Raw genomic sequence first — 144179 nt, forward strand, 5'->3', positions numbered from 1 at the left:
CATCACTTCCCAATAGAATGCAGACAAGCAGATTGCCATATGGCAGAGCATTACACAAGTGCAAGATACTGATGAAAAACTACTCAAACATCTACCCCATATTGGGGGGTGATTGGCTGCTTAGTATTAGACTTGCACATAGATAAGACATACAAAGACTGCCAAGTCCCACTGACATTCTGTATTGCATCGTATCCTCTCCCCTCACTGTATCCCAAAGTAATAGTACCCCCTTTATGGCCCCACAAAATGATAATGGTCTCTCTCTGGTCCAACTTATAAATAGTGCCTCCAACGTTACTTAGGGTCCTTCGAAAACTTGCAATAACATCATGTATTTTTGTTAGCCATTAAAAGGTATCATATCTACAAGATTACTTGCTTTCTCTTGCTGAGAATCACATTAAGCATCTTATGTTACACCCACAGACGTTCCAGATGCCGCATGCTCTATGTACAGCATATTGTAACTCCTCCCCTGTCTCCTGTGCTAGGAGTACAGTGTGTGCAGGAGACAGGGGAGGAGTCAGGATATGCTGTACATAGAGCATGCGGCATCTGGAACGTCTGTGTGTAAAATAAGATGCTCCTAATCTTGTTGCCTGGCTGGAGGTTTGGGAGAGGCTCTTGATTAGTCAGTGGTGGAACAAAGCCGTTCATTCCCTCGCCACAAGACAACCTAATTATTTTTTTTTCTGCCTGCCAGTGGAATGGCCCTTCTTCATACCTGGGCCCCTGTGCATCTATCTATCTATCTATCTATCTATCTATCTATCTATCTATCTATCTATCTATCTATCTATCTATCTATCTATCCATCTATCCATCTATCCATCCATCCATCCACTGAGTTTGCTAGTTTTTCGTTAAGGGCAGGTAAGGCTTCTCTCATTAGTATTCTCTTCTTGCCTCTGAATATATCTGTCCTATCTATCCAGTTACCACAAGCAAATATAACTTATTAATGTAATACATTGCAAATTAATTTTCATTAAATGACAGGATGAAGGTTGAGATGAGAAGTGTCTGTCAATAAAATGTCGTCTAATCAGAGCAGAAATTAGAATAAAGCTGTGGGGGCAGGGCAGGCTCAGCTGTCTGCAGGCGCATTGCAACGCCTAGGATGTCATCAGGGGGAGAGAAAGATCTGCACCTGGCCGAGATATGCAGAATAGACCCCTGTTTCAGATTGGGAGTCCCCTTTTGATTGGAGGAGGTCCCCACTGTTTGGAAATGTATGTGCATGCCTGATTAGGTCGCAGATCCCAGATCCCCTCCAATGTTCAGAGGTGAATCATAGCTTTAGCTATGGGGTTGTCCTAAACTGTAGCCCTGCTCTATTAACTAAACATACCATAAAAGACATATATGAGGGGTCCCCAAATGACTCAAATGTTGCAGTTGAACAGATAATTTTAATACCTAGTGCACAACCTTTCTGAGTTACCCTCAAACTGGAGCCGGGGACCTGAATGTCCACTGGGGGTCTCACCAAACTGGACTGCAATAAAGTGACAGTCAGCTCTCAGACCGTCCTACTATAGGTCTACTCTGTACCACAGTCTGCCCTCCTACACACAACTTGTAGGGCTGTGTAAGAGCCGCAGGCAGTGGGCTCAGAGTTTCCCCGGTTTTACAGGTTGGTAACAGTTGACCAGATTCCCAAGTAGGGAGTGCCAATCCAACATCCATGAGCAAGGTCATGGTCCTCTTTTCTTCATGACTGGGTAGCTAGGACCCAAGAGACTCATGAGCTGATTCAGGTGAGGGCTGGGTCTTAAAGTAGACCCTATTGGCCACTGAGGAAAAAGAGGACTTGTGACCAAGTGATCCAGGGTTTATCTATCTATTAGTAAAGTTCGAAAGTTTGCGTGAACTTTATAAAATGGACCCATTCGGCCAAGGGATTCCCTTTTCCTGCTCTCCCAAAGAACTAGTCCTACAGCCCGGCAGTATAACTGAGGAGATATCCCATGACCTCTGTCTGCAGCTTAGCTGCCCTCTTCTCACCCTGTGCGCCTTGTCCCATCCCGCTCTGCTCTGTTCCTCTGTTCCCATCCCCTCACATTACTAGACAGTACTATTAAAAAGAAATCCTATCATACTTAACATTAACCCCTTAACACCACAGGATGTAAGTTTACGTTCTGGCTGTGGGGTACTTAATGCAACAGGATGTAAACTTATGTCATGTGGTTAATGCGGTATCAGAAGCTGAGCCCGCGACATCCCATAGCGGGAGCCTATGTAATGGGGGCGACTCGAGTGGGAGGAAAAACCAAGATGGATATCACGAGTAGCTCTGCGATCTCTCCCACCAGCGGCGTCAGCTTGGCCTAGCTCAGCTGCCCGCAGTATATAAACGTAGCAGTGAAGAATAGGAATGTCACGTGACGCCAGTACCCCTTCAAGGTTGCTGCAGAACTGGGGCATTCAGTAATATGGGAAAGCTTGGTGATGGCAGTAATAGGGAGGAGGGGTATGCTGCTGCAGAGCTGGGGCATTCAGTAATACAGGAAAGCTGGGTGATGGCAGTAATAGGGAGGAGGGGTATGCTGCTGCAGAGCTGGGGCATTCAGTAATACAGGAAAGCTGGGTGATAGATTTATAGCAGTAATGGGGAGGAGGGGTACGCTGCTATATAACAAGGTCACTAATACATTTGTGAGAAAGCTGGGGGGTAGCTTTATGGCAGTAATGGGGGAGGAGGGGTATGTTGCTGCAGAACTGGGACATTCAGTAATATGGGAAAGCTGGGTGATGGCAGTAATAGGGAGGAGGGGTATGCTGCTGCAGAACTGGAACATTCAGTAATACAGGAAAGCTGGCTGATTGATTTATAGCAGTAATGGCGAAGAGGGGTATGCTGCTACATAACGAGGTCACTAATACATGTGTGAGAAAGCTGGGGGGTAGCTTTATGGCAGTAATGGGGAGGAGGGGTATGTTGCTGCAGAACTGGGGCATTCAGTAATATGGGAAAGCTGGGTGATGTCAGTAATAGGGAGGAGGGGTATGCTGCTGCAGAACTGGGGCATTCAGTAATACGGGAAAGCTGGGTGGAATTAGTGACAGCCACATTGGATATACCCAGTAATGCAGCATTTGTGGGGAGGGGACCCGCTGCATTGGGAGGTCATTCAGTGCTAGCTGGTGGCAGCCCCATTAGATGTAACTAGTAATGCAGTATTTAGGGGAGGGGTACGCTGCTGCAGAGCCGGGGCATTCAGTAGTACAGAAAAGCTGGGTGAGGCGGCTCTTTGCTGTTCTCCTCCTGTTTTGCAGTCTCTTAAACCAACCAAATTTCAGTTTAATCAGTCATATATTTGGCCGGGTCCGTCGGCGCGGCGTCCAAGCTGGCGGTTATTACCTGGCACTCGCAGTGGATGACTTGCACAGTGTCATTCCACATGAGGAGTCGGACGTGGCGGCCGCCCTGCCAAGCCTGTCAGCGTTATTCCAATCAGCAATTTCTACATCGGCACAGAAAAAAAATCGCTTTTGTTTGATTCCGTTAAAATAATTTGAAGCACTATTGCCATTTTTGGGCCGGAGCGGCGCTGAGTGGACTAAATCAGCCGCCGCGTCACGGACACATTACCGAACCTCGTAAGGTAGAACGGACGTCTCCAAGGAGGCAAATCCCATTAAACTCCCTTAACAATCTGTCCAGAACAATCAGAGTCCGCATTGCTGTACTGCACTTGTGCGCATCTTTGATGCAAGTTAAAGAAACTCCGGGGAACGCTGAGAAGAGCGCAAGACGTCGGCACATTTACTTCTGGAAGTTTCCAGAGATTGCAGTGTTGCTTATAGATAATTATCACGTTTCCTTCCCAGCATTCCTTTCTGCTGTATGTAGAGAAGGCTCATTCACTTCTGTATGGACAGGACCTACAATTCTGATCATTCTCATCCTCCTGGATGTTCATGAATAGAATGCTAGAAATGCAGTGAAGACTGACAGTTTAGGGTACAGTAACAGAAGACAGACAGCAACAAAGATAGGTACAATATGTGATACTGGCAGACAGTAAGGCTCTAGCACCCTGTTGTACCGCCTCCAGCTTGGATACAAGATGTGATACGGGAGGGCATGGAGGCTCTAGTACCCTGTTGTACCTTCTCTAGCTTGGATACACGATGTGATACCGCTCCACATTTACTGTAACTGAGCCTCTAGATTGTTTAAACTCGTAGGCTGTGGAAGTTGGCATCCCAGATGGTCATACATGTTCTGTTGGTGATAAATGTGGTGGCCGTGTGGCCACAGAAGTGTGACAATGTTGTGGGGGCTCCTGTGACCCCCTTGTGTGTGCGGCCGAGCATTATCCTGCTGGAAGCCGCCATGATAGGAACACATGTGGCTGCAGGATGTCCTGAACATATCGCTGAGCTGTCATTGTCCCTCGTACCACTACTAGGGGGGACCGACTGTCATATGCGATGGGTCCCCAGACCATCACACCAGCAGGGGGCAGTGTGTGCGCCACAGCAAGGGCAGCATTGAGGCGCTCACCCCGAGGTCTCCAGACACAAACACGGCCGCTGTCAGCGCCCAAACTAAACCTGGATTCATCACTGAAGATAACCTGGTTCCCCTCCATAGTGTCCAGTTTCATCGTTCATGACACCACTGCAAACAGAGGCGACAGCGGGGGTCAGAGGCCGTACATGTAATGGGGGCAGTGAGACCAAATGTCCTTAAGCCAAGTGCCGGAAATGGTTCCCACAGACACAGGGGTGTAATGATGGCGCCCCCTGTCTCTGGATGGCGGACGATGAAACAGTTGGAGCTGCGGGTGCTTGTTGGATGATCAGACGCTCCCCTCTATTGGTGGTTTGTCGGGGGTCCTGAGCCCAGTCACCTTGTGTGCCCTCACACATCCACTGGTCCCAACACCTCCTAACAGTCTGGTCAGACGTTTTTCTCTATTGGTGGTCTGTCGGGGGTCCTGAGCCCGGTCAACTTGTGTGCCCTAACACATCCACTGGTGCCAACACCTCCTAACAGTTTGGTCAGACACTCCTCTCTACTGGTGGTCTGTAGGGTGCATCCTCAGCCCGGTCACCTTGTGTGCCCTCACACATCCACTGGTTCCAATACCTCCTCACAGTCTGGTCAGACGCTCCTCTCTACTGGTGGTCTGTATGGGGCGTCCTGAGCCCGGTCATCTTGTGTGACCTCAGACATCCACTGGTCCCAACACCTCCTAACAGTATGGTCAGATGCTGCTCTCTACTGGTGGTTTGTTGAGGTTCCTGAGCCCAGTCACCTTGTGTGCCCCTATCCACTGGTCCCAACACTTCCTAACAGTCTGGTCAGACGCTCTTCTCTACTGGTGGTCTGTAGGGGACGTCCTGACCCTGGTCACCTTGTGTGCCCTCACACATCTACTGGTCCCAACACCTCCGGCCCGGTGGGGGACAATTCATTGATACGACCATCTGGCTTCTCACATCCCAATAATGCGCCCCTCTCAGACTCTGGTAACGGGGTGAAATCTCTTCTCTGCATCATAGAGGCGTCTAGTGGTCAACAAGCTCTACAAGTGGAAGAAGAGGTCACTACACACAAGGAGCCTCCGAGAGCCTTTTATAGGCCAAGAGGGGAACCACTTTTAGGGCCTCCGGTGACAAGACCCTCCATCTAATCACCACAACTCTCATCATTTACAGATCTGCCTGAGATGGAACTGCAGGACGAGTTCTGTAGCAAAATGAAAACTTCTTATGGGACACGATTATTTTTAACAAATACTGTATTTATTTTCAGTTTTCACATTATTGTCATTTTGTTTTCATACTTTATTCTAGTAGTCTGCAGTCCGCTGATGTTCACCAGTTCCAGTATAACCGCCAGCATGAACGAACAGCTTCAGCACTTTATTATCATAGTTGACACTCTAAACCAGGAGTTTTGTGGCTCTGTAGTTGTTTCAGACTACAACTCCCAGCATCTCCCCATAGTCTCGACACTATATTTTGCACAATAAAGCAGCAATCTATAATTTTTGGTCTACCCTGTAATTGAACACTCCCAGCATATCCTGACAGTTTCAGCATTTGCAGCGGGCTGGAGTTGGCAGGAGTAGCTCCAGTGGGTGCTCTTACTTCAGCTTGTGTCACCGTGGTGGCTATTGTGCCCAGAACAATGGCTCATGCAGCAGGCGGATTACACAAAAGATTGTCAGCGGTAACAATGGTGTAGATGTCATGTGATGCAAGTGCCTTTCAATGTAATGTAGTGTTGAAATAAAGAGACCAGTCTGTATGAGTAGTAGTAAACCGAAGACACACAGTTTACTTAAAGCTGGCAGTTTGAGGATACAGTACACAGCTGTCAATTGAACACTTCATAACTGTTTCAACATTTCTTGGTCCCTCTGGATGAAGTACAATCTTTCCTCAACTCTCTCGAGGAATAAAGCTACTGAACTGAGGTCCAAGCTTGTGACATTGGAAAGTTATTTGTGGAGGGATGGAGGGAGTGGAGCAGGCTCTCTCTGACACTTTAAAACATTAAGGGCTCAAGTCCATGGGCAGGTTTGAATTGTGGAATCTCTGCGGGGTATCTACGTGGATAATCCGCAGATCAAGCTGCCTATGGAGAGACATGGGCGTCCGCAGCTTAATTAAAGCATGCATATTTGTTTTGCGGACCTTCTGCTCCAGAAAACAAATTGCAGCATGCTCTATTTTGACGCGCATCCCGCAGGGATGGCTTCCACTGAAATCAATGGAATCCGCTTGATCCGTGGCACATCCACAGTTGTCAATGCAGACATGCCGCAGATCCCGCCTTAAAGCAGAGATTAAATTAAAAATCTCCACTGCGCATGTGCAGCGGCATGCCGGCTGGTGGGCCCGCCCACATGCTGAGGCGTCTGCCCACATCCACAGAGGAGAAGACGGAAGACCCGCACAGCCACGCAGAGTATCCGGAAGGGTAAGTGATGTCCTCTTGCCGTGGGCAGGGTGGAATTCCACTGTGGGCTCCCGCCTATAAAATCCGACCCGCCCTTGGACATGAGGCCTAACCTAGAGCTCTGTAACCTACGGCTCTTACATTCTAGAAATGGGTAGTGCTACAAAAGCTGCAGACATCTGGTTTAAAGGGTCAAATGAAGAGTCAAAAGCTTTTAGTTTCCATAATGAAAGTTGTGGTGCCAACAATATAAAGCCAATATCAAATATATGTAAAACAAGATGTAGCTGTACTGATCAGTTCCGGCGCCATTGTGGCTAAAAGAAATAGAGCACAAAACTTGTATCACTGAGCAGCGGAGAAACATCTCCTGGTCAGATGGATCCAGATTTCTGTTGCACCGTGCTCATAGAATCATAGACTGGTAGAGTTAGAAGGGACCTCCAGGGTCATCTGTTCCAACCCCCTGCTCAGTGTCTGTCCAGCCTTTGTTTGAACACTTCCATTGAAGGAGAACTCCCCACCTCCCGTGGTTACCTGTTCCACTCATTGATCCCCCCTCACAGTCTAATATCTAATCTGTGTCTCCTCCCTTTCAGTTTCATCCCATTGCTTCTAGTCTTTCCTTGTACAGATGAGAATAGGGATGATCCCTCTGCACTGTGACCGCCCTTCAGATATTTGTAGACGGCTATTAAGTCACCTCTCAGCCTTCTCTTCTGCTAGCTAAACATGTAACAGCTGTGGCAGAGAAGAACGATGTTCGCCCATTAAATTCAATGGAGCCAGCATTACAGCCGGCTCCATTGAAAGCAATGGGCTGCCGGCGAGCGCAGGATGAATTTTCGGGAAGGGCTATTGAATGACAGCTGAGAGCTGCCTCTGATTGGTCCCTGCGCTCAGCCAATCAGAGGCAGCACTCACTTACCCATTCATGAATTCATGAATGGGTCATTGAGAGCTGCCTCTGATTGGTGAGGGCTGTGACCAATCAGAGGCAGCCCATTAAAATCCCCGCCTGTTGAATACTACACAGAGCAGTTCAGGAGAACTGCCGGCCGGACGCGGCTGAACTCCGTCTACAGGGAAAAGGTGAGTATACTTTTTTTTTATTTTTACACATTTTAGGATGATTTTCAGGGAAGGGCTTATATTTTTAAGCTCTTCCCGAAAGTTCATCCCGCGCTCGCCGGCAGCCCATTGCTTTCAATGGAGCCGGCTGTATTGCCGGCTCCATTGAATTCAATGGGCGAACATCGTTCTCCTCTGTCACAGCTGTGCCACAGCTGTGGCAGAGGATAGCGGGCAGCGCTGAGCCGTTTAGCTGAAAACGCTGCTAGCTGCAGATTTTTCAGCGAATCGTCGGCCCAGGTCACGCGATTTGCGGATGCGCATCCGTCATGCGATCCACAAATCGCGCAAAAAAACGCCCGTGTGAACGAGGCCTAATGCTGCGCCCTTTGTAGCTGCACACATGTTGTCCCCCTGTATCACATGGCTGTTGGCTGCAGGGTGACATCCTAGAATGCCAATCACCAGAGTAAACACTGAACAAGCAGGGGATGCAGAGAGATTTCACCCCTTCTCTTCTCTATCTACACAGCCCCAATTGGACAAGCCATCCGCAGATTCGGCCTCTAATACCATCTCTACGCTGATGACACCCAACTACACACATCTTCCCGTGAGATCTCTGGACTGTTCCTCCAAAATATCTCCGACTGTCTGTCCACTGTCTCTAACACTATGTCCTTCCTTTTTCTCAAACTTAACCTCTCTAAAATTGACCCCCTCGTCTTTCCTCCTTCCAACGGACCTCCCCTCAACATCTCCATTCCAGTGTCTGGCACCACCATAACCCCCAGACGGCATGCCCGATGCCTTGGGGTCACACTGGACTCTGACCTCTCCTTTGCCCCCCATATCCAATCTCTGGCCCAAACATGCCACATGCACCTCAGAAATATTGCTAAAATAAATCCGTCCGTTCCTCACCACGGACACGCTAAAGACACTCATGGTCGCCCTCATCCACTCCCGGCTTGACTACTGCAACTCGCTACTCATCGGCCTCCCCCGCACCAGACTCGCTCCACTCCAATCCATACTAAATGCAGCAGCTAGGCTCATTTTTCTATCCAGTCGTTATTCAGACGCCTCTGCATTATGTCAGTCGCTGCATGCAGGGTCAGTACAGGATAAGTAATGTATGTACACAGTGACTCCACCAGCAGAATAGAGAGTACAGCTCTGGAGTATAATACAGGATGTAACTCAGGATCAGTACAGGATAAGTCATGTATGTACACAGTGACTCCACCAGCAGAATAGTGAGTGCAGCTCTGGTGTATAATACAGGATGTAACTCAGGAGCAGTACAGGATATGTAATGTATGTACACAGTGACTCCAGCAGAATAGTGAGTGCAGCTCTGGTGTATAATACAGGATGTAACTCAGGGTCAGTACAGGATAAGTAATGTATGTACACAGTGACTCCAACAGCAGAATACTGAGTGCAGCTCTGGAGTATAATACAGGATGTAACTCAGGATCAGTACAGGATAAGTAATGTATGTACACAGTGACTCCACCAGCAGAAGAGTGAGTGCAGCTCTGGAGTATAATACAGGATGTAACTCAGGATCAGTACAGGATACGTAATGTATGTACACAGTGACTCCACCAGCAGAATAGTGAGTGCAGTTCTGGAGTATAATACAGGATGTAACTCAGGATCAGTACAGGATAAGTAATGTATGCACACAGTGACTCCACCAGCAGAATAGTGAGTGCAGCTCTGGAGTATAATACAGGATGTAACTCAGGATCAGTACAGGTTAAGTAATGTATGCACACAGTGACTCCACCAGCAGAATAGTGAGTGCAGCTCTGGGGTATAATACAGGATGTAACTCAGGAGCAGTACAGGATAAGTAATGTATGTACACAGTGACTCCATCAGCAGAACAGTGAGTGCAGCTCTGGAGTATAATATAGGATGTAACTCAGGATCAGTACAGGTTAAGTAATGTATGCACACAGTGACTCCACCAGCAGAATAGTGAGTGCAGCTCTGGGGTATAATACAGGATGTAACTCAGGATCAGTACAGGATAAGTAATGTATGTACACAGTGACTCCACCAGCAGAATAGTGAGTGCAGCTCTGGGGTATAATACAGGATGTAATTCAGGAGCAGTAGAGGACAAGTAATGTATGTACACAGTGACTCCACCAGCAGAATAGTGAGTGCAGCTCTGGAGTATAATACAGGATGTAACTCAGGATCAGTACAGGATAAGTAATGTATGTACACAGTGACTCCACCAGCAGAATAGTGAGTGCAACTCTTGGGTATAATACAGGATGTAACTCAGGAGCAGTACAGGATAAGTAATGTATGTACACAGTGACTCCACCAGCAGAATAGTGAGTGCAGCTCTGGATTATAATACAGGGTGTAATATATGTATACATATATTATGTGTAGATTCATTCTATATGTGAACAAAGCACTTTATAAAATGTATGAAATATGATATATTTGGCTATAAAGGCACTGGCTCCAACAGGTAGTAACCTCTGTCATACATGGCAGCCATACTGCAGCCTGTCAATGTCCCGCCTATGCTTAAGGCATCCAATCAGTGATTCATATAGTCCACTTAATGTCCTGGGGATTCGGATAACGTATGTTTTCTTCACCTCGTTGCTCATCCTTTAAGGGTTGGGTGGAGCACATTTTTGGGGAGGGGTCATCAGGGAAGTACAGCTCTGGATGTAGAGTCCGGCAGTGCGGGGAGCTCTCTGGGGAGTGTCCCTTTAAATCCCCCTGTAAATCTCTCCGCTGGCAGCTCCTCGAAGCACAGAATGCTATTATTATTATTCAAACAATTTGGAGAGCGGCAGCAAACACTTGTCACCACAAATGGTTATTGTGCGTTGATCCAAGCAAGCAGATGGGTTTTGCAGGAATTTGCTGGCTGTTATTTTGGATTATTTAATTTGCTTAAGTACTGTAATCAATTTCTTCTAAATATGTTCGATTTAATGCAATAGTCCGGGGTCTGGGCGCTACGGGGCCCGTTTAATCACCCTATAATTCGGCAGACACGTCCGGTCATCTTCACCCAGGAACAAGGTTCTGCTTCGAATAACTCATTTATTTCGGCAAAGTCAAGAAGTCCGAGGGATGAGTGACCTCACCGGAGGGCGGCGGAGAGACGCGGTGGAGGACGCCGATACCAGCAGCCGCCATGTTTTTTATAGTCCGAGAAACATCGAAGCGAATATTTCACCGGCGGTCGTGAGGTCCTGCACGGATCTCTTCTATGGGATTCTACTAATCTCCCTTATATTACAGCAGTAGATGCTTAACACCTTAGTGACTGGCCTAGTTTGGGCCTTAAGGACCAAGGAATTTTCATTATTGTATTGCAGGAGCCATAACCTGTTGACATGGGCGTATGAGGGCTTGTTTTGTTTTTTTTAGATGAGTTGTACAGGGGGTGGACAAAAATATGGAAACACCGTACCAAATGCATGCCTTAAGTTACATGGGATTATAAATCATATTTCAATAAGGCATGTAGAGACTGATTTTAAGAGGAGGTAATATGATACAGATGCTGCTGAGCAAAAGTGAATATCTCCCCAAGCAACAAGGTTCCATTGGTCAGAGTTTCGAGCCAATCAGCTGGCTCCCAAAACTACCACGAGCAGGGCAAGAGGTGAAGTGAACACAAACTTTGGTGGGTTGGCTCTCAGCCACCATTGTTTTTGGGCTTTGTTTTTACAGCGCTCACGTTTCAGTAAAAATAACGAATGTATCTAAGCCTATCATGTGACTATTCCCAGCTGTTGTGAGGCATGCTGGGAGTAGTGCTGCTATAACAGGCAGAGATACTTAGGTCACAGCCATCATATTTAACGTCTCCCTCATCTGTTCCCAGCCAATCAGCGGCCTCCGTGTCCAGGAGTGATGGTGCCGCCGGTGGACAGATGTGAGATGACAGTACCGCTGTCTGTACATTATATCCCGGAAGACTAATCAACCCATTTTATTTGATTATCCAAATGCACGGAAAGCAAAAAACAGCAAGAGGTGGAATAAATAAGCTGCAAACTGACAATGTAAATTCCCGTCTTCAGAAATGAGGGGAACGCGCCACGGCTTGTCTCCGTGCCGGAGTGCGCAGTAATTGGACGCTGTATCCTATATATGTGTACGGGCTGTTTGAAGACCTGGAGGAGGCTCATTAGTGGCAGCGGCAGACGCACGCAAATGGATAGCGATGTCAGAGACGAGATATGCAGGCTTATATTATCATCATCCGGATGGTAGCGGGGGTAAAGGAGAATACTACAACTCCTGGAGAAGTGATACTACTATTACTAGAGAAGTGATACTATGACTCCTGGAGAAGTGATACTACTATTACTAGAGAAGTGATACTATGACTCCTGGAGAAGTGATACTACTATTACTAGAGAAGTGATACTACTATTACTAGAGGAGTGATACTATGACTCCTGGAGAAGTGATACTACTGTTACTAGAGAAGTGATACTACAACTCCTGGAGAAGTGATACTACTATTACTAGAGAAGTGATACTACTATTACTAGAGAAGTGATACTACTGTTACTAGAGAAGTGATACTACAACTCCTGGAGAAGTGATACTACTATTACTAGAGAAGTGATATTATGACTCCTGGAGAAGTGATACTACTATTACTAGAGAAGTGATACTATGACTCCTGGAGAAGTGATACTACTATTACTAGAGAAGTGATACTATGACTCCTGGAGAAGTGGTACTACTATTACTAGAGAAGTGATACTACTATTACTAGAGAAGTGATACTACAACTCCTGGAGAAGTGGTACTACTATTACTAGAGAAGTGATACTATGACTCCTGGAGAAGTGATACTACTATTACTAGAGAAGTGATACTATGACTCCTGCAGAAGTGGTACTACTATTACTAGAGAAGTGATACTATGACTCCTGCAGAAGTGGTACTACTATTACTAGAGAAGTGATACTATGACTCCTGGAGAAGTGGTACTACTATTACTAGAGAAGTGGTACTACTATTACTAGAGAAGTGATACTACTATTACTAGAGAAGTGATACTACTGTTACTAGAGAAGTGATACTACAACTCCTGGAGAAGTGATACTACTATTACTAGAGAAGTGATACTATGACTCCTGGAGAAGTGATACTACTATTACTAGAGAAGTGATACTATGACTCCTGCAGAAGTGGTACTACTATTACTAGAGAAGTGATACTATGACTCCTGGAGAAGTGGTACTACTATTACTAGAGAAGTGGTACTACTATTACTAGAGAAGTGATACTACTATTACTAGAGAAGTGATACTACTGTTACTAGAGAAGTGATACTACAACTCCTGGAGAAGTGATACTACTGTTACTAGAGAAGTGATACTACAACTCCTGGAGAAGTGATACTACTATTACTAGAGAAGTGATACTATGACTCCTAGAGAAGTGATACTACTATTACTAGAGAAGTGATACTACAACTCCTGGAGAAGTTATACTACTGTTACTAGAGAAGTGATACTACAACTCCTGGAGAAGTGATACTACTATTACTAGAGAAGTGATACTATGACTCCTGTAGAAGTGATACTACTATTACTAGAGAAGTGATACTATGACTCCTAGAGAAGTGATACTACTATTACTAGAGAAGTGATACTACTATTACTAGAGAAGTGATACTATGACTCCTGGAGAAGTGGTACTACTATTACTTGAGAAGTGATACTACTATTACTAGAGAAGTGATACTATGACTCCTGGAGAAGTGATACTACTATTACTAGAGAAGTGGTACTACTATTACTAGAGAAGTGATACTACTATTACTAGAGAAGTGATACTATGACTCCTGGAGAAGTGGTACTACTATTACTTGAGAAGTGATACTACTATTACTAGAGAAGTGATACTATGACTCCTGGAGAAGTGATACTACTATTACTAGAGAAGTGGTACTACTATTACTAGAGAAGTGATACTATGACTCCTGGAGAAGTGATACTACTATTACTAGAGAAGTGGTACTACTATTACTAGAGAAGTGATACTACTATTACTAGAGAAGTGATACTATGACTCCTGATGAAATGATACTATTACTGGGGAATTAGTTATACTACTCCTATAATAGTGATATTACTACCGCTGGGTAAATACTACTACTACTACTCTTAGAGAAAATGATACTACTACTGCAGAAATTATTCTAATACTCCTATAGTAGTGATATTACTACTGATGGGAAAATATTACTACTACTTCTAGAGAAATGATACTACTACTCCTAAAAAAATAGTACTACTACTCCTATAGTAGTGATATTAGTACTGTTGGGGAAATACTACTACTACTACTCCTAGAGAAATTATACTTGCAGAAATGATACTACTTCTAGAAAAAATGATACCAATACTCCTATAGTACTGATATTACTATTGCTGGAGAAATGATACTACTCTTAGAGAAGTGATACTACTATAAAAATAATACTCCTCCTGCTAAATAAATGATTATACTGTTCCTAGAGAAATGATACCACCAGTACAGAAATCATATTACTACTACAGAAATGATACTCCTCCTCCTAGAGAAGTGATACTGCAGAAATGATACTACAACTACCATTACTACAGAAATGATACCACTACTGCTAGAGAAATGATAGTACTACTCCTACATAAATGATACTACTACTCCTCTTAGAGAAATTATACTATTACCACTACTACATAAATATTACTACTGTTAAAGAAATGATAAAACTTCTAAAGAAATACTACCACTAGTACTCCTAAAGAAGTGATACTACTATTGTTGCTATTATCCCACCTTCTACTAGTATGACTTTTTCTCCTCCTAAAGAAATGATACTACTACTGTGAAAATCATATTACTACTACAGAAATACTCCTCCTCCTCCTAGAGAAATAATACTACAACTCCTATAGTAGTGATATTACTACTGATAGAAAAATAACACTACTACTACTCCTAGAGAAATACTACTAATACTTACATATTTGTGACACTACTACTACTACTACTACTACTACTACAGAAGTGATATTACTACTCCTAGAGAAATGTTACTACTACTAAAATGATACTGCTACTCCTCTTAGAGAAATGATACTGCTACCACTACAATATGATGGCTGTGATTGGGTCATTCAGCGCTGCAGTGATTGGATGAGCTGTGGCGCTTGAGAACCAATTAGAGCATTCACTTGCTGGAGGCAGGGTTTACAAACCCTTACCAGCAAGCGATCTTCTGTCGGTGCTGAGAACTGGAAGGAAGCCTGCTGCAACTGCAGAGACTAGCGGGAGGGACCCGGACGGCGCCTGCTAGGTAATGTGTTTTTTTTTTAATGTAGTGTAGCTAGGACCTACTTTTTGTGTAGGGCTTATATTAGAAGTATGTCTTATTTTCAGGAAAGCACAGTAGTTCTCCTAAAGAAGTGATACTACTACTTATGTTGCTATTGACCTACTTTTCTACTATTATGACTTTTCTTTCTTTCTCCTCCTAAAGCAATGTTACTACTGCTGTCACTGAGGGCTGTCACATTATAGTTGTGGCCAAAAGTTTTGAGACTGACACAAATTTTGTTTTTCACAAAGTTTTCTTCTTCAGTGTTTTTAGATCGTTTAGGTTGCACTCACACAAGCACAAAACTCGGGCAAATATGAACTCTATTCTTTTGAATGGAGTCATTCACATGAGCGATTTTTTTTTCTCCCCTCACAGCGCTGCTGCGAGGTTAAGAATCGCTGCTTGTCCTATTTTGTTCGTGTTCTCTTGGATCCCCTCGCCCATTGTTTTCAGTTGGACAGTAAAACCCATCGCATGCCATGTCGGGTGCACACGAGTGTGATGTGATGTTTCCCAATGAAATCAATGAAAAAAAAACACTTGGCGAACCCCCAATGCGCGTGAAACATGCGACTGAGGAGCGCTATTTCACAGAAGTGACAAGAGGCATTTTTGAATGCAAAACGCCTTGAATCCGCCTGTAAAAGGCATGTTGGAAGAGCGATATTGGGCTTGCTCTATGTGAATGTAGCCTTAGTCAGATGTTTCTATGGTTACTGACATACCAAATTAACTATTTCATATGTTTTTAAACTTTTACTGACAAATACATCAGGTTTAGGGAACACTTAATATTTACAGTGTTTGCCCTTATTTTCTAAGACTTCTACAATTTTCCCTGACATGCTGGATATCAATTTCTGGACCAAATCCAGACTGATGACGACCCATTCTTGTCTAATCAGTGCTTGGAGTTTATCAGAATTTATGTGTTTTTGTTTGTCCATCCATTTTTTGAGGATTGACCACAGGTTCTCGATGGGATGGAGATCTGGGGAGTTTTCTGGCCATGGAGCCAAGTTTTCAATGTTATATTCACCGAACCACTTAATTATGACTTTTCCTTGTGACATGGTGCTCCACCACGCCGGAAAAAGCATTGTTCATTAAATTGCTCCTGGATGGTTGGGAGAAATTGCTCCTTGACAGTTGGGAGAGGTTGCTCCTGGACAGTTGGGAGAAGTTACTCCTGGATGGTTGGGAGAAGTTACTCCTGGACGGTTGGGAGAAGTTACTCCTGGACGGTTGGGAGAAGTTACTCCTGGACGATTGGGAGAAGTTACTCCTAGACGGTTGGGAGGAGTTACTTGTGGTCAGTTGGGGAAAGTTGCTCCTGGAGGGTTGGGGAAAGTTGCTCCTGGACGGTTGAGAGAAGTTGTTCTTCTGAAATAGTTTGGAGAAGTTGCTCCTGTACGGTTGGGAGAAGTTACTCCTGGACAGTTGGGAGAAGTTGCTCCTGGACGGTTGAGAGAAGTTGTTCCCGAATAGTTGGGAGAAGTTGCTCCTGTACGGTTGGGAGAAGTTGCTCCTGTACGGTTGGGAGAAGTTGCTCCTGGATGGTTGGGAGAAGTTGCTCCTGGATGGTTGGGAGACGTTGCTCCTGAATAGTTGGAAGAAGTTGCTCCTGGATGGTTGGGAGAAGTTGCTCTTGGATGGTTGGGAGAAGTTGCTCCTGGATGTTTGGGAGAAGTTGCTCTTGGATGTTTGTGAAAAGTTGCTCTTGGATGTTTGGGAAAAGTTGCTCCTATACGGTTGGGAGAAGTTGCTCCTGTACGATTGGGAGAAGTTGCTCCTGTACGATTGGGAGAAGTTGCTCTTGGATGTTTGGGAAAAGTTGCTCTTGGATGTTTGGGAAAAGTTGCTCCTGCATGTTTGGGAAAAGTTGCTCCTATACGGTTGGGAGAAGTTGTTCCTGTACGATTGGGAGACGTTGCTCCTGTACGGTTGGGAGAAGTTGCTCCTGGACGGTTGGGAGAAGTTACTCCTGGACGATTAGGAGAAGTTGCTCCTGGACGGTTGGGAGACGTTACTCCTGGATGGTTGAGAGAGGTTGTTCCTGAATAGTTTGGGGAAGTTGCTCCTGTACGGTTGGGAGAAGTTACTCCTGGACAGTTGGGAGAAGTTGCTCCTGGACGGTTGAGAGAAGTCGTTCCCGAATAGTTGGGAGAAGTTGCTCCTGTACAGTTGAGAGAAGGTACTCCTGGACGGTTGGGAGACGTTGCTCCTGGACGGTTGGGAGAAGTTGTTCCTAAATAGTTGGGAGAAGTTGCTCCTGGATGGTTGGGAGAAGTTGTTCCTGAATAGTTGGGAGAAGTTGCTCCGGGATGGTTGAGAGAAGTTGTTCCCGAATAGTTGGGGGAAGTTGCTCCTGTACGGTTAGGAGAAGTTGCTCCTGGACGGTTGGGAGACGTTACTCCTGGATGGTTGAGAGAGGTTGTTCCTGAATAGTTTGGGGAAGTTGCTCCTGTACGGTTGGGAGAAGTTACTCCTGGACAGTTGGGAGAAGTTGCTCCTGGACGGTTGAGAGAAGTCGTTCCCGAATAGTTGGGAGAAGTTGCTCCTGTACAGTTGAGAGAAGGTACTCCTGGACGGTTGGGAGACGTTGCTCCTGGACGGTTGGGAGAAGTTGCTCCTGGATGGTTGGGAGAAGTTGCTCCTGGATGGTTGGGAGACGTTGCTCCTGAATAGTTGGAAGAAGTTGCTACTGGATGGTTGGGAGAAGTTGCTCTTGGATGGTTGGGAGAAGTTGCTCCTGGATGTTTGGGAGAAGTTGCTCTTGGATGTTTGTGAAAAGTTGCTCTTGGATGTTTGGGAAAAGTTGCTCCTATACGGTTGGGAGAAGTTGCTCCTGTACGATTGGGAGAAGTTGCTCCTGTACGATTGGGAGAAGTTGCTCTTGGATGTTTGGGAAAAGTTGCTCTTGGATGTTTGGGAAAAGTTGCTCCTGCATGTTTGGGAAAAGTTGCTCCTATACGGTTGGGAGAAGTTGTTCCTGTACGATTGGGAGACGTTGCTCCTGTACGGTTGGGAGAAGTTGCTCCTGGACGGTTGGGAGAAGTTACTCCTGGACGATTAGGAGAAGTTGCTCCTGGACGGTTGGGAGACGTTACTCCTGGATGGTTGAGAGAGGTTGTTCCTGAATAGTTTGGGGAAGTTGCTCCTGTACGGTTGGGAGAAGTTACTCCTGGACAGTTGGGAGAAGTTGTTCCTGGACGGTTGAGAGAAGTCGTTCCCGAATAGTTGGGAGAAGTTGCTCCTGTACAGTTGAGAGAAGGTACTCCTGGACGGTTGGGAGACGTTGCTCCTGGACGGTTGGGAGAAGTTGTTCCTAAATAGTTGGGAGAAGTTGCTCCTGGATGGTTGGGAGAAGTTGTTCCTGAATAGTTGGGAGAAGTTGCTCCGGGATGGTTGAGAGAAGTTGTTCCCGAATAGTTGGGGGAAGTTGCTCCTGTACGGTTAGGAGAAGTTGCTCCTGGACGGTTGAGAGAAGTTGCTCCTGGATGGTTGGGAGAAGTTGCTCCTGTACAGTTGAGAGAAGGTACTCCTGGACGGTTGGGAGACGTTGCTCCTGGACGGTTGGGAGAAGTTGTTCCTAAATAGTTGGGAGAAGTTGCTCCTGGATGGTTGGGAGAAGTTGTTCCTGAATAGTTGGGAGAAGTTGCTCCGGGATGGTTGAGAGAAGTTGTTCCCGAATAGTTGGGGGAAGTTGCTCCTGTACGGTTAGGAGAAGTTGCTCCTGGACGGTTGGGAGACGTTACTCCTGGATGGTTGAGAGAGGTTGTTCCTGAATAGTTTGGGGAAGTTGCTCCTGTACGGTTGGGAGAAGTTACTCCTGGACAGTTGGGAGAAGTTGCTCCTGGACGGTTGAGAGAAGTCGTTCCCGAATAGTTGGGAGAAGTTGCTCCTGTACAGTTGAGAGAAGGTACTCCTGGACGGTTGGGAGACGTTGCTCCTGGACGGTTGGGAGAAGTTGCTCCTGGATGGTTGGGAGAAGTTGCTCCTGGATGGTTGGGAGACGTTGCTCCTGAATAGTTGGAAGAAGTTGCTCCTGGATGGTTGGGAGAAGTTGCTCTTGGATGGTTGGGAGAAGTTGCTCCTGGATGTTTGGGAGAAGTTGCTCTTGGATGTTTGTGAAAAGTTGCTCTTGGATGTTTGGGAAAAGTTGCTCCTATACGGTTGGGAGAAGTTGCTCCTGTACGATTGGGAGAAGTTGCTCCTGTACGATTGGGAGAAGTTGCTCTTGGATGTTTGGGAAAAGTTGGTCTTGGATGTTTGGGAAAAGTTGCTCCTGCATGTTTGGGAAAAGTTGCTCCTATACGGTTGGGAGAAGTTGTTCCTGTACGATTGGGAGACGTTGCTCCTGTACGGTTGGGAGAAGTTGCTCCTGGACGGTTGGGAGAAGTTACTCCTGGACGATTAGGAGAAGTTGCTCCTGGACGGTTGGGAGACGTTACTCCTGGATGGTTGAGAGAGGTTGTTCCTGAATAGTTTGGGGAAGTTGCTCCTGTACGGTTGGGAGAAGTTACTCCTGGACAGTTGGGAGAAGTTGTTCCTGGACGGTTGAGAGAAGTCGTTCCCGAATAGTTGGGAGAAGTTGCTCCTGTACAGTTGAGAGAAGGTACTCCTGGACGGTTGGGAGACGTTGCTCCTGGACGGTTGGGAGAAGTTGTTCCTAAATAGTTGGGAGAAGTTGCTCCTGGATGGTTGGGAGAAGTTGTTCCTGAATAGTTGGGAGAAGTTGCTCCGGGATGGTTGAGAGAAGTTGTTCCCGAATAGTTGGGGGAAGTTGCTCCTGTACGGTTAGGAGAAGTTGCTCCTGGACGGTTGAGAGAAGTTGCTCCTGGATGGTTGGGAGAAGTTGCTCCAGGATGGTTGGGAGACGTTGCTCCTGAATAGTTGGAAGAAGTTGCTCCTGGATGGTTGGGAGAAGTTGCTCTTGGATGGTTGGGAGAAGTTGTTCCTGGACGTTTGGGAGAAGTTGCTCTTGGATGTTTGTGAAAAGTTGCTCTTGGATGTTTGTGAAAAGTTGCTCCTGGATGTTTGGGAAAAGTTGCTCCTGTACGATTGGGAGAAGTTGCTCCTGTACGATTGGGAGAAGTTGCTCTTGGATGTTTGGGAAAAGTTGCTCTTGGATGTTTGGGAAAAGTTGCTCTTGGATGTTTGGGAAAAGTTGCTCCTGAATGTTTGGGAGACGTTGCTCCTATACGGTTGGGAGAAGTTGCTCCTGTACGATTGGGAGTTGTTGCTCCTGTACGGTTGGGAGAAGTTACTCCTGGACGATTGGGAGAAGTTGCTCCTGGACGGTTGGGGAATGTTACTCCTGGACGGATGAGAGAGGTTGTTCCTGAATAGTTTGGAGAAGTTGCTCCTGTATGGTTGGGAAAAGTTACTCCTGGACAGTTGGGAGAAGTTGCTCCTGGACGGTTGAGAGAAGTCGTTCCCGAATAGTTGGAAGAAGTTGCTCCTGTACAGTTGAGAGAAGGTACTCCTGGACGGTTGGGAGACGTTGCTCCTGGACGGTTGAGAGAAGTTGTTCCTGAATAGTTGGGAGAAGTTGCTCCTGGACGGTTGGGAGAAGTTGTTCCTGAATAGTTGGGAGAAGTTGCTCCTGGATGGTTGGGAGAAGTCGCTCTTGGAGGAGGTTTAGATCCCATTCTTTATTCATGGAAGTGTTCTCAGGCTGTAAGTGAGCCCACTGCCTACTGGATGAACAACTACCCCACACATGAAGGGTCTTAGGTTGCTCTACGGTTGGCACAATACAGGACTCATGGTAGTGTTCTTTTTTTTTTTTCTCCAGATGGTCATTCTTCAAGATGTCCCAAACAGTCTGAAGGAGCATCATCAGAGAAAATATGATAGAGGGACTAAACTGCAAAGCACTGGGGTAGAGTTACTTTCTCTGATGAAGCCCCCTTCATACTTTTTAGGACAACTAAAAAAATGGTTGTCCGGAGAAGAAAAGGTGAGCGCTATCATGAGACCTGTGTCATGCCAACCATAGAGATCCTGAGATTGTTCATGTATGGGGTTGCTTTACACAGGTTCCTCACATCTCTCTGATTGGCTGGGACTTGTACTACTGTCAGGATTTACATAGAGTCTCTGGCTGGTTATGACCCTCTCTGTGTACTGTAGTAATAAACAAGTCTGGTAAGAACTGTGCTGTATGCTCAGTAACTGCTCAGACACTTCTGTCCTCCTCCTAACCATGAGAGACACAGAGGCGCTGTGTACTGCAGTAAACCAACACATCTAAATATACACCTATCACGTATATTAATTCTAAGGAGAATATACCCCATGTGTATGTGTATATACCGAGGAGAATCTACCTCACCTATATGTTCCTTTCTAGTAATCTAGTTCAGGTCTTTATTTGGTTCTCTTCATGTTCAGGCTCTGGTATGAGTGGCTTTAGGTGAGATTTGCTTGTATTCACCTGTGGGTAATTTGGGAGGACTAATTAACCTGGCTTTGCACTTAGCTCATTGCTGTTTAATTCAGTCTCCCTCTGACTGTGGTGGAAGTTAGAGGTTTTCCCGATTCTTCACAGAGCTAAGTACGGAGGTTACTATTGTTGATATCTTGTGGTTTTCTCCTCCCCCCATGTAGGCTCTGCTAGTGATCTAGGTAGATGGTCAGGTTCGCCCTTGTTAGGGTGGGTTATCTGCATAAAGGCAAGCCCCTCTCCTGGGTAAAGGGACACTGTTTCCCTGGTGTCTGTTTTCTTTATGATTTAGCACTATTTTGTGTGCGATTGTGGTTTGTTTGTTCACAGCCCATGAGTCTTTCGGGTTTTCGGATTCAGTGTGTCCTAATTGGACGTGACAATATCTCAGCTCTCTTAGTCTCGCCCTTCTCAATGTATTTATAAAAGAACTCAGAATACAAAAGTTAATATTAATTATAATCTGCTTGGGTCGCCGATGGCTATTAATGAGCGCATTGTAGGCAGTGAATGGAGTCACTGAAATTACATTGATTTTCATTGATCCATTCACACCTGCGTATATACATTGCGTATAATACCTGCATAAAAGAGAATGCAGCAAGTTGTATCATACAGTGTATTACACGCGATAGAGCTCTATTGTTCTCTATGGTCTGTACATATGCAATTACATTACGTATCTGCGACAGCCAATTTTGGTCATGTTTTTATGTCCGTTATGCGGAAGTGCATCTCGCTGTGACCGTGGGTCACCCGACCTGAGCTTTGTACATCATAGATTGCTCTGAAGCTTGCGGTCAGCAAGGTCATGGATGCAAAAACTGTATCTGAAATACACTGGAGAGTCACCAGCCTAAATCTTCTACAATTAAGATGACTACTCTGATAAAAGCAAATACTACCGGTGCTGCTATCCCTCCTCACGGTTCATGCATTGGGTTGACAAAAATATGGAAACACTGTACGAAACGCATGTCTTAAGTTACATGGGATTATAAATCATATTTAATAAGACTATATAGTAAACCCATATTTAAGAAGACATGTAGAGACTGATTTTAAGTGGAGGTAATGTGATGCAGATGCTGACGGGCAGTAGTGAACATTGGCCCGAGCATCAAGGTTCCATTGGTCAAAGTTTTGAGCCAATCAGCTGCTGTTACCAGCCGGCTCTAAATACCTCCCAGAGCAGGGCAAGAGGTGAAGTAAACACAAATTTGGTGGGAAAGCTCTCAGCCAAGCAGAGGTCAAAAGAGCAGCTCAGTACTAATGATTTAAATCCCATGCATTTTGTAGGGTGTTTCCATATTTTTGTCCACCCCTGTATGTAACAGTCCTGAATGCCTAGCTTTGCAGTGATAGACGAGAAGGAGTTTTAATAGGGAAGAACGTGAAAGCAGCAATCTTATGGGTGGAGGGGAATGGAGACAAGTGCGAGGTCACAGACTGAGAGTTACATAATGGGAGGAGTGAGCACAGAGCATTCCCGGACAGAATAAAGTTAACCCTTTGTGGATGCATCCTATTTTCCCCCCTACAAAGCATGCATTGATCTCCTCTCCAGGTCCGGCACATAACCCGGCGGTTCCTTATTTGCATTTACGGCTTAGATTCGGCAGCAGAATATGAAAATGTTTATTAAGCCGCTCTTCTCACCCACCGCGCTCATCAGTGCAAGAACACAGATCACAGGGCTGCGCGCTCATTAGCATCATATAAGAATACATTACGGCACACAATGCTGATGATACCTGACTACCTCTGGCTCAATCAGATGAGGCTGCGGACAAGGACGGCGCTGTTCAAAAGTCGCCAACATATCATGCGGACGCCTGAATTACAGGATCGGTAATAACAGCGTTCATCTACAACAATGGGATGGAGGCTTCGAAATTAATTCACACGGAATGCAGGTGTTGCTGTGGCATCCTATTAAATCGGCACCCATTGGAGTTTAACCCCTTTGTGACACGGCCTATTTTGGACCTGAGGACGCGACGATTTTTAGGGCGCTTTCATCTCCAGTTTTCAAAAGCCAGAGATTTTTTTTATTTTTCTGTCGGGCTTGTTTTTTGCGTGGCGAGCTGCAGTTTCTATTGGTACCATTTTTTGGGTACATATAATGTATAACTTCTATTTCAGTTTTTTTGTAGGGCAGGGAGAAAAAATATCAATTCTGCCACATTTTTTTTTACATATTATAATAATAATAATCTTTATTTGTATAGCGCCAACTTATTCCACAGCGCTTATATATATGATATATTTTTTTCTACGGATTGGTAAGGTTATGGTAATGCCAAAATTATAGATTTATTTTTAGTTTTTTTTCACTTTTATACAATAAAAAACCTTTTTTGTCATTTTCTTTTTTTGCATGGGTGCATTCAAAGTTCCGTAACTTTCTTAATTTTTCCATGGGCGGAGCTCTGTCAAGGCTTATTTTTTGTGCGATAGGCTGTAGTTTCTGTGGTACCATTTTGGGGTACATATTGATTTTTGATCACTTTTAGTGCATTTTTTGGGGAGGTGAAATAAACAAAAAAAAACATTTTTGCTCTCTTTCTTTGCTGTGCAGGATAAAAAGTGTGTTCAATTTATTGTACAGGTCGTTATGGATGGGATGATACCAACCGTGTTTTTTTTTCTTAAACGAAGTGCGCAATAAAGTTTGTTTTTTTAGTTACTATCTGTTTTTGGTTTTTGTTACTATTTTTGTTTTTCTTTACATTTTTTTATGTTCCTGTAGGGGACTTGAACCTGTGAAGCTATGATCACTATAATAATACATTGGGTTACTTATACCCTGCAATGTATTATCCCTAATAATAGCGATCGCAGGCTATAGCAGACCCAGATGCCATGGCATCCCATCGGCCCTCTGCAATTACGTAGTGGAGGGCCAATGATGTCACTGAGGAGCGCCCTCCCTTTGTGGACCTTTTCCTTGCGAGTAATTACAGCAGGAGATAAGAGTTTCAGCAGCTGCATACATGTGTAGAGACAAGGTTGTGATTCTAGGCACATGATGAGCTGTATATAACCCAGTGATTGATGCCTTAGATTATGCTGAGATTTCTTGCTCTGGGAGAGGCAAACAGAGCTGCTCATCATTGTTTGGTTACAGAGTTGTACTGATACGAGAAGGTAAATCCTTGTGCTCTGTAGTTCTTCACTCTGGCTAGTTGAGGGGCCATTTGGCACCCAAAATGGATTACAAGGCTTAAAGGGATTTTGAAGTAAAACAGATGTATGGCATACTTGCTGCCTTAATTGGCCCGGAGTCCAGCACAGTAGCCCCTGTAACTTCCCTTCGAAAGAAGCTGGTAGCGGTTATGTGCCATTCATTGCATATGTCACCGCTCAGCCAAACAAAGGCTTCAATGAGGCCTGCCATAAATATCGTTATCACTGGTAGAGTCTGTGATTGGCTGAGTGGTCACATACACCAAAAAAGGCATGTGACCTCTATCACCTCCTTCTGGATTCAGAGTTACAGTGACTGGAGTTTCTACGTTAGAACAGGGGTCGTTAAGGAAGGTAAGTATGCCTTATTTCTTTACTTTATATTATTTCATGGTCATAGATGTTTTTTTATTTGAGTCTTGGAAAACCCCTTGAAAAAATCTCCATCGTAGGATAAATTTTCTCCAGGGGCCAGAGGGGAAAATAATATTACTTGGTGCCATCCTGGTCGCCAATCCACCTATTTCTGGGCTTCTCTGGTTGGCTGTGGCAATTCTTAGATTGCACACTGAGCCTTGGTGATACATAGGTAGTCTAGGACAGTACATGTAGCTCTGATTGACCAATCAGAAAGTCGCATGCAGTGTCTGACTACCAATGTACAGTGTGAGACAGGAGCGCTGTGGCCATGTTTGAAGAGGAGCCACAGGAACAGACGGATTAGCTATTGAACTGGGAGAATTCTCCCTCTTCGGTCCTTGGACGAATTTTGTACCCAAGACTGGAGGGTTGCTTTAAAGGAGCATTATATATTTAAGTAAAATTCCTATTTCTATGCGTTTTGAGACAGTATTTGTCCTTTTCTCAGGTTAGTATGAGATTGGGTGCTCCAAAGTGAAAGGCGCAATGTAGGGGCGTAACTAAAGGCTCAGGGGCCGTGATGCAAAAGGTGAGCTGGGGCCCCTGCCTCTATCTGTATCTGTACCCGTACCCATACCTAAACCATGCTGCACAGAGGCATAACTTGAAGTTTCTGGGCCCCAATGGAAAACCTGCAACAGGGCCCCCAACTATAATGCTTTACTCATAGTACTGGGCTCCCTATATGGAGAAGAGAGGCCTTATGGGCCCCCTAAGGTCCTGGGCTTGGGTGCAACCGCATCCCCTGCACCCTCTATAGTTACGCCCCTGGCGCTATGTAATTGCATTTTCACAGGAAAGGTGATAACTTGCCGATCAGTTGGGATCCGACCATTGGGACCCCACCAAACCAGAAAAATTGACCCCGGCGAGTCCTAAAATGTTGACAATGGTAATCACACCTGTGTGCCACTGTGCCAGTAACCTTAATGGAGCCATTGGAGATGGCTGAGTTCAAGTGCTCAGCAACCTCTGCATGTCCCATTAGAGTGATTGGGACTACTGGAGATTGAACTCAGCTATCTTCAGTAGTTCCCATTGAAGCGAATGGTGCAGTAGGGTGCATGCGCGACCACCGGCATCAATATTCAGGGATGTTTTGGGGTGATATGTCGTATTGGTGGGTGGCAAATTATCCCTTGGCGAGATAGGAATACCCCCTTAAGTATCTGGGTGACCCCAATAAATTATACCTGGGATCTGCTTGCAGAGAGGAGGTCCAGAACCCGGAGCGCTCACGCGGTTTACTCCGTCCTCAAGTTGCTATCCCGTCCATTAAGTAATTGAAACACGATCTCTCCTTCATGAAATCCAAACTGATAAACGATTCTCATCTAACGCAATTATGGAACTTTATCTTAATTATATCAGCCGAGCTTCAAAGGTGGAACTTACTCGCTTTCCTCGATTCTGCATTTCATCTTGAAATGTGAACCGCGGCTGTTTCTATAAAGTGTACTTGACACCGGCGGAGATTCATACATTTCATCATCCATCTTTCCACTTACTAAGCTATTAGAAGAAGTTCAGAGACACGGCGCCCTCTGCGGCGTCCGCTTTCGTGTAGAGCTTACCCCTAAATGACATTCCACAAGCTCCATTATTTCTATAATACATCAGGAATCTCGGTGTGTGCTGCAAACGGGACGTCGGAGCTTATACGGCGCCTCCGCTAACCTCTCTGTGCATAAATGTCAGGAAATCGACAAGATTATGCGGGACACGGTGACAGGAGCTTGTAAGATAGGATCTGCGGACAAGATCAGACGTGATCGGACTCACTTTCCTGAGCTCGTCTCGTAATATATACAGATGTAGCAAAGCTGTGCCTGTCATTTAGCGATTTCTTCCATTTCCAGAAAACTACTGATAACACAAGGTACGATCAGGATACGTCGTACTACAAGCCGCACTCAGCTCTGCTACATCGTAAGCGGTGTGGAGGGAAACAAGGCAGTTGGACTCTGTTTCGGGTCAAATGTTGCTAAAAGAAGTGTGAATCGGTTCCTCGGATGGTTCGACTCGGCCAACCCGGCTAACATTCTTTTTCTTCTTATTTTTCCTTAAAAATGAAAAAAGAAGAACGAAAAGGTAAAAGGAGAAGAAGGATGAAGAAAGAAGAAAGAAGGGAAGAAGAGGAAAAAAATTAAAAAGGATAAAGCAAAAGATGAAAAAAGGGAAACATGGGAGGAAGAAGGAAGAAGCAGCAGGATACGAAGGAAAAATACTTTAACCCTTTGCAATCCAATTTTGGGTTCAGGGTTTCCTATGGGGTTTTCTCTTTCTGCCATTATACAATGGCGCCACCTACTAGCTAGAGCCAGTAATGCGGTATGGGACATGCTGGAGAGGCCCCCGACAACAGAGCAGCCAGTAATATACAGTAAGAATACCCTGCCGTCCGGCTTCCGACATTGGAAGCTGTGCAGCCTTCGATCCGAATGTCTTTAGATGTCAGGCAGTGGATTGGAAAGGGTTAAAAAAGAGGAAAAAGCTGGAAAAGAAGAAGCCGGGAAAAGGAGAAGTAGGAAAAAAGAAGCAGAAGGAAAAATAATCTTTTTCCTTACTTTTTTCTTTTCTACTTTTCCCTTATTTTTCTTTTTTTCCTTTGCAATGGCCCAAGCCAAGCACGCCAAAGTGAGGGAGACCACAAGGTTTGCAGAAGGGTTGTCTTGGGTGGCTTTGTGGCCCCTCCCAACAGTGACACTGAGAGTGCTCTGCTAAGAGGTTGTGCAGCAACCCAAAGAACGTACCATGGTACGCTTAACAGGAAGGCCCGTTTTGTCACTCGTGACGCCAGTACTCCCACCGGGATCCTTCAGTGTTGTGTTAGCCGTTTTATCGTTCACGGCCCTCAATGACCCTAAAGGCGAGCTCCTCCCATGTTTTTCCTTTAGTACATTGGGTAAATCTGGCATCGCGTGAGTTGGCACAGTGGGGCTAGGGGCTCAGTATTAGGTGCAGCGATCCAAACATGACCTCCTCAGTTTCAGACAGTACTTTTTGTCTGCAGCTTTAGTAGACGGGACTGTAGTCACTTTTCTGTTACAATCTGTGATTCCATTCACAAGGGAAGATGAACTTATTTGTACATGTTTTGGGTGAGTATCCTCCCCTTTGTCAGGTAGGTATGAGAACAGGTGCTCCAAAGAAAGAGGCGCTCTATGTAACTACTTTTCATTTTGTCCCTGAACAGAAAACCCTCCACCCCCCCACCTCAAGCATTAAAGGGGTATTTCCCTCCCAGCAAGTTATTCCCTATGCCAGCTATTAGACCCCCATCAGTCCAAAGAAATCACCCCATACGGGTCCCAAAATGTCTTCAGTTGTGGTTGCACATGTGTGTCACTGTGCCACTCACTTCAGTGGACTGCCGAAGATAGTCAAATTCAATTCTTTTGAACTTGGCTAACTCTGGCAATTTCCATTGAAGTGAATGGCACGATGGTCTGCCACTGCTGTCAATATTTAGGGATGTACTGGGAGTGATTTGTCTGGATCGGTGGGCGTCCAACTGCTGGAAACCCGGCTTATTAAGAGAAATCTTCACTGGTAAATCTCAAAATGTGGACAGCGGTGTTCACACACATGCAACCTTACGCCATTCACTTCAATAGGGCGTTGAAGATAGCCAAGTTCAAGTTCTTGGCATTATCTGGCAGCTCCCATTGAAGGGAATGCCACGATGGCGTGGATACATTGCAATCACTGTCAATATTCACAAACTCACCAAAGTTGATTTCTCAAGATTGGAGGAGGTCCAACTACTGGGACTTCCACTGGTCTAGACAGGTCCCGAAATTTTGACAGTGGTGGTCATACATGTTTGCCATCGAGCCATTCACTTCAACAGGAACTGCAGGAGATAGTCGAATTCAAATGCTCAGCGATCTCCAGCAGTCCCATCAAAGTGAATAGGATCACCAGAAACAACCAAGTGCTGGAAAACAACTGTCCCTACCATTTCCCTTTGAAGTGAATGGAACGGAGGTGTGCATGCGTGACCACTGATGTCATTACTCAAGGATATGCAGGGGATAATTTCTCTAGATCGATGGGGGTCTGATTGCTGGGACCTCCACTCAAGCTTCTACCTTCACCCCTGAATTTAAAGAGACTTTGCCACCATCTTCTTGCAGTCCTCACTGAGAGCACCATGTGTTAGTGTACGTCACGCCGATTACATTGATATGTCTCCAGTGTGAATCTGAGCAGTAGTTTTGGAGAAAATTGCATTTTATCAGTAGCAGCTAGACCCAGAACTAGTCCTGCATATTCATGAACTGCAGCCTAGCCACACCCACCCCGCCATCTACCCAATGATTGGCAGCTCTCTCTCTCTCTCTCTCTCTCTCTATACACAGACAGTTGCCAATCAGTGGCTGGATGGTGGGTGTAGCTAGCCTGCAGCTCATGAACATCCAGGACTACTTTTAGTAGTCCTTAATGCATGTTCTGCTACTAATAAATGGCAAGTTTCTCAAAAACGACTTCACCGATCCCCACAGTAGACATATCACCGCGATCAGCGTGACCGACACTATCTCATGCTGCCTTCACAGAGGGGTGCAAAAGGATGGTGACCGTCTCTTTAACCGCTGCACCTGCTCTATAGAGATACCTGCATAGAAAACCAAGTCTTGATGTCAAAGTTCCCGTCTTTTACCCGCACAGTCACACCTCTCATTTTCTGTGAGAGCGCAGGCAGCGGTCTTTTGAAAGCGGTTGCATTGTTAACTGTCCTATTGTGTGAGCCGCAGCCACCAGGGGAAGCCTCTTTCAAATCATGAAGACTTCTTATTTTGGTCTAAAAATACCAAATCCTAGTTCTTTTTTGGTATCAGCCGCCGCCGTCGCTCTCCTGTGTCATCCTGTGTGTTATCAAGGATCTCGGATACATTTTGGAAACATTCCCCCGCTATTGTCTCCGGAGCGATGATATCATCCCCCCTCCGGGTCTCCAAGAAGTTACATTCTTCCCATTTTATCTTATTAAAATAATTATTCTCATTATGAAAACATCCTGCGAGATGCGAAGCGTCAAACTCGGTTATGACAACGTCACGGGGCGAAGCCTTATCTGGAGTAACAGGCTCAGCCGCCGCGATCATGTCATTGACACAATAAGGATGCGTCGCCACGTCCTACTTTCTCATGATGGGAAATGTACGGATTCATTGAGCAGATTAAACCGAAATGACATGTAAATGGACGCACTTGTGTAAAGTAGGACGCAGGAAACTCATTACAGTCATGGGGGGGGGGGGCGCTCGGGGTCTGATGAGCCGTATTGTAATCTACACTCGCTCAGTAGTATTAAGTAACCTCAAGCAGATCAGCCGGAAACTAATAATCACATCCAGTTGGTAGAGTATGAGGTCGAAGGATGGGAGAGGAATGGAAGGATTGGGGAGACTGAGACCATGCATTGGGTCATGTAGATGCATGTGGAGCGTCTCCATATCTCCATACTGGACCTCCAAGTTTACATGGAGGGGTATTTTATTGGCGCGCCCACGTTGTATTCGTGCCTGGTGGTGAGAATGATTGCAAACATCCTCCTCCGACCCCTTTTGGTGATAAGCTGTTATATCCACAGGATCCATTTGCGCTGGATGTTTTCCTTGATCACGCCATTCTCTGTCTACTCTCTACATTGTTACATGAGCAAACCCCACACTGTCGGCAGTGAAATCCTGGCCCTTCATAGTCCTGCACGTTTAGCAAGAAGAAAAAGAAGAAAGGCAGAGTACCTTTCAGTTTGTGGGATTCAGGGCTTAAAGGGGTTGTCCCGCGGCAGCAAGTGGGTCTATACACTTCTGTATGGCCATATTAATGCACTTTGTAATGTACATTGTGCATTAATTATGAGCCATACAGAAGTTATAAAAAGTTTTTCACTTACCTGCTCCGTTGCTAGCGTCCTCGTCTCCATGGTTGCCGTCTAATTTTCGCCGTCTAATGGCCAAATTAGACGCGCTTGCGCAGTCCGGGTCTTCTTATCTTCTCAATGGGGCTCCGTGTAGCTCCGCCCCGTCACGTGCCGATTCCAGCCAATCAGGAGGCTGGAATCGGCAATGGACCGCACAGAAGCCCTGCGGTCCACGGAGGGAGAAGATGCCGGCGGCCATCTTCACCGGGTAAGTAAGAAGTCACCGGAGCGCGGGGATTCAGGTAAGCGCTGTCCGGTGATCTTTTTTAACCCCTGCATCGGGGTTGTCTCGCGCCGAACGGGGGGGGGGGTTGAAAAAAAAAACAACCCGTTTCGGCGTGGGACAACCCCTTTAAACAGATGGGTGTAGTTTTGTCCCATCATGTGGCCGTAAAAAGCAATGTGGAGTGATATGCCGCACGATGCCATACAGAACCTGCATGCCTTCATGTCCCCCTGTATCACATCCGATATCCGAGCTAGAGGTGGCTGGACAAAGTACTAGAGCCTCCATGACTTGCCCATGTCACATGATGTATCCAAGCTAGAGGTGGTCAGACAGGGTACTAGAGCCTCCATGACTTGCCCATGTCACATGATGTATCCAAGCTAGAGGTGGTCAGACAGGGTACTAGAGCCTCCATGCACACTCATTTGATACTTTGTATCCAATCTAGAGGTGGCCCAACAGAGTCCTAGAGCCTCCATGCCTGTCCATATCACATCTTGTATCCAAACTAGAGGTGGACCAACAGGGTACTAGAGCCTCTATGCCCACCCGTATCACATCTTGTATCCAAGCTAGAGGCGGTACAACAGGGTACTAGAGCCTCCATGCCCACCCGTATCACATCTTGTATCCAAGCTTTTCTCTGATATTGTAATCACTTACTTACAACAATGTTACAATCACACAGAGGAAGTTTAATTCCGACAACTTCTAGGGGAGGGATGTTACTGACAATGAGAGTATATATATATATATACTCCTTCTAGGGGAGGGATGGGTTTGACAATGAGTGCATTTATCCACACACATTCATGGAGATGTTGGAGTGAGGGGGGGGGGGGCGTCTCGGTCGGAATGCTTCTTTAGTCACCACTTAATATATAATCACGGTACATAACTGCATAAAAACACTTGATTGAGACTTCCAGCGCGGATAATAATTGCGATACAATAGAAGATTGAATGTACGAAGACTAATGGGCAGATGGGGGAATTAAAGGGCAACCTACGTGGGAATGCGTTAATAGCCATCCGAAAGAACCCGCCTGTAACGATCATCAGTGATAGCGAGAACACTTACGGTAATTAGAAGTAATAGGAGCCGGCAGGAAGTATAAATGTTTAGAACGCGCCGCTATCTATATTATTACCTCCTATGTTTTCATGCTTTTATGGAACTTCAGTCCTCCAGGTCTTAGCTGGAATGCTTTTTACGGAGAGCTTCATAATGACTGCGTGTCTTATTGAGAAAACACACACCTGTCTGACAGGCAGAACGCTGAAATTATATCCCAAGGGATCCGCGTGGCGATATCCAGTTATATCCACTGCGGCCCCGATTAAAGAGACACTGCCGGGAAAATAGATGTTTTTATGTTTTACCCTGAAATGATTATAGGTGCCCCGCGTGGCACAGCAGATGTAAAAGAGAAGTGTTCTTAAGGCATTATGTTCTGCAGCGCATAACACATTTGCATCAAAAACATGCCACTTGTCAGCTGTTTTACAGTCCTCAACAGTAAGGCTGCCTGGAAGTCTGATGGGAGGAGTCACTCAATGATTGGCAGCTCATACATGCCAATCACAGAGGGGGATTGTCAACTATTGAGTGACTCCGCCCTCCAGACTCTTTAGCTTAGAAGGATTCCATCCATTAAATAAAGGTTTTCGTTGAATCTCTCCTACTAAATGGTATATTAATCTGCTCAGTTCCTTCTGCTGTATAATATGCTGCCCACATTTAGGTCATACACTATCCTGACAAAACTCATTGGACCCCTGAGCAAAAGTAAAAAGTAGTATTTATTTCCATATGATAATACTTAGTGCGGCTTCTTTGGTCCTAATGACATCAGATACTCTCCATGGCATGCTTTATACTAACTTCTGATATACTTCAGCTGACATTTCCTTCCATTCATCCTGCAAATGTCTGGTGAGTTCTCTCAAAGAAGATGGATCGGCCAATCTACAGTGGTGCAAGGATTGTTATCATTGCAAAGTTGAGCGATGGAAGACGTTCTATGGAGTGACGAATCACACTACTCCGTCTTCACATCAGATGGAGGTACCCGGTGTGGAGGATCCTGGGGAACATCTTCTGCCTGACTGTGTTGTACCAGCAGGTAAGTACAGCAGAGGTTCCGTTATGGTCTGGGGATGTGTCACATGGCATGGTCTTGGTCTGTTGGTTGTAGTGACAAGAACCATGAACACGGAGGTGACCCTGACATTCTGTGCAATGATATACTTTTGACAATATGGCAATACTCTGGGAATGGTCGGCCATACTTCCAACAAGACAACGCGCCTTGTCACAAATCCAACGGTGCTTTACGTTGGTTTGAGGATATGGATGTTGGACCAGCTGAACCTACTAAACATCTTTGCGGAGAAGTGGAACGTTGTGTGAAGATATATGAACAGCATCTATTTTCTTTGAGAAAACTCACCAAATGTTTGCAGGATGAATGGAGGGAAATCCCAGCTGAAAAGTAGCAGACATTAATAGAAAGTGTGCGACAAGAGCACCCGAAGTACAAACCAACTCAGGCACTTCAGTGGATTCCAGAATAAAAATACTGCTTTAGGGTGCCTACCCACTTGCGATTTTTTTTCCTGTGATGTTTTGCGTTTTTTCTCAAGAGCAATTAGTATAGAATGTGTTCTTGTCCATCTGGGGTTTTTTTTCCCGTTTCGTGGAGTTTTTTCACATAGGAACTGTCAGTTGCATATGTGGCCTTATTTTTCCCTTAGGCCTCATGTCCACGGGGAAAATCAGATCCGCTGCAGATTCTCCATGTAGAATCTGCAGCGGGTCCCTCCTGCCCCGCGGACATGAGCGCCGAAAATAGCAATTTAAAAACATTTACCTATCCGGCGCGGGCGGGGAATGTCAGCTGTTCCTCACGGCCGGATCTTCATTTTCGGCCGGCGGATGAATTCCTGACGCCGGCGGCACGTCGCCGGCACGTCGTCAACGTGCCGCGCGCATGCGCCGGGCACATCCGCCGAGCCGAAGCAAGGAAGATGCGGCCGTGAGGAACAGCTGACATTCCCCGCCCGCGCCGGATAGGTAAATACTTTAAATTCCTATTTTAGGTCTCCCGCGGATCCGGACGGCTTCCATAGGCTTCAATAGAAGCCCGCGGGAGCCGTCCCCGCGGGAGACCCGCACGAAAATGGAGCATGGTCCAGATTTTTCCATGCTCCATTTTTTTTTAAATCCCTTTTATTGACGATCCGCGGGTATTTATCTACCCGCGGGTGGTCAATGCATCCCTATGGGATGCGGATCCGCATGCGGGAGATCCGCTGCGGATCTTAAATCATATTTTGCCCGTGGACATGAGCCCTTAACCCCTTGAGTGGCACGCCCGGAAATTTTCCGGGACGAGCTCCACTGCTCATAGCGATACAGCCCGGAAGATTTCCGGGCTATGTATCACTATGGGAGCTGCAGAGCACAATGCCACAAGCTGTGACAGTGTGCTCTACCTGCACAGACCCACAGAAAACAAAGCAAGGGCTTTGAAAAACCAGCAGAAGATATTGCCGATGTGCCGGCAACCTCCTGCTTTGTTTACAGGTTGCCATAGAGACCATCGGCTTGTCAGAAGCAAGCTGATGGTCTCTGTGGCAGGGAGAGCTGGTTGTTAGCTGTCAGAGGACAGCTAGGTACTAGCTCTTACAGCAGAGATCAGAGAAAACCTCCGATCTCTGCTGTGTTAACCCTTTACATGCTGCAGTCTATGTGACTGCAGCATATAAAGGGCTGTCACTGCAGCATGTAAAGGGCTGTCACTGCAGCATGTAAAGGGCTGTCACCATCGGACCCCCGGAATGTGATCAGGGGGTCCTGATGGGTCCCTGTGGAAGTCCCCTAAAGGGACAAAAAAAAATAAAAAATAAATAATAAAAAAAAAAATTATAAAAAAAATAATAAAAACACTTGTCTCCCTTTACTTTGTAAAAGAAAATCAAAAATACAATCACACATGTGGTATTCGTGCGTCGTAATGACCCAGGGAGGGAAGTTAATACATTATTTAACCCCTTAATGACATGGCCCCTTTTTTCTTTTTTCCCCATTTCTTTTTTTCCTCCCCGTTTAAAAAATCACAACTTGTCCCGCAAAAAACAAGCCCTTATACGGCCATGTCAATGGAAAAATGAAAAAGTTATGGCTCTTGAGACGCAACTGCAAAATTAGTTGAAATTCAATGATTAGACCATTTTAAAAAACCTGCCCTGGTGGGCACGACAGGGTGGTAGGAAACCCGCCACTCAAGGGGTTAATGCACCCATGATTGTCAATGGAGGGCTGCAAAAAACACCGTGAAAAACGCGCAAAAAGCGCGCGAAAACGCCGCGTTTTTCACGTGTGAAAATCGGCAACGCAAGTTGGTAGGCGCCCTTAGTCTGATTTCATGGATAAAAACATCGTGACTACAAGTCTCAACCAAAGATCGAACAAAAAGTCACTGCCAATAACAGAATGACATTTGTTATATTACATCTGTAAACAGCAAGACATCTGAAAACCATAGATGTTCAAAAGAGTTAAGTCACCAGACTGAGCGCTCCTTCAGACGAGCGCAAATATGCTCGCCTCAGTGCAACATTTTTGCGCAGTGAACTGTTTTTGCCCACACAGGTCTGTTAACATGCATGCGATCCCCTCCCTCCCCCTCGCCCCTCCCCCCTCCCCTCCCCCTCCCCTCGCCCCTCCCCCCTCGCCCCTCCCCCCTCGCTCACACCTCCCAGTCATGATTTAAAAGGCTGTTCAGCCTAATGAGGTCCGGCTGTGTGCTTTTCCCAGCGGGTTTGTGCAGTTTTTTATGCATCCTGTTGGGTTTTGCGTGTGTGTTTTTGCGTACCTCCCATAGATGTCTATGGGGAACACTGATAAATCAAAGTTCTGATTAGTCATATGATTATTAATCTGGTCACTTAACCCTTTCCAATGCACTGTCTGACGTCTGAAGACATTCTGATTGAAGACTGTACAGCTCCAATGTCAGAAGACGTCCGGCAGGGTATTCTTACTGTATATTACTGGCCACTCTGTTGTCGGGGGCCTCTACAGCATGTCCCATACCGCAGTACTGGCTCTGGCCAGCAGATGGCGCCATTGTATAATGGCAGAAAGACAAAACTCCCTAGGAAACCCTGAATCCAAAATTGGATTGCAAAGATTAAAGGGTGCCTTTACACGGGCAATAAAATGATGCGATGCGAGAGCGAGTGAAAGCACAGAATTATGAAACCAATGATTTTTAATGGTTTACTTCACATTTGAGATGTTTTCACTCATGTGATGTTTGAAAAAAAAAAAAATTTCGACATGCTCTATCTTTCCGCGTTTTTAAAAAATCTCCTGTTTCCGTACAGAGCCTCCTTTTTATCGCATCACACGAACGTGCGGTGTTCGTGCGATGCAATGCTTTTTTAACATCAGAAAGTCCTATTGACTTTTGTACTAAATTATTGCGGCAAAATCACGCCAAAAAAACGTGAGAAAATCGCAAGCGGCAACATTGTTTTACGAGAAAAAGCAGCGCCGACGTTCAAAAAAGACGCGATTTTGCAGGAATTTTCTCCCGTGTGAAACTAGCCTAACCCTTTACAGATGTGATATGACTGTCATTCTCTTATTGGCTGTGACCTTTTGTTCTCCCATTGGTTCATTTACGTATTTAAAGTATAGTCGTTCTGCGATACAATATGTTACCAATAAGACCTCTGTTCTAAACATGGAAGCGCAATTTCTGAAGATGCTCTTATCCATGAAATTTAAATAAAAACCTGTTTTGCTTCCATTGCTGTTCCCGCTGTGCTGCTCCTGTCCGTGCGCCCAACGGGGTCCATGCGGTGAGCTGGTGTTCGGAGTTGCAGAGAGTATCCGAGGTCATTAGGGCCAAAAGAGCCCCACTATGTATCAGCATACGGAAATAACTCCTACTTGCGATTCTTGCTCAGGTGTCCAATTACTTTTGGTAGGGCAGTGTACTTCAAATACATCTTTATTAGGGATTCATTTGTCGATTCAGCCTCCAAAGAAAGAAACAAGAAGCCTTTTGTACGTCTCTGGCTCTGTTCTCTCACGTTGGCATTCAGACTGTATCATGCAAACAAGTGGTAACAAGTTTAGAATAAATCATTCTGCTGCTAAAACATTTTTCTACATAATAGAAATTACAAAATCAAAGTGGTTTTAGCGAGAAGAAGAAGAGAGGATCCCTGCAGTACGGGAAGCTACAAATGAGCAGAATATTAAATACCATTAACAGGGAGAAATGCACAGTCCTACATCTGGGCATGAAAAATGAAGAAAGCACATACAGAATGGGAGGAATTGGGCTAAGGAGCAGCACATGTGAAAAAGACTTGGGCATACTAATAGATCACAGACTGAACATGAGTCAACAATGTGATGCAGCAGCCAAAAAGGCAAACACAATTCTGGGATGTATTAAGAGAAGCATAGAGTCTAGGTCACGGGAGGTCATTATCCCCCTCTACTCTTCCTTAGTCAGACCTCATCTGGAATACTGGGTCCAATTCTGGGCACCCCACTTTAAAAAAGACATAGACAAACTGGAGCAAGTTCAGAGAAGAGTTACCAAGATGGTGAGCAGTCTGCAAATCATGTCCTATGGGGAACGGTTAAAGGATCTGGGAATGTTTAGCTTGCAGAAGAGAAGGCTGAGAGGAGGCTTAATAGCTGTCTACAAATATCTGAAGGGCTGTCACAGTGCAGAGGGATCAGCCCTATTCTCATCTGTACAAGGAAAGACTAGAAGCAATGGGATGAAACTGAAAGGGAGGAGACACAGATTAGATATTAGACAGTGAGGGGGATCTATGAGTGGAACAGGTTACCACGGGAGGTGGGGAGTTCTCCTTCAATGAAAATGTTCAAACAAAAGCTGGACAGTCTGGGATGAGTTAGTGAATCCTGCACTGAGCAGGGGGTTGGACCTGATGACCCTGGAGATCCATTCCAACCAGGGGTGTAGCTATAGTGCGTGCAGAAGTAGCAGTGGTTACCAGGCCCTGGAGCCTTAGGGGGCCCAAATGTTCCTCTATCATATAAGAGAATATTAATATTATAAATAGTATGTAGATGGTTGGAGGCCACATTACAGCTTTTGCACTGGGGCCCCCTACATGGAACCTCTGCCTTCATTTTGAATATTCTAGCAATGCCCCCGCCTGCTATTGTTACATCGATGGACTTCTTAAGAGACCCAACAATACAGAGGAAAGTTGTGGAAGGTCCCCTATGCTGCATCCAGGCCCATGAGCCATTAGCTACGTCTCTGCTTCCAACTCCACGACTCTTTGATTTCATGATCCTAGAATCTTAAACAAGTTGGCGGCAGATGGGGAAGGATGTCCGCTCCAGGAGTGTCTTGGTTGATCCATCAATCAGATGATTGCTTTTGACTAGCAATACATGCGAGTTACATCCTAACTCCTCATCAATGACCAGTGATGATTATCCCCCCAGGAAACATCCCCAGTCATTAGTCACATGGACCTGTCAGCAAATGATGTGGATGCTGTCTATAAGATGAAGATCATTGGGAATATTATAGATTAATTGGAATTACGGGCCGGCGCATGGTTGGAAATGATTGACCATGTTAGACCGGTGGGATAATGGCATCAGAACCTGATGACCAGACTAATGGATGGGTCTGCTTTGCATTCCTTAAACATGTGTATGAATTATTAAAGACACATTTACGAGAGGCTCTATATCTTGCAGGCAGCTATTAGGCCGCCATTGTCGATTCTCACTAGTTAGACTTTTGCTTTTAGCTGGATGAGCTCAGAACTGATACAAGGCAGATAGATTATAACAAATATCCCATTGCCATTTTGCTAAGTGCAGAACAAGCGAATTGGCAAACAATGGGCTGTAGTACAGAGGAGTGACGTCATGGTGCCCGCCTGGTACGCAGTGACTTCAGCTGTATGTGACATCAATGCGGTATATCTCTAACTACAAGAGGAGTGTTGAATTTTGGATGCAGCAATGTGCAAAGTATATTCTAGATAACAAATAGATAAGAGGGGCCATGGGTATTGTTAGGGTCTTAGAAGATCAGGGGCACAAGCCCCAAGTCACCCGTTCCACCCAACCACAAAAAAAAAAAATATATATATATATATGTATATGCATAGTTACCACGTAAGATTGTTGCCACTATATGAGAAACAAATATTACCACCATTCAGTAAATAATTGTTATCTACATACGGTAGTGAGCGAAGCGCACTATACAAAGGCCAATGTTACACTACACAAGGCTTATAATATAAACACAAGAAACATTTGTAGCTTTTACTCCCATTGACTTTAATGGAAGTCGGAATTAACCATCCCAATTCACCACGATTTTCGTGAAATTGGCCTGATACTGACATCTATCTATCTGACGTGTTTCCCTGAAAATAATACCCTGCCTTATATATCAATTTTTGCCCCAAAAGAGGCACTAGGTCTTATTTTTGTGGGATGTCTTATTATACATATCTAGCAGGCTCGGTCCAGGTCCCTCCCGCTGCTCTCCAGAGGTCCACGGCTGCTCATACAACATCGCTTCCTGGTTACGGGTTGCAAAAATTCCGCCTCCCGGAAGTGATGGCTGTGATTGGCTAAGCAGCGGTCCAAGAACCAATCAATGCAGTGCTTGATGAACCAATCACAGCCACCATGGCTCAATTCATAAATCCCACCTCCACAACGGGATGGCTGTTGATTGGTTCTTCTACCACTGTTCAGCCGATTAATGCAGTGGTTGATGAACCAACCACAGCCACCATGGCTCTGTCAGTTCATAAATCCCACCTCCACAATGGGATCGCTGTTGATTGGCTGAACAGCGGTAGAAGAACCAATCAATGCAGCGGTTGATGAACCAATGCAAAGGCTGTAGTGTAACTAGGGCTTATTTTCGGGATGTGGCATATATGTCAAGCCTCCTCGAAAACTCAGACTAGGGCTTATTTTTAGGGAAACCCGTTATCTATCTATCTATCTATCTATCTATCTATCTATCTATCTATCTATCTATCTATCTATCTATCTATCTTCCAACTATCTGCCCTCTGTAACTGCCTCCTCTTCTGTCTCGGAGAGAGCAGCTGTACACCTGATCACCCGGCTCCCTAGGATATAAATGAGGTATCTGTTATAGAATCCCTAATTTCACGTTCCAGACAGAAGTTTCGAAGCCATTAAACATATTGAATACAGAAAACAACAGGTAGCTCAGGCAGGCAGAGTGTTAAATGGATGACTGCCTTCCTTCTATTGCATCTTCAATATCCGCCGCCAAGTGGAAAGCTTCTCTTCTCAGCCCAGGTGTTTAAAAACACATCTGATAAGAGCCGGCTGCCAGTGCAAGTTTATTGCTGTGACAATTTCTAATGTGGTTTCAAAGAAAAGTTACTGGAAAGGAGAAGTTCCAAGGCAAGGACTCGGCAGTGCGCTGCTCGGATTATCTTCTCTGGAAGCCGTGTCCTTGTTTGCTTATGTTGAAAGCCTGGGAAGAAATATGCTTTTGAGTCATCAGGAAGAAAAAATATCTGAAAGGTTTTACGTGCAATTGGATTTCCATTGACAAAATGCCCTTGAGAAGCCATTTACTGTCTAAAGTAAGAAGTGAGCAAAAACCAGGAGATGTGATTATGTACTGAGTCAAAGTCTTCCATGTTGGGTTCACTAAGGAAGTAAAATGACGAACGACGAGACTAGAGCTGAACACAACATGTTGGGTATCTTTGAACCTATATTGCATTACCTGTCTTGCACTGATCCAGTGATATATCCTGTATTATACTCCAGAGCTGCACTCACTATTCTGCTGGTGGAGTCACTGTGTACAGACATTACTTATCCTGTATGGATCCTGAGTTACATCCTGTATTATATTCCAGAGCTGCACTCACTATTCTGCTGGTGGAGTCACTGTGTACATACATTACTTATCCTGTACTGATCCTGAGTTACATCTTGTATTATACTCCAGAGCTGCACTCAGTATTCTGCTGGTGGAGTCACTGTGTACGTACATTACTTATCCTGTACTGATCCTGAGTTACATCCTGTATTATACTCCAGAGCTGCACTCACTATTCTTCAGCTGGAGTCACTGTGTACATACATTACTTATCCTGTACTGATCCTGAGTTACATCCTGTATTATACCCCAGAGCTGCACTCACTATTCTGCTTGTGGAGTCACTGTGCACATACATTACTGATCCTGTACTGATCCTGAGTTTTATCCTGTATTATACTCCAGAGCTGCACTCACTATTCTGCTGGTGGAGTCACTGTGTACATACATTACTTATCCTGTACTGATCCTGAGTTACATATCCTGTATTATATTCCAGAGCTGCACTCACTATTCTGCTGTTGGAGTCACTGTGTACACACATTACTTATCCTGTACTGACCCTGACTTACATCCTGTATTATACTCCTGAGCTGCACCCACTATTCTGCTGGTGGAGTCACTGTGTACATATATTACTTATCCTGTACTGATCCTGAGTTACATCCTGTATTATACTCCAGAGCTGCACTCACTATTCTGCTGCTGGAGTCACTGTGTACATATATTACCTATCCTGTACTGATCCTGAGTTACATCCTGTATTATACTCCAGAGCTGCACTCACTATTCTGCTGGTGGAGTCACTGTGTACATACATTACTTATCCTGTACTGATCCTGAGTTACATCCTGTATTATACTCCAGAGCTGCACTCACTATTCTGCTGCTGGAGTCACTGTGTACATATATTACCTATCCTGTACTGATCCTGAGTTACATCCTGTATTATACTCCAGAGCTGCACTCACTATTCTGCTGGTGGAGTCAGTGTGTACATACATCACTTATCCTGTACTGATCCTGAGTTACATCCTGTATTATACTCCAGAGCTGCACTCACTATTCTGCTGGTGGAGTCACCTTTATACCTTTTAATGGCTAACAAAAATACACGATGTTATAGCGAGCTTTCAAACATACTTTAGGTACTTCCTCAGGCTTATGGAATAGATCTGAAGAACTATATATTTATATATACATACATATGAAAAGGCACAGACATGGTGTGATTAATTTGTACTTAAGATAATACCAGAACAGGATGAGTGGAGCAGAGCTCTGTTTTGTCAAGCATTTTAGCCAGACAGAATGAAAGTCCCCTGGAGAGGACACTGAGCTCCACACTAGTGGGGTTGTGAGATGACAGATTGATAACACAGCTGATTTTACCTGCGTCCATGTCCTGTTGGGGGTTCTCTTCTATCCTGCCGAACTCAGGGTAAAAGTTACTTAACAAAAAGCAATTTCAAATCTCAGCCCCACGAAAGAATCTGGGAGTATAAATTTATAACCACCTTTGACACTCAAGACAGGAATCAACATCTCAAGTGGCTTCATGCATCATTGGAAAATATGAGAAATCTGGAGCAGAGCTAACACGCTGGCCTGGTGACCCTCTAGCACAAATTTAGAGACCATACAACTTTCACATCCCTTATCAGCTGACTTTTCATGTATTTACTCCTCATCTCATCCTGTTCTGGTATTATCCTTATTAATCACACCATGTCTGTGCCTTTCCATATGTATATGTAAATGCGCGGTTCTTCAGATCTAGTCCACAAGCCTGAGGAAGAACCTGAAGTAGGTTGGAAAGCTCGCTATTACATCATGTATTTTTCTTATCCATTAAAAGGTATCATATCTATAAAATTACGTGGTTTCTCTTGCTGAGAACAATCACATTTTGCGCTACTGGCTAACACCGGACCAAACTTTTTTTGTTTTCACTGTAGTATGTAATGGAGTAAATACGATCTATGACATCACGAACATTTGTTTATAGGCAAATACAACAAGACCGATGAAAAAGACTGAAAACGATGGAAATCGCAGCTGACCGTCTTCATTTAAGTAAATTGTTCAAACAGCGCGGCCTACAGAGAAACATGCAGAAGACGGAGGGACGTGACATCAATCTTCATTTCCAATCATCTGTAATTAATATCACTTGATAATTGCAGGAATACGCAGATTTCCACACAACCTTCAACACAAGCCTGCCAGATCAATCTGTATCATGGTGCGATACGCATGCTGACGGCGGAGGGGGAGCCCCAGCACGACGCATTACTAACACTTCATTTCCTAAAGGAAAACTTTGGATCAATCTATCATATCTCGCTTTGGAGGCCACCAGGGACATCTCGTATGTTCTCTGACAAGCATCATTCATCCACATCGTCAGGGAACTCTGCGCCACAGAAGACGTCTCAACAAGTGGAGGATACAAGAATCAATCACAGGAAAGAAACATTGTATCAATTCATAGATCCAGAAATTCAAGACGATGTTCTGAGAGCAGCCATGACCCGGGCGTACGACGGGAGTACTAAGAGCCATCTGGATAAAAATAGAAGATGTCCCATGATCCAACTGGAAACACAAGGGGGGGGGGGGGGGGGCAGGCATCAATCATCTCTTATGGGCTTAATCTGGTAAATTTATGTCTTTCCCCTTCTTGCACTTCTACTTCTTTTTTTCCCTCCCTTTTGCTTCTTCTTCCTACTCCTTCTGCTTCCTTCTTTTTTCTTCTTTTCCCTCATTTTCTTTCTTCTTTTACTTCTCTGTATTCTTCTTCCTTCTTTTTTGCTTCTATTTTCTTTTTAAACTTTTTTTTCTCCTTTTCCCCTCATTTTCCCTCTTCTTTTTCCTTCTTCTTTGTTTTTCTTCTACTTCTTTATATTCTTCTTCCATTTTGCTTTTTTTCCTCTTTTTCTTTTATTTCTTTTTCTTCTTTTCCCTTGTGTTCCCTCTTCTTTTTTCTCCTTTTCACTTCTTCTTCAACATCTTTTTCTTTCTTCTACCTGTTTCTTATTTTTCCTCTTCTTCTTCCTTCTACTTTTTCTTCTCCTTCTTCTTATTTCTCCTTCTTTGTTTTCTTTATTGTTGTTTTCTTCATATCTTTTCCTTCTTCTTTCTCTGTTTTCCTCTTCTTTTTTTCCTTCTTCATTTTCCATCTTCATCATCTACTTTCCCTTAAATATACCATTCAGGTCTAGACAAAAATGGCCACACCGCACCTGTGACTGCCTGTTGCACACCGTACATTAGTATACATTGGTAGTCTAAAACACTACATGCTGTTTCTACTGGCCAGCACTGATCACATGGGCAGCACTGATCACACAGACAGCACTGATCACATGGGCAGCACTGATCACCTGAGCAGCACTGATCAATCAAAGCAGGCGTAGTGTCTTAGACTAATGATGTATACTAATGTACAGTGTGCGTCAGGTAGTCAGGGGTGCTGCATGGCCATCTTTGTCCAAGACTGGAGGATTGCTTTTAAAACAGCTCAAAAGTACTTATATACCCTCCCTGGTGACCTAAGAGTGTTGTACAGGGCTTGTATGGCTCTTAATGTTATACATCAGTTTTAGGGATATGGGTGAAGTTGTGGTTCGGTTTGAACTAATTTGGACTGAACTGAACTTTTTGTCAAAATACAGTGAACCAGTCGAATCCAACTTTTTATAAGTTCGCTCACCAGCTTTAGATAAGGGCGTCATTATATGGATAATGAGTATCCGGAAACTCCAGGCTGTATGATAACCTGGGCAGAAGGAGCAACTTCCATCAGGACATCCGCTGTGGAGTTATTTTTGCCCTGTATATTGCTAGGTCAGTGTCAGTTCTCACTCGCAGGGGGCGCTATTACTGCATGTAATTCCTGTATAGAGTAATATTAGCACAGGAGGGCAATTGTATTTAGGCACTAGTAGATGGGCAGTATCATAGCAGTGTTTTCCATCAATTGCAATGTTCCCCATCAATAATGCCGTATACAGGATGCATGACAGTTTATTAGTAGAGATGAGCGAGTATACTCGATAAGGCAAAGTACTCGAGCGAGTAGTGCCTTAGTCGAGTACCTGCCCGCTCGTCTCTAAAGATTCGGGGGCCGGCGCGGGTGACAGGTGAGTTGCGGTGGTGAGCAGGGGGGGAGAGAGGGAGAGAGAGATCTCCCCTCCGTTCCTCCCCGCTCTCCCCCACCGCTCCCCGCCCCCTGCCGGCACCCGAATCTTTAGAGACGAGCGGGCAGGTACTCGAATAAAGCACTACTCACTCGAGTAATGTGCCTTATCGAGTATACTCGCTCATCTCTACTAATAAACTGTCATGCATCCTGTATACGGCATTATTGATGGGGAACATTGCATATCCAATTACTGGAGGACAAGAGTTGCAAATTATGGTGCATGTCATAATTTGCAACTTTTTGTTTTCTTACACAGGCATTCGCCTTTTTATAAAAGTGGGCGGGCCCAGTCAAAAGGGGCGTGGTCAAACACAAACCTTCAGATTTACTATAATGGACAACAGAAGCCGGCATAACTTATAGTTGATACCTTTTCCACTTTGTAACTAGCAGAACGGAATACCTGCAGGAATTCAGCTGGAAATCCATGATGGCCTGACCCGCACCTAAATGATGGGGATTTGTTGGGTTTTTAATTGCAGATCAGCTGCAAAATTTTACCCCCGTATTTCAAGGGTTGAATTCCGCAGCATAAACAGACATGCTGCAGATTTAGTAATATTTTTCAAAAACGCTGCAAATTCCCGCACCAAGTAAAGATTTTTTAAAATCCCCTCCACGTGGCTTGTACTGGAAATGCAGCAGGATTTTCACAGTGGTTCTGCTAGGGGAAATTCTGCAACATTTCCAGCCGGTGTGAGGGCGGCTTTACACGCTGTAAAAATCTAACATTTGTGCGCCCGTTCAGATGGCAGGGGCCCGGCACATATACGTCGACCACGCAATGCCGTCAGGCGGGGGTAGACAGTTTAACTCTACTAAGCTGTCTCCCCCTTCCCTCCCCATCACCGGCTCTCTGCAAAGAGAGGAGACAGGGCGGGAGCTAGTGTGCTAAGCTCCTGCCCCTTGTCAGCAGCTAACAATGGGAGGGGTTGGGATGGGCGGAACTTTGTAACTGGCCCGTCCCTCTCATTGCAAACAGCCAGCAAGGGGCGGAGAGGAGGAGAGAAGGGGGAGGGAGTTTAGCAGTCATGCTGCTAAACTCCCTCCCAACTCCCTTCTCCAGCAGCTGTCATAGGCTCCCATAGGAGTCTATGGCAGCAGCCATATTCCGGCCGGGAAAGATAGTTCCAGGACTATCTTTCCTGTCCGGCGTAAAAGCACCCAGGCCGTCTGGGCACCGCGGAAATACACCTGTGTGATCTGATGCATTTGGAATAAGCCCTCAGGCTGAAGTGTCTAAAGATGCGACTGATTTATCGTCCAGCATGGATCGCGGTGATGAATCTGATGCATTGTATCTCTCTGAATTTGCATCTAACGGTATTAGACAATCCGCCCGACTATATGAGCCCGGGACTTCCACAAACCTGGAACCGGCCGCAGTGAACAGTAGTTGCAAAAGTGTAGATATAGTTTCCGAACTAATTACCCTTCCTCCTCCTATTGTTTCAGTTGACGACTGCATTTGCAACTTGCTATCCGCTGCCCCCGGTAATAGATGGGGATTCGTTAGCGGCACATTAATGATACAGGTAATGATCTCTGCTACTGAATTAAACATGCATTACAGTTGCAGAAGTTTGTTACTAATTAATATTTAACACCTTTCTCCCATGTTTGTAATGATCCTTCTAAACACAAAGGTAGGAGCACCTCAAACGGAACAAAGGGGTCTTTAAATCACTGCAAACGCTGTAATGTCTGAAGCCTCCAGGTAATAGAGACCGAGAAGCCATTTAATGAGCTTCTAATTAATCAATTAAGCTTTCTTCATATATATAGTGCTTAAATCATTTACTGGGACACTGATAGAATGCTCAGGAGGCTTCATAGTGCAAGTAATGTGCAGAAAATGGCCAGTGCTGGTATAACCTGGGTATCTCCCTGTATATAATTATATATGTACAGCTGGTATAGGTTATACATCCTGTATATAGTGATATGGAGCATGCTGGTATAACCTGAGTATCTCCTGTATATAATTATATATGTACAGCTGGTATAAGTTATACATCTCCTGTATATAGTGATATGGAGCATGCTGGTATAACCTGAGTATCTCCTGTATATAATTATATATGTACAGCTGGTATAAGTTATACATCTCCCTGTATATAGTGATATGGGGCATGCTGGTATAACCTGGGTATCTCCTGCATATAATTATATATGTATAGCTGGTATAAGTTATACATCCTGTATATAGTGATTTGGAGCATGCTGGTATAACCTGGGTATCTCCTGTATATAATTATATATGTACAGCTGGTATAAGTTATACATCCTGTATATAGTGATATGGAGCATGCTGGTATAACCTGGGTATCTCCTGAGTATAACTATATATGTACCGCTGGTATACGTTATACATCCTGTATATAGTGATATGGAGCATGCTGGTATAACCTGGGTATCTCCTGTATATAATTATATATGTATAGCTGGTATAAGTTATATATTTCCTATATACAGTGATATAGACCATGCTAGTATAACCTGGGTATCTCCTGTATATAATTATATATGTACAGCTGGTATAAGATATACATCTCCCTGTATATAGTGATATGGAGCATGATGGTATAACCTGGGTATCTCCTGTATATAATTATATATATATATATATACAGCTAATATAAGTTATACATCTCCTATGTATAGTGATATGGGGCATGCTGGTATAAGCTGGGTATCTCCTGTATATAATTATATATATACAGCTGGTATAAGATATACATCTCCCTGTATATAGTGATATGGAGCATGATGGTATAACCTGGGTATCTCCTGTATATAATTATATATATATATATATACAGCTGATATAAGTTATACATCTCCTATGTATAGTGATATGGGGCATGCTGGTATAAGCTGGGTATCTCCTGTATATAATTATATATGTACAGATGGTATAAGTTATACATTTCCTGTATATAGTGGTATGGAGCATGCTGGTATAACCTGGGTGTCTCCTGCAGATAATTATATATATACAGCTAGTAGAAGTTATACATCTCCAGTATATAGTGATATGGAGCATGCTGGTATAACCTGGGTATCTCCTGTATATAATTATATATGTACAGCAGGTATAAGTTATACATCCTCTATATAGTGATATGGAGCATGCTGGTATAACCTGGGTATCTCCTGTATATAATTATATACGTACAGCTGGTATAAGTTATACATCCTGCATATAGTGATATGGAGCATGCTGGTATAACTTGTGCATCTCCTGTCTATAATTATATATATATACAGCTAGTATAAGTTACACATCCTGTGTGCAGTGATATGGACCATGCTGGTATAACCTGGGTATCCCCTGCATATAATTATATATATACAGCTAGTATAAGGTATACATCTCCTGTATATAGTGATATGGACCATGCTGGTATAACTTGTGCATCTCCTGTCTATAATTATATATATACAGCTGGTATAAGCTACACATCCCGTGTGCAGTGATATGGACCATGCTGGTATAACCTGGGCATCTTTTGATGCAGATGGTACAGGCAATATAACGTGCCAGGATGATCACACATGATGCTATTTTTGATGTTGTTGGTGTTGATGTCAATCCTCTAAAGGTTGGGTTTCTCCTCACAGATGGACCCTTCGGTGTGCGCCTCGGACCAGGCTTCGTGCCAGCAGGCACTTAGTGAAGCATAGGTTAAACAGATAGTACATTGCTCATTTCTTTGTTATTAACAAGCTAAAAGCTGTGGAACAGAGGTAGAGCGTCCTAATGCACATCTCAGGTCCGGACATGGCTGTCGCTGGTTATGTCTTTAAGCTGTAAATGCCTGCTGAAGAGTGAGGAAGATGTTCTTTATCCTTGGACTGTCTTGCGTTTGCTAAATCCATTCCAGTCTGAGTTTTTACAAAAGTGTACTCAATTGAATTAACTATTTATTCACAGCTGGCTGGTCACCGCCGTCCTCCTGGTTTTGTCTTTTAAGTTTTTTTCTTTCTCTGTTTTTTTTATGTAAACTCTTTCTTCTCTGCCTGAGGCCCCCCGGGGCCCGAACATTGACATGAAAGCGTAAAAAATTAGAAAAACATTTTCCTTTTGGGAATTTCTTCCCATTTGTTTGAACTTTGCTCAGTTTTGGAATATTCTAATTCACGAGGCTTTGATTTCGGAGGTTACAAAGGATCGTTAATGGCCACTTTGAAAGTAAAATGACTGATTGTACATAAATTATAGATGATACTGGCTGACAAGATGAGGAGTTTTGTGGATTCGACTGCACCTGTCACTGACTATTACCATTCTCTTCATCTGAAGAACAAGCGGGTGTCTCATATTTCTCGGACCTTTTATTGAACGTGGTCGAGCTTGTTCCTCTAAAATAGGAACATTTAAGGCACCCGTCACATCGCAGGGCCTGTCCAATAGCACAATGTGTTCCTGCATGTACCACCATATAGTGCCCCGAGCGTGCAATGTACGAGAGAGATATCCCTCATGCTAGAAGAATACTCCTGTAACTTAGTATGTGTTGGAGCAAAACCACCTACATTGGTACTGCATCACCCCAAGGACTTAGAAGCTGTATTATGGCTTGAGCTAGTCTGGGATCGGCGGTAGGTGAGGGTAGGTAACCAACTAGGGTACCACCTGGTCACAGGTGAGAGGGGGGTTTGATTTTATTTGTAAGACCCTTTTACTTTTTTTGTAGCACTTAACATCCTTTACAGTGAGCGCATCCATCAATTTGAAGTCTTTGGGAGAAATTGCCAGGATGGTCAGGGCTGAGTGGAGAAGATAAGTAAAGTAAGTCGCCAGATTAAATATTTATTCTGTCTGTATATGTTTCTTTTAAAATGTGTTTAAATCTCTTGCATTAGAGAGTAAGGGAGTAGGGTGTTGCAATTTGCCGAACCTGCCTTTGGCGCCGAAGCACCTTGTCTCGGCCTTGGCTTTAGCCCTTATACAGGAATGAATGTACAAAATGATGCAGATTGTTTTGTATAAATGTCACCCCCTATGCATAACAGTAGATTGGATGGGATTCCCAATAGCATTGGAGCTGTAAACCAACCCTCAAAAGATGGTAGGCATGAGTATAACTCCCTATTCATAATGATAGATCAGATGGGGTCCCCAATAGTTCTAGAGCTAACAATGCCCATCACAAGGCACTAAATCATATGGGATCCCCAATAGTTTTAGAGCCAACAATGCCCCATCACAAGACACTAAATCATATGGGATCCCGAATAGTATTGGAGCCATCAATAGACTCTCACAAGATGGTAGGTATTGGTACAATCCCCTATGTATAATGGTTGATAGGATGTGATCTCCAATAGTATCAGAGCTGTAAAAAAAAACCCTCACAAGATGGTAGGTGTAGGTATTGGTATTACTCCCTTAGCATAATGGGAGATAGGATGGGATCCTCAATAGTATCAGAGCCATTAAAGGACAAACACAAGATGGTAGGTGTAGGTATTGGTATTACTCCCTTAGCATAATGGGAGATAGGATGGGATCTTCAATAGTATCAGAGCCATTAAAGGACAAACACAAGATGGTAGGTATTAGTATAACCCCTATTCATAACGGTAGATCAGATGGGATCCCCAATAGTTCCAGACCCAACAATGCTCCCTCACAAGATGGTAGGTGTTGTCATAACCCCCATGCAAAATACTAAATCATATGGGATCCCTAATAGTATTAGAACCATCAATGGACTCTCACAAAATGCTAGGTATTGGTATAATCCCCATGCATAATACTAACTCATATGGGGTCATGAATAGTATTTGAGCCATCAATGGACTCTCACAAGATGCCAGGTATTGGTAAAACCCCCTATGCATAATGGTTGATAGGATGGTATCCTTAATAGTAACTGAGCCGTTAGTGGACACACACAAGATGGTAGATATAGGTATAACTCCCTTTGTGTAACAGCAGATTGGATGGGATCCCCAATACTATCAGAGCTATCAATGGACCATCACAAGATGCCAGGTATTGGTAAAATCCCCTATGCATAATGGTTGATAGGATGGTATCCTTAATAGTAACTGAGCCGTTAGTGGACACACACAAGATGGTAGATATTGGTATAACTCCCTTTGTGTAACAGCAGATTGGATGGGATCCCCAATACTATCAGAGCTATCAATGGACCATCACAAGATGCTAGGTATTGGTCAAATCCCCTATGCATAATGGTTGATAGGATGGGATCCTCAATAGTATCAGAGACGTTAGTGGACACACACAAGATGGTAGATATTGGTATAACTCCCTCTGCGTAACAGCAGATTGGATGGGATCCCCAATGCTCTCAGAGCTGTCAACGGACCATCACAAGATGGTATTGCATAATAGCAGATAGGATGACATCTTAAATAGCACTGGAGTGGTAAACAGGCTCTCACAAGATGGTTGGTATTAGTATTTCTCCCTATGGATAATGGTAGAGAGAATGGGATCCCCAATAGAATCAGAGGGATCCTCCATGAAGTATTATTTTATCCGATAGAGACAATATTTCAGAAAGGACTCAAGTCAGTCTACAGTTGCCCATCCAACATGGAGATCATGTGCCAATGGTGCCGCCTATACGAATAACCCCCATTGTTTCCCTGTAGGTTCCTCATTGAACGGTTCAGTCTACACCGACTGAAGCTAAGCCTTGCACTCTGCTTATTTCCGCGTCGCCAGAAATTGAGGGCATATTCCTCTGCATGCTGTCCTTTAACCAAGCTCTTAATAACACTAAAAATATATGTAAGGTTGTGACATGTTGATGATTTTATGGAGAGCGGAGAATGTCAGCTCGGAGCTGGTGTCGCTGAGGAGTAAGCGAAGAAAAACTGCTCCAGACCTAAAACGTGCAGTGATCTGAGAGACGCTGGTGTCAAGGACACAGCAAATTCACTTTCACTGGGCTTTACGACTCAACCGCCGGCTCATTTGTGTGGAAAATACAAATAAAATGATTATATTAGTTTTAATTCACATCAGGCTTGGCGTTCCGCGCCTCGGGGCTGTTCTGTATTTAGGCTTCTGAATTCTTGCTTTGCCTGGTAATTTTATAATCCTTTTGCCGTTGCATCGGCACATCTCGTCAGGGCAAATCATTAGTTCAGGGAGTATTTTATTAAGGGGACAGTAGTAATTCCAATTATGACCAAAAGCAAATCATTCAAAAAGTTTGTGTTTAAAGGGACAGTTCAATCAAAGTTTCACTCCTTTCTATGTAAATGTTCCTTGAAAGGATGTGCGCTTCATTCTGGATCTGGAGAACACATACTGAGAGGATCTCTATCTCTGGAGGACCCAGCGCATCAATGGAAAGCCCATTCATTTCAATAGGCTCAATGTAATACCACATTGCCCCTGTGGAGGCACTGCAGGGAATATGGATCTGAATATCTATATATCTGAAGAGTGTTATAGTTACTAGTGAGCATTAGGGAAAGTGCCTTCCTACTGTATGTAGAGGTTATTATGTAGACAACTGTTGTCAAGTTCTCCAACAGAGTAGAGTGCGACTGAACCAAGAACCCTGTGATTAGTTCATTTTTGGGTGGACTCTTTTTTATGAAAAAAGGGCAGTCAGAAAAGGACAATTAAATACAGTCCTCTGCTCTGGCTAGAAGTGGGGTTGGGGGTCCTCCGTTTGCATAAAAAGAACTTTTTTGTCACATGGAGTCTCACTTTTCTGTTTCTCTTAGACCAGGGGCGTAACTATAGAGGGTGCAGGGGATGCGGTTGCACACGAGCCCAGGAGCCTTAGGGGGGCCCATAAGGCCTCTCTCTTCTCCATATAGGGAGCCCAGTACTATGAATAAAGCATTATAGTTGGGGGCCCTGTTACAGGTTTTGCATTGGGGCCCAGAAACTTCAAGTTATGGCTCTGTGCAGCATGGTTTAGGTATGGGTACGGGTACAGATACAGATAGTGGGGGGCTCCAGCTCACATTTTGCATCAGGGCCCCTGAGCCTTTAGTTACGCCCCTGTCTTAGACATAATGGCACTGGAGCTGGCTGTCTGTTGTTGTAGGCCATCCGTGCTAAGAAACGAGTTGTGTGTTCGGACACATTAGTTGGAGCACCAGCGTTGTATTCAGCTGACTGTGCAGCCTGTTTTTTAGAATGATTCCTGACATCCTCCTCTGACCCCTTTCAATGATGAGTTGTTTCCGTCCACAGGATCCCCTTTTACTGGACATTTTCCTTGATCAGTATACTCTCCACACTGTTACACAAGGAAACCCTATGCAGTTGGCAGTAAAATCCTGACCCCAGCTAGTCTATCACTGATGACCCGGCCTCCATGGAAGTCATTCAGATAGTAAGGGGATCAGAGAAGTTAACACTTTGAGTGTAGCAAAGTTGTCATGTTTAATAGGGTCTGGTTAGGTAGAGTGCACAGAGTATGAGCTGTTGATAGGAGTTATAATTCTACAATGCATTGCAATAAAAGCCAAGAACGCTGCTAGTTACTAAGGGGAAGGCTGTGGTTAGTCGAATATTTACCCAGGCATCTATGGTATATATATATATATCTGAAGAGTGTTATAGTTACCAGTGAGTGTTGGTAAAAGAGCCTTCCTACTGTACGTAGAGTTTATTATGTAGGTGTTATTATGAGCTAGCATGGTAACTGCAGGGATGGAGGAGTAATGCGACCTGCTGCGACCTGCTGCGGCCTGTGGCATTACGTATGGGCTGTGGGCACTCGCATCATCGCTTAGCATGGGAAATATAAATGTTGCCAAAAAAAAACTGTATTGCGCATGACCGACAGCGAGCCACAATACAGGAGGATAAGGTACGCAGGGTCGCATGCCGACCGCCCTTATTTTCCATTATTTTTAGTTTTCTTTTGCTTTGTGATTATATATTGTGATATTGATGCCTCATGCATGTGCGTTATTTATATATATAGACTAGCTGATATACCCGGCTAATTTGATGCAGGTGTTTATGTGTTGTTTGCATAGAAAAAGCATGAAAATGCTCGGAGAACAAAGCAACTGTATACAGAAGACAGCGCTCGAGCTGTCCTTTGCATACCCTGCTCGGAGCGCTCAGCTGGTATACCAGCTGTCTTATACACCAATAAGCTCTTAAGTAGCTAATTAGCTACTAAAGAGGTTATCCAAAGTTAACACTCAAAACTGTCACTCAAACTGCCATTTGAGCAAATTTTGAGTGATCATCTTACTGTGTAATGCACACAACAACTATCACTCAAAAGATTGCTTTTGAGCGGATGTTGAGTAATCATTGTGTCTAAATGGGTCTTACAGCCTTTCAGTATATGCACACAGAGGTCAGTAAGATTCTCCTCATTAAATACACATAGAGGTCAGTTATATTCTCCTCAGTATATACACACAGAGGTGAGGTAGATTCTCCTCAGTATATACACATGGAAGTAAGGTAGATTCTCCTCAGTATGTACACACAGAGGTGAGGTAGATTCTCCTCAGTATATACACACAGAGGTGAGGTAGATTCTCCTCAGTATATACACACAGAGGTGAGGTAGATTCTCCTCAGTATATACACACAGAGGTGAGGTAGATTCTCCTGAGTATATACACAAAGAGGTGAGGTAGATTCTCCTCAGTATATACACATAGAGAGGTGAGGTAGATTCTCCTCAGTATATACACATTTATGTGAGGAAGATTTTCCTCAGTATATACACATAAAGGTGAGGTAGATTCTCCTCAGTATATACATAAAGAGGTGAGGCAGATTCTCCTCAGTATATACACACAGAGGTGAGGTAGATTTTCCTCAGTATATACACACAGAGGTGAGGTAGATTCTCCTCAGTATATACACACAGAGGTGAGGTAGATTCTACTCAGTATATACACACAGAGGTGAGGTAGATTTTCCTCAGTATATACACATAGATGTGAGGTAGATTCTCCTCAGTATATACACATAGAGGTGAGGCAGATTCTACTCAGTATATACACATAGCGGTGAGGTAGATTTTCCTCACTATATACACACATAGTTTAGGTAGATTCTGCTCAGTATATACACACAGAGGTGAGGTAGATTTTCCTCACTATATACACACATAGTTTAGGTAGATTCTCCTCAGTATATACACACAGAGGTGAGGTAGATTTTCCTCAGTATATACACACAGAGGTGAGGTAGATTCTACTCAGTATATACACATAAAGGTCAGTTATATTCTCCTCGGTATATACACACAGAGATGAGGTAGATTCTCCTCAGTATATACACATACAGGTGAGGTTGATTCTCTTCAGTATATACACATACAGGTGAGGTAGATTCTCCTCAGTATATACACACAGAGGTGAGGTAGATTCTCTTCAGTATATACACATACAGGTGAGGTAGATTCTCCTCAGTATGTACACACAGAGGTGAGGTAGATTCTCTTCAGTATATACACATGGAGGTGAGGTATATTCTCCTCAGTATATACACATGGAGGTGAGGTAGATTCTACTCAGTATATACACACAGAGGTGAGGTAGATTCTCCTCAGTATATACACATAAGGGTCAGTTATATTCTCCTCGGTATATACACACAGAGATGAGGTAGATTCTCCTCAGTATATACACATAGATGTGAGGTAGATTCTGCTCAGTATATACACATAGAGGTGAGGTAGATTCTACTCAGTATATACACACAGAGGTGAGGTAGATTCTCCTCAGTATATACACACAGAGGTGAGGTAGATTCTCCTCAGTATATACACATACAGGTGAGGTAGATTCTCTTCAGTATATACACATACAGGTGAGGTAGATTCTCCTCAGTATATACACACAGAGGTGAGGTAGATTCTCTTCAGTATATACACATACAGGTGAGGTAGATTCTCCTCAGTATGTACACACAGAGAGGTGAGGTAGATTCTGCTCAGTATATACACACAGAGGTGAGGTAGATTCTACTCAGTATATACACACAAAGGTGAGGTAGATTCTCCTCAGTATATACACACAGAGGTGAGGTAGATTCTCCTCAGTATATACACATAGAGATGAGGTAGATTCTCCTCAGTATATACACATAGATGTGAGGTAGATTCTGCTCAGTATATACACATAGAGGTGAGGTAGATTCTCCTCAGTATATACACACAGAGGTGAGGTAGATTCTCCTCAGTATATACACATAGAGGTGAGGTAGATTCTCCTCAGTATATACACATAGATGTGAGGTAGATTCTCCTCAGTATATACACATAGATGTGAGGTAGATTCTGCTCAGTATATACACATAGAGGTGAGGTAGATTCTCCTCAGTATATGCACATAGATGTGAGGTAGATTCTCCTCAGTATATACACATGGAGGTGAGGTAGATTCTGCTCAGTATATACACATAGATGTGAGGTAGATTCTGCTCAGTATATACACACAGAGGTGAGGTAGATTCTTCTCAGTATATACACATAAAGGTGAGGTAGATTCTCCTCAGTATATACACTTGGAGGTGAGGTAAATTCTCCTCAATATAGGGGTTGTGGGTTGGACGGCCGCATGGAGTCCTCAGCAAAATAGAGCATGCTGCTCGCAGAATACGCAATTCGTATCCACAAGTGTAAGAGAAAAAGTGATTTTATATGCCTTTTAATGCGTGCGTGTTTCTGCGGATCCTTCGCCCATGTGAGACTAACCTTAAACCAACTTTTATCTATCAATATTTTTGGCAACCAAGCCTGTTTGCGCCTTAATGATGGAGACAAATTTTAGAAATCTGACATCTGTCACTTTAACATAGAGTAACTCCGTAAAGGTTTTGCATATCCCAGTGATTCTGACATTGTTGTTCCGCCACATATTGTTCTTCATTTAGGTGGTAAAAATAGGCCAATAGAATTTCTGTATATTTATTAAAAGCGCCAAAATTGTGAAAATTTTGAAAACATTCTCATTTTTTCACATTTTCAATTGCAATATGTCAAATATGTCCAAACATATTGTACACATTTTTAAAGGAAATTTATATATTTCCTATTTTTACTTTATTCTGGAAGTACATTGGAAAAACTTTAGTTTTTTAACCATTTAGGAAATGTACAATAATTAACACTTTGTTTTTCTGCACCAAGCCCAGATTGCAAAGGCTCAGAGGTGTCAGAATGATAGATACCCCCACAAATGACCCCATTAAAAAACTACACCCCTTAATATATTCACTGAGGGGGTCAGGAGTATTTTGACCCCACAATTTTTTTCAGGAGTTAATGCAATTTAGAGGTGAAAAAATAAAATTTCACATTTTTGCAAATATGTCATTTTAAAGTTTTATAGTTTACATGAAAATGAGGATTTGCACCTCCAAATGGACCTTATGTTTGTCCCGTGTTCAGAACCATACCCATTGTGGCCCTAATATTATGTCTGGATGCACAACGGGGCCCAAAATGAAAGGAGCAGCCGGAGGCTTTCAGAACAGATATTTTGCTTGAAGTTGATTTAGGCCCCATTGCCCACTTGTAGAGCCATTGAGTGGCCAAAACAATGGAAACCCCCCACAAGTGACCCCATTTTGAAAACAAGACCCTTTAACGCATTCATCCAGGGGTGAACTGCAGATTTTAAACCCACAGTTTTCGAATGAAAATATTATTGATTTCATTTTTTTGGCAATTGTGTCATTTTTAAAAACAGTTGTTTTTTGTTTTTGTACAGCACACATATGAATGAAGACTTTCACCCAAAAATGGATACCCCTGTTTGTCCTGTGTTCAGAAACATACCCATTGTGGCCCTAATCTGCTTACTGGACACATAGCTAGGCCTGCAATGGAGGGAAGACTGTTGGGCTTTCAGGGCACAAGTGAATAAATTCCAGGCCCCATTGCTCACTTGTAGAGCCATCAAGCTGCCAAGACGATAGAACGTCCCCCACAAGTGACGCCATTTTGAAATCTAGACCCCTAAGCCCATTTATCTAGGTGTATGCAGCCAGCCAAATCGAGGGGGGGCGGGGGCAGTGAAATGATAGTAGTCATGGTGGCACGGCTGCTTCTCTTTAACCCCTTAAGGACCAGGCTGTTTTGTACCTTAAGGACCAGACACTTTTTAGGGATTTTACCCATGTGGCGGTTTTACTGCTCCATTTTTTTTCCTTTAGCTACCAAAATTATTTTTGCTGCGTTTTTTTTCCGTGACATATAGGACTATTTTTTTAATATCTTTTTCACTGACTTTTTTCCCCATTTTTTAGTTTTATTGGGGGTAAAATGCTAAAAAAATGATTTTTTTTAACATTTATAGTTTTTAAAAAATATATTTTTATATTTACACTAAAATAAAGTATGGGAATGGGTTCCTTTATTTGTTTCGGACGTTTTTATATATATGTATGGTTTTGGTTTACAGGGCGCATGCGGCGATGGTTTTTGTTGGCGTCTGCTTTGTGTTATTCTCTTTCTTATGTATGTATTGTTGTTTTATTCTGTTGTTTTGTTTTACTGATGTATGTAATTGTGTTTTTTACTATCTGTGTCCCCCATGACATCATATAAGACCTCTGGGGGACATTCACATATTTTTTTTTCTTTATTTGACACTTTCCCACTATTGCTGGGGCGTCCATAGGAGCCCTAGTTACAGGGGAAAACAACCCCTGTGGTGACATTAGTCACCTGCAGAGCTGCCAGGGTCTAAGTCTGACCCTCCAGCTCTGCAGTAGCAGGGAATCCCAGGAGGTCACATGACCCCCGAGGCTCCTGTAGTGAAAGTACATCTTACTTTCAGTTTCCCCATACAGTGCTCATTGAGCACTGTATATCGGGGAAGCAGAAGGCAGGAAGGGTTAAAAACCCCTTCTGACTTCTGCTCCGGGTTATCAGCTGTCACTAACAGCTGATAACCCATTCCTGCCTCTGATTGATTGCCTCAGAGGCAGGAGGCTTAGAGCACCGCCGTATTTTTACTATCGGCGGTCCTCTAAGCCCAGGACCAGCCGCCATATATATACAGTGGCTGGTCCTAAATGGGTTAATGGAAAACGCGGCCTGGCGTGGCATTGCATAGTGGATGATGGTGATCACGTGACTGGGAGACGCATAACATTGCTCCCGCCTACATCTCCTCGCTCTTGGTTACCTTTGGTAGCTAAGAGCAGGGAGATTTTAATTTTCCCAGGCTCTCCGGACTTCTGCACATGCGCCCAACATTTTGCCAGTGACGTGCATGCGCAGAAGCCAGCGGCAGGTCCTTGCAGGACCTGATTGCCGTGGGACATTCCAGAGGCCGGAGGTGAATAGTTTCATCTCCTCTCACAGATCGGATCCGTGAGGGGAGATGAAACTAACTTTTTAAAACTTTTATGCGGTCACTGTTATTCATTGGATAATGGCGATCACATGACTGGGGGTCGCATTCCATCGCGGCCCCCCTATGACACCTCCAGTAGCCGAGTGTCATGAAATGTCACACTCCCAGTCTCTGGGCCTGGTAGACATCTGGGACCCACACAGGATCTCCGGGTTTTCCCATCTAATGTGGATTCACACTGAAACGGGTCAGCGGAAAACTTGTCATTTGATTTTATGCCGCACTCCGGGCTCACGGGGAGAATTTCCATACAGCGAAGCGCAAATCGTGAGAGGGCCGTGGGCTCTAATAAAGGGGACATTCAGTGTAAGTAAAGTGACAGTGCAGATTAAATATACAATGTATCATCGGTATGTGATGCATAAATACATAAAAATCAGATTAATCAGCAAATTCATTAAAAAATTAATTACTGCTGGCTGCAGGTGCCGGAGAGGGCGGCACAAGGGTGCTTTCACCAGTCACCGAGAGCCATGCTTATGATAGAACAAACAATAGATGTTCCCAGTGGGTTTTCTATGTCACTATCCTTAATTACGTTAATTGATCACATGATGCAAATGACTCGCACTTATACCATTGCTGGGAAAATGTCCTTCAATAGGAATGAAACTTCACACTGAAGATAAAAAACTCTCTAATTATTTACTGGAACTCTCCAAGTGCTGCACCATTCTTCTAATATTTGGTTACATGCAGGGGTGTACTAAGAAGAGATGGGGCCCCATAGCAAAAACATAAATGGACCCCTCACATTATGGCCCAGGACAGGAGGGCCCGGTGTTTGTTTCCATGCCTTTACAATAATGAGCCTAGGACCAATTCTCTACTGCCTTGTGTGCTAGCTAATCAGTACAAAACTGGATGGTGCATGGTCTGCCTCTGTGGTATGTACGCCGCTGGTTACAGATGCCCTTAGATCAAGACTTATTCTGCTACTACCCACCATGTGTTCACATCCGCACAGGTGGGTCTATCTATCTATCTATCTATCTATCTATCTATCTATCTATCTATCTATCTATCTATCAATCAATTTCATACCCATCGATCTCATATCTATGTACCTCTTATCTATCTATCTATCTATCTATCTCATATCTATCTATCTTTCTATCTCTCTCATATCTATCTATCTATGTATCTATCTATCTCTTATCTATCTATCTCATATCTATCTATCTATCTTTCTATCTCTCTCATATCTATCTGTCTCATATCTAATATCTATCTTTCTATCTATCTATCTATCTATCTCCTATCTATCTATCTATCTATCTATCTATCTATCTATCTATCTATCTATCTATCTATCTATCTCTTATCTATCTATCTCATATCTATCTATCTATCTATCTATCTCATATCTATCTGTCTATCTATCTATCTTTCTATCTCTCTCATATCTTTATCTATCTATCTCCTATCTATCTATCTATCTATCTATCTATCTATCTATCTATCTATCTAATATCTATCTCATATCTATCTATCTCTCTCTCATATCTATCTATCTATCTATCTCATATCTATCTATCCATCTATCTATCTCATATCTATCTCTCTCATATCTATCTATCTATCTATCTATCTATCTAGCTATCTCTCTCTCTCTCTCATATCTATCTATCTGTCTATCTATCTCATATTTATCTATCTATCTATCTATCTATCTATCTCCTATCTATCTATCTATCTATCTATCTATCTATCTATCTATCTATCTATCTCCTATCTATCTATCTATCTATCTATCTATCTATCTATCTATCTATCTATCAATTTCATACCCATCGATCTCATATCTATGTACCTCTTATCTATCTATCTATCTATCTATCTATCTATCTATCTATCTATCTATCTATCTATCTATCTATCTATCTATCTATCTATCACATATCTATCTATCTCATATCTATCTTTCTATCTCTCTCATATCTATCTATCTCATATCTAATATCTATCTATCTCCTATCTATCTATCTATCTATCTATCTATCTATCTATCTATCTATCTATCTATCTATCTATCTATCTATCTCTTATCTATCTATCTATCTATCTCATATCTACCTATCTCCTATCTATCTATCTCCTATCTATCTATCTATCTATCTATCTATCTATCTATCTATCTATCTATCTATCTCATATCTATCTGTCTATCTATCTCATATCTATCTATCTATCTATCTAATATCAATCTAATATCTATCTATCTATCTATCTATCTATCTATCTATCTATCTATCTATCTATCTCTCTCTCTCATATCTTTATCTATCTATCTTCTATCTATCTATCTATCTATCTATCTATCTATCTAATATCTATCTCATATCTATCTATCACTCTCTCATATCTATCTATCTATCTATCTATCTATCTATCTATCTATCTATCTATCTATCTATCTATCTATCTATCTATCTCATATCTATCTATCTATCCATCTATCTATCTCATATCTATCTATCTATCTCATATCTATCTCTCTCATATATATCTATCTATCTCTCTCATATCTATCTATCTCTCTCATATCTATCTATCTATCTATCTATCTATCTATCTCCTATCTATCTATCTCATATCTATCTATCTCATATTTATCTATCTATCTCCTATCTATCTATCTATCTATCTATCTATCTATCGATCTCATATCTACCTATCTATCTATCTATCTATCTATCTATCTATCTATCTATCTATCTATCTATCTATTATCTATCATATCTATCTATTATCTATCATATCTATCTATCTCATTTCTTTCTTTCTTTCTTTCTTTCTCTCCTCTCACTATTATGTATTCTTCGAACTTTTATATTCTGTTACATGAAGACATTTTCAGTAGATGCAGTTTTGCCCTCGATGTCCCCAAGGTTTCTGGCTAGACAACAGTTGCAAACCACAACGCGTGCGGTGACATGTGTAATTCATCGGGGTGGCGGCTCGCTGCAATGCAGGTCCTCCGCCGCTCTCACACCTGTATTGTAGACCCAGCTGTGTACAACTTAAGCTGCATCATATATTGAGTGATCTGTTACGGGGATGCCAGTACCCGGGGCTCAGGAGGCCGCGCCGGCCCACAGACCATTATTTATTGTTGCTGTGCAGGTGAACTGTAAAATCCGAACCCAGCAATGATATCGCACTCCCCGGGTCTGCAATGGTTGCTTAACCCCTTAATGACTGCCATATAGTGTTTTCATGGCAACCGCTCATGGAACTTTTTCGGATGTGCTATCTTTTTACGGCGTAACTCCAGAAGAATTCCAATCAGACAGGAACAAACAAAACAAAGAAGACAATTATACGGTCACACTGAGAGTTTGTATATTGGGAACCTCCGAAACGCGTTGCTCTCCATATATACATCCTCTCACTGTAATTATATTATTGTCTAGTTGTTTTTTTTTCCGTTTTTTTCTGTCTGATTGGAATAAAGAAGAATTGAACCTTTTATGACACTAACCTGGATTTATTATCAGCTACCTTGGATTTTAGAGGAGCCCCATTTACCTAGCGGACTCCTCTATGACGTAAGTGGACTACATTTCTCATCTTTCTCATCATTTTATTTCCATTTGTTTTCTGGCCTCCATGTTGGTACAACTCGGGCCAACTATTTATTGGCCGCAGCGAGTATGTCCTAGATGTCAGAGAATCAAGTTATTGTATGAACTGTGAGCTTCTGGTCCTGCTTAAGGTGCTACGCAAGTGTGTTCTGAGTCTGACTTTCCTGACCATGTTCCCGTCTTCACTCCTGATCCCGGCTCATTATTCTGATCGAGCTTCTGTCTGGTGCTTGCCTTGACCTCCTGCCTGTTGCCCATTCTGTGTGTCCCGACTCCCAACCTTTTCCACATTGTGAAGTTGTGCTTCCTACCTAAGCCGGCTTATCTGACTATACTTCTGTTCACACCTTTCTGTGCCTCGGTCTTTAGTAGCGTCATTTGGCACATTACTGGGACTACCTCCCAAGTAACGGCCTACGAACCCTACAACAAAGCCCAACTTGGTGGAGTTAAAGGGAAAAGACAAGGGTTTCTCAGGTGTTGCCTCTAGAACTTTGCCCTAAATCAAACCAAACCAGTATGTGGCACAGTGGATCTGAATTTGGGGCCCCAAGATTGTGATCGGCTAACGGCTGTTGCTGTCTCTAGGGAGTTAGAGGCCTATGTAAATCTTGGGATGTGGAGTCCTCCAGAGGGAACCAGGCATCCATGCCATCTGTCCAGTTTACAAACGGTTTCTCTGCCACAGTCTTGTCTCCTGATCTAGGTCACAGGTTCTCCTTTCGGTTCTCATCACCAAAAGAAGCATCTGAGCCCAAATCCATCGTCAGTTTTAACAAACTTTATTGTGTATTCTGCGGTACTTGGCTACTCTATTGGTGCTGGGGTGGCACACTTGGTGTAACTCAATAGATAGTCCCTGCATCACTTACTCCTCGGCCTTAGGCTTGGCACACTCTGTAGACTTACATCTCAGGACTGGCTCATTCTGTCTCTCCCAGGGGTGGGCACCGCCCTACTATTTATACCACACCCTGGTTACCAAGAAAATGGGAATCTTGATTTGGTGCATTGCGCCAGACACGGGTTAACCCACCCACGGTCTTAAAACAGAATGTTTCCAATAAACAGTATTTAAAGTGACAGTACAAACAATACACACATAACACCAGTCTATCAGACATCGTTTAGCCAATAGTCGGACCGCCCCTAGTTCCTGGACTTTGTGCAAGCACCTGTGAATAACAACCTGAAACCCTGGTAAACTGGCACACTGGGTGTATAGTCTTCAAGCTCTTAGGAACTATTGACTCCCATTATGGGACTTCAGGTCAATATTCTTGGATCGGTTCCTGGTCTTTTGAAAATGGACTTACTGTTACCCAAGCGGCCCATACATGGGAATTGGAAATTTGTTCAGAACTGTTACTCTGTTCCATTATAAAACATTTATTAAGCAGCAGTATGAGTTGGAAGCCATCATTCCAGAGTCATAATTAGAGTGGATTGGCATGCCTCAAGTCCAAAACGAGGCAGACTGTCCCGACCAAAGCCGAATTTAGCCTGGCCTGAACTGGGCCACAAGAGTCTTATACTGCCTATCTGGTCAGATGAAGTGACTATGATGCCTCTCCAGGCACCAGTGCAGACTAAGATCTTGGTTCGTTCTTCACCACCAACCTGACGTCAGTAGTAGGGGACACCACCCTTACAGCCCCAACTAGCCAGTTGGTGACATTCTCCCCTTCTACAAAGGCTGAAAAGTAGAGCAGAAGTGCTTCAACCTTTTGTCTTTGGGACGTCTCTACATGAATCCTCGTAAGCAAGAGCCCGTTTTAATATTCTCCTCTGCGCACACCAACTCTCCCAGTTACAAGTTCACAAAAGCTTTCATCCTCATCAACCTCCCAAGCTGACACCTTGCAATATTAGATAGTTAAAAAGCCAATTTTGGAAGTGCGAGTTCTCTCCAGGACTACACATTTGTTTGTATAATTGGGATTTGGTTATAATGAGATGTAAATAGTCTACTAATGAGTCATTGTAACAGTAGAAAAGCCATTCCTTCTCTTTCTGCTGATATCCCTTGGCAAAACAGCTCTACTTTGCAGGGAGCAGGGGTCATTGCACGTTTTCTCCGGTTGGTTGGAACACATTTGCTGACCAGTTTGCAATCAGTTCCAGGCCCTCTGGCAACATAAGTCTAAGGCTATTACAGGCTGATGCGTTGACCCGGTCTTCTTGGGATTTGAATTTCCCATGCTCCAATTCTGTATTTCCAATTCTGGCCCCGAAATGAATCACATCATTCGTTTTTGTGCTTCCAGAAGACCCTCTTTATTTTAAGACCAAGCGGCTCCAATGCAAACACAAATGTCGGCAAAGCAGGCGGCCAAAATATACTCTTATGTCAAGTTCCTTAAAATCGGAGTAAACAAAATTTGTCATCTGATTTAGCAGCGAGCGTTGCAGAAGGCAGAATCTGCCGCACCCCCCGAGGGGGTCCAGGACCAGATTGCAATTCATGAAGAAGGACTCACTAAAAGAGCGTGAATTTACCCTAAATTAGTCATTTATCAAGAAAGAAAATAACCTCCAGCGAGAACGAAGGAGAATATCGCTTCTTCAAAGGGTTTACATACATTTAAATAACAACATTTTTCAAATGCAAATATATATAAAAAAATCAATTTTTAAAAAAATTTCTCCCATAGAGGAGGAACGAGCACTTTTTTTTTTCCAGTGCTTAGAGGGAATTTTCGATAATTGCTTCCCTAAATGTTACATTTTACATTGGAATTAATCTCCGAGTCTATAGAAAGGGAGCTGTCAGTCTCCATTGATTACTTCATTCAGCGCCGGCGCCAGGGTTTTTCCGTGCTCGGGTAAAATATGAAAAGATGATTCAAAAATGAAGCCATTCGGAGGGCCGTGTGCTCTTTACATCTACACCATACTGTATCATAAATATGTTTGGGGACTCGAAAAAAACCTTCTCCTGCCAATTCACTGTTATGTCGATCAGTCTGTGCAAACAGCCGCTCGAGATGGAAGTCGTTGACAGGAGGAGTTTTATGGACAAGCAGTTATTACAAACCGCCAGATTTTCATTCCACTTCATTGTAGCCAGCTAAATTAGATATGAGGGATCTGTGGAGCTCTTATGGACGGAGTCTTAAAGGAATACTGCGGCTATAGAAGTTTATAGGAGGGTCAGAAAAAGTTTTATGTATTTGAGGGGATTTTATCACTCGAACTTTTAATTTTTTTTTTTTGTTCTTCTGGTAACTTTCCATATTCTGCACTATTGCATGTAGAGCTCACTTAGCAGGCTGACCCTCGCTTGTTCAACGCTTCTGACTTTTCAGATGTGCTGGGCAGGCTGAATGATACTGGGAGCAGTGTTCTAAACAGGGGTTTATGTCAATATACTGGTTATATAGGGGTATAAAGGGGTTAATTATAGGATCAGTTGTAACCTAGGGCAGTAAGAGGGTTAATATCTGCATCCCTGCTAGGACAGTGAAAGAGTTAATATTTTCCTTTGTGGTCAGTTAATTTTAGAATACCTGGTGGTCTAGAGCAGTGAAGAGTAAATATCTGCATAGCTGTCGGTTTAGAACAGCGAAGGGTTTAATGTCATGCTCCTTAATGGTCGAGGGTCAGTGAAGCATCCCTGTTGACGTAGGGCAGTGAGGGGATTCACTTTAGAATCTCTGGTGTTCTAAGGCAGTGAAAGGATTAATGTCTACATTCATGGTGGTCTAGGGGAGTGAAAAGGTTAATTTAAGTATCATCCATGGTCTAGAGCATTATAATTGCTAATTTCAGGATCCCTAAGGCAGTGAAGGGGTTAATGTCTGCATGCCTAAAAGTCTAAGGCAGTCAAAGGGTTAGTTTCAGGATCCATAGTGGTATACGGCACTGAAGAGGTTAATTGCAGGATCTTTGGTGGCCTAGGGCAGTGAAGGGGGTAATGTCTGAATTCTTGTTACTTTAAGACAGTGAAGAGGTTAATGATAGGCTTTCAGGTGGCCTAGGGCAGTGAAGCGGTTAATGTCTAAATTCCTGGTGGTCTAGGTCAGTGATTGAGTTAAGGACAGGATCCCTGGTGGCCTTGGTCAGGGAAGTGGTTAATGTCTGAGTCCCTGCTGGTGTTTGAGCATGTTGCAGGGCAATGCATGGGTTATTATTTCACACCTGGGCGGTTACTCACCTCTCCAGGTTATGACGCTGTCCTGGCTGCAGGAGGCTGAAAGGGAACAATGATGGCCGACACAGCAAAGTGCTTGAAAATAGTTAAAATAGTGGTTTTATGATTTGGCATCTATCAGATATGACATCCATAGGGAAACCCTGAAGTCTTGCCCAAGTCACGTTATGCATCGACTTTATCGCAACGCCTTTCATTTACAAAAATCGTCTTAATCTTCGTGTTTTTTTCCTGCATCACAATTTGTTTTCTCAGTTGACAATTGAGTTTTCGTTAAAAATGAAAGCAGCCGACAAGCCGCTCTCCGCAGATCAAGGACGGCCATGGCTGAGAGGCTTCCAGATGAATGTCACATGGGGGTTAACCACAGAAATCTCCGGCTGCCGTATGACACAAGACGGTGTGTGTTCAGCACTTGAGGTCAGCCGGCGTCTTGGAAGGAGCCGCACTTCTAATAAGCAGAGCATGGTCCGGAGCGCTGACTACAGCAGAGGTAAGGTTGACACATTTCACTCAGCATCATGCTGCCTCCAAGGCCAATGACTGGTCACCGGGCTTCTCGGCGCCGACGAGCCGTGTAAGGAATCCGAAAATAGCAATATCTTACTTGGCGGAGGACAAGCTGCCTGTCGGCCATGTTCCTTCAGGAGACACCTGTTTATTTTCACACATGACCAATGCTATGATGCTGCAAAACGGGAACGGACAGCTGTGACTGCGGCGGTGGAGCAGGGAGACGGGGCGCCTTACATGACTGCCGCTACTTGTCCTTGGCTACAGGAACCGCTGGTCGAAAATAGAATTTAATATCAGATGCAAAAAATAAATACTTTCAATCCAAAAGAAGCACAAAATGCAAATCTTATTGCTACAAAGTATCATTTTGTGACACTAAATATACCGCTGGTGATACAATGACTGGCCGCTTTATTAAAGCCCCGGCTCTTTCACAATTGGCGCTTCCCTGTATGGAATTTCTCCCCGTGACCCCGGAGTGCGGCATAAAATCACATGACCAGTTTTCCGTGGATCAGTTTCAGTGTGAATCCACATTAGATGGGAAAATCCAGCGATCTGAGTGATTCCAACGAGGCCGGTCATCAGTGCTGGACTAGCCGGGCCAGGATTTCATTTGGGGTTTTCTTGTGTCACGAAGGGGAGAGGATATTGAGAATGGTGTGAAAACATCCGGTGAAAAGGGATGAACTTGTTGGCAAAAGGGGTCAGAGGAGGATGTCAGGAATTATTCTGACCAGCAGGCGCTACACAGTCAAGAGCAACCGAATACAACGCTGAAGCTCTAATGAGTCTGAACACACAACCCGCCATCCCGTAGCATGGATGGGGTATAATAGCAGACCACCAGTTCCAGCACCATTGTGTCTAAGAGTAACAGAAAGACGACGGCGCAAAACATGTATCACCGAGCAGCGGAAAAACATCTCCTGGTCAGATGGATCCAGATGTCTGTTGCTGATGGGAGTCAGAATTTGGCGCAAGCAGCATGAATCGATGACCCCTTCCTGTCGGCTGGACAGAACATGACAGCACCGCCATCTAATCTGCAGCAACTGCTAGAAGCTTCCTGTCCGCAGGGGCCGATATTCCTGCAGGACAATTACATCGTCTAGTGTAATTTACACCCTGAGGAACTAGTGCGGTTGTGAAGGACAAAGAAGCCCAACGCACCACTAAATGGGGGGTCTCTAATAAGGGGTCACAATTCAGTCAGTGTGTAAGGGAGGTGGGTGTCCCATTCCTACAAATGCCTTTGGGGATTATGTTTCATGTTATAACCTGTACAAAGGTGGTGCAAGTATGTGTGTAAGGCTGCTGCCACCTAGTGGAAAGTGTATACCTGTTGCTGTCTCACCCGGATGGAGTCGTGTGGCTAGGCTAAGTCCCCGCTTAAACCATAGACCAGCTTCTGAGACCTCCGGTGAGTGACTTCTCTGGGAACATGTGCCCCACCATGTAGCTCCCAATGTGACTGAGGGCAATATGTGAAGCACCCAATGGGAGTCGTTGCTCGAAGCGCCTCTCCTGGCTCCATGTCTAGGTCAACGACTGCTTCCAATCCTCCAGCAGACCCTCCAAGGCCCCTCATTCTCAAACTCTCCTGAGACCCCCTTCAGCCCCTTGGGTCAATCTACAAGTGTATGTACTTCAGCACCAACCCATGTAGAAGATATTGGACCCCCGGAGACAGGGGATCTGGATTATGGCAATTCCAATTATAATCCCCTCTCCATAGGTCCTATAAACAATGGCGTGTTTATTCATCCATTCATTCCATCATTCATTCCATCATTCATTCACTCAATCATATGACATATAATGTAACTTGAAGACTATGCAAGGAGCCGTCTCCGGGTGCCTCCTGCTGCGCCGCTGGAAATAGCTGCTTGTGGATTAATAGGCTTCTGATTAAGCCCACACAATGATTACTTTCACTCCACAGAAGACTCGAAACAATAAACCTTCAAAATCAAATCTTCCCTTCCGCGCTGAAATCCATTTGTCTTGCAGATATTATTTTCGCGCTGCACCTCCTTATGATAAATAACTGCACATAATCTTCCAGGATCTTCTTGAACATGAAGAATAGCGCCGTTGGTTTAATGTTATGAAACGACTTTGCTACAGAATAAAGTTATCAGAGTTTTGGGCGCTGAGCATCGTGTTGGGGAGTCGGAATTGGATTACACATTCAAAAAATGCCAGATGTTTCACTTTATCATCCCCGCCGCAGCCGTTTAGGCATCTGATAAATGCTGAGACATAATGACCATGGTTCATGACAATGCCCCCTATATACACGCTGTGCAGCAGAACACAATGAATTATATCTCCACCATATTGACGTAAGATCTTCTGGAGACAATTAAATCTGCATTGCAGGTTGGGAGGCATTAATGTGCAGAACTTTCGTTCTACAGATAAATTTTGATTATTCTTAAACAGAGTACAAAAAAAGCCCAAAATGTTGATGGGGGGGGGGGGCAGTCACTCAGGATAGCGCATTATTGTGTCAGTCATTGCTGGGGAGTCCAACCTCTGGGGTCCCACATTGATAAACATCCTCTTCATTGTTTGCAGAGGTATGGCAGCTCATCCATATGGGAGACTGCACATGGTATGGCAGATTGTATTACTGAGGAGCCCCTACCATGAGGTGACCTGAGCCTGCTGCCTCGGGCGGCAGTGTCTGCATGGCCTTGAAAGGGTGCTGCTAGGGTTGCAGCCCAGCTGCTCATTAGGGATAGTATTTCTTTATTACCATCCATAGTAAAAGTCAGTAAAAAATAATTACCAGCTGCTAGCTGGTCAGTTCTGCAGCTCTGGTCCATCAGCCGCCATTGCTGTAATCAGTCTTTGACCCCTTACTTCTCCCCCTGGAGAGGGGAATAGGTAAGGGGTCACAGACTGATTACAGCAGCGAAGGCCGCCGGACTGGAGCTACAGACCTGAGTGACTTTAGTGCTCAATGTCGTCAGATTGCTGCCTGGCTGGAGGTCCACTAAGTTGGACACTATTAAAAGTGGGGTCAGCATGGGAGTGAATATTACCACTGGGGTCATTATGGGGAACACTGTTACTACTTGAGTCTCTATAGGGGTCACTATTACTCTGTGACTTCAGACAAGTTTCAGTGGTTTAAATATGTGTTGGTATCTTGAATTTTAAATGCCTGTAGAATTAGTAGACTTTTTTTCGCTAATTGTGGTGGGGGCGTCATTTCACATTTTGCCTCTGGCAGCATAAAGGCTTAGGGCACCCCTGACTGAATAGGTAAAGCAGTACCCATCCATTTGGATGAGGTAATAAGTTTCTGACCTCCTACTAAGAGTCCATTCATATAGCCATATACACTCATTGCGAAAAAAGAGAAACCCCTCGAAGAAATTGTTGTTTTGCTGCAAAACCCGGCATACAGTTCCATCTCAGGCAGATATACAAATGATTAGAGTTGTGGTGATTAGATGAACGGTCTTGCCACCCGAGGCCCTAAAAGTGGTTCCCCCTTCGCCTATAAGAGGCTCTCGGAGGCTCCTTGTGTGTAGTGACCTCTTCTCCCACTTGTAGAGCTTGCTGACCACTAGATACCTCTACGACGCAGAGAAGAGATTTAACACGGTTACCAGAGTCTGAGAGGGGCGCATTATTGGGATGTGAGAAGCTGGATGGTCGTATCAATGAATTGTCCCCCACTGGCTGTTCTGACCAGACTGTTAGGAAGTGTTGGGACCAGTGGATGTGTGAGGGCACATAAGGTGACCGGGCTCAGGATTCCTTTGTCAATCCACCAATAGAGAGGATCATCTGATCCAAGCTAAAGGCGGTACTAGAGTACTAGAGCCTCCATGCTTGTCTGTATCACATCTTGTATCCAAGCTAGAGGCAGTATAACAGGGTACTAGAGCCTCCATGCCTGCCCATATCACATCTTTTATCCAAGCTAGAGGCGGTACAACAGGGTACTAGAGCCTCCATGCCCCCCTGTATCACATCTTGTATCCAAGCTAGAGGCGGTACAACAGGGTACTAGAGCCTCCATGCCCACCCGTATCACATCTTGTATCCAAGCTAGAGGTCGTACAACAGGGTACTAGAGCCTCCATGCCTGCCTGTATCACATCTTGTATCCAAGCTAGAGGCGGTACAACAGGGTACTAGAGCCTCCATGCCTGCCTGTATCACATCTTGTATCCAAGCTAGAGGCAGTACAACAGGATACTAGAGCCTCCATGCCTGCCTGTATCACATCTTGTATCCAAGCTAGAGGCGGTACAACAGGGTACTAGAGCCTCCCTACAAGGGGTCAGTTCTCCACAATAAATGACCCTTTTGCTCTGATATGTAATCACTTACTTATAACAACGTTACAATCACAGAGAAAGTTTCATCCATCCAATAACTTCCAGGGGAGGGGGGATGTTACTGACAATGAGAGTATTCAGGGGAGGGGGAGGTTGTGCTTTCCATGTATCCCACAGACAGAGCATAGCCCCATTCCAGCCTATGAAGCTATTCAGACAGCCGTTTTTTACATTCACTGGTGATCTGAATGGAAAAAAAATCGCTGCATATCATATTATGTATTTTCACAGAATAGCACATGCAATGACCAGGATCCATGACATTGGACAGTCCGTGCGGCATATGCTCAGCTCCTATACAGACATGTACATCTGGTCTAATAGGCAAATGTCCTAAAAGGATCCTTGTTGATGGATTAACTAACATTGTATAAATATAAGTGACTCTCCAGTTACGGGCCAATATTCTGAGGAAATGGTGTATACTTTCTACACTTCGCCTTCCTTGCTGTCCCTCCAATTTGCCAATTTCAATTCTTGTTTTAAGTCGTTCAAAATGGACAACACAATCTTCAGACTACCTAATCCCTACAGTGCATTGGTAGTATTAGACTACTTATGCACTTTACTTGCTCCTAATTGGCTACCACTGCTCATGTGACCAGCACTGGCCAATCAGAGAGCAGTGCACAGTGTGCATTAGGTAGTTAAAAAATTGCTGCAGCCGATGGCCAAAAACAGGACCTGAAATTAGTGGATTGGAGGGGCGGCAGAGAAAAACCACTGCAGATTATATACCTCCCTGCCCCTCTTGTCCTGGGACAGAATTTTGTCCAAAACTATAGGATCATTTTAAGGCCTCCTACACACTAATGTTTTTTGTATCCATGTGTCGGACATGAAAAGGGAAGGGTATCATCTCTCCTTATGGAGAGCACCTAGAAGGTCAGTGAGGGGACTTATAAGGCCATTCATGCTCCTCTGGGAAATATATGCAAATAAGGAAGCTGGAACAATGCCTCTGCAGCGCCACCTATTGGATCAATGTGGGAAAAAATGGACAACACAGGGACAGCATACAGACCCGCATCATTCAATGAGGTCCTCTTACTACTGAGTTTTTACACGCACAGACGGACTGCATGAAAAAACTGATGGTATATCCTATTTTTGTCCGTTTTGAGCCTCAGCCCTCCAAACCTCCGACTGATTTGCTAACTTCATAGACCTTTTGAGATTTACCTTATCGATTAAGTGGGAGAGAATCTATAATCCACAAACACACGGCCAAAAATCACAGGCAGCTCATTAATCAAATGAAATGTCAAAGAGAAGGCGCAACGAAAAAAACAAGAACTGGCGAAAATCAAAGGCTCCCCAAAGCCTAGTGCTAGAGAAAGACGAGCCCGCTGAGGGACACATTGTACATGCGTGACAGCCAGGTTTGGAAGATTGGTTTTCTTCCTGCCACATAGAGGCACGCAAACATAACTGGAAGCCTGGTGTCATAAAGCCGCGGAATCGAAGAAGAGAAAATTTCTCTTGTCACATTTTTCCCCCCTCTGGTTCCTTCCTGGCATAAATGTAGTCTAACCTTTGAGTCATCTGCCCCGTTCAGCTGAAGGTAATGCAGGCTTTACTGACATCCAGATGGAAAGGAATAAATAGCATATAACTCCCCCAGGAGTCTCTCTGTAAACTTTTAAAACTCAAAAATCATCGCTCAGGCAGTCAGGTAGAAATCTGCAAATCTTGACTTTTGCTTGGAGAAGAAGAAAAAAAAAAACAACTTGAACAATGAAAAAATCTGTCACTAGAAAAGATGGAAAAGTTAAGGAGCCCAAAGAAATACGGAAACTGTAGCGTTGTTTTGCTGCGGTTGCACACATAGATCTGCAACCTGTACGTTTGTCCTTTGCTCGCTCATTTATCATTTCCAACATGGTTGGAGTTGTCACACCCAGTGGGCAGAAAGGCAGAGAACAGTTCTGTGCATAACTCCAAGCGGTTTTTCAAGATGTGAGTTTAGCTGTTTGGATGAAACTGTTCGTCAGACGGGAAAGAATAAAAATAAGTGAGGAAAAAAGGATAAGAGAGCAAACAGCAGTGCAATGAGGTCAGGGCAAATAATCTAAATTACCTGCAGCTACTACTGTGCAGAGGTCACATAATGACCCTTATATACAAGAATAAAGACATTTTTATTGGAATAATGCCAACTTATTCTGCAGCATTTTAAATAACTTATTTATTACCCCCCACCAGCTGGGTATCATTTTACCAACCTCGGAGAGATGGAAGGCTGAGTCAACCTTGAGCCGGCTACCTGAACCAAGTGGGGATTGAACTCGTGACCTTCAGGTCATGAGCAAGAGTGTACTATAATACTGCCTCTTATGTACAAGAATATAACTACTATAATACTGCCCCCTATGTACAAGAATATCACTACTACAATACTGCCCCCTATGTACAAGAATATAACTACTATAATACTGCTCCTATGTACAAGAATATAACTACTATAATACTGCCCCCTATGTACAAGAATATAACTAATATAATACTGCCCCCTATGTGCAAGAATATAACTACTATAATACTGCCCCCTGTGTACAAGAATATAACTACTATAATACTGCCCCAATGTACAGGAATATAACTACTATAATACTGCCTCCTATGTACAGGAATATAACTACTATAATACTGCCTCCTATGTACAAGAATATAACTACTATAATACTGCCCCCCATGTACAAGAATATAACTACTACAATACTGTCCCCTATGTACAAGAATATAATTACTATAATACTGCTCCCTATGTACAAGAATATTACTACTATAATACTGCCCCCCATGTACAAGAATATAACTACTACAATACTGTCCCCTATGTACAAGAATATAATTACTATAATACTGCTCCCTATGTACAAGAATATTACTACTATAATACTGCCCCCCATGTACAAGAATATAACTACTATAATACTGCCTCCTATGTACAAGAATATAACTACTATAATACTGCTCCTATGTACAAGAATATAACTACTATAATACTGCTCCTATGTACAAGAATATAACTACTATAATACTGCCCCCTATGTACAAGAATATAACGACTATAACACTGCCTTCTATGTACAACAATATAACTACTATAATACTGCCCCCTATGAACAAGAATATAACTACTATAATGCTGCCCTCTATGTACAAGAATATAACTACTATAATACTGCCCCCTATGTACAGGAATATAACTACTATAATACTGCCTCCTATGTACAGAAATTTAACTACTATAATACTGTCCCCTATGTAAAAGAATATAATTACTATAATACTGCCTCCTATGTACAAGAATATAACTACTATAATACTGCTCCCTATGTACAAGAATATAACTACTATAATACTGCTCCCTATGTACAAGAATATAACTAGTATAATACTGCCTCCTATATACAAGAATATAACTACTATAATACTGCTCCTATGTACAAGAATATAACTACTATAATACTGCTCCTATGTACAAGAATATAACTACTATAATACTGCTCCCTATGTACAAGAATATAACTAGTATAATACTGCCTCCTATATACAAGAATATAACTACTATAATACTGCCTCCTATATACAAGAATATAACTACTATAATACTGCCCCCTATGTACAAGAATATAACTACTATAATATTGCCTCCTATGTACAAGAATATAACTACTATATAACTGCATCCTATGTACAAGAATATAACTACTATAATACTGCATCCTATGTACAAGAATATAACTACTATAATACTGCATCCTATGTACAAGAATATAACTACTATAGTACTGGCTACTATGTACAAGAATATAACTACTATAATACTGCCCCCTATGTACAAGAATATAACTACTATAATACTGCTCCTATATACAAGAATATAACAACTATAATACTGCCCCCTATGTACAAGAATATACCTACTATAATACTGCTCCTATGTACAATAATAGAACTACTATAATGCTGCCTCCTATGTACAAGAATATAACTACTATAATACTGCCCCCTATGTACAAGAATATAACTACTATAATACTGTACCCTATGTACAATAATATAACTACTATAATACTGCTCCTATGTACAAGAATATGACTACTATAATACTGCCCCCTATGTACAGGAATATAACTACTATAATACTGCCTCCTATGTACAGAAATTTAACTACTATAATACTGTCCCCTATGTAAAAGAATATAATTACTATAATACTGCCTCCTATGTACAAGAATATAACTACTATAATACTGCTCCCTATGTACAAGAATATAACTACTATAATACTGCTCCCTATGTACAAGAATATAACTAGTATAATACTGCCTCCTATATACAAGAATATAACTACTATAATACTGCTCCTATGTACAAGAATATAACTACTATAATACTGCTCCTATGTACAAGAATATAACTACTATAATACTGCTCCCTATGTACAAGAATATAACTAGTATAATACTGCCTCCTATATACAAGAATATAACTACTATAATACTGCCTCCTATATACAAGAATATAACTACTATAATACTGCCCCCTATGTACAAGAATATAACTACTATAATATTGCCTCCTATGTACAAGAATATAACTACTATATAACTGCATCCTATGTACAAGAATATAACTACTATAATACTGCATCCTATGTACAAGAATATAACTACTATAATACTGCATCCTATGTACAAGAATATAACTACTATAGTACTGGCTACTATGTACAAGAATATAACTACTATAATACTGCCCCCTATGTACAAGAATATAACTACTATAATACTGCTCCTATATACAAGAATATAACAACTATAATACTGCCCCCTATGTACAAGAATATACCTACTATAATACTGCTCCTATGTACAATAATAGAACTACTATAATGCTGCCTCCTATGTACAAGAATATAACTACTATAATACTGCCCCCTATGTACAAGAATATAACTACTATAATACTGCCCCTATGTACAAGAATATAACTACTATAATACTACCCCTATGTACAAGAATATAACTACTATAATACTGCATACTATGTACAAGAATATAACTACTATAATACTGCTCCTATGTAAAAGAATATAACTACTATAATACTGCCCCCTATGTACAAGAATATAACTACTATAATACTGCATACTATGTACAAGAATATAACTACTATAATACTGCTCCTATGTAAAAGAATATAACTACTATAATAATGCTCCTATGTACAAGAATATAACTACTATAATACTGCCCCCTATGTACAAGAATATAACTACTATAATACTGCCCCCTATGTACAAGAATATAACTACTATAATACTGCCCCTATGTAGAAGAATATAACTACTATAATACTGCCCCCTATGTACAAGAATATAACTACTATAATAATGCTCCTATGTACAATAATATATCTACTATAGTACTGCCCCCTATGTACAAGAATATAACTACTATAATACTGCCCCCTATGTACAAGAATATAACTACTATAATAATGCTCCTATGTACAATAATATATCTACTATAGTACTGCCTCCTATGTACAAGAATATAACTACTATAATAATACTGCCCCTATGTACAAGAATATAACTACTATAATACTGCTCCCTATGTACAAGAATATAACTACTATAATAATACTGCTCCCTATGTACAAGAATATAACTACTATAATACTGCCTGCTATGTACAAGAATATAACTACTATAATACTACCCCTATGTACAAGAATATACCTACTATAATACTGACCCCTATGTACAATAATATAACTACTATAATACTGTCCCCTATGAACAAGAATATACCTACTATAATACTGCCCCCTATGTACAAGAATATAACTACTATAATACTGCCTTCTATGTACAAGAATATAACTACTATAATACTGCCCCCTATGTACAAGAATATAGCTACTATAATACTGTCCCCTATGTACAAGAATATAACTACTATAATACTGCCTTCTATGTACAAGAATATAACTGCTATATTACTGCCTCCTATGTACAAGAATATAACTACTATAATACTGCCCCCTATGTACAAGAATATAACTAGTATAATACTGCTCCTATGTACAAGAATATAACTACTATAATACTGTCCCCTATGTACAAGAATATAACTACTATAATACTGCCCCCTATGTACAAGAATATAACTAGTATAATACTGCTCCTATGTACAAGAATATAACTACTATAATACTGTCCCCTATGTACAAGAATATAACTACTATAATACTGCCCCCTATGTACAAGAATATAACTACTATAATACTGCCTCCTATGTACAAGAATATAACTACTATAATACTGCCCCCTATGTACAAGAATATAACTACTATAATACTGCCTCCTATGAAGAAGAATATAACTACTATCATACTGCCCTATTTATTCAGTTACTTACATGGTTATTATTCGTGTTCCCTCTGCAGTCTCTTCTTGGACAGCCCCTTAACCTGTTTACTACAGTAAGCACCACAATTCCAATATTCAAACTAAATTATGGCTTCCACTACAAGCGAACAATGACGGATTTTGGTCTTGCGGTCAAATATTAATTATAATGAGGTTATAATGAGCAGTTTGATCACCGCAGCTCATATTACGATGCAGGTTACTGAATGATCAATCTCCGCCGTAGTTCTTGGTGTGTAATAATTACCTCGCCCGTTTACCTGAGACTTTCTTCACCCGGAGTTGATTTTTGTCATTTTTGAAGCCGCATTATGCAAAAAACAAATGGATGTGTTACATAGTAACTTCAGTTGTGCATGAATTATTTCTCTTTGCACAGTAATTAGGTAATCATTCATTAATTCGCTCTCGTTTCCACCGACCAAACTTATTCAAATTCCAAGCTCATATCAAGAAACCTCGGTCGCCATTTACCATCTCCTTATTTATTTCATTGTTGTCCCTTCTTTGTTTTTATGTATTCTTCTCCTCCTCGGAGCCCTGACATGCAATCAAATGTGCTCCTCATGTATTTTTAAAGGCTTCCTCTTCTATTTTTGCCTCTGAAAAATTCATTATGCCGTGGCACTTCCTTTCGAAGATGTTTATTCATTATGCAACGTGTTGCCTTATAATCAAACACGGTATCACAATAAAGTGAGGTGGCTTCCGCTTGTGCATTTAAATGGCCACTTAGTGTTTGGTACATTCAACTTGAGGAATAAGTAGCGTCTCCGTCTTGATGCTGATAGCAAATACATCTATTGTCAACCTAGGAAACGGTACTTGACTCAAGTATTACAAGGAGTTGATGATATTGTGTTGCAAGTGTTTGGGTTTGGTAATCCTAGGCAATGCTCTTCACTTTGCACGGTCTTCAGATATTTTCGGGATTGTAGAATGCCCAAACCTTTTTTGTAGCTGCTCAATATCTCCATGACGTTGTAGGGAAGTCAAAAGAACTACTTTGGGAGTTATCTGTTTGATGGACATCTTGGAGAACTTCAAGTGCTCCTCAGTCTTTTACAAGAAAAGCTCAAATTTGGGATTATTGGTTTAATTTTGTTTGGAGAACTTATGGAGTTCATGATAAATGATCCTACAGACAATATTATAGCGTGTCAGATACCAAAGTTCCAGGATAAGTTTAGATTTGTTGTCTATGCTTTCATAATGAAGTACGGCAGAAGTATGGCCGACCATTGACAGAGTCTTGCTAGATTGTTGGCAGCACATAATTCTCTAGAATGTCAAGGCAAACCTCTATGCTCATGGTTCTTGTTTCTACAACCAACGGACTGAGACCATGTCATGCACATCTCCAGACCATAACAGAACCTCTACTGTACCTAACTGTTGGCACAACACACTCAGGCAAAGATGTTCCTAGGATCCTCCACATCCAGGTACTTCCTTCTGATGTGAAGATGGAGTAGTGTGATTCTTCACTCGATAGAACGCTCTTCTATTGCTCAACTGTCCAATGACGACCCCCCTTGCACCATTATAGTTGTGACCTCTTGTAGATAACTTTGAATCTATGACCTTCTTCTATGTCCTCCTAATTCCACTCGATTCACTTCCAAGATTGTTTTTGCCTCCATTATGCATCATTCAACACTTTTGGATCATTGACTTCCACATTTGGATCCAGTCCAGGTGATTCAAGATATAATTTGAGTTTTGTTTGTTTACTTGATCTTGACTTTGTATTGGAAGCGACCATTAGTTGTTTTTTTTTATCCCAGGTGCCGTAGTAGTCAAGTTATGAGATTTTAGGTTCATCACTGTAGACGGTGTTGTGTTTTCGCCGCTAGACCTGGAGTCTTTGAATGTCTTGTTTTCTCGAAAATCTCCACAATTAACCTTCTTTTCCTTAAGATCAACATACAGTATTTGCTCCTAGTTATGCATTTGATCTCCTTCTGCATCCTGTACACATCACACATGGCTGTCTGTGAGAGCACTTGACAAGTTTTCACCTCATTAGCACATCCTAGTCCGTGTCCCTCAACAGCCTATTCCTGCCTCATCATCTTTCTTGTGCTCCTTCAATGTCCTGATCAGATCTATACCTGCACAACACCATTCACGACTCTGGCGTGTACCCCTTACTCCAAACATGAGAAGTGCAGCTTTAATTAAAACAGACAAACATTAAATGATAATTAAGGAGAAGCGCTGAGTCGGCAATGTTTGCTTTTCGGTAATGCTGAGAAAGAGTTATCTATCTATAATTACAAGAGTGGTACAAATAGGAAGAACAACTCTCAGGGCGATCCTTTAATGTCTGTCAATACTGCAGAGGTCTGTGCAACATATAAAATCAGGAATGGACTAAGACCAATATTAAAATAGGCTGATGACATCACCATACCTATATACCCAGACGGTGACATTGTGTAACGTCAACTTTTCACATCTCAAATGGACACATCACAAATGTCCAATGATGGTGATCATGAGCTGAGACCTCCACCGGTTGCTGAAGCAAATCGGCTTTAATGTTCTTCTGAGTACCATGCCACATCAACTTGGATTGGTAGCCGGGTGGACTAAGAATGTCACTTTCTCACCACACAGAAGAAAGAACTGGCAGCGGGCTCCTTCCTGAGGTTGATTATGGTACATTTTACTCCAATGGTAGATGAAGAAAGAAAAATGGGAGGGATGGAGCAAACCCAAACTACGATAGAGGCCTGGACCCTAGGAGTTAACCCAACATTAAGTCCTTGAGGTGGGTCAACAAAACTATTAATGGAGGTGCTGCCAAGCAGAGCGGTTGCTCCCCACCGGTTGAGTGTAAACGTATGAATGAACTGAAGAAATAGTACTATGAAACAAACCTCCAAGCACAAGTCAGAAGACAGATGGAAGTAGAATCCAACTTATCCTTTATTGAATTAAAAAACATCCATGAAATGTGTTTCGGGGGAGCCCCTCATCAGTAATGCTGGGGTGGGTATAGAAGTGAATTTGGAGAAGATCTCTAGGTACTTAATGGACAGTGGCAGGAGCACCAATAGGTAGGGAAGACTATCAAAGGTAAAGATTTGGGAGGCCTCACCCCGAAACGCGTTTTATGGCTTGTTTTTAATGAAATAAAGAGAAAGTTGGATTCTGCTTCCATCTGTTCTCCGACTTGTCCTTGGAGATTTGCACCATGTTAGCGGTTCTTTGTTTCATTCACACAGTTTACTCTAATTTTTATAATACTCATCTAATTGATTGGCTGATACATTAACCCCTTTTTGCCCCATGACATACATATATATTATAGGAAGGAAGGGGTTCCTGCAAAATGCTGTACATTTAGGGATGTAGATGCCATGGGCTCAGAAGCTGAGCCCAGAGCATCAGCAGCGGGACTCGGTTGTGACTGGCAGCTGGGATCCCGCTACGACAGCGGGAATTGGAGAGAACTGCAATCCCTACTGTTAATATTGATCGAGCTCCTTCTGTGAAGTGCGCGCTGTGATCCAAGAATGTTGGCTGCAACTTGCTCTCGCTCATGTGAATGCACCCTAAAGCACATTGCAGGGGTGTCTGGGTGTGCGGTGAAGAGCAGATTGAGTGGTCTTCAGAGAGAGAAGGAAGCAAGTGCAGTAGCTCCGCTGCAGAATGCGGTCTGGATCCAATGGGTAACCATCACCAAAGACCCAACATAATAGAAGAAGAGGTGATGCCCCAACTACGTTTTTTTCTTGGAACGGTCACACCCAGTGGGTCCTCTGGATATCAGCTTGTGAACTTGGACTGTGAGTATACAGATCGCAGTATACAGTAATCAGCACGGTTGCGCCAAAAAACTTGCTGACATACAATCGTTGACAGACTAATAATCTGTTGTACAGCCGGACCGGACAGAAAGTTAAAGTTGTTAAAAATAGTTCAAGTTTGCGCAGCAAAGATGTCTGATAACTATTCGTACACAGAGACCATCCCCGTGGCCCTCGGCCTCCCATAATGTCCTGGGCACAGTTTAGGGACACTAGCCACAAAATACCAGCACATGAGCGGCTGGCAGTCACGGAGGCTCTCCTGGTGATAGGGTGTCATCCCAGCCTATACCCCGGTCAGCGACTCCTTCTTTAGATGTTCCAGTCATATTTCACTAATAATGAAAACTTTTGATATGCGCCTTTGATACAAACATCTGGATTGATACCGGACATAAAGCAAGGGCGTCGTCAAGGGTTTAGTGCCCCAAAAAACCTTACACAGCTCCACCATCTTTAAGGGAATGCCAGGGTGGTCTGGTGATTGGCTGAGAGCCTACTGTTGGCATCAAGACCATCGCTAGCACCCAGCAAACCTGGGAAGGTGCCAGGGCCCATTGCATCTGTGTAGGGCCCACAGTACACAGGGGCCCTAGAGAGGAAGGGAACCTGGGCTGCTGGGTCTGCACAACAGTTGGGCCCCTTGATTTCAATTTTATTTAGCCTGATTCATAAAATCATACTCAGCTCCCCTATAGCTCCCTGGCAGCTGTAGTTCGCTCTGCTCTCCACCGCTGAGATCTGGGTTGGGCGATCATGTGGCACACACATGATCACTGCAGGCAGTCCCCAGTCTTAGCATTAGTGAGGCCAGGAATGTCCACAGCGATCATGTGTGTGCCACATGATTGCCCAACCTGGAACTCAGCGGTGGAGAGCAAACTACAGCTGCCAGGGAGCTATAGGGGGAATGAGTATGTAATGTTGTTTTTTTATTTTTTCACCTATTTATAAGGGGACGGTTTAATGTAAAAGGGGGCAAAAGGTGGCATGCAAAGGGGACATGTACAGGGGGGGAAAGGTGGCATGCAAAAGGGACATGTACAGGGGCAAAAGGTGGCATGCAAAGGGGACATGTACAGGGGCAAAAGGTGGCATGCAAAGTGAGCATGTACAGGGGCAAAAGGTGGCATGCAAAAGGGACATGTACAGGGGCAAAAGGTGGCATGCAAAGGGGACATGTACAGGGGCAAAAGGTGGCATGCAAAGTGAGCATGTACAGGGGCAAAAGGTGGCATGCAAAGGGGACATGTACAGGGGCAAAAGGTGGCATGCAAAGTGAGCATGTACAGGGGGATAAGGTGGCATGCAAAGGGGACATGTACAGGGGCAAAAGGTGGCATGCAAAGGGGACATGTACAGGGGCAAAAGGTGGCATGCAAAAGGGACATGTACAGGGGGATAAGGTGGCATGCAAAGGGGACATGTACAGGGGGGAAAGGTGGCATGCAAAGGGGACATGTACTGGGGAAAAAGGTGGCATGCAAAGGGAGAATGTACAGGGGTAAAAGGTGGCATGCAAAATGAGCATGTACAGTTGCAAAAGGTGGCATTCAAATAACACAAACAAAAGGCACAACTGTGCAAAGGAAACATAAAACTACGGGGAATTCTCTCCATATAGTCCCCTAACCCGGGAGTGGGCCCTGCCTACTCGGCGGACCGATTCTCTGACAAGTGCGAGCCCGCACGCGTGCCTCGGCCACTGACTAGTCCCTATCAGGGGGCCCTAGCACAAAAGAAAGGCGAAACAGAAAACCCCCAAAAACAGAAAAGCACTTAGCTAGTATGGAGAGCTTCAGCCAAGATGTGTTCCTCTGTCACTGTCCAAAGGCAACTGAAGTAATTGACCAGCACAATGCTGGCACTGTTTAAGTAGGAGCTAGGCTACTCAGCACCAGGTGCTGACTGACATTACTCCTGCAGCTACCACACCCATCAGCTCCCAGAGAAGCAAGGGCACACCCAAAACCTAGTCTGGCCTGCAAGCAAGGTGCAGGCCTCAGAACGGCTGCAACAGTATGCAAAATGAGCATGTACAGGGGCAAAAGGTGGCATTCAAAGTGATATGTACAGGGGAAAAGGTGGCATGCAAAGGGGGCATGTACAGGGGGCAAAACATGGCATGCAAAGTGAGCATGTACAGAAGCAAAAGGTTGCATTCAAAGGGGGCATGTACAGGGGCAAAAGGTGGCATGCAAAAAGGGCATAGACAGAAGGGGAAGGTGGAATGCAAAGGGGGCATGTACAGGGGAAAAAAGGTGGCATGTAAAGGTTGGTGACATCATCGCTGAGGTGTTGGCTGTTAGCTTATTAAAAGCGCCCTTCTATTATAGCCGATGCAGAGATAGAAAGAGGGGCCCACTGAGACTCTATCGCCCGAGGGCCCACATAAACCTGGACTTGGTCCTAATTGGCATAATTAGCTTTGCGGGCAGCTAAAAGGGTGACATAGAAGGAGGAGCCATCCTGAGGGCCTTCCTAGCTGTAATGATGATATCACATTGTACAGTTTGATGTTCTGTCTCTGAGCGGTTCCATGTACATCCACTTTGTTATTTCCAGTGTTACATTTCGTAGCAGACGATTTTATTCCTCCGTCCAATTTATTCTCAGCGTAACCTTTGCAAAGTGATTTGTTGGTGTCAAAAACCTGGAATTCTGAGAATCTCGAATTTTGCTAAGTCAGTTTTGCTCATTTCATTTTCTCTGTGGTCTCTGAATCTGCCAACAATGTTGTTGTGAGGATCCAAATAACAATACCCAATGCAGCAGGAAACAAATCGCCGTACAGACGCTTATCATGGTATTTAACATCTTGTATTGTGTCTTTTACTCCGGTCACAGTCAAAGCTCCAGCAGCAATGTAAAAGATGAACAGAACACGTAATTAAATAATAGCTATGATCCTGTAATATAATAGACTCATATGTAGGGGAGCCACAAGCCTTTATGCTGCTTGAGGCGAAGGGTAAAATGTCCCCACCCCCAGCAAAAAATGTCCCATTCATTTTACAGGCATTGATAGTGCCAATACGCAAGATACTCAACATATATTTGAACTACTGATACTTGTCTGAAGTGACAAAGTAATGGTGTCACCAAACGTGCCCCCCTTAATGGTCCCAGTAGTAACAATGACCTCTTAAGGGCCCCAGTAGTAGCATTTACCCCATTAATGGCCCCAGCAGTAACAATGACCCCTTCATGGCCCCAGTAGTAATAACGACCCCCTTTAAGGCCCCAGTAGTAACAATGACCCCCTAATGGCCCTAGAAGTAACATTTCCCCCCTTAATAGCCCCAGTAGTAACAATGACCCCCTTAATGGCCCCAGTAGCAATAGTGATCCCCTCAATGGCCCAAGTAGTAATAGTGACCCCATTAGTGGCCCCAGTAGTAACAATGACCCCTTCATGGTCCCAGTAGTAATAACGACCCCCTTTAAGGCCCCAGTAGTAACAATGACCCCCTAATGGCCCTAGAAGTAACATTTCCCCCCTTAATAGCCCCAGTAGTAACAATGACCCCCTTAATGGCCCCAGTAGCAATAGTGATCCCCTCAATGGCCCAAGTAGTAATAGTGACCCCATTAGTGGCCCCAGTAGTAACAATGACCCCTTCATGGCCCCAGTAGTAATAACGACCCCCTTTAAGGCCCCAGTAGTAACAATGACCCCCTAATGGCCCTAGAAGTAACATTTCCCCCCTTAATAGCCCCAGTAGTAACAATGACCCCCTTAATGGCCCCAGTAGCAATAGTGATCCCCTCAATGGCCCAAGCAGTAATAGTGACCTCCATTAGTGGCCCCAGTAGTAATAGTGACCCCATAAGTGGCCCTAGTATTAACAGTGTCCCCCATAATGGACCTCGGACAGCAATCCGTGAATCTCTGAACTCACTCTGTCCGCAGCTCTCTTCTAGCAGCCACCACTGTTGTAATCAGTCTGTAACCCCTGATTGCTTGCACTCAGTATGGACACAAGGAGGTCAGGGGTCACTGACTGCTTACAATGGTGGCCGCTGGAGAGGAGTCGGGGATGGAGTGAGTGAAATGCTTGTCAGGTAGCTGCCTGGACAGCAAGCAGCTAGAGGAACAATTATTTTTTACCGGCTATTAATATGGCTAGTAAAAAATAACTAGTGGCTGTGTGGCAAACCCCCTTCCCTCTTCCAGGTCCTGCAGACTGCCGCCTGAGGTAGCAGCCTGAGGTTGCCTCAGGGAAGGGGTGCCCCTGCCAAAGTGTAATGCACTGTGTCATGCAACGTCCCCCAGCATATGCATCCTTTGAACCAACAGGGGGCATCAGTGAGGTGTAAGATCCAGCAATCTAATATCTTACAGGGGTCCAGTAGAATTATGAATGCAGCTCTGGATGTGATTGCAGAAGAAGGCATGAAGAGAAATAAAGCACAGGATTTGCTAAGTTGATACAGTTTAAAGTGATCATCAAATGGAGGAACGTGATTGAATCAGGGTTTTATCATATTAAGGCCAGATTCACATGAGCATAAGCGTACTTGCATGCATTTTTGCGAAATTGGCGTTGCATATTTGCACGCACATCAGCATATTTTACTGTACTTTTTGCGTGCGCAAAGAAACACGCACCCAAGCCCTCCGCCGGTGAAATGGCGAATAGTTTCACAAGTTCAAAATTTTGAAAAGTTTCAAAAGTTCAAATTGCACGTGGCAAATCCGTTCATGTGAGCGAACCCATTGAGATGAATGGGCCATTAGAGATGCTGCTTATCTGTCTGCTACCTGAAGAGGCGCCGTGCCCATCTCTCCATAATAGAGATGGGAATAGGCTGTATCTCTACTGTGAGGGAATTATTTAGGGATTTGCTTTTCTTCCATCCCAAAGCCGGGCAGGTGGAGGACGGACCCCATTATAGTCGATGGGGTCTGTCCAGCGATGTTCGGTTCTGTTCAGAGATTGAGCCGTTAGGCCGCAGGGATTCCCCTTTCCTGCTTCCCAAATGGAGAAGGAAAGCGGAATCCCCAAGGCAGTTGTGAAACCACCATAACGACGGTCTCACACGACCAGATTTGTATTGCAGATTCCGTGATCGGCGTCTCTGTGGACTTTCCGCGACCAGACGCAGGCATTGAAAGGCATGTAGTATTCATTTTTCTTCCACACATGAATTGCGCATTCCGCTAGTGGAGTAAAAATTGCAGCATGCTCTATTTTGCTGCGGAATCCACTTGGACGGCCTGCATTGAAGTCAATGCATGTTGTCCAACTCCCGCAAGTGCTAAGCGACGGTGCGGGAAATACAAACATTAAAAGAAAAGCCCTATACTGCGCATGACCAATGGCGAGCCGCTGCGGTCATCCGCAATACAGAAAGATTCAGGTACAAAGTGTCGCAGGCTTGGCTCACAGCTGGAATCTGCTGCAGTCCTACCGCATGCGGAATGCAGTCTGCCTGTGTGAAGCCGGCCTAATACACAGAGCATCCCTCACTATCATCTGGAGGGCTTCTACCTGCCAGCTGCAAAAGATACCCTTAGCAACTTTACTCACAGATCGTGTGTTTCAGACTCACACAGACCAGCTTCTGTGTCCCCTGGCAGAGCAGCTATTGGCCTTGTGTTTAGCTGTTCCTTATGTATGCAGTTATTAGCTTACCTGATTAATCAGCCAGCAGGTGGTGCTCTCCCTGTTGCTGTACATACAACAAAAACCTAGGGGAGCTATAAATCCCTTGTATGACCACACTTCTGTTTTTATCACATTATGTAAATGCTGCCCCCTGCAATCAGGGTTGGGTATTGTCTCTAACAAATTCCTCAATTCAAAGTATGGATGGTGCAACATTAATTGGCTGTAACCTAATGGATGGTGCACTACTGATTAGCTATAACCTTATGGAGGGTGCACCATGGAGAGTCTGTTACCTTATGGATCGTGCACATTTGATTGGCAGTAACCTTATAGATGGCACAATAATGTTTAGCTGTAACTATATGAATGGGGCACCATCGATTGCCAACATGGATGGTGCACCAGTGATTGGCTCTAACCTTACGGCTTGTCAGTCACAACAGCATCATGGCATGGTGGCCACGATGCAGGGACAGACCTGTCACCCTGCCACTATACCAGTTATTAACCATATGAGTTAATACTCATTGTGCAGGGGCTGCTGGCTGCTATCTACCTGGATGCTGCACACTGTTATTCTAGCTGAGAGTCACATCTTAGGTAGCATACCAGTGAGAGAGGGTTTGGGGTGTGGTTCCTTATCTGTGCTGCCTATCAGCAGGTGTGGAGACCTTTATATGCCTACTCCTCCCTTTCTCTAGTTCGAGGTGTAGTTGGAGCAGGTTGGAACCTCTATCCTGGGTGATAAGGCTTTCTACATTCAGTTAAGTGCTGGTTTTCTTTCCTTTTGCTCTTGTTGTCCTTACAGCTTCTTTGCAGTGTTTATTGCATCTCTCCAGGTGTCTTATCTGGGATATCCTGGTCCTAGGTGAAACCATGGGGCCGTCCTTACCAGGACGCCTACCCCATTTATAGGCAGGCATTCCTCATTCCCCTGATTTGTAAGAGACGGGTTTCGCCATCTAATCATTGCCTGGAATGGTGTTATTTGTTTCAGCATAGTATTGTGTGTGCTTTTTGCGTTTCAGTGTGAACGCCATCCTGCGTTTGTGCTGGGCGTGGGGCTCCTGTGCCGCGTGGATGTGACAGATATGCTGTAACCTTACGGATGATGCTCTTTTGATTGGCTGTAACCTTATGGATAATAAGCTAACAATTGACTGTAACCTTATGGGTGGCACACTTTTGATTGGCTGTAACCTTATGGACAGAACACCAATGACTGGCTGTAACCTTATGCATAGTGTGCCATTGATTAACTGTATCCACAAGCTCACAACTAGGTTGGAAACAACGGACATTCCTATTTCGTGTCATATAACAGTGCCGGTCATCAATAGGGGTTATGAAATGCAGAATGTTCAAGCCACAAACCCTCTCCTCCTACCGATGCATCTTTAAAGGTGGACGCATTTGACTTGATTCCCCTCCTCGGCAGCTGTGTCATGAATTCACCGACCTAATTCAGCCTTATCCCCAGTTTCCTACAAGATAATTTATGGTATTTGTCACTAGAATGCCAATGGATGGGGTCTCCTCTGTTATTAAGTTATCATAAAGAGAACATATAAATTACTCAGCGGAGACCCTATCATTTGGGAGAGAGATGTAAATAGCAGCTTTGGCCCCTCCGCATCTCATTCCCACACATGGGGCCGTCTGTGCACTACTACACGGTGACTCTCAGCTCTCACGCTGGATTAAACATATAGGCACATGGGAATAGAGTACATCATACAATTATCATGAGGCTGCAGAAATGTGCGATAAGCTAATAAAGAAGAAGTTACATAATCCCATTGTTTGGTTGGTTAGTTATTCATACAATATAATGACCTGATATAAAGGATAACCTCAGATGCTCAGAGAACCAAAGAATGGGTTCACTTTTTTTATTTGCCTTTTTAAAAGGTGATGCCACCCACTTCGTCCATACATCAACTGCAGGCTTTGCCCGGAGACGGCGCAGCTTGCTGGCCATTGCAGGTAAAATGTAGTACTGCACAGCATCCAGATAGGCTCATGAAGGGGAGTCCCAAACCTCCATAATCTCTGTACATTGAAGGGTAACTGCATTAGGAACACTTAGTCAATAATGGGTTGGTCCACCTTTTTGGGGCGAACATGGATTTCAGACATCGGAGGAACAGAATCCACAAGGTGGTGAAAATGTTTGGAATAAGTGAGAGCAGATCTCACAAGCCTTTCTAGCATGCCCCAAACATGTTCAATAGGGTTACAGTCCGGTGAGTTTCAGGTGAAGGTGGAAAATTCATTGTTCTGTCCCTCCAACCACTCGAGCTCGATGACATAAAGCATTGTCCTGTTGAAAGATGGCAGAGTGGTTTGGGAAAACTTCCTGAAGATATGGGTGCAGATGGTTAGCTAACAGGTTCCCATGCTTTCAACTTTCATGGATTGTTGTATAATGACCAGTGGTCCTAGGCCATGCCAGGAAACGCTCATAGACCATGACACTGCCACCACCAGTCTGTTGAACTCCAACGATGCACCCATTCATGCTGTTTATGCCAGATGCAGACCCAGTTCAGCAGGAAACACAACTCATCACTCCAGATGACCTTCTACCATGTGTCCGAGGTCTATTGGCATCTTTCCATGTGAGGAGTTGCTGGGGATCACACTGCGTCATCAGGGACATCTTTGGCAGTCTTCAGCTGTTGAACCCCAGTCAATGCAATGTACGCCACATGATCATTGTGGAAACTTGTCTAACTTCCTTGCTGTAGTACTGTTGGGTCAGTTGGTCTAATGTGGCACATTGTTGTTGAGATACCTGACACTTGTCCCTCAGATCAACCACACGTGGTCTGATGCTGTGTAATTTTCTCTTGGATGTCTTTCAATGGTTCGACCAGTCTTGGTACACTCTTGATACCGTAGATCAGGAACAGCCAACAAGTGCCACTGTTTCTGAAATACTGCCACCACACTTTCTGGCGCCAACAATCTGCCCACAGTCAAAGTCACTCAGGTCACCTCGTTTACCCATGACTGCCAAATATTGCCTTCTGCTGTGCAGAGGAGAGGTCAGCACATCATCTGAGAACAGATCATGTTATGGTGAAAGGAAAGTGGTGGAGCTACTCTGTGGGTGGATGTATAATATTCGTTGATGAATAGTGAACGTAGGAGGTGCCAACCGCCAGTAGTGTTCCTATACAAGATAGGTCAAGAAGTACACTATGGAAGTGAAAAAAAAATGGCTCAAGGTGCAACGACTCCAAAAAATGGTGATGATGGTAAGATATGAAGATTTTATTATATGAGGTGTAAAACCAGCAGAACAAACGAATTTCGAGGAAAACCCTCTACATTTCAGACACCAGGAGCCACACCCGCAGCCTGGTTCTCTCCCTATAGTTTCCTTATTGGCTGTGCTGACAGGGCAACCTAAATACTCACCATAGCCATCCAGCATGTTATGCTCCAGCAATTACTGAAGTAGAGGTTTTTCCCCAAACTGTGTATGTTCTGCTGGTTTTACTCCTCATATAACACAATCTTCCTATCTTACCATAATCACCATTTTTTGGAGCTGTTGCGCTTTGAACCATTTTTCTTTCACTCCCACAGATCATTTTGTGGCCATCATGGTGTACCACATTACTGATCACAAGATGTGGGTCCGGAACACTATCTTTTTGCCTTAGGGAGAGCACCTAGAAGGTGAGTGAGTGAGGAGACTTATAGGGCCATCCATGCTCTTCTGGGTAATATGCAAATAAGCGAGATGGAACAATGTCTCTGCAGTGCCACCTATTGGAAGGCAGACATCTTGTTGATCACAAGATGTCACGCACCAGCTGTTTCTAATGCAGTGATCTTTCAGTATATGTCCTAATGGACAGGCATTCTTTCATGAGGTTGCTGTTGCGTCCTCCAGACGTGCAACCTCAATAACACAAACAAAAGGCACAACTGTGCAAAGGAAACATAAAACTATGGGGAATTCTCTCCCTATAGTCCCTTAACCCGAGAGGGGGCCCTGCCTACTCGGCGGACCGATCGCTCTGACAAGTGCGAGCCCGCACGCGTGCCTGGGCCACTGGCAAGTCCCTATCAGGGAGCCCTAGCACAAAAGAAAGGCGAAACTGAAAACCAAACAAAAACAGAAAAGCACTTAGCTCACATGGAGAGCTTCAGCCAAGATGTGTTCCTCTGTCGCTGTCCAAAGGTAACTGAAGTAATTGACCAGCACAGGAGATAATGCTGGCACTGTTTAAGTAGGAGCTAGGCTACTCAGCACCAGGTGCTGACTAACATTACTCCTGGAGCTACCACACCCCTCAGCTCCAGGAGAAGCAAGGGCACACCCAAAACCTGGTCTGGCCTGCAAGCAAGGTGCAGGCCTCAGAACGGCTGCAACAGTTACTATGGGTATCTTCATAATGCAAAATCCGATGGAACCAACCAATATGACTTCCCTTTTGGTATCCATATGGGTCTATAGACTTCTATATGTCTTGTATTACGGTTTTGTCCTACTAAAAGCTTGAACAGAGTCATAATATAGCCATGTGCATGAGGCTTAAGGTCCACGAGCGTCTCTGGATGATTTGTAGATAATGACGATAGCCTTGCCCCATCTACAGAACGGGAGAAGTTATCCCGTACCTCGAACTCGACACTGAAATAAAGTAACGCTTAAGGAAACGACAAGCGCGATTTGCATTTCCCCGCACTTCACCCTCCTATATATTTTTACAACTGCTTCCATCCCCTGCATATATTACACCGACTAATAAAAAGTCCTAGCATTCTCTGTTAGCGGTTTTACTATATAATCACACCGCCTTTGTTCCACTTGCCCCTAATCACCAGAACATTTTAAAGCCAGCTGGAGGAATTCTAAAGATTTGGATTTGCACATCGGTACATAAAATATGGAGGTGAATTTAACGATTTTCAAACCAATTCAAAAGGTCTTTTCTCTCCGAGTCTGAAAAATACTGCAAAAATAAACATTAAATTAAACTCTCAATGTACGGCATCCAGGAAAATAAATGTCAACGCGCATCATACAAGGTGGGGGGGATGCAAAAAATCAATGCGTCTTCAATTGAACTAACATTCTGTATTATGACATTAGCTTGAAATGAGCCTGTCTTTGTGTTTCTAATGGTCGGTTAGTTTAGTGCGGCTTTATTTTAACATTATGGTTCCATCTTGTGCAGTTTCCTTAAATATATTATTACTACGGCCTCTTAACTGCAAATCAGATACAGATTCTGTGGTTTTCATGATGGATATTCAGCAGCAGGGTAATGCTGGCAGGGATGGAACTCATCACTAGGGCCATTTAGCCAATAGCCAGTGGCATTACTGCGCCAGGATGAAGTTATGGCATTTTTAAACCTCTAGCCATGCACACAACAGGAACAGCTGACACCCCTCAAGGTCATCGTAGAGGGTGTAGATGGTCAACCGAACCACAATGTGGCCTTCATAAATGAACTTGGCTGAAATGAACATTTTTTTTTCGAATGCCCTCTTAATATTATCTTAATGAACTTATTTCATTAGCTCAACTGAATAAACTTTTTCCAGTTTCAGTTTGTTCCCCTCACTTTCAAAAAGTCATAACCTTTTTAATTTTTCATTTAAATGGCTGCATAAGGGCTTGTTTTTTGCGGGACAAGTTGTATTTTTCAACGGTTCCATTTAACCCCTTCCCACTCCAGGACGTACATTTACGTCCTGGAGTGTCGGGGTATGTATGCACAGAGGTCGCGGGGCGACCTCTCTGCATACAGCGCGGGCGTCAGCTGTTTACTAAGGCTGACACCCGCGGGCAATAGCCGCGATCGTCCGTTCGGCCGATCGTGGCTATTAACACTTTAAATGCCGCTGTCAGTTCTGACAGCGACATTTAAAGCCCCCGGACATTGCTCAGAGGTCCTGTATGCCCCCCCCCCCCCCCGCCGTGTGATCAGGGGAGCCGTGCAGGTGTCATGGTAGCCGGGGGCCATCTGAAAGGCCCAAGGGCTGCCTTGAGAGACTGCCTATCAAGCCATTCCCGTGGGGTGGCTTGATAGGCTGCCTTTCAGAATGCAGTATGACGTAATGCTATAGCATTACGTCATACTGCAGGAGCGGTCAAAGCATCGCATATTGTAGTTCCCCAGAGGAACTTAAAAGTAAAGTGAAAACAAGAACAATAAAGTTTTTTTAATTGTAAAAAAAAAAGGAATACAAGTTTAAGTCACCCCCCCTTTTGCCATATCTATAATTAAAAAGTTTAAATAATAAAATAAAAATACATATTTGGAATCGCCGCGTCCGTAAAAGTCTGATCTATCAAAGTAGCACATTATTTACCCCGCACGGTAAACGCCGTCCGAAAAAAAAAAATTAAGAACGCCAGAAATGCACTTTTTAAGTCACCCTGTCTCCCAGAAAAAACACCATAAAAAGTGATCAAAAAGTCATATGCATTCCGAATTAGTACTATCGGAAACTACAGGACATCCTGCAAAAAATGAGCCCTCGCTTAACTACGTCGAAGGAAGAATAAAAAAGTCATTGCGTGCACAAAATGACCGCAGAAAATAATGGAAAAAAATTAAATGTCTTTGAAAAAAAAAGAGTAGTATAGTAAAAAAAAAACTATACAAGTTTGGTGTCATAGTAATCATACCGACCCATAGAATAAAGTTATCATGTCACTTTTGTTGCCGTTTGTGCGCCGTAGAAACAAGACGCACTGAAAGATGGCGGAATGTCTTTTTTCATTTTACTCCACTTAGAATTTTTTGAAAGTTTTTCAGTACATTATATGGTGCAGTAAATAGCATCATTTAAAAATACAACTCATCCCGCAAAAAACAAGCCCTCATACAGCGACGTTGATGGATAAATAAAGGAGTTATGATTTTTTTAAGAGGGGGAGGAAAAAATGAAAATAGAAAAAAAAAAAAAGGATCGCGTCATGAAGGGGTTAACGGACCACATAATTTACTGGAAATCTTTGAAACATTTCTAAGTGGAGTGAAGTGGAAAAAATGCAATTCTGCCATATTGGGGGGAGGGGGGTGTCATGTTTTTACATTGCAGCAAAAATCCCAGGTTTATTCTAAGGGTCAGTACAAATACAATGCTACCAAATTCAGAGAGTTTTACTTTTATTGTACCACTTTTAAAAACTAAAAAATCTTGGGAACAAAAGAAAATTATTTTCTTCTGCCATATTCTGACAACCATAACTTTTTTTAATTTTTCCGTAAATATAGATTTTTTTTTGCGGAAGATCCTGTAGTTTCTGCAGGTACCATTTTAGAGTTCATGTACCATTTTAATCACTTTTTAATAATTTTTTTTTGAGACGCATGACCAAAAATGTGGAATTCTGGTGTAGTTTTTTTTTTCTAAAGGCCGTGAGGGACAGATCGGACTTTTATGGATGTGGCGATACCAAATATGCTTTTTATTATTATTAGTTCTTCCTTTATTTTTTCCAATAATAGTCTTTTTTTAACATATTTTTCCATTTTTTTTAAGTCCCCATAGACTTGAACTTGTGATCATTTGATCACTCCTATATTATAATGTAATATACAGCATTACATTAAATCTTGTTTTGTCAGGCTGTTTATGAAGGCGTGCTACAGGTTTGCCTTCATAGGCATTAATTCATGGGGGCCTTCAGAAGGCCCCCGGCTGCTATGGCAACCAAACGGCACTCTGTGATTGAATTGTGTGGTGGGGCTGTTTGGGACTCCTGAACAACAATTGGGGCATTTAAATGCTGCTTTCAGAATTGACAGCGTTATTTAGAGGGTTAACAGCCACAATCCGACTGCATATGAACCCCACACACCTAGTATGTAAATGTACGCCCCATAGTGTTAAGGAGTTAAAAGGGTTTTCCAGGCAGTTGTTATTGATGACCCATCCTCAGGATAGGTCATCAGTTGTTTATCAGCTGAGGTCCACCGCTCAGGACCCTGACTGATCGGCCACCTGCTCTAAGCATCACAACACACAGGGTACAGAGCGGAAGCAGATAGCTCCGACCTCTGTGTAGTGGCCGGCACTGCATATTGAAGATACAGCTGTGCTTGCAGTTTCCAGCACCCACCACTACACAGGGGTCGGAGCTATCTGCTTCCACTTTGTACCCTGTGTGTTGTGGTGCTGACAGTAGGCGCCCCATTAGCTGATCAACCAGGGTCCTAAGCGGTGGATCCCAGCCGATCAACAATTGATGATGACTTATCCGGAGGATTGGTCATCAATAGTATTTGCTTGGAAGATGTATTTCAAGACTCTTTGGGAAAGGTAAACATATCTATATCTATCATATTCAAGAGATTGTTCAGCTTTAAACTACTTATTGCTTATCCTCAGGATAGTAGCCAGGCTGGGTCCACTCACTGGGATGCCCACTGATCAGCTGTTCACAAGGCCGGTGCACTCAGAGCTGATTTCTATTGGAAGCAGACAGCTTCGTTCCCACTGTGGTGGACCATGATGGTATTACAGGTAATTTTCCCATTCACTTCAGTAGGAATTTTGTCCGTAATACTAAAGCGGTCCACTGCAGTAGGAATGGAGCTGTTTGCTCCTGCAACAGATCTACTCTGTGGATGAATCCACCAGCCTAACGAACAGCTAATTGGAGGTCCATAGGGTGGACTCAGCCAGTCTACTGTTGATGGCCTATCCTGACGGAAGGCCATCAATAGTTTAAAGCTAGATAACCCTTACTAAACCATAGTCTTTGCAGTCACATGCACTATATTTTACTCCTGTGCTTAGTTGGTGCTCAGACTTATATGAAATTAAATTGTGCAGAATTACAAAATTTAGCTTTTGTATTTCTTTCAGAAATAGCTCCACTCCTTCCCATGGGTCGGTGCCGCAGCTGAGCTCTGCTGAGGTGATTGGGGAGGAGATGAAATACTACATAAAGCCTTTGGAAAGGTCTATTTTTGGCAGACAGCAGATGTTTTTTTTTTAACCTTGTACAACCCCTTTAAAGCGTAAGTATATTGAATGGTTTTAGGTGCACATGTGACTATAATCTGAAGAAATGTCAAATTAAACGTGTTCTTCAATCAGTAACTCACTCATTAATTATATAGTGTCCGCTGTCTCTAACTCCATGTCCTGACGTTTTCTCAGACTCTACCTCTCAAAAACTGACCTCCTTCTCTTTCCACCTTTTGCCAACCGACCTCCACAAAACATCTGCATATCAATATCTGGCACCACCATAACCACCCCACAGCACGCCCGCTGCCTTGGGGTCACACTGGACTCTGACCTCTCCTTTACCCCCCACATCTGATCCCTGGTCCGAACATGCCACCTGCACTTCAGGAATATTGCTAAAATCTGGCCATTTCTCACCACAGACACGCTAAAGACACTCGTGGTTGCCCTCATCCATTCCCAACTGGACTACTGCAATCGCTGTTCATCAGCCTCCCCCACACCAGACTCTCCCCTCTGCAATCCATACTAAATGCGTAAAATCACAGAGGTGAGGGAAAAAAACAAAAACATTATTCACAGAAAAAGCCAAAAATACAATACCTAAAGGTCGGCAAAGCAGACACGGTCGCCATAGGCACGATTGCCATAAGGCAGGCACAATCGCCATCGGCGCAATCGCTATAGGGCAGGTGCAATGGCCGTAAGCCCTGGAGATATGCAGTCTACCATACTAAATGCGGCAGCCAGACTCATCTTCCTATCCAGCCACTTCGCTGATGCCTCTGCACTATGCCAGTCACTGCATTGGCTGCCCATACACTGCAGAACTAAATTCAAAATCATCACCCACACCACACAGCCCTCCGTGGCACCACACCACTGTACATTGCCTCGCTCCTGTGCATACACCACCCAGCCCGCGCGCTCCGATCTGCTAACACACTCTGACTAAACACCCCTCTAATACGAACCTCACATGCTCGCCTTCAGGACTTCTCTAGAGCATCACCGATCCTCTGAAATGCTCTACCCTAAAACATCCGGACAATCCCCAACAAACAGAACTTCAGACACACCTTAAAAATGCACCCCCTCAAAGCAGCATACCAAATCTCTTGATCTAATCCCCCAACCTCACAGCATGCCCCCTGCCCTCCCTATGGCTCTCCACACTTTACACTTCACCTATTGTGTACATCTCCTGCCCCTCCTACCTCCTTATCACCCCACCCCCTTTGTGTCCAAATTATTGAATAATGCATGTAATTGTCGTATTGTTTGTATTCTCCATCTGCTCTGAAAGCGCTATGGAATGAGTTGGCGCCATACAAATAAAGATTATTATATAATAATATTGTACTTGTGAAGCCTCTTTGGTTATTTCATGAACATAGTTGTAGTTATTTTTATAAAACACTCTTTATTTACATGGCCACACCTTTAAATATTACATCAGTCCAGAAAAGGTCACCGTTTCCCTTCTCCAGACAGTTTTGGAAAAGGGAGAAATTGGTGAAGGGAGAAAAAACTAGGACTCGGGCGCGACCGACAGTCAGTGTAGTCTTGTAGAACCAACAAATGGTAAACTCTGTAAAGTCCAAGTTAGTGTATGTAGAGTCTAAGTAACGATTTGGAAGATCCAAGCCCGTGGTGTAGAGTCCAAGTGATGTTATATTTTGTAAAATATGTAACACGTTTCGAGGTACACAGACCCCTTCCTCAGACAGCTGGGTAATTGCTGGTAAATGCAAATTACAAATACAATGAGGAAGGCAAAAAAGATAAAATAAAAGGAATATAGTAAAAAAAAGGGGATTAAAATAAGTAGTGGGGTAATAATCTAAAACATACATTAAACACTTAAATATTGTTAAAATTAGGCAAAATTCATATTGGAGTTTCCTTATCTTGACCTGACAAGACATTCCTATTAGGTACATAGACAGTCCTGAGTACAAATACGCACTTCATTCTTGTGCATTGTATGTACAAATATGCACTAGAAAAGACAGTATTGCATATATATATATATCTTCGATGATTGTTTTACCGTGAAGGGGGTTGGTTGGGTTTAATTTGAAGATTCCGGTAGTCACAATGTATGTAAAGTTACTATAATGGAAAGAATTAGCACTTCCTTTATTTATCCTATATCATCTTAATCTTGAAGAAATGTCAGAGGTGTTCTTCAAATCAGTAACTGAATCGCTCATTTGTTATGTGATAATGTTTTACTTGTGAAGCCTCTTTGTTTAGTTTATGAACAAGGTTGGAGTATGGCGCTTATTTGTATAAAACACGCTTTATTTGCATGGCCACTAGAGAGCAGCGAGCACCCAAATGCTCGGATCCACGTTATTCGAGTCGAGCTTTTCGTAAAATTCGAGAGCTCTACTCGAGTAACGAACCCCATTGACTATAATGGGAGACTCGAGCATCCTTGTATGTGGGACGCCGGGTGCCGAGCTTTTTTTTTTTTTCCTTGGTTCCTCACAAGCTCAGCAGAGTATGTTCGCTCAACTCTAATGGCCACGCCTTCAAATAATACACCAGGACAGAAAAGGTCACAGTTTCCCTCCTCTAGACAGTTTTGGACAATGGTAGTGGCTATGACAGTCATGGGGCAAAAAAATATTTGAAATTATGTAGCAATATTTTGGAAACATCTTACTAACAGGAGGAGTATTTTAAAAGGGGTGGGGCATTAGTCTTCTAAACAAGCCATGTGAAGATGGAGTCTAATGGTTGATTATGCACTAGGTTGGTTCAACTGTCCTTTGTATCCTTTGGTTCACATCTCTGATGACTGCTGAGCTCTCTAAAGGGGGATCTGACACCAGGTTGACGTTGTCTTGAGGCACGGGCACCATGAACCTAGGGAGGCTATACATATTCTGGGCTTCTATGTCTTATTCAGAAATGCTGCATCATTTCAGAGTAAACATTCTCTGAAGATCCCATTCAAACTGAGCTTGGTGTCTTGTGATTGCGCCCCCTGCCAGACTCTCCACTGGAGTCATCCAGAGTGACAGTTCTCTCCCTATACACAAAGAGGAAGACAGCTGTGATTCTAGGCAATCAGGATGGGGTGAGGCCAGTATGGTGTTACTCCATGACTTGGAGCTCAGTTTGGACAGGCTCTTCAAAGTATCTTTATACTGAAACGGCACAGTATTTCAGAACATGACCAAAATGTACAAACCTGCCCCGGATTCATGCTGCAGGGTTTAGGTAGCATGAGCCTGGTGATGGATTCCTTTTACTCCAGAACTGAACTATTGGACACAAGTAACCTTCCAAAATGGAGGGCCCTGGGCAAACAGCTGATTGTCCTGGGTCTCATTCTTGGCACCGCTGGTAATCACCTAATTTTGCCATGGAAGCCATGGTTACTGCAGAAGAGATGTAATATTACAGGAAAGTCATTTACATGAATGAAGAGTGGAAGGTCCATCAAAATGGGAGCAGCACTTACAAAGCAGCTCTCCATTCTAAGTCCTAGAGGTCCCGTGTGGGAGAACTCTGAACTTTCATATTCATATGCCATAATAGGGTATATGATTATGGGTTGTGTTCTTGACATAGTTCATTTAAGGACCAACCTACTGTTGTACACTCATTTAATAGCCCACTTCCTGAGGTCCACCTGTCCACTTTTCCAATCTTTGGTGTTCTACTCTTTGGAAATGACCTATGGTCCAATGATCCAGTTTAGGTGTCCACTGAGTCAGTGGATAGCTCCCATGAGTCCACTAGACATTATTCTGCTTGTACACCATTCTACCAAAAGTAATTGGACGTCGGAGCAAGAAACAGAAGTTGTATGTATTTCCATACGATAATACTTAGTGGGGCTCCTTTGGTCCCAATGACATCACATACTCTCCATGGTATACCTTCTACTAACGTCTCATACTCTTCAACTTGTATTTGCCTCCCTTCATCTTACAGATTTCTGGCAAGTTCCCTCAAGGAAGATGTTCCTATTTCCGGACCCAACGTTCCAGTTCATCCCAAAGATGTTCAGTAGGGTTCAGATGGAGACTCGGTACAGCCAGTCCAATCGTGGAGCATCCATACTACTTTTGATTCTTGCTCCAGTCCTAATCCAATTTCTTTTGGTAGGAGAGTCTCAAGTCCCGGTCTCTTCCCTCTTCTGCTGATTCAGCTCTATTGAACAGGAGAGAACTACTTAAATCTTTACCAACTCTAGGACTGACATGGAGAAGTACTCATCCTGGCACTAATGTATAATGAAAAGAATTATATCAAAGAAATACAATGACAAGAAAAAGGAGCTCAGCAGGCATTGAGCGCTCGCGAGACAGGATAAAGGTGCGCTCATGCATTTCAACCTCTCTGTATTGTAGCCTCTGAAAGTCATCCCCATACTGATAAGAGAGACTAATATAATGTAAGTGTCCTCTCTGATCCGCAGATATGTAAAAATATTGGAAGCAGCCGTTGTTTTTGTCTCCGGACACGAGAATCTTGGGATTGTTGCTTCATAGATTAATGTCATTCTGCCCTTTATCTAAACAGCTGATCTTGTAATCCAGAGTCCCGATGATACTGTAACTAGATATACAGATATACAGGATTCTCTCGGCTTCAGTCAGGCAGTAAGTGTTCTGCATACAATGCTATTTAGCCATCTGTGGTAAGGGAAATGTAATGTTCCCCAGTTGAATTTCCATCTGCTCGGCAATGGATCTCTGATGATTATTCATCTGCTGCAGGTTGCGTTGTCTGCACTGTGACCCGAGCCAAACGAACGGTATTTTCAATGACTCTGGTCACCGTTGAATAGTCGCTTGTTACTTGATAAATGGAGAGATAATGGAGTTTATGCAAAAAATATTACAGCTCAACAAAAACAGATATTGCTTAGGGTGATGAAGGCGACCAGTCAGTTGCCAGTGTTTTTTTAAACCTCCAGTAGTAAAGAGAATAGTTGGAATCTGATTGGGTATTATGGACAATGCATTTCATTGTATCTCTTTTTTTCAAGACTCCCTGTTATGCACCTATCCTACCCATCGAAGACCCCTGTTATAGACTTATTGTACCTCTCCAAGATCCCTGTTATGTATCTATCAGGCTTATCCAAGACCTCCTGTTATGTACTTATGCTACCTATTCAAAATTTATGCATCTACGCTACCCATCTAAGACTCTTGTAATAGACCTATTCTACTTGCCCAAGACCCATGTTAAAAACCTATTCTACCTGTCCAAGACCCCTGTTATAGGCCTATCCTACCTATCCCAGACCCCTGTACAGACCTTTCCTACCCATCCAAGACGCCTGTTGTAGACCTATCCAAGGTTATGCACCTATCCTACTCATTGATAACCCCTGTTATAGATCTATTCTGAATGTCCAAGACCCCTGTTATATACCTATCCTCTCTGTCCTTCTTATACAAGACCCATGTTATGCACCTATCTTACTCATCCCCTGTTATAGACTCATTATACCTGTGAAAGACCCCTGTTAAGTACCTATACTACCAATATAAGACCTACATGCACCTATTAAGTGACCTTTGCTCTTTCCTTGGATATACGCCTGGTACCTTCCATTTTGGACTAATATTGACCTTATTCTACTTGCTGTGTGTTGGATTGTCTTGGGTACTTCTGCCGATCTTTGTCTGTCTTCCTCATATTGACCCTTGGCTATTCTCACCTGCTTATCCTACCTATATTTTCATAACATCTCTATTTGACTTTCCTAGCAGCACGCCTGCTGCCAATTGGTGACTACTTATGTGACCAAACCCTTGTAATCCATATGTCAGGGCTCAAATCCACGTACTCCAGTCAGTAGCTCTCCCCAGTGCTTGCTGAGCAAGCCTTTTCCTGCATACCTCAACCTTATTCCCTGATCCAGTTCTCTAGCTCCTTCCTCCTGGTCCTGACCTCGCCTCTGTCTTTGATTGCACTTCCTATATAAGCCTGGCCCTGCCACTCCCTCAGTGCGAGATTATTCTGCTCCAGAGCAATTGATGCAGATTCTATTTGCCTGCTACTGCTACAAGACTTCCCAATACCGACTCCTGACTTTCCTTCCTGACTACGCTTCTTACCTTATCTATTTGTACTGCAAACATGACTACCTGCTGACGACCTCCAGCTTCCTCTTGACTTCTCTCCGGTCCCTGCGGGCTCCTATCCAGCGGTGGTAAGAAGGTACACCATGCCTACCTAGAAAAAATAAGTGTGCCTAAGACATGGTGGCCAACTCACTGTTATCATGGAATGTTTCATAGTATCCACCGATCTGCTGAAATTTCTGGAAGAAGTAGGAAGAGATCATTGAGCTGATTTGCACATCACCTGTCCACCATTTTTAAAATTCGAATCATAGCTTGATCAAGGGACAACATCCAGCAAAAGGGGATCTTGTGAGCTGAAACAACTCATTACCAAAAGGGTAAAAAAGGAGGATGAAGGAATCATTCAAACAGGTACTGCACAATCAAGAAAATTGCACCCAAATACAATGCTGGTGCTCCAACGAATGAATCCTAATACACAACCCCTTAGCACGGTTTGGTTGTGAAGGCTAAAGGAGGCCCAACATGCTACTAAATGGGAGGCTGTAACAAAACTGGCTAGTCTACTACAAATACCTTCACCAATGTATACCAAAATTGTCAATTTCTCAAAATAATACATTCAGGACCCCAGACCAAACATGATCTGATCTAACTTTCAGCGGCTCGTTAATGGTTTCGGCTTGCCTATATTTTATAACCACTACTGACATGTCTCTCGAGCTTGAAAAAAGCTCTTAAAGGCCTGAAACGCGTTCATCGCTATCATATGTATCTTGTGTACCATTCATCATCTGCGTTTGGAATAAACGTGAAAGGAAATAATTCATCTCAGACAGACGTGGAATTTTCCTCACCAGCTACCTTGGGACCTAAGGGTGGAGACCTACCCTACTTCTTGACACCAGGGTGATCTCCCCCTTACGAGTAAGTGCTAGTATTTTCCTCTTCTCTCCACCATTTGAGCGCGTATGTCACATTTTAATTATCCTGAAGGCTGAAGGACTGTGACTTCTCCACCTTTCTCACCAAGTTATTCCTAATGAGCTGAAAAATCTCGACAAATGTTTTATTTTCTCCTTAGGCGCCAAGATTCTGTTCAAAAAAACTCAACATAATTGACTATTTTCTCACGTCACAATATATATATTTTCCTGTATTAGAAATGTTTTCTCTAAGTCCGACTAAAAAGAGTTTATATCCCATTCAAGGTCAAGCTATCTCTTAGCTGTCTTGTAGTTGAGTTGTAAAAAGCCCCCCCGCTGCTTTACCGCAGCGTGTGTTACCACCGGGGGGGACTACCCGATATAAGAGCTAAACGCCGGTGAAAAAGTAGACTGTCTCCGTATCATACTATTATTCTTCTTGAAGCTGTAAGAAAAAAAATCTATTTCCTTTGAAATATAATTTTAATTGTTAATAGCTGCAGCATTTCTTCTCAATTCGAGACAGAAAGAAAGTCTCCTGCCACAATTTTACAAAATTTGGTCACGCGAAAATCTAGCCCAATTATTGTGTAAATTGGCTTGTGTATTGTTTAAATAGTTACCTCAACTAACCGCCATACCAAGAGCTAAGTGTGATTTTGGAAATAGGATATAATACTGAAAGCAATACAATCCCCAGGACACCATCATTGTCAACAGGCCTTCAATATCAGTGAACACATCGTCGATGTAGCGCCAACCAGTTGGAAATTTCCATAATTGTAAAGTGACCTTTATATGACATCCGAAGAGACTAGAACTGCGTAATTATACATTTCACACAGTCACATGTGCAATTAGGCGCCGAGGGATTTAATGCATTACCTTAATCAAGGACCATTAAAAGTATAAAAAAAATACTTGTAGAAAATAACATTTTGGTTTTGTCGGTGAAAACACAGTTATTAATTCCTAGGTGGATTTGTACCAAGCAGAAGAGTAAATTATATTTAAGTGGTAAAACAAATGGAACGAGGCATTAATAATTCTTGGAATTAATCTGATTTTTAATTAACACAACACAAAAGTCCGTTTTTGTACTTGCACAACAACCTGATTTTACATAAGAGGTGTCTAGCTGTGTAAAATATAGTTTATTGTTAAAGGGGCGTGGTTTCATGCGGGTGGTTGTGGCTTAAGTAGAACTTGGTCTTCTTTGCTCAGATTGGGTGGTTCCTAAGTCATCCTGGATTTAAAGCTAGTAGTATATGGGAGGATTCATTTTTTCTTTCATTGCTTCTTTCATTGAGATGGAACACACTAGAGATGAGTGAGCCTACTCGGTAAGGCAGTTACTCGGATGAGCGAGCCTACTTGGTAAGGCCGTTACTCGGATGAGCGAGCATCACTCTTCCCGAGTAACTGCTTAGTGATCCGAGCAGGCTCGGGTGGGCTGCGGGGGAGGGTGGGGGGAGCGGAGCGGGAGGAAGAGTGAGAGAGATCTCTCTCTCTTCCCACTGCTCCACTCTCCCCTGCCGCAGCCCACCCGAGCATGCTCGGATCACTAAGCAGTTACTCAGGAAGAGCGATGCTCGCTCGAGTAACTGCCTTACCGAGTAGGCTCGCTCATCTCTAGAACACACGTCAAGTCTCTCTGATTTTTAGTCCAAATTTTTTTTTTCTGAAAATGTCCCCATTTTTTAGGCTTAGCTTCTTCAGATTCTGTGACAGTAGAAGAAATATATGTATTTTTTAATAAGTAAAAAGAATACTCTGCCCTAGAGGTGTAAAATTAGAACCAGCGTTCAACATGTTTTCTCAGTTCACCAGAAGACACAATTCTGAGAGGTGAAACTTCAGTTAAAGGAGTTGTTCTACTTCTAATTCTAGTTTCCCCATCGTTCTGCACTCAGTACCCCAGAATGACAAAGTGAGATCAGAATGTTAGAAATCTTTCTACATTTTTTAAAAACAAAAAACTAACATTTAGCATTGACGTAAGCATTCACACCTGGTTCTCAGCACTTAGTTGGAGCCCCTTCGGCAGCGATTACAGCCTCCAGTCTTCTTGGGTATGATGCTAAAGGTTTTTCACACCTGGGTATGAGGATTTTCTGCTATTCTTCTATAAATATCCTTTGAAGCTCTATCAAGGTGGATGGGTCTGTCTGTGGACAGCCATTTTCAAGTCACTTCTGAAATGTTCCATTGGGTACAAGTCCAGGCTTTGGCTGGGCCACTCAAGGAAATTCACAGAGTTGCCTTTAAGCCACTCCTGTATTGTTTTGGCTGTGTGCTTAGAGACATTGTTTTGTTGGCAGGTGACCCTTCTGCACAGTCTGAGGTTCCTTGCCCTCTGGTTCAGGTTTTCATTATGAACTTTGCTCCATTCAGCTTTCCATCATCCTTGACCGGTCTCCCTGTCCCCCAGCATGATGCTGCCACCTCCACACTTCACTGTAGGCAGAGGTGTAACTTGAAGCTCCTGGGCTCAAATGTGAAACCTGTAAAGGGGCCCCCAATTATAATGCTTTATTCATAGTACTGGGCTTCTTATATGGAGAAGAAAGGCTCTATGGGCCCCCTAAGGCTCCTGGGCCCGGGTGCAACCACATCCCCTGCATCCCCTGTAGTTACGCTCCTGACTGTAGGTATTGTATTGGGTAGGTGATAAGCAGTGCTTGGTTTGCTACAGACATAACACTTAGAATTGAGGTCAAAAAGCTCAATTTTGGTTTCAGCTGACTAAAGAATCGCGTTTCTCACAGTCTGAGAGTTCTTTAGGTGCTTTTTGGCAAACTCCATGCGAGCTTTCATAAGACTTACTAAAAGACTTCTATCTAGCCGCTCTGTCATAAAGCCCAGATTGGTGGAGGCTGCAGTGATGGTTGACCTTCTGAAAGTTTCTCCCATCTGCACACTGGATCTTTCCAGCTCAGCCAGAGTGACCATTGAGCTCTCGTTCACCTCTCTTACAAAGCTCTTCTTCCCTGATGACATAGTTTGATTGGTCGGCAGCTCTAGGAAGTGTATTGGTTGTTCCAAAGTATGGAGGCTAATGGGCTCTTAGGAACTTTAGATGTAGCAAAAATATTTTGTAGCCTTCTCCAGATCAGTACCTCCACACAATCCTGTATCTGAGCTCTACAGACAGTTTTGTTCTCCTCATGGCTTGATTTTGGCTCTGATATGCATTGTGAGCCCTTATTTAAACAGGGGTATGCCTTTTAAAAATCTGTCCAATCAACTGAATTTACCACGGCCGGATTCCAATCAAGGTGTAGAGACATTTCAAGGATGCTCAAGAGGAATGGACGACCCTTAGAACTAAATTCCAAGTGTAACCCCAAAGGGTCTGAATACTTATGTTAATGCAAAATGTTACTTTTTCCTTTAAAACAATTGACAAAGATTCTGTCTTCATTTTGTCATTATGGGGTATTGAGTGCAGAATTATGGGGAAAAACATGACTTTTTCTGTATTTGCACAAGGCTACAACATAAAAGATAAAAAAGTGAAAGGATGTGAAGATTCCCGGACCTTCTGTAAGTACCATCACAGTCCATTGTCTAATTCAATAAATGTTACCCATTGCAACAGGTTTCCTACTCTGCTGCTCCGACCAAGACAATCAGCCGGGGCACATAGGAGAATATCAAATTGTGACTCCATAACCGTCCTCCGATTAATCATTTCTGTTTTGACTGCACAAATATTTCACATGAAGCCACAACTCAAGTTAGACATTAATCTTCACATCTCTTCGTTTAAAAATGGATTGCTAAACTAATCACGCAGATGACTGATTTCACATTTGCAAAATTTCCAAGGAAACATCAAACAAATGTAGTCTGGACAGACAACGTCCTCAAAAAGTGATGCTAAATACGGCATGATGGCTGATTCCCATCTAGGTCACAGACAAAATGTTGTTATTGAATCTCATTTCATTTTTAAGACAAGTGTAAGTGGGTTTTCCACTTCTGCTATGTCATGGTGACATGACAGAAGATAATATCGGAGGACCTTGAGGTGGGACGGCTTCCGATGACTTGAACAAAAAGTTTGCAGATCTCAAAAATGTCAGTGGTAATAAGGCTTAAGGCAACATCAATGGAGCATAATAAGTAGACTTGTGTTGGAAATTCTGAGCTATGAAAATGAGGTGTAACTATGGTGTCCCATCCATGATGACCAATGTTTTGCCTCTGATCTGTCCTACTATGCACCCAACCCTGCACTGGTATGGAAACAAGCAACTTCCAAAAGTTATTGGTACCTCTGTCTTCAGACCTTTAGTTCCCAGCTCGTGAACTGCCACCAATTTGTTTTTTCGAAAAGCCTTTAAAGGGGTTATTCTATACTGGACATCCCCCTCTTATAGTGGAGCCCCCCTTCCCCCCCCCCCCCCCCCCCCACACACACACTAATAGTTGATTGCCTTGAAAAAATCTTTTTTTTCTCTACAGGGTAAATCTAGTACTACATGGCAACCAATAAAATGACCCATGTAATCCATGGTTAATAATAATCTTTATTTGTATAACGCCAACATATTCCGCAGCGCTTACATAAACAGGGGGAATACAGAAAGACAAAAGTACAAACATTTCAGAACTATGGTTACATAGTAATCAGTTGATGGAGACAATAGGGGTGAGGGTCCTGCTCCAATGAGCTTACATACTACAGGTAATGGGGTGATACAGAAGGTAAAGGGGCTGGAGATGTGCGCGGTATGGCGAGGTGGAGAGTGAGGGATGCTATACACATAGACAATGGTCAGATATTTGGCTGTGTGATGGCAGAATCGGTATGACTGCAGGGCTGGTTTATAACGGCTAGCAGGGATTGCAGTCAGTAGGTCAGGGAGCATGTTATCAGGCGGAGTGCAGAGGGGTTTGTTTAGGGAATTCGGTATGCCTCCCTGAAGAGGTGCATTTTTAGAGCACGCCTGAAGTTTTTCAAGTTCTGGATTGCCCGGGTAGCCTTTGGTAGTGCGTTCCAGAGGACCGGTGCTGCTCTGGAGAAGTCTTGGAGGCGGGAATGAGAAGTTCAAATTAGAGGGGTGCGCAGTCTAGTTTTGTTAGCAGAGCGGAGAGCCCGGGCTGGGTGATGGACTGAGATGAGGGAGACAATATAGGGGGGCGCTGCGCTGTGGAGGACTTTGTGGATGAAGGTAGTGAGCCATGGTCAAGATTTGCTCTTGGTCGTAGAGTGGGTCCAAGTAAAGAAACCAACTCAAATGGCCTAACATGACTTATAGAAAGGCTGAACAGAAGAGAAAATCCCTTTAAACCTGAAATATAATCGGCATTATATGTATAAAGGGATCATCCTATGCAAAGTGTACTTCCATTAACCGTTATGCATTCTGCAGAATTTTCCAACATGTTCACAATGAGTCATGTGAACTTTGCAGATACTTTCATCTTCCATGTACTCGTCTTCAACTGCATTCCACTTTCAATTCTGGCACATTTAGAATTTACTTTGGCTCTCAGTTCAGATTCTTCACCCACCTCCTGATGGTTCATTGCCTGTATAAAACATGTTATCCTGATTTGTGTTCTTAGTGTGCCTTTACATGCTTTGATAATTCGATGCTCGTGCAACTATTGCTACCGGTCTTGAGAAAAAAAAAATCAAATGACGTGTTTACATATAGCGACTCCTCAAAATGTGCAATCATAGTCACATGATATGGAGGCAGAGAACAAAGGTGCAAATGGAACAAAAGTGCAAATCGTAGGATTATGGAAGTTAGTCCGTTCATGTGTACTAGAGAATTATGGAAAGGAACCTTGAGAAAATCGGTCTAATGGTCACTATCATGGTCAGCGTTAGCTACTTGTAAGCCATCCAGTCGCACAGGGTGCCGGCCACCAACTTGTAGTGGGGCACCGGGTGGATGTAGGCTGGAGGCAGCTTCCTCCTCTCTGATGTTTCATCGGTGCCCCCACCACACAATTCTTTAGTTTTGCTATTGTGTTTTTGTTATGAGCTTGATTCTGGCATTGTATCTATGTACTGAGATTGGTTCTGGTGCTGTATTTATGTTATGAGTTTGCTTCTGGTAGAGAATATAGGTACTGAGATTAATTCTGGTGTTATGAGCCTGGTTCCAATACTGTATTTATCTACTGAACTGGTTCTGGTGCTGTATTGATATACAGAGCTTGGTTCTGGTACAGTATTTTTCACTGAGCTGTTCCAGTGTGGGTACTGATGTAGCAGAGCTAACATATCTCGCATTAGTGTGCTGCACCGATAGTGTGGCACAGCTACCCTATTTGTGTGGCATGAACGGCCAATCAACCTGAATAGCAAAGGCCGTGTTACAGAAATGTTCATACGAATATACCTGGCGCAACAAACATTTGGTCTAAAGGGTATTCCCATCTCTAGAATCCTATTTCAGTGTGTTTGAAATCGTAAAACAATGCATTCACCCATAAGATGTTTGTTTCCAAAATACTCAGTTCTCCAGATATTGCAACTATTGATTGTTGTTTACTCTCTATTACATTATACTGCAGGAATGATCATATGAACGCAAGTTCAAGTCCCCTATGGGGATTAAAAACGATGTAAGAATGGATAAAAAAAAACTTTTATTAATTATTTATCAGTATGGGTGCCTATTAGAGATGAGCGAACGTGCTCGGCCACGCCCCTTTTTCGCCCGAATACCGCGAATTCCGAGTACTTCCGTACTCGGGCGAAAAAATTCGGGGGCCGCCGTGGTGGCACGGGGGGTAGCAGTGGGGAGTGGGGGGGAGAGGGAGAGAGAGAGGGCTCCACCCTGTTCCCCGCTGCTACCCCCCGCACCGCCACGCCTCTCCCCGCCCCCGGTGCCCCCCGAATATTTGCGCGCGAGTACTGAAGTACTCGAAAATGGCGGTACTCGGGTGCGTAAGTACTCGTAACGAGTACGTTCGCTCATCTCTAGTGCCTATACTGTATGAGCATACACCAGTAACTGCTATTTAAAGGGGCACTAACTTTTCAGACCACTTCTGCTTATCTACTAGCTTATGTTAATCTCATCATTTCTGTAATATACTTGCTTTAAAACTTCTGTAGCTTTACCGCTGTAAATCACGTTTGAAGTGGCTGCCACTAGGGGTCTCTCTTCCAGCTTCTTTGCAATCCACCCTGTTATTGGGTACAGAGCTTCTGTAGTAACAAGTACACAGGGACATTTCCATAGCAACAGAGGGAGGACCTATCTTTACAGACAGTTCCCGTGCACTTACAGAATGCAGGCTGACAGATCTGCAGGCACTGTGATAATAATCTCCACAGTCTCTTCCTCTCCTGCTGTTACAGTGTGTTGATGTGTGTCTGTGTGCACACAATACACACATTATAGTGGGTTTACTAACCGGTTGGCCAGAATATCTCTGAATGCCTGATCATCCTGAGAAAGAAGAGGGATGGGCATTCAGATACTGCCTCCCTGCTGATTGGACCAGCAGTATGGGAAGTAAGAGCAAAGAAGTCAGGACAGTGAACTACTGGCAGAATGCTAGGCTTGCTACATGACATCTACCTGAAGTGGATTGCAAACAGCAGAACAACAGAAAAATGAGGAAGAGCACCTGAAAAATCTAAATTTACAGGCATGAAATGGGGTGAAAACAACAGCAAATGAGAAAGTAAGGAAAACCTCGGGTATTCTAGAAAACTTGTAGAAAACTCAAGTACGCTTTACAGCGCCGTTGCAACCCGAGACACAAATTCTTGTGACCATGACGCCGTATGCTACTGCGGACACAGAACTGCTTACAAATGATAGGATTCTTCTACAAAACATTTTTTTTGCAAATATTCATAATATCTAAGGAATTTTTTCCGGCACCGGCCGCGCAGAAATCGAGTCATAAACATATTCTGAACTGACTTTGAAGCGATTGGTAATCAGGCAGTCTTTGATTTTTGAGTGTCCCTCCGTCTGAGAAAATACATCCCGTAAACAGAGCCTGAAATAGTTCAAGTGTAACATTAAGTCTGAGCACTTCCATCTCGTATGTGTAATTAAAGCAGCTTTGAGGGGCTAATGCGTTAAGCCACATCGCTACATTCAAGCTTAATGTATGGTGTAATCAGAAGGCGGGCTGCGGGTCACAAGTAGCTACAAGCTGATAAATTCCTTTAGCGTATTAACACATGATGGAATATTTTAAGTGCCCTCTCTGCATATATTATTTACTTAATTTGATATTATCATGCTGACACTTCACACTGGGTCACCAAGGCTGAACTCTTCCTAGTTGTTAGATGACTCAGCCAACACTGCTCTACCAGAGCTAGTAAGTACCAAGTCCCCCAGTGTTGAAGATCATCATCAATCCGATAAGTCTTGGAAGCCTAATTTTTCAAATGTATTTAAAGGATATCTCTACTTTCTTATAAGATCTCCACTGGACATAAATGTAGTTAAATGTGTTATATAGCGTTGTGGAATATCTATTTACTCCTCTTAGCATATTTTGAGGGCTTTCTGGGTGACCACCCTTTGAGTACATGAAACTACATTTACAATGGTAGTCACAAGCCTACCACTGGTAGTCTAAAGTGCCAAGGGTAAGAGATATACCAGTGAACCAATGCGTTACCCACCAGCTGTGTGGCACTAGTTGGTGCTACACTTGAATCCAATATGCACCAAGCAGCAGAGGAAAGGATGATATATCCCGAAGGATGTCTTCCTTTTCTTGATTTGGGCAAGCTGCCTCTTCCAGTAGCCAAAATCAAAATTCATCTGTACCCAACATACAAAACTTATTACAAAATAGAGAGGTCACTCAAGACTTTAGTCTAGTGACCGCTGCCAGCCAATTACTTTTCTGAGTATTGATGAGCCAACTTTCGCCGAAAGCTGATTTCCTGAAATTTTTACAAAAAGTTTGGTTCAGTCTAAAACAGTTCGAACCAAACTGCAAGTTCACCAAAACCTCTAAAACGGGTGTATAATAATGTCTAAGAGTCATGGAAGCCCTATATAACACTTTCAGAATGTTCTACAAGGCTTTTATGGGTCTTAGGCAGTATTATACACCAGTGTTCAGCGAGCTGAACCAGTAGAACCCATTTCAGGTAGAACTTTGATAAAGGTTTGGCACAAACCCGAACCAAGCGTTTAACAAAGTTCAACTCAAAACAGGGTTCTACTGGCTCAGTTCTTTCAACACTATTTCTGATAACCGCGACCTGGGGATCTGACCAGTTAAAGGGATCGTCCTTCCAAAAGAAATGATCCCTTATCCAGAGGGTAGGGAATAACTAGCTGATTAGTGGGTCTTTGAAGGTACCCGGATGAATGGAGTGGTGGTCAACCATGGATATCGCTACTCCATTCATTCTCTTCGCTTTACAATAAACGCTATGTTCTTGACAGACTTGTTTGAAGTTCCCCCTATCATTGCATAAAGGAAAGATTCTGCAAGCTATACAGGGAGGAGGCTTAAGGATGACATTGTGTGGGGTAGTCTTTCTGGTAGCTGATGTTTTGCAGGAGCAATGTTTCACCATTCCTTGAAGGACATCTTTATAGTAATGATGAGGGGCGTGCAAGGTTCTAAGGAGGGATCGGAGGCATCACTAGGCTTTCCTTCACGCAGGGCAAGGAATCATTTTGGCATCTCCCCTCTCTGAAACTTACATTTACACTTCCAGGTGTAGGAAGCCAGCGAAGATGTCACCAACCGCAAAGCCATGTGACTACTGTAGTCAATCACTGGATCGCTTCTTCGGGTGGTAAGATACAACTGTCACCGGAAAGTGAGGACCAGAGGACTCTGTGTGCCAGCGAAATCGCAGCGGAGGCAAAACGAATAAAGGGAGTATATCTTTTTTATTTTAATACAGCAGACTGAACATAAAAGTCCCACAGCCTCCTCTCTGCTCTGCACACAGGCACGTCAGCAGTAAATTCAATATTCCTGACCCCACTTCAAACAGCTATATCTCCAATTCTGTAAGTGCTATAGACAGCCAAGAATATTGGCTTTAATATGATATCAAAAGCATGTCAGTAGCACTTACAGAATCGGGGCTGCAGCCGTTTGAAGTAAAACATGCTCAGTTTGTCCAAAACTGTAAAGTCCTTGTTTTGCAGAACCAGCTCTGTTCTGGGTAAACTGTAGGGGGTTAAACTACTAGGCTGGCAACCCCCTCCCCTAATCCTGATTGCACATACTCCACTTGCCCCCTAGCTCTGTTTTTGTCTTGCCCCTTAAATTTGTCACCATTGGTTTGTCTTTCCGATTTGACTTCTGGCGTTGCCTCCCCCTCTTCCTCTGGTATGACCTCTGATTTCTGACCGATGGCTGCCACCTGCATCTCATTGCTGATATGTATCACTGCCAACCACATTTAAAGTAGTAGCCTAAAGTGTTAATAGTAGAAGATATATCACTGAACCAATGGGTTATGCAGTTGGTGCCACACCTGAATCCAGTATGCACCAAGCAACAGTAGAAAGAATGGTGTGTTCCACAAGATAGCTGTCCTTCCTCAATCCTGGAGAGTTGGCTCTTCCAACAGCCGTACCCAAAATGCAAAAGTTTGGTCATACTCAAAATGCAGAAAATCTTAAAAAATAAAAAGGGCACTGCCAACCTGTGTCTTTTCTGAGACTTGCGACCTGGAGATCCAATAGAAGTTATCCTCTATCCACAAGGGATAACTAGCTAAACAAGGGACAACTAGGATAGGTGATAATTAGCTAAGCAGTGGGGCTTTGAAGGTACCTGGGTCAATGGAATCTACACTGCTACTCCATTAATATCAATAGGACTGTTGGAGATAAGCAAATGCTTGAATTTTTATTATCTCCGACAGCCCCGCTTTAATAAAAGGAGAAGAGGTATGCATACATGGGTATGCTACTGCTCCATTCATGCACAATCTTGGAGACCCCCATTATCTTAATCGGTGTGGGTCCCAGTGTTGAGACCCCCACCAATCAGCTAGTTATCACCTATCCTGTGGATAAGTGATAACTTCTATTGGTGTACGAACCCTTTAAGTTCAAAACTTCTTGTACAAGTTCCTGCTGAGGAATGTTTAGATCCCTTAGACTCCACACCTCATCTTAGTCATTGGCAGATCAGTTGCAGTTCAGGCTTTCATTGTTTCAAGGTACGCCGGCCCAGAGCTAAATTCGCATGAGCATAGTACGGGTGCATTTTGGCACCCATGTTTAGGACTAGTGTCCTGGTCTGATCACAGATCTACTGATCAAAGCATCATCGATCCCAATGAGGCTGTAGAGTTTAGGTCAGTAGACCTGTGGTTGGACTGGGACACTTATCCGTAATTTGGGCACAAAAATGTACTCGTACTATGCTTGTGCGCATGCGTCCTAACACTGACATATCGGCACCATTGATCTCCATCCACCCCACTTCAAACAATGGTGCAGAGGCTTGACAGGGATGTGGAGGAAGACAGGTACAGGTTCTTTCATCCCAGGCACAGTTACCTTTGAGACGGTATGACAGGATCATGACGAGCAGCTGATCCTCACCCATAATTCATGAAGTCTTATCTTACAATGTATACTTCATTACTGATACTAATATCTCCCATCTAAATCATCGAGAATGGGAATCACAATGCAAAACCCCATTAAGATGTATAAAACGCATGTGTGAATAAAGAGTTTGTCAGAATGTAGCTTGTCATGTAAATGTGTGACATTATGTTGTCACCACTTCTCCAGCAGATTAATAATACATCACAGTATGGCCCAGATTTTATGTATATGTGTGATGTTCTAAATATACAAGAGCATTGCTAATTCATGGAAAGTTCTATTTACAAAGTAAGAACTAAAATGTGTGCTTTGTGTGACTAGGAAGGAAGGGGAGACATGAAGGGATAGACAGACAGATAGATAGATAGATAGATAGATAGATAGATAGATAGATAGATAGATAGATAGATAGATAGATAGATAGATAGATAGATATGAGATAGATAGATAGATAGACATGAGATAGATAGATAGATAGATATTAGATAGATAGATAGATAGATAGGAGATAGATAGATAGATAGATAGATAGATAGATAGATAGATAGATAGATTTGAGATAGATAGATAGACATGAGATAGATAGATAGATAGATAGATAGATATTAGATAGATAGATAGATAGATAGATAGATAGATAGGAGATAGATAGATAGATAGATAGATAGATAGATTTGAGATAGATAGAAAGATATGAGATAGATAGATAGAGATAGAGACATAGATAGATATGAGATAGAGAGATAGATAGATATGAGATAGAGAGATAGATAGATATGAGATAGATAGATATGAGATAGATAGATAGATATGAGATAGATAGATATGAGATAGAGAGATAGATAGATATGAGATAGATAGATAGATAGATATGAGATAGATAGATAGATAGATAGATATGAGATAGATAGATAGATATGAGATAGATATGAGATAGATAGATAGATAGATATGAGATAGATAGATAGATATGAGACAGATAGATAGATATGAGATAGATAGAGATAGATAGATATGAGATAGATAGATAGATAGATAGATATGAGATAGAGACATAGATAGATATGAGATAGAGAGATAGATAGATATGAGATAGAGAGATATATAGATATGAGATAGATAGATATGAGATAGATAGATAGATATGAGATAGATAGATAGATATGAGATAGATAGATATGAGATAGATAGATAGATATGAGATAGATAGATAGATATGAGATAGATATGAGATAGATAGATAGATATGAGATAGATAGATAGATATGAGGTAGATAGAGATAGATAGATATGAGATAGATAGATAGATAGATAGATAGATATGAGATAGATAGATATGAGATAGATAGATAGATATGAGATAGATAGATATAAGATATATAGATAGATAGATAGATAGATAGATAGATAGATAGATAGATAGATAGATAGATAGATAGATATGAGATAGATAGATATGAGATAGATAGATATGAGATAGATAGATAGGAGATAGATAGATAGGAGATAGTTAGATAGATATGAGATAGATAGATAGATAGATAGATAGATAGATAGATAGATAGATAGATAGATAGGAGATAGATAGATAGGAGATAGATAGATAGATAGATAGATAGATAGGAGATAGATAGGAGATAGATAGATATGAGATAGATAGATAGATAGATAGATAGATAGGAGATAGATAGATAGATAGGAGATAGATAGATAGATAGATAGATATGAGATAGATAGATAGATATGAGATAGATAGATAGATAGATAGATATGAGATAGATAGATATGAGATAGATAGATAGATATGACATAGAGAGATAGATGGATATGAGATAGATAGATAGATAGGAGATAGTTTGATAGATATGAGATAGATAGATAGGGAGATAGATAGATAGATATGAGATAGATAGATAGATAGATATGAGATAGATAGATAGATAGATAGGCGATAGATAGGTAGATAGATAGAAGATAGATAGATAGATAAATAGATAGAAATGAAATATGTGGATGGGTTGAACAGGAAGTTCATAAAACCTCCTAAAACTAGTATTGAACATTGTCTAGGATGAGGATGGTGGTGGTGTTTTAATGGATGTAGCTCGGTGGTTGGCACTGTTGCCTTGCAGTCCTAGGCTAAAATCACCACTCACTCCTAGATGAGGATCAATACTAGTTTTAGGTTTTTTTTAATGAATTTCCGGTTTGGCTGAAAAAAAACCTACCTGAAGTTCAGGTTCTCATCGAACTTTTACTAAAGTTCAACCGGCATGCGGGTTCTCCTGGTTCAGTTCATTCATCTCTAATGAGAGAGACTGCTCACTGGTTCAGACAGTCATAGAGGTACGATAACCTTAGTTAGTTGGTCACATGTGTAAGAAGAATGGTTTATCTTGGTCAGCATCAAATAATGTTTTATTTTGTGGGTTTTGATGGCAGTGACAACATGCACATACAGTGTTGTACTGTAAGTGAGAGGCCTTTGGCTACTTTCATTCCTCCATTTTGTTTACGCTTCAGACTACAGTTGGATTGACCATTTGGGCATTAAGTCAGTGGTCATGGCTCTTGGTCCCTTAGTCAATTACAACACTCCTTCAAGGGGTTGTCCAGTTGTATACTATTGATGGCCTATTTTAAGGATAGCTCATCAGTAATAGATTGGTGGGGGTCTGCATCATGGGACTACTTCTAATCAGCTGTTCTCTGGTCCGATGTACTTGTAAGAGGGGGCATGTTTTATTTTTAGTTATATTGATGTTTTATTGTTTGGGACTAACAAGGTCTATTTCTTTAAGAACACGAGGGCATGACGAGCAGTTGGGTCTGAGTTGGGCATCACCAACTAGAAGCTGGAAGGTGGGCAGCTTCCCCCTCTGGTTTTACTTAGTTGAACCTTTTGGCGAGAACATACACCGTTACCAGGTAAGCCCTGTTTAGAGCCCAGAAGTTAAAGTAATGTCAAAGACTGTTGTGAAGGCCTATTTTACAGGAAGAAGCACTCATACTAATTGGACTGGTTATAGTCAGATATAAACTTTCACTGAGACAAGGGAGTACTTGTTAAGGGGACTGTTTGCTGTTCATCATTTATTAAAGTTGTTGTTTCTCAGCAAAAACATCCTGTGCCAGATCTTTCATTATGTTCCCCAGGAGTCCTCGAAACACCACCACACCCCAGGCCTACAATATGACAAGGTCCTCCAATCAACCACTATGGCTGGAACCAGGCCATAAGACCTGCTGGTTTCACCTCCTACTTATGTTAACCACAAGACAATGGTGACCATGTAGGAGTTGGGTTTCTTCTTCCCTAAGGGGTCATTGGACATCCAACGGTTCTCCTTTAATGGGTATAGGAGGACCCCAGCCTGCCCCAAGTGTAATCCACACTCTCTTGGTTCTACCTGTAAAGTTCCCATTCATTTGATCCTACAGGTAAAGTTCCCATTCACTTCATTGGGAACTTGTATTTACAATACAAAACCTGGCCACTGTGGTGGGAATACAGCTGTCTGTTTCCTTCAGAAATCAGCTCACTGCCTGAGTACAATGGCCAGAGAATAGATGATCGGTGTGAGTCCCAGGCAACAGACTCCTGCCAACCTACTACTGATGATTAGAGATGAGCGAACGTACTCGTCCGAGCTTGATACTCGTTCGAGTATTAGCGTGTTCGGGATGCTCGTTACTCGTAATGAGCACCACGCGATGTTCGGGTTACTTTCACTTTCATCTCTGAGACGTTAGCGCGCTTTTCTGGCCAATAGAAAGACAGGGAAGGCATTACAACTTCCCCCTGCGACGTTCAAGCCCTATACCACCCCCCTGCTATGAGTGGCTGGAGAGATCAGGTGTCACCCGAGTATAAAAATCGGCCCCTCCCGCGGCTCGCCTCAGATGCGTTGTGACATAGCTGAGGGACAGTGCTGTTGGTGCCGGAGCTGCTATAGGGAGAGTGTTAGGAGTTAGTGTAGGCTTCAAGAACCCCAACGGTCCTTCTTAGGGCCACATCTAACCGTGTGCAGTACTGTGGAGGCTGCTTTTTGCAGTGTTGCACATTTTTTTTTTTTTTGGTATATCGGCCGTGCAGAGCATTGCGTCCTGCAGTAATACTACAGGGACAGAAGTGGTGGTTAGGCAGGGAGAGTGTTAGGAGTATTTTAGGCTTCAAGCACCCCAACGGTCCTTCTTAGGGCCACATCTAACCGTGTGCAGTACTGTGGAGGCTGCTGTTAGCAGTGTTGCACTTTTTTTTTTTTTGGTATATCGGCCGTGCAGAGCATTGCGTCCTGCAGTAATACTACAGGGACAGAAGTGGTGGTTAGGCAGGGAGAGTGTTAGGAGTATTTTAGGCTTCACGCACCCCAACGGTCCTTCTTAGGGCCACATCTAACCGTGTGCAGTACTGTGGAGGCTGCTGTTAGCAGTGTTGCACTTTTTTTTTTTTTGGTATATCGGCCGTGCAGAGCATTGCGCCCTGCAATAATACTACAGGGACAGAATTGTGTAGGCAGGGCCAGAAGACATATATTATTGATTGAATATACGCAGTGGTCCTTTCCAAAAAAATATTGGGCAAAAAATCTATTTGGCCTGCCTGTCACTGTGCTCAGTGTTCTGGGTCCGTGTGTGCTGGGTGTAGTAGTTCTACAAATAAAGACGCAGCCAGCTAAGTGTTACAGCAGGCGTGCGCCAAATTATTTCCTGGCTCAGAAATCACCGCTCTGTTGCAGTTAATAACAGTGCGACACTGCAGTTCTGTCACACAGTCCAGGGCCAGAAGACATATATTATATTGACTGAATATACGCAGTTGGCCTTTTCAAAAAAATATTGGGCAAAAAATCTATTTGGCCTGCCTGTCACTGTGCTCAGTGTTCTGGGTCTGTGTGTGCTGGGGGTAGTAGTTCTACAAATAAATACGCAGGCAGCTAAGTGTTACAGCAGGCGTGCGCCAAATTATTTCCTGGCGTTCCGTAAACGAAGTCAGCCTCCAAGCACAGGCCAATAAGCGGCACATTTAATTACAGCGTTCTGTTTCTGCACTACTGCTAATACACCATGCTGAGGGGTAGGGGTAGGCCTATAGGACGTGGATGCGGGCGAGGACGCGGAGGCCCAAGTCAGGGTGTGGGCACAGGCCGAGCCAGTGCGGTGGCCAGGGGTAGAGGCAGTGCCAGACCGAATAATCCACCAACTGGTTCCCAAAGCGCCCCCTCGCGCCATGCCACCCTGCAGAGGTCAAGGTGCTCTACGGTGTGGCAGTTTTTCACGGAGACGCCTGACGACCGACGAACAGTGGTGTGCAACCTTTGTCGCGCCAAGATCAGCTGGGGAGGCACCACCAGCAGCATGCGCAGGCATATGATGGCCAAGCACCCCACAAGGTGGGACGATGCCCGTTCACCGCCTCCGGTTTGCACCACTGCCTCTCCCCCTGTGCCCCAACCTGCCACTGAGATCCAACCCCCCTCTGAGGACACAGGCAGTACCGTCTCCCGGCCTGCACTCACACCCTCACCTCCGCTGTCCTCGGCCCCATCCAGCAATGTCTCTCAGCGTAGCGTACAGACGTCGCTAGCGCCACAGTTTGAGCGCAAGCGCAAGTACGACGCCACGCACCCGCACGCTCAAGCGTTAAACGTGCACATTGCAAAATTAATCAGCCTAGAGATGCTGCCGTATAGGCTTGTGGAAACGGAGGCTTTCAAAAGCATGATGGCGGCGGCGGCCCCGCGCTACTCGGTTCCCTGTCGCCACTACTTTTCCCGATGTGCCGTCCCAGCCCTGCACAACCACGTCTCCCGCAACATTGTACGCGCCCTCACCAACGCGGTTACTGCCAAGGTCCACTTAACAACAGACACGTGGACAAGCACAGGCGGGCAGGGCCACTACATCTCCCTGACGGCACATTGGGTGAATTTAGTGGAGGCTGGGACAGAGTCAGAGCCTGGGAACGCTCACGTCCTACCCACCCCCAGAATTGCGTGCCCCAGCTCGGTGGTGGTATCTGCGGCGATGTATGCTTCCTGCACTAAACCACCCTCCTCCTCCTCCTACGCAACCTCTGTCTCGCAATCAAGATGTGTCAGCAGCAGCAGCACGTCGCCAGCAGTCGGTGTCACGCGGCGTGGCAGCACAGCGGTGGGCAAGCGTCAGCAGGCCGTGCTGAAACTACTCAGCTTAGGAGAGAAGAGCCACACGGCCCACGAACTGCTGCAGGGTCTGACAGAGCAGACGGACCGCTGGCTTGCGCCGCTGAACCTCCAACCGGGCATGGTCGTGTGTGACAACGGCCGTAACCTGGTGGCGGCTCTGCAGCTCGGCAGCCTCACGCACGTGCCATGCCTGGCCCATGTCTTTAATTTGGTGGTTCAGCGCTTTCTGAAAAGCTACCCCCACTTGTCATACCTGCTCGGAAAGGTGCGCCAGCTCTGCGCACATTTCCGCAAATCCCACACGCACTCTGCCACCCTGCGGACCCTGCAACATCGGTTTAATCTGCCAGTGCACCGACTTCTGTGCGACGTGCCCACACAGTGGAACTCTACGCTCCACATGTTGGCCAGACTCTATGAGCAGCGTAGAGCTATAGTGGAATACCAACTGCAACATGGGCGGCGCAGTGGGAGTCAGCCTCCTCAATTATTTTCAGAAGAGTGGGCCTGGTTGGCAGCCATCTGTCTGGTCCTTGGAAACTTTGAGGAGTCTACCCAGATGGTGAGCGGGGATGCTGCAATCATTAGCGTCACCATTCCTCTGCTATGCCTCTTGAGAAGTTCCCTGCAAAGCATAAAGGCAGACGCTTTGGAATCAGAAACGGAGGCGGGGGAAGACAGTATGTCGCTGGATAGTCAGAGCAACCTCATGTCTATATCTCAGCGCGTTGAGGAGGAAGGGGAGGAGCATGAGGAGGAGGGGGAAGAGACAGCTTGGCCCACTGCTGAGGGGACAGATGCTGCTTGCCTGTCATCCTTTCAGCATGTATGGCCAGAGGAGGAGGAGGAGGAGGAGGGGGAGGAGCATGAGGAGGAGGGGGAAGAGACAGCTTGGCCCACTGCTGAGGGTACAGACGCAGCTTGCCTGTCATCCTTTCAGCGTGTATGGCCGGAGGAGGAGGAGGATCCTGAAAGTGATCTTCCTAGTGAGGACAGCCATGTGTTGCGTACAGGTACCCTGGCACACATGGCTGACTTCATGTTAGGATGCCTTTCTCGTGACCCTCGCGTTACACGCATTCTGGCCACTACGGATTACTGGGTGTACACACTGCTCGACCCACGGTATAAGGAGAGCCTTTCCACTCTCATTCCCGAAGAGGAAAGGGGTTCGAGACTGATGCTATACCACAGGGCGCTGGTGGACAAACTGATGGTAAACTTCCCATCCGACAGCGCTAGTGGCAGAAGGCGCATTTCCGTGGCCCAGGTAGCATGGGAGGCGCAGAGATCACGCAGAATGTACAGCGCAGGCAGGGGAACACTCTCTAAGGCCTTTGACAGCTTTATGGCTCCCCAGCAAGACTGTGTCACCGGTCCCCAGTCAAGGCTGAGTTGGCGGGAGCACTGTAAAAGGATGGTGAGGGAGTACGTAGCCGATCGCACGACCGTTCTCGGTGACGCCTCTGCCCCCTACAACTACTGGGTGTCGAAGCTGGACACGTGGCCTGAACTCGCGCTGTGTGCCCTGGAGGTGCTTGCTTGTCCTGCGGCTAGCGTCTTGTCAGAGAGTGTGTTTAGTGTGGCTGGGGGAATCATCACAGATAAGCGTACCCACCTGTCAACCGACAGTGCCGACAGGCTAACACTCATCAAGATGAACAAAGCCTGGATTTCCCCAGACTTCTCTTCTCCACCAGCGGACAGCAGCGATACCAAAGCAATACGTAGGCTGCACCCGCGGATGGAAGCATCGTTCTCTATCACCATCCAAAACGGGGACCTTTTTGCTTCATCTATCTGTGTATAATATTCCTCCTCCTCCTCCTCCTGCTCCTCCTCCTGAAACCTCACATAATCACGCCGAACGTGCAATTTTTCTTAGGCCCACAAGGCTCACTCATATAATTTTTCTAAACAATTTTTATACGTTTCAATGCTCATTAAAGCGTTGAAACTTTCACCTCAACCAATTTTTATTTTAACTGGGCTGCCTCCTGGCCTAGTTACCAATTAAGCCACATTAACCAAAGCGATTAATGGGTTTCACCTGCCCTCTTGGTTGGGCATGGGCAATTTTTCTCAGGTACATTAGTACTGTTGATACACCAATTTTTGTGGGCCCTCGCCTACAGTGTAATCCAATTAATTTTTAGCCCACCTGCATTACAGCTGACGTTACATCAGCTGTGTTGGGCACTGCAATGGGATGTATTTATGTACCGCCGGTGGGTTCCAGGGAGCCACCCATGCTGTGGGTCCACAGGGAGTTGTAAATGCATCTGTTTCCACTTCTAAAGAACCCCAGTCTGACTGGGGCATGCAGTGTGGGCCGAAGCCCACCTGCATTAAGCACGACATTACTACCTCAGCTGTGATGGGCAATGCAATGGGATATTTTTATGCACCGCCGGTGGGTTCCAGGGAGCCACCCATGCTGTGGGTCCACAGGGACTTGTAAATGCATCTGTTTCCACTTCTAAAGAACCCCAGTCAGACTGGGGCATGCAGTGTGGGCCGAAGCCCACCTGCATTAAACATGACATTACTACCTCAGCTGTGTTGGGCAATGCAATGGGATATATTTATGTACCGCCGGTGGCTTCCTGGCACCCACCCATGCTGTGGGTCCACAGGGAGTTGTAAATGCATCTGTTTCCACTTCTAAAGAACCCCAGTCTGACTGGGGCATGCAGTGTGGGCCGAAGCCCACCTGCATTAAGCACGACATTACATCAGCTGTGATGGGCACTGCAATGGGATATATTTATGTACTTCCGGTGGGTTCCAGGGAGCCACCCATGCTGTGGGTGCACACGGAGTTCCCATTGCGGAGTTGTACCTGCCTGTGACTAAAATTAAAAAACCGCGGTCTGACTGGGGCATGCAGACACCTTGACAGAATGAATAGTGTGTGGCACATAGGTTCCCCATTGCTATGCCCACGTGTGCAGCTCCAGATGGAGGTGGCACAGGATTGGATTTCTCATTGCTTCTGTACAGCATTGTGGGCTATTGCCCCGCCCCTTTTAAAGAGGGTCGCTGCCTAGCCGTGCCAATCCTCTGCAGTGTGTGCCTGCTTTTCCTGTGGCAGACACACTTATAAATAGACATGAGGGTGGCGTGGCAGGAGGGCAGCTGAAGGCTGGGCAGGGACAGTTTGGTGTGTGCTGTGGACACTGGGTCGTGGGGGGGGGGGGAGGATTTGGAAGCATGTAACCCAGGAGAAGTGGCAGCGGAGTGTCATGCAGGCAGTGATTGTGCTTTGTTGGAGGTAGTGTGGTGCTTAGCTAAGGTATGCATTGCTAATGAGGGCTTTTCAGATGAAAAAGTTGTTGGGGGGGGGGGCACTCTTGCTGCTATTGTGGCTTAATAGTGGGACCTCGGAACTTGAGATGCAGCCCAACATGTAGCCCCTCGCCTGCCCTATCCATTTCTGTGTCGTTCCCATTACTTTCTTGAATTGCCCCGATTTTCACAAATGAAAACCTTAGCGAGCATCGGCGATATACAAAAATGCTCGGGTCGCCCATTGACTTCAATGGGGTTCGTTACTCGAAACGAACCCTCGAGCATCGCGAAAAGTTCGTCTCGAGTAACGAGCACCCGAGCATTTTGGTGCTCGCTCATCTCTACTGATGATCTATCTTTAAGATAGGCCGTCAATAATATACAACTGGACAACCCTTTTATTGCTGACGTGTAATGGCCTACAGATGAGATAGAAGTGCCTGAGTAAATAATGATGGTCTACTAACCTATCAAGTCTCGGGGGGCCTACCCTATGATCAGGACATCGATGTATTCTCCTGAAAACCCATGCCCAGAGTTCCAGATCCCAATTATCCCAATACAGTAGACCCCAATCCATCTCCACTAGAGATGAGCAAGCATACTCGCTGAGGACAATTACTCGATCGAGTATTGTCCTTAGTGAGTACCTGTCCGCTCGGAAGAAAAGGTTCGGGTGCTGACGTGGGTGAGCGGTGAGTTGCGGGAGTGAGCGGGGGGGGAGAGAGGGAGAGATAGATCTCCCCTCCGTTCCTCCCCGCTCTCCCCGCCTCTCCCTGCCCACCGCCGGCAGCCGAACCTTTTCTTCCGAGCGGGCAGGTATTCGCTAAGGGCAATGCTCGATCGAGTAATTGCCCTTAGCGAGTATGCTCGCTCATCTCTAATCTCCACCCTTCGAAAATGGCCCAAAATGATTGCCGGCCATGAACATTGTAGGATTCCGGACACATTTCTAACTCCTTGGGTAGTTTCTTCTATGTGTATGTATGTCTTTCAGAATCAGATCTTTGTTACTTTACCGCTGAAGAGTTACTTAAACAAAAAAAGAGCAGCCGACTGCATTGATTTCATTTGACTTTGTGTAAGACGAGATATATAAGCAACTTTGTAGTTTCAGGGATATAAAGTGACCTCGGTTCAGCAAGGTCCACTAAAATTACATCTCACGGTGCACTTATGGGATAGCGTAAGCCTGGGGGAAGCACATTGTCATTCAAAAGTCAATTTTACTAAAGCATTAGGAAAGCACATTCACACTAATGGTTGTACGGTCAATCAGAAACAAAAACCTGCTGGAAAATAGATCTGCTCCATGCTTCGCTGCTGCTGCTGCAATTTGATCAATATTGTTTTTTTTTAATGTGTCTTCTCCGCTTTATCCGGAGCGTCTTCTATGGGGAATATGGCTACTGCCAGTGCTAAAATTGTTCCGTTATGAACAATTATATAAGGAGCAACTAAGTTTGTCTGGAATGGATTCCCAGCCGGAGGGCCCCGAGCTCAGACTCAACACAGAAAGTGCTTTATTCTGCTCAAAAGGGAATTCTATTTAACTGACTTCAGCCTCCACTACTTCTGTCAAGAGGCTCTCGAGTAAATTAAATTGTCACAAAACAGCAACTACATTACTACTGCAATCATTCCGAGATGAGCTACCTTGGGTTTTGATACACGCAAGGTAAAAATTAATTGTGGATTTCTGTTTCCTTGGTTTGTTTTAATTTTTTGGGGGGAACTTGAAACCAAAAGCATCAAAATGTTAGTTGTCGGCTTTTTTTTGCATTAGCGTCATGGCTGCTGATCATTCCCAAACGGATCCCATCCCAGGAAGTCTTCCTGGACCTCGTTGACTTTTAACCATTTCCAATCCACTGTCTGACGTCTAAAGACATTCTGCTTGAAGGCTGTACAGCTCCCATGTCGGGAGACGTCCGGCAGGGTATTCTTACTGTAGATTACTGGCCGTTCTGTTGTCAGGGGCCTCTCCAGCATGTCCCATACCACAGTACTGACTCTAGCCAGCAGATGGCGCCATTGTATAATGGCAGAAAGAGAAAGCCCCCTAGGAAACCCTGAATCCAAAATTGGATTGCAAAGGGTTAATGGGGGCTGTCAAGTTCCCATCAAACGTCCAATTAAAAAACTGGAAACAAAACTATTCGTTGCCGCTAAAAATACTGGAACCCCTACCTGGGAGTACATCATGTAAGTGTAAGCAAAGCTTGACGTAGTCACAGTGGTTGGGAAGGGGAAGGCTATTTAGTTGGCTAACATTCCTATTAGGCAATCTGGACCTTGTAGCGCCCAGCGCAGGTTGCAGGTCAGATGGCACCCGATGTGCCAACATGGACTCTGTGTCTGTAACTGACAATGTCACTTCTCTTTTTTCTGTATGTAAATCTCAGATCTGCATGCAGAAAAAATCTTTGCTATACAGACTAGGGTGCGGATTCATATGGAAAGTGATGGGTGCGGATTCATATGGAAAGTGATGGGTGCGGATTCATATGGAAAGTGATGGGTGCGGATTTTACATGGATTTCATATCAAATCTGCGGATAATTTTCTGTTGTGTTTAGAGGGACAAAGGGGGGGGGGGGGATGGGTGCAACAGGGTACTAGAGCCTCCATGCCCGCCAGTATCACATCTTGTATCCAAGCTAGAGGTGGTACAACAGGGTACTAGAGCCTCCATGACCACCCGTATCACATCTTGTATCCAAGCTAGAGGTGTTAAAACAGGGTACTAGAGCCTCCATGCCCCCCCCCCCCCCGTATCACATCTTGTATCCAAGCTAGAGGCGGTACAACAGGGTACTAGAGCCTCCATGCCCGCCTGTATCACATCTTGTATCCAAGCTAGAGGCGTTAAAACAGAGTACTAGAGCCTCCATGCCCCCCCGTATCACATCTTGTATCCAAGCTAGAGGCAGTACAACAGGGTACTAGAGCCTCCATGCCTGCCTGTATCACATCTTGTATCCAAGCTAGAGGCGGTACAACAGGGTACTAGAGCCTCCATGCCTGCCTGTATCACATCTTGTATCCAAGCTAGAGGCGGTACAACAGGGTACTAGAGCCTCCATGCCCGCCTGTATCACATCATGTATCCAAGCTAGAGGTGGTACAACAGGGTACTAGAGCCTCCCTACAAGGGGTCCGTTCTCCTTTTGCTCTGATATGTAATCACCTACCTACTGTATATCAATGTTACAATCCCACAGAGAGAGCTTTCATCCCATCCGCCGACCACTAGGGGAGGGGGGATGTTACTGACTATGAGTTTATTTCCCAAATGAACTTTTTAAAAATAATTTAGTCAGCAATATAAGAGGACGGCGAGGAGGTGAAGGAAATAAAGAGTTAATTCTAATTTCAAATTGCAGATTTCTGGTCCAAATATAAAAATAATAGAATGAGATCCAAAAATTCTGAATTAAAATGTAAAATGAAAGTAAGATGTTATTTTGTGTGACTGTGAGCCGCACTCACATCTGTGCCTGGGGTTCTAGAGCCTCAGGTGCAGATTCGGCATAAAACCCTGCAGACTCCAGCATGTTATGTTCTTTCGTCTGGATGGATCCCATTATAGCCCATGGTGAGTCGGTCCAGCTACATTTAGGCCCAGCAGGGGCTGGATACAGCGGTTCCAGTATTTTCACTGTTCGGCTCTGTAGATGGAGCTGAACAATGGAAGTAGACCAGGGGCCTCGGCTCAGGTGTCATTCTGCCCTTACAGTGACCCTCGGGTTGTAGGACAAGGTTTTGTCGTAGGATCAGAGGGGGTATATTGACTTGTAATTGTCGTCTTGCCGTCCCTCTAATCCGCTGGCCCAGTTTTCGACCGTCCAGTATGGCCAGCATAATTATTTAACTACCCAATGCATATTGTGCGCCGCTTTCTCATTGGCCAGAGCAGGCAGAGTTATTAAAAAAAATGTAGTTATTTGTATAGCAACAACTTATTCCACATTATACTTATTTGTTACCCCCCAGCAAGCTGGGTGCTGATTTTACCGACCTCAGAAGGATGAGTCAACCTTGAGCCGGTTACCTGAACCATGTGGGGATTGAACTTGCAACCTTCAGGCCGTGAGCAAGAGCTTAGGACTGCATTTCCGCTGCCTTAACACTCTGTGTCACACGAGGCTCTATTAAGGCTCATAGTACTAATTTCCCAGTCCCCACAATGGAGAGAGATACATAAATTCTTCATGGCTGCTCCTCCGACCATACATAAGGCTCCTCTCCCATCTCGCTGTTGTAATCTTATAAAATGCTCAGAGAGCTGGCTCTTCTCTATAATCACATGCCGTACCAGGGGAGCGATGAACACGAGCAGTAATGCATGGACCACGAGTGGAGATGGGAACCGTTCCAAATCTGGTTCTTAAGTAGAAAACAACAACATAAAGAGGCTTTTAACATTTGACTTTGGATACGATTCCTACCACCGCTGCGTCCTCAAAAGAAGCAGAAGAGAGGCCAAGGCTAAGTGGCTTCGGTTAAGACTTCCCTAGGACTCTATCGATTCAGACCTGGCAATCAGTAATCTCTCCAAGTGTAAAAGTTTTGTAAGATTCAGATGTGTGAATACCGCAGACTTAGCTCTATTCTCCGTCCGTCAATATATTAGTTTCACAGATACATTAAACATTTAGATGTGATTCCTTAAAGGTGTAATGCTTCATGTCCCCTGTGGGGGCACTGCAGAGAAACTGCACACTTACTGTACAGATTTCCCCACAGATGATCAGTGATCATCCCTCCCAGCAGCTGGACATTTTGTAATCATCTTATTATCTAGGGACCCTCCCAAGGATTGTCCAAAAGCAAAGAACCCCTTTAAATTATCATCATAGCTTTGCAGGACTGCAAAGTGGGGAGGGCATGTCCAGTGTACAACAGTCAGAGGCGTAACTTGAAGCTCCTGGGCCCCAATGCAAAACCTGAAATGGGGCCCCCAACTAAAATGCTTTATTCACAGTACTGGGCTCCCTATATGGAGGAGAGAGGCCTTATGGGCCCGCCAAGGCTCCTGGGCACGGGTGCAACTGCATCCCCTGCACCCACTATAGTTACGCCCCTGACAACAGTCATCATGGTGGTCTTGCCACTCTCTCTACACCATAGGCACAAACAAGTTTAAACTGCTTTTCTCCATTTTTCTACTGTCATAGGCAGGAGTATCCCAAGTCTTTATGCTGTCTGAGGCAAAGTGTGAAATGCTCCCCGACTTACCCCCATAAAAAACACCACTCATTTTACAGGCATTGAAAGTGCCAATACACAAGATACTCAATACATGTTTAAACCATGGAGACTGATTTGAAGTGACAGAGTAATAGAGCCCCCAGTAGTGGCACCAATAGTAAATATCCCCTTTAATAGCCCCAGTAGTAATAGTGATCCCATTAGTGGCCTCAGTAGAGATAAAAGCCCTCATAATATTTTCAGTAGTAATACTGACCCCATCAGTGGTCCCAGCAGAAATAGTGACGCCTATAATAGACCCAGTACTAATAGTGCCCCAATTAGTGATCCCATTAGTGGCCTCAATAGAGATAATAGTCCTCATGATATCTTCAGCAGTAATAGTGACCCCATCAGTGGTCCCAGTAGAAATGGTGACCCCCATAATAGCCGCAGTAGTAATAATGCCCCAATTAGTGGTCCCAGTAGTAATAGTAGCTCTGTTAGTGGTCCTAGTAGTAATAGTGACCCCTTTAATGTCTCCAGTAGCAATGGTGCCCAATTAATGTCCCAGTAGTAATAGGGTTCCTGTCAGTTGTAGTAGTAGTAACCCCCGTAGTGGCTCTAGTAATGAGTGTCTGCAGTATTAATAGTGACCTGCATAGTGGCCCTAGTATTAATGCTGTCCAGTTAGAAGTCACTAACCTGACAAGCATTTCACTCACTTGCTCTGCCCCAAAATCTGCAACTGCTATAATCAGAGTGAGATTCCTGCCCTCCCTACCAGCATCTGCGTACCTGCACGCAAACACCGTACAGTACGCATTGCAAACACTGGGGGAGGGGTCAATCTTATAACACCAGCAGTGGACGCTGCCGGCGGACTGAAGCTGCAGGGCGAGTGAGTTAATTGCTTGTTGACGGCACAAGTGGCACTTATTCTTTACCAGCCATTAATATGGGCAGTAAAAAAATGAATAACAGTCGGCAGCAACCTGCCACTCTTCTGAGGTCCTGCAAACTGTCGCCTGAGGTGGCAGTCTTAGGTTGCCTTATGGTAGAGGCACCCCTTGTTGTAAGCAAACTACACAGATGTTGTGAACCTCATGGAAAGCAAACCTGTGTTTGAGGTATGTCTGGAAGACTGATCCCCAAGTTCAAAGATTGGGACACCGCTTTTCCATGAGTGAGGGCCGCGGATCGGATGGCTTTCATTGACTTCAATGGAGGCTGTCCGCGTGGAATCCGCCCAAAAATAGAGTATGCTTCGATTTATTTCCACTCGTGTGCAGGAAAAGGCATTTTTCCATTGCATGCTATGGACAGTATTTGCTCTGGAATCTGTAATGTAAATCTGTCCATTTGCAGGTGGCCTGAGAGGTATCCAATATCTCACAAACAGTATCAGCTTTGGAACAAGAAGCAGAGATGGTTGGTTTTACGAATTAACTGCAGAAAGACACAGATTATGCGAGTTGGATATGCCACTCCCACAAATGGCTCAGTCATGGTCAACCAACAACAGTGGTTGCAAGAGGGCGACAGGTTTGGCTTCTTAGGCGGAACAATCACCAATGGCAGGGATGCAGGTCATGATGTCGAGTGTCGTATCATGAAGGCATGGGCAGCCTTCCAACGTCTACACCCTATTTGGGCTACTGTCTCTCTTCCACTATATACGAAGATATGACTCCTGAACTCTATCGTGAGCCCAACTGCTGTATGTGCATCTGAAACATAGAAAGCGACTACATGGATCAACCGAAGACTAAATGTTTTCCAACAAGTTGCCTATTCAGAGTCACCTATTATGATAAAGTTACCAATGAAGAAATCTACTGCGACTCTGGTATGCTGCCATTCCACTCCAGAGTCATCGAATGCCGACTCTACTTTGCTGGATCCATTGTACAGCTCTCGTAGACAAGACTGGCAAGAATCACTATCCATGGAATCCAAAATATGGGGGGCATCAGTAGGGAATTTATAGAGGATTTGTAGACCTTTCAAGAGATGATGCCTTTGACCATCAACGATGCCATTCTTTTGTCGAATGATGCACCGAAAGGCATGAGAGGACCTAAGTCTAAGTAAGTATCTCACAAACTAGAGACAATCTGGACCCCAGAATATGACAGACAACTAAAACAAATTATAATTTTTGTTGGGCCGTGCTCTTTTTTGCAATGACTGCAGTGGGAACGTTATTGTCTGACCAGCTCAACCCTAATAAAGTCATTTGCAGATAACAGTAATGAAGGGCCATTCGTAAATGAAGAACAAATATGACCGACACTCCTGAAAGGAAATTAAGACTGACCCTCGCTTTCGGGAATTCAGATCCCTTCTCCATGGCAGATACGACGGCTGAATCACCAAAGGCCTCCTAGACTCATATTCCACCTACTAAACACTCAACCCAGTGTGAGACCGCCCAAGACCAAAGTCGGATAATATATGTGTCCAACAGAATGAATCAGACATTTAGCATTGGGCGACCCGTGCTCCCAACCCTCCAGGTTCCACGACAGCTCAAGACATAACGAGTGTTCATCACATCTTCCTTTCGTCATCGTAGGCATAAGAGTTTCCATGGAAGGCTAATAAATTAGCAGTTGGGGCTATGGGGGGGGGGGGGGGGGGGAGAAGGTCTCTTAAAGGGCTGTTTTGCTAAAAAGTAACTGGTGTGTACATTGATGCCTTCCTGAAAAGCCATGCATTATTTAAGACCGCAATCATCTGCCTGCCAAGACGGTATTATTCTAGGGGGACTGCCTCCTACATTCAGCTGACGGTGCTCTCCAAAATAATGATTTAAGATTTCCCTGAGACGTATTAAAATACATATAGTAAAGAAAGTGCCTAAGATTAGTGTCTTCTGTCTGCAGTGCTGGCACCGATGTACAAATTTAAAGACCCAATAAACTAAACATATTGAGATTGTCACAGACGGCAGGAGACAAGGAGATTAGACGCCACATTGTTTGGTCTACTATGGGCTTTGTTTCGCAATGGTGAGAGTTGAGTTAAAGAGGTTGTTTCAGCAATGTAATGTCGGAATGAATCCTGCCTGACAATCAAACCCATCTCCATGGGTCCGAGGGAAGCCGCAGCCAGCCATGCACATCCCCAGCATCATCTCTACGTTATCTGCCTTCCGCTATGGATAATAGTGGGGTTTGTGAGCAGAGGAAGCCCCTTTGTGGCATCCATGTGTTCTTTGCATAGCTTTTTTGCTATCTTGGCAATCTTTTTGTGATCCCTAGGGGTTATTTTAGTTTTTGCTTTTGATTAAGTGATGGAGGAGGCCTCCAAATTGTGGAAGCTTCGGGCCAATGACCTCATGTACCGATGGTATAATTTGACCCTGTTGGGATACAATTCAAGCGTTGACTGAATCAAACAATCTAAAAAAGGCAATGCTCCCACCAACCATGAGGATGAAGCATCTGAAGTCACCAGCTAACCCTGGTCTTAAAAGGGCATTTCCATCTTCAGAATTTATGCCGAAAACCTTTGAGAAGCCATCTGGGAACCTCGCCTTGTGAGAAGTGGGGACTGTTGTGATCTGTAGGTATCTCTTATTTTCTAGTTTGTAGTCGCAGCTATTGCTATACAGCCGACTCGGAAGAGGATCAGTTCAACTCTGTTTAGGGGGAGGTTGCTTTTGACTAGCCTCCTTTAAGTATTTTTGGCTTGTGCAGTGTGGTGCAGTTGATAGCTATGACAATATATGTCCTATGACGTATCCATTATCCTAGTTCCAAGTATCTAGTTCTAGTCCAGTCTTGTCGAGTCTGTCCAGTCAGTGTGTCTTGCTCCTTCGTTTTCTAGTCCAGTCTGTGTTTCCTAGTCTGTGATTTGTCTTTCATTCCCTGTTTGCATCTGTCAACCTTGATTTATATTTCAACATTGCTTCTTGTCCTAATGTCCTTTGCTCTCAGGCATAGTGTTTTAGGCAGGGTTGCCAGTAGGAGAAACTGAGGGATGCTTAGGGACAGTGGTGTCTGGTGTTAGGTCCAGCATCACGAAGAGATTAAGAGAAGATCTAGGGAGAGGCAGTGTTAGGGATAGTATTTATCCGGTCATTATTTCTGTTCCATACCATCTGTTTTAGGCTCAGTCACCATTTTCATCATATTCATCATCAAGCTACCATCATTTTCTGCCCCTGTCATGGTGAGTCCCTAGTCCAGTAATACTCTTTTACCCATTCCTAGCTACTGCATGTTCGATTATGTTCAGTGGGGTAGTGGCAGCATTTTCTCTCAATCGTCAGGGGCGGAGGTGCGCGATGCATGTCTCAGGATACGATGGAGCCAAAAGAGTTACCAAAAATGCACAAAAGTTATTTAAGAATACAAAAATGTAAATAATACCAGTATAATGGTAAAGAAGCAACCTGACCTCCACTCTCTGGTTACTTACTGCTATCTACTCTAAGGCTTCATGCACACGGCGGATTTGATTTGTAGCACCCGCCTGGAGATCCGCAAATCAAGCTGACCAAAGGAGACATGGATGCCCGCAGAGCAGCTAAAAGCATGTGTGTGACATTTTCCTGGCGTGCGTATCGCATGCGTGGGAAGAAATCGCAGCATGCTCTATTTTCCTGCGGATCCCGCATGGACGGCTTCCCTTGAAGTCAATAGAAGCCGTCCCTTCCGCGGCACACCCGCAGCTATCACAGCAGATGTGCCGTGGATCCGCGGGAAAGCAGGAGATTAAAAAAAGGCCCTGCATTTGTGCCGGTGCATCCGCCGTGCTGAAGAAAGAAGATCTGGCCGCGACAGAGAAGATCCGTGCTGGAGCCTGTCTTTTAATGCCCATGTCTGTGGGCATGGGAGGATTCTGCGGCGGGATTCAGCAACGGACTCCATACGTGCCCGCGTGCATGAGGTCTTACTTTAGTACTACAAGTAATGAGGTAACAATGATACTTGGAAAACTGTATTACGAATATTTGCAAGAATTAGTGTTATAACACTGGAATACAGTTCATGTGGTACAATACACGGTTCTGAGCAAGGTTATGCACTACTATCAATGCAACATAACTAAAAACAGTCTTTACTCCAAGGGCCTGCCTAACTGTATTGTGTTCGGTCTCTGTCTGTTACTAGTGAGCAGTATTCCTTTTAACTATTAATTGCTGCAGCATTTCCCTATGCAACAGGCCTATTGTAACTGCTCTGGTCTCTATCAGTGTGCGCATCTTTTACTTGTATTGAAGTCGGTCTCACTTACAGTTTGTCGCTTCGGATGGAAAGTATATCTATCCAGATGCTAATTTAGTCTCCAGTTGCACAGTCCACTGACACTGGCTTTTTAGAGCAGCACTGACCACAGTGGTCCTTCCTGCAGAAAGTCACTCTGTCACTTACACAGTATTCCCAATGGATCCAAATGGATCTCGTTGCCTCGTTTACCAGATGTTACAGTCTTCCTGCTCTCCAGGATGTATCCCAAAATGCCCTCCACTTCCTTGCAGTAACTACTTTGCAGAGGTTTCTGTCCTTAGCCTGTCAGGTCTCATGTCCACGGGCGGATTTGAATTGCATAATATGTGCGGGGCACCCGCACGGAGGATCCGCAGTTCAAGCCGGCCATAGGGTGTCCGCACTTGAATTTACACTTGTAGATTTGTTGTCCGGATCCTGCAGCATGTACCGATGGTATAATTTGACCCTGTTGGGATACAATTCAAGCATTGACTGAATCAAACAATCTAAAAAAGTCAATGCTCCCACCAACCATGAGGATGAAGCATCTGAAGTCACCAGCTGACCCTGGTCTTAAAAGGGCATTTCCATCTTCAGAATTTATGCCGAAAACCTTTGAGAAGCCATCTGGGAACCTCGCCTTGTGAGAAGTGGGGACTGTTGTGATCTGCAGGTATCTCTTATTTTCTAGTTTGTAGTCGCAGCTATTGCTATACAGCCGACTCGGAGGAGGATCAGTTCAACTCTGTTTAGGGGGAGGTTGCTTTTGACTAGCCTCCTTTAAGTATTTTTGGCTTGTGCAGTGTGGTGCAGTTGATAGCTATGACAATATATGTCCTATGACGTATCCATTATCCTAGTTCCAAGTATCTAGTTCTAGTCCAGTCTTGTCGAGTCTGTCCAGTCAGTGTGTTTTGCTCCTTCGTTTTCTAGTCTAGTCTGTGTTTCCTAGTCTGTGATTTGTCTTTCATTCCCTGTTTGCATCTGTCAACCTTGATTTATATTTCAACATTGCTTCTTGTCCTAATGTCCTTTGCTCTCAGGCATAGTGTTTTAGGCAGGGTTGCCAGTAGGAGAAACTGAGGGATGCTTAGGGACAGTGGTGTCTGCTGTTAGGTCCAGCATCACGAAGAGATTAAGATAAGATCTAGGGAGAGGCAGTGTTAGGGATAGTATTTATCCGGTCATTATTTCTGTTCCATACCATCTGTTTTAGGCTCAGTCACCATTTTCATCATATTCATCATCAAGCTACCATCATTTTATGCCCCTGTCATGGTGAGTCCCTAGTCCAGTAATACTCTTTTACCCATTCCTAGCTACTGCATGTTCGATTATGTTCAGTGGGGTAGTGGCAGCATTTTCTCTCAATCGTCAGGGGCGGAGGTGCGCGATGCATGTCTCAGGATACGATGGAGCCAAAAGAGTTACCAAAAATGCACAAAAGTTATTTAAGAATACAAATATGTAAATAATACCAGTATAATGGTAAAGAAGCAACCTGACCTCCACTCTCTGGTTACTTACTGCTATCTACTCTAAGGCCTCATGCACACGGCGGATTTGATTTGCGGCACCCGCCTGGAGATCCGCAAATCAAGCTGACCAAAGGAGACATGGATGCCCGCAGAGCAGCTAAAAGCATGTGTGTGACATTTTCCTGGCGTGCGTATCGCATGCGTGGGAAGAAATCGCAGCATGCTCTATTTTCCTGCGGATCCCGCATGGACGGCTTCCCTTGAAGGCAATAGAAGCCGTCCCTTCCGCGGCACACCCGCAGCTATCACAGCAGATGTACCGTGGATCCGCGGGAAAGCAGGAGATTAAAAAAAGGCCCTGCATATGTGCCGGTGCATCCGCCGTGCTGAAGAAAGAAGATCTGGCCGCGACAGAGAAGTTCCGTGCTGGAGCCTGTCTTTTAATGCCCATGTCTGTGGGCATGGGAGGATTCTGCGGCGGGATTCAGCAACGGAGTCCATACGTGCCCGCGTGCATGAGGTCTTACTTTAGTACTACAAGTAATGAGGTAACAATGATACTTGGAAAACTGTATTAAGAATATTTGCAAGAATTAGTGTTATAACACTGGAATACAGTTCATGTGGTACAATACACAGTCCTGAGCAAGGTTATGCACTACTATCAACACAACATAACTAAAAACAGTCTTTACTCCAAGGGCCTGCCTAACTGTATTGGGTTCGGTCTCTGTCTGTTACTAGTGAGCAGTATTCCTTTTAACTATTAATTGCTGCAGCATTTCCCTATGCAACAGGCCTATTGTAACTGCTCTGGTCTCTATCAGTGTGCGCATCTTTTACTTGTATTGAAGTCGGTCTCACTTACAGTTTGTCGCTTCGGATGGAAAGTATATCTATCTAGGTGCTAATTTAGTCTCCAGTTGCACAGTCCACTGACACTGGCTTTTTAGAGCAGCACTGACCACAGTGGTCCTTCCTGCAGATAGTCACTCTGTCATTTACACAGTATTCCCAATGGATCCAAACGGATCTCGTTGCCTCGTTTACCAGATGTTACAGTCTTCCTGCTCTCCAGGATGTATCCCAAAATGCCCTCCACTTCTTTGCAGCAACTACTTTGCAGAGGTTCGTGTCCTTAGCCTGTCAGGCCTCATGTCCACGGGCGGATTTGAATTGCATAATATGCGCGGGGCACCCGCACGGAGGATCCGCAGTTCAAGCCGGTCATAGGGAACCACAGGTGTCCGCACTTGAATTTACACTTGCAGATTTGTTGTCCAGGTCCCGCAGCATACTCCATTTTAGTGAGGATTCCGTGCAGACGGATTCAGTGGAAGCCGTCCTATCCGCGGCAAAGCAGGAGCTTGAGGGGAAAAAAACCCTGTACTGCGCATGTGTGGCGGCGTGCCGGCTGGCACTTCCATACACATCCACAGTACAGGAAAAAGTACATCCGGACAGGTACGCAGGGTCCTCGGCCGTGGACAGGGTCGGATTCCACTGCGGGCTCCCGCATACAGAATCCAACCTGCCCGTGGACATGAGGCCCTATAAGGGCAGCACTTCTAGCAACTCCTACCACCCCTGCATTAATAGTGCATTTGGTAGCCAATCAGCCCATGCCGTCCTAGGCATTGAAATTGTTCCGAATTTTTTTTTACCCTTTTGGGCAGTCCCTTACATGAGGACAGTCATAGACTGCAATGAAGAAAGCCCGACCCCCTATACTCCTAATAGTTGAGGCATTTATCCCATATCCTGCGACTATTCTCTAAATGCTGAAGCTCGGGATACTCCTTTGCAGCCTTGACACCACAGAGTTATCATTCATGGTCTAACGAGCAGCACATGGTATATTGCCGCACTGTATTCTGTGTCATTGCATAGGCTGTGGCTGCGGGGACGCGGGGGTCATTATGACTTTGGAGATGTCAACTATCGGGAGACAATGTTTCAAGCAGACAGAAAAACTCTGGATGCAGATCTGCAAACCTATTGAGGATTCCGCTGATGTCATCAATTTTAAAGGAACGCAGATCAAGTGGTTTATGAACTGCAGCAAATCCCTCTGATTGAATTACAGTCCTCATATCCAATTCACGAGAGTTTATTGTTACCTGACTGCTACAGAGATAAAAATGAATATTAGAGCATTCAAAGTACATAAAAATGGATTGAAGTTCGCTAAACGGCTTCATGTAACTGTGATTTTCAGGCATCTGAGGCTGGAATGAAGAAAAAGTTATTAAAATGTTATGTGTTGTAAATGTATGGAATATATCAAGTATTTTCCGGTGCACAAATAGATATTAAAAATGGATGGGACAAATGGGAGCACAAAAGGCTGCGGTGTGTTGGGAGAGCGCCGGCGATTACTGCGCCTAATTAGACGCTATTTATCCAACTCTCCTGGCTGCACAAGGGACTCAGAAGGAAACACTGCATGATTAGGGGCCCTTCTATACTTAGTGCTGGCCCTTGGTCTACTGGCCGATCCCCCTAAATGAGGGCTGGGGGTTAGTAGTGTGGCAGGTTTTCAGAGAGGGTTGCCTTGCTACTGACCGTACTGCAATATATCGTAGAACATGTAGTGTTTATTTCATACAGCATACAATGGTCTGAATTAGAAAAAGAGACATTTTCTTACAATGCAGTTTCTGTATCAGAACCAACAAATACAGCACCAGAACTAAGCTCATAACAGAAATTCAGTGCCAGAGCCAGGCTCATAACAGAAATAAAGCACCAGAACTGAGCTCATACCATAAATACAGCACCAGAATCAAGCCCATAACAAATACACTGCCAAACCAAGCTCATAACATAAATACAGCATGAGAACCAAGCTCATAACCTAAATTCAGCGCCAGAGCCAGGCTCGTAACATAAATAAAGCACCAAAGCTGAGCTTATAACCTAAATACCGCACCAGAACCAAGATCATAACATTAATACTGCGCCAGAACCAAGCTCATAACATAAATACAGCACCAGAACCAAGCCCATAACAAATACACTGCGAAACCAAGCTCATAACATAAATACAGCACCAGAGCCAGGCTCATAACATAAATAAAGCACCAGAACTGAGCTCATAACATAAATACAGCACCACAAGCAAGTCCATAACAAATACATCGCCAAACCATGCTCATAGCATAAATACAGTGCCAGAACCAAGACCATAACATAAATTCAGTGCTAGAACTGAGCTCATAACATAAATAGCCCATAATAAATACACCACCAAACCAAGCTCATAACATAAATACAACCCCAGAACCAAGATCATACCCTAAATACAGCGCCTGAACTGAGCTCATAACATAAATGCAGCACCAGAAATAAAGTCATTGCATAAATACAGCACTAGAAATAAGCTCATGCCTTAAATACAGGACCAGAACTGAGCTCATAACATAAATACAGTGCTAGAACCACCCTCAGTACATAGATACAATACCAAAGCTAAGCTTATAACATAAACATACATACAGTAGCAGACATAAGAGAGCGCTGATGGGCTAACACCGGTGCCTAGAAACATCAGAGGGAAGGAGACAGAGCCAGGAGAAGGATGATACATGTAGTTCCATAAGATTCTATCAAGCAATAAGATCTGCTGGTCAGGCGGACCTAGGGTAGGGAGTCTATATCCACCTGGTACACCCCTACAAGCTGGAGCCCTGTTCTACTGCACAGGTCACATTTAGCTAAGGCTGGCCATGGTTCCAGATAGTAGACCCCACGAATTGGATACTGATGATGATTTATCCTAAGGATAGGTCATTAATCGTTTAGTCTTATTATAACGACTTAATTTTCACCATCTGTTGGCTGTTTGTCTGTGCAGTACTTATTAACTAAGCTGTTCTGGTGCTGTATTTATATATTGAGCTTGGTTCTGGTACAGTATTTATTCACTGAGCTGTTCTGGTGCTGTATTTATGCATTGAGCTTGGTTCTGGTACAGTATTTATTCACTGAGCTGTTCTGGTGCTGTATTTATGTTAGGAGCTTGGTTTTGGTGCTGTATTTATGTTATGATCTCGGTTCTGGTGCTGTATTTATGCTATGAGCTTGGTTCTGGTGCTGTATTTATGTTATGAGCTTGGCTCTGGTGCTGTATTTATGTTATGAGCTTGGCTCTGGTGCTGTATTTATGTTATGAGCTTGGTTCTGGTGCTGTATTTATGTTATGAGCTTGGCTTTAATGCTGTATTTATGTTATGAGCTTGGCTCTGGTGCTGTATTTATGTTATGAGCTTGGCTCTGGTGCTGTATTTATGTTATAAGCTTGGTTCTGGTGCTGTATTTATGTTATGAGCTTTGCTTAGGTGCTGTATTTATGTAATGAGCTTGGCTCTGGTGCTGTATTTATGTTATGAACTTGGTTCTGGTACAGTATTTACTCAATGAGCTGTTCTGGTGTGGGTCTGCTACTATCTTGCTGGTTTCTGTAGAAGCAAATAAAGTACAATATGTATTTTGTTGGAAGGGGGCTAAAATAAACCCTTTCACAGAGGTTGCCATCTAGCCTAAGACTGGCACTGACCAATCGAAGAGGCTACAGTACCGCAGCATCTACTTGTGATGTCATGATTATTCGTCACCTGGCCTAAGAACAGTTCCCAGTCAAGCAAATAGGATTGAACTACTGAGTTAGGTATTGTGCCGTCCTATGGGGAGAAATAGTGGAACTCTATGATAGAACATTATGCAAGTGCTGCCCCCCTCCACCTGTGGAGCGCTGAACTGTAATCAATATTTCTGTTTAGTAAGAGTCTATTTTGCTGCATAAAACTGCCTTCGTCTCTCCCTGCTGCACCATCACACCCAACTGCATCGTACAGGATCACAGCTCAGTGACGCTAGCCTGTAATACCAGACACAACCCATGCACAGTTATGGCGCTGTCTCTGGAAGACAACAACCTTCTTGTCTAAATCTGGACAATCTGTATAAGTATTCGATACGATTTCCTTAATTGTTATGGATGATCCATTATACGGTGTAAGAAGATGTATACTTTATTAGAGACACCAGCCCTTTCACAATGGAGCTTCCCTGTATAGATACAAACCCCGCAGCCCATCTAATGTGTCTAAATGCACATCTTGTTGGTCCTTAGTATGGATTGGCTTTCTAAGGACGACCAGTTCCAGCGCCATTGTGTCTAAGGGAAACACGAGAGAAAAACAAGACTCCAGCGGGCAAAAAAACCCAAAAATTGTATCACTGAGCAGTGAAAAAACATCACCTAGTCAGATGGATCCAGATCTCTGTTGCCCCGTGCTGATGGGAGTCAGAATTTGGTGCAAGCAGCATGAATCAATGACCCCTTCCTGTCAGCTGGTCAGAACATGTCAGCACCTTCATCTGATCTGCAGCAACTACAAGCAGCTTCCTGTCCGCAGGGGCCGATATTCCTGCAGAACCATTTCAGCACCTGGTGGAATCTACGCCTCGGCAACCTGCTGTAGTTCTGAAGACCAAAGGAGTCCAACACACTACACGATGGGGGTTTCTAATAAAGAGGCCATTGACTGTAGTGTTGATGCTATGTACAGGGATCTGATGTAGAATGAAGAGAGTCTCCCACAATTCATGCTGTCTGCAGACACTGAACCAGCAGGGGACAGCAAGGAGTTCTTATAACCTAAGAGCTAACAGGGAAGCAGCAGCATTTTGAATTTAGCTTGGCTGTGGCATAGCTATAGGGGTCCCAGGGGTCACAATTGGGACCCAGGTCCTAAGCCTGGGGGGTCCAAAAGGCCCCCCTTGCCAAAATCCATGCTAAGTATAGTACAGTCTATCATAACGTCTTGAAGCTCAGACTAGCTTCTCCCCCTCTCCAGAGCACATATACTCTACTGCTGTCAGTACAAGCATTCTTACTATGGGAAGGTACTGAGAGGGGAACTAAGAGTAGCGGCAGCATGAGAAGAGTTTGCAGAGGCGAATAATTCTTACAAGGGAACGTTAATGATACCGATCAGGGAAGACGTCATCCGTGATCACTGGAGGTAACTGCACTGTAATCACTATCACTGCATAGAACTACTATCTATGGTGACTGCATTATTTAGAGCTGTACTAGGGCAGAGCTGCCGTATCTGAGCCCGCAGTGTTATAAAAGCCATCTTAGCTGTCTAAAAACGTGTGTATTCATATATAATTTTTTGGGGGGAGCGGAAGGTGGTCAAGGCGTCCCGCTGGCGTCAGCCCTGCTGCTGTGCTGCATTGATAGGTCACTTATAAGACCCAGTGATGCAGCGTAAAGTGCTTTGCAGAAGGGAGGTTGTGAAGCGGGCCCATAGGTGAACCTTTGCACCGGCCCCATGAGCCATTAGCTCCGCCCCTGGAGTATATAAGCTGACTCTGCATTCTATAAAGAGTTCAGCTGTCTTCAGTACTTGATCCTTTCCTGATTGGCACTGGGCATATAGCATCAGTATACACCCGGAGGGTTCTGCATTGTGTAGGTGACTCCTCCGCTGCACGTTGCATCACTGACCCTCTGCTGATGTAGCAATGTGCCAATGTTCTGCTCAGCTTAATAATCTGCTAGCTTCTCCCGCTGCTGCAGAGTATCCGCACTTAGTGATGGATTGATGGCGGACATTTACACACTTCAGGCACAGGAGGCGTTGTTCCCGTTAACTCTTTGGCTGCCACATTCACACATTGTCACCCCTGCAGTGTTCTGCAACGTCTATAAATCGCTCGTATTAAATATG

This window comes from Eleutherodactylus coqui, chromosome 11 (assembly GCF_035609145.1).
Source record: "Eleutherodactylus coqui strain aEleCoq1 chromosome 11, aEleCoq1.hap1, whole genome shotgun sequence".
In the NCBI taxonomy this organism is placed as follows: domain Eukaryota; kingdom Metazoa; phylum Chordata; class Amphibia; order Anura; family Eleutherodactylidae; genus Eleutherodactylus; species Eleutherodactylus coqui.